At 45.4% G+C, this 114427-nt stretch overlaps 20 protein-coding genes across 20 annotated transcripts; 10 read left to right on the forward strand and 10 right to left on the reverse strand.

The window, feature by feature from the left end:
• Positions 1-36201: 36201 nt before the first annotated feature.
• Positions 36202-36635, reverse strand: MYCFIDRAFT_180599 (uncharacterized protein; the record flags this gene model as incomplete). Its single annotated transcript, XM_007934379.1, has 7 exons — positions 36202-36247; positions 36276-36336; positions 36367-36408; positions 36434-36453; positions 36484-36534; positions 36561-36574; positions 36627-36635. The coding sequence occupies 7 exons, from the start codon at positions 36633-36635 to the stop codon at positions 36202-36204; spliced, it is 243 nt and encodes an 80-aa protein (XP_007932570.1).
• A 39-nt stretch (positions 36636-36674) lies between these two features.
• Positions 36675-39393, forward strand: MYCFIDRAFT_180600 (uncharacterized protein; the record flags this gene model as incomplete). The annotated part of the gene is made up of 2 exons (XM_007934380.1): positions 36675-36761; positions 36796-39393. 2 exons carry the CDS (start codon positions 36675-36677, stop codon positions 39391-39393), a joined length of 2685 nt encoding a protein of 894 aa, XP_007932571.1.
• Positions 39394-39509: 116 nt separating this feature from the next.
• Positions 39510-40970, reverse strand: MYCFIDRAFT_46910 (uncharacterized protein; the record flags this gene model as incomplete). The annotated part of the gene is made up of 1 exon (XM_007934289.1): positions 39510-40970. The coding sequence occupies one exon, from the start codon at positions 40968-40970 to the stop codon at positions 39510-39512; it is 1461 nt and encodes a 486-aa protein (XP_007932480.1).
• Positions 40971-42342: 1372 nt separating this feature from the next.
• Positions 42343-43560, reverse strand: MYCFIDRAFT_147564 (uncharacterized protein; the record flags this gene model as incomplete). The annotated part of the gene is made up of 1 exon (XM_007934381.1): positions 42343-43560. The coding sequence occupies one exon, from the start codon at positions 43558-43560 to the stop codon at positions 42343-42345; it is 1218 nt and encodes a 405-aa protein (XP_007932572.1).
• Positions 43561-44405: 845 nt separating this feature from the next.
• On the forward strand, positions 44406-45656 carry MYCFIDRAFT_85353 (uncharacterized protein; the record flags this gene model as incomplete). Its single annotated transcript, XM_007934382.1, has 1 exon — positions 44406-45656. The coding sequence occupies one exon, from the start codon at positions 44406-44408 to the stop codon at positions 45654-45656; it is 1251 nt and encodes a 416-aa protein (XP_007932573.1).
• Positions 45657-46569: 913 nt separating this feature from the next.
• On the forward strand, positions 46570-47949 carry MYCFIDRAFT_147487 (uncharacterized protein; the record flags this gene model as incomplete). Its single annotated transcript, XM_007934383.1, has 3 exons — positions 46570-46999; positions 47049-47670; positions 47721-47949. Coding segments are annotated over 3 exons (1281 nt in total), but the record flags the coding sequence as incomplete, so codon positions are not given.
• A 1805-nt stretch (positions 47950-49754) lies between these two features.
• On the reverse strand, positions 49755-50445 carry MYCFIDRAFT_147469 (uncharacterized protein; the record flags this gene model as incomplete). The annotated part of the gene is made up of 2 exons (XM_007934384.1): positions 49755-50051; positions 50167-50445. The coding sequence occupies 2 exons, from the start codon at positions 50443-50445 to the stop codon at positions 49755-49757; spliced, it is 576 nt and encodes a 191-aa protein (XP_007932575.1).
• A 223-nt stretch (positions 50446-50668) lies between these two features.
• On the forward strand, positions 50669-51350 carry MYCFIDRAFT_180604 (uncharacterized protein; the record flags this gene model as incomplete). Its single annotated transcript, XM_007934385.1, has 4 exons — positions 50669-50790; positions 50838-51081; positions 51111-51141; positions 51187-51350. 4 exons carry the CDS (start codon positions 50669-50671, stop codon positions 51348-51350), a joined length of 561 nt encoding a protein of 186 aa, XP_007932576.1.
• A 378-nt stretch (positions 51351-51728) lies between these two features.
• Positions 51729-53446, reverse strand: MYCFIDRAFT_85357 (uncharacterized protein; the record flags this gene model as incomplete). Its single annotated transcript, XM_007934386.1, has 2 exons — positions 51729-53305; positions 53362-53446. The coding sequence occupies 2 exons, from the start codon at positions 53444-53446 to the stop codon at positions 51729-51731; spliced, it is 1662 nt and encodes a 553-aa protein (XP_007932577.1).
• A 1547-nt stretch (positions 53447-54993) lies between these two features.
• MYCFIDRAFT_85358 (uncharacterized protein) lies at positions 54994-55968 on the forward strand (the record flags this gene model as incomplete). Its single annotated transcript, XM_007934387.1, has 1 exon — positions 54994-55968. The coding sequence occupies one exon, from the start codon at positions 54994-54996 to the stop codon at positions 55966-55968; it is 975 nt and encodes a 324-aa protein (XP_007932578.1).
• Positions 55969-57013: 1045 nt separating this feature from the next.
• MYCFIDRAFT_46895 (uncharacterized protein) lies at positions 57014-57411 on the reverse strand (the record flags this gene model as incomplete). Its single annotated transcript, XM_007934288.1, has 3 exons — positions 57014-57175; positions 57235-57303; positions 57364-57411. 3 exons carry the CDS (start codon positions 57409-57411, stop codon positions 57014-57016), a joined length of 279 nt encoding a protein of 92 aa, XP_007932479.1.
• Positions 57412-59616: 2205 nt separating this feature from the next.
• On the reverse strand, positions 59617-61234 carry MYCFIDRAFT_85360 (uncharacterized protein). The gene is made up of 4 exons (XM_007934388.1): positions 61127-61234; positions 60991-61067; positions 60759-60845; positions 59617-60699 (listed from the first exon to the last, which is right to left on the reverse strand). Exons 1-4 carry the CDS (start codon positions 61160-61162, stop codon positions 60654-60656), a joined length of 246 nt encoding a protein of 81 aa, XP_007932579.1. The 5' UTR covers positions 61163-61234; the 3' UTR covers positions 59617-60653.
• A 196-nt stretch (positions 61235-61430) lies between these two features.
• MYCFIDRAFT_85362 (uncharacterized protein) lies at positions 61431-64739 on the forward strand (the record flags this gene model as incomplete). The annotated part of the gene is made up of 1 exon (XM_007934389.1): positions 61431-64739. The coding sequence occupies one exon, from the start codon at positions 61431-61433 to the stop codon at positions 64737-64739; it is 3309 nt and encodes a 1102-aa protein (XP_007932580.1).
• A 644-nt stretch (positions 64740-65383) lies between these two features.
• On the reverse strand, positions 65384-67240 carry MYCFIDRAFT_85363 (uncharacterized protein; the record flags this gene model as incomplete). Its single annotated transcript, XM_007934390.1, has 1 exon — positions 65384-67240. One exon carries the CDS (start codon positions 67238-67240, stop codon positions 65384-65386), a length of 1857 nt encoding a protein of 618 aa, XP_007932581.1.
• A 531-nt stretch (positions 67241-67771) lies between these two features.
• MYCFIDRAFT_106837 (uncharacterized protein) lies at positions 67772-69832 on the reverse strand (the record flags this gene model as incomplete). Its single annotated transcript, XM_007934391.1, has 2 exons — positions 67772-68830; positions 68915-69832. Coding segments are annotated over 2 exons (1977 nt in total), but the record flags the coding sequence as incomplete, so codon positions are not given.
• Positions 69833-70660: 828 nt separating this feature from the next.
• MYCFIDRAFT_46883 (uncharacterized protein) lies at positions 70661-71302 on the forward strand (the record flags this gene model as incomplete). Its single annotated transcript, XM_007934287.1, has 1 exon — positions 70661-71302. One exon carries the CDS (start codon positions 70661-70663, stop codon positions 71300-71302), a length of 642 nt encoding a protein of 213 aa, XP_007932478.1.
• Positions 71303-72099: 797 nt separating this feature from the next.
• Positions 72100-73883, forward strand: MYCFIDRAFT_61252 (uncharacterized protein; the record flags this gene model as incomplete). The annotated part of the gene is made up of 3 exons (XM_007934300.1): positions 72100-72375; positions 72429-72751; positions 72807-73883. Exons 1-3 carry the CDS (start codon positions 72249-72251, stop codon positions 73881-73883), a joined length of 1527 nt encoding a protein of 508 aa, XP_007932491.1. The 5' UTR covers positions 72100-72248.
• A 1872-nt stretch (positions 73884-75755) lies between these two features.
• Positions 75756-76982, forward strand: MYCFIDRAFT_212760 (uncharacterized protein). The gene is made up of 2 exons (XM_007934392.1): positions 75756-76807; positions 76902-76982. The coding sequence occupies exons 1-2, from the start codon at positions 75894-75896 to the stop codon at positions 76933-76935; spliced, it is 948 nt and encodes a 315-aa protein (XP_007932583.1). The 5' UTR covers positions 75756-75893; the 3' UTR covers positions 76936-76982.
• An 874-nt stretch (positions 76983-77856) lies between these two features.
• MYCFIDRAFT_205569 (uncharacterized protein) lies at positions 77857-79782 on the forward strand. The gene has a single exon (XM_007934393.1). It carries the CDS (start codon positions 78088-78090, stop codon positions 79714-79716), a length of 1629 nt encoding a protein of 542 aa, XP_007932584.1. The 5' UTR covers positions 77857-78087; the 3' UTR covers positions 79717-79782.
• Positions 79783-80996: 1214 nt separating this feature from the next.
• On the reverse strand, positions 80997-82216 carry MYCFIDRAFT_212762 (uncharacterized protein). Its single transcript, XM_007934394.1, has one exon. The coding sequence runs from the start codon at positions 82018-82020 to the stop codon at positions 81280-81282; it is 741 nt and encodes a 246-aa protein (XP_007932585.1). The 5' UTR covers positions 82021-82216; the 3' UTR covers positions 80997-81279.
• Positions 82217-114427: the final 32211 nt, after the last annotated feature.

The following is a 114427-nucleotide window of genomic DNA, read 5'->3' on the forward strand; positions in this document are numbered from 1 at the left end:
TTGACAAGAAAACGCAACTCTAATCCGCCCTATCGTCGCCGTACTTCCGTTCTAGCCTTGCCGGATCTTTGCTATTCTTGCCCTTATGCTAGTTACGTTAGTCCTCTATTACCGTGCTCTAGCGTACGTTACCTTTATAAATTTCGATCTAATGCTAGTCGCTATATATAAACGAGTATCCTCCCTGTTTTCTTCTTCGAATCTAGTATCCCTATCCGACTCTGTCGAGTTAGATAACGACTTAGTTCTGTATTTATCTTCTTTGTAGTTGCGACCTATCCTAAGTGTACTATAACGAGTAGTAGTATTGTTGCGAATCTAACGTAGTATATATTAGACTATACGCGTCTTCGTGCTTGTTTACCCTACGAAAAGGGGGGCATTAAATTGCGGTTTCATCTTCTGCTCCTATATAGACTGCCCGAGTCGCCGTCTATAATCGCTTATTAGTCCTATCGGATATGCCCCGCTAACGCTGAAGCATAATCGTAGCCTATAGACTATTCGCTATTTTCGTACCTTGTCGACGCTAGCCCGATTCGGTCGCGAGTCGGATTCGGGAACTATTAATCTAGCGCTATTATTAGTCTAGCGGTAATTATTGCAGTCTATGCCGACGGCATATAGCAACACTATCGACATTGCACTAAAGCAATCGGCGCATTTAGACTATTTATTCCTCGCTCGGTCGCTACTACGGTATATATAGATGTATATTCTTTATTAGTAAATCAATCGGCGTTAGCTAATCCGCTAGGTCGAACATATACCTTCGAAGCCGCCTCGCAGCATTACGGGTTAGTTAGAACTATCTCTATCGGCGTATTTAGCCAATTCGAGGTTAATAATACCGTAGAGGCCCTATACTCGACAGATGCAATTCCAACTAGATTAGCTAGATATATACAATCTACCCTAGCACGACGACTACTAGTCGCAGCCGATTTAGCCTTTCCTTAACTATCGGGCTACCCCGAGTCCGCTATCGCTGCAGCGCGATTAGGGTGCTTAAATATAGGCCGAGATTAAATAGATAAAGGAAGAGATCGCGGCGCTTAAGACTGCTATACGTAATATGTTTACTATATATTAGTATATATCTAAGATCAAAGCGTAGTGCTTATCGTAGTCGGGGCATCTTGCCTTCCGTTTGATAAATAGATTAGTGCCTATTACTATTAGAGTAGGACTTCTATATCGGACTTAGTGAAATTAATTATTTATCTCGCTTTTCTGCGTTTACATTTACGCTCGTTCTGCCTCCTTAATTTGCCTATAGATTGCAAATCGCAGCTGTAGGCCTCTACCTAATGTATTAGATAGACTAGCCCTCTACTATCGCTCGTTGTTAATTCGAACGTATCTATATTAGTCGCTTATTTAATGCAAGGCGTCGACGCCGGCTTCGAAACTACAATCTACCTGTAGTATCTTAACTAATCGTTCGAGGTCTATATTATCGACTCCTACTAACGCGCGGCCTCTAACTATAGGCTAGCGATAATCGAGTTTATATAGTCGATATATAGGTTTTACCTTCCCGTTCTACTCTTGCACTGTAACTATACTCTACTATACATTATTTAGTACGCGGTACGGCGGTACCGCTCTAGATCCTTCTAGTGTCGCTAGTCTAGTATCCGTAGATATAGCAATTTCCGCGCAATCGCTAGTATCGCCGACTCTACGTGTTGTTACGCGTACCGTTTTTCGTCTCGTCCGTCGGCGATAATTAGAACAAATCTTATACACTAGGCACCTAAACGCAGTCTGTCCCTCTATCGTACGGATCTGCTTTACTGCCTTAGGGAACTCTTCTTCGTATTTCTCGTCTATTAATACTAGGTCGTATAGGTAACTTTGCGTCCTTCGGCGTTCTAGTAATAATAGTAATCGGAACGTGCTGCTAATCTAACTAGACTCCTAAATTGACCTCTCGACGCTAGCGTAAAATACGTAGTATATCGACGGCGATAGGCTAAGGCCGCGGGTAATACCGCCTATTGAATATTAATCGCGAGGTAGTTAAGTACGTAGCATTCTCGAAGGCGGTAGTTATATATATAGCGTAGTAGAAAGTCGACGTTAGTTAGTAGTAGAAACTAGAACTACTCTAGTCGCGGGGTTTGCTAATACCGACTCGGGCCCTAATTCGATATCGAATCGGGTACTAAGCCTACTAGGCAACTTCTACATCCTCTATTACTAACTTCGGCAGCGGGTTCGGCAAATCACGTTATCTATTATCTCGCTTCTTAACCTTACGCCTAGTGTATTGTATTGCCGCGGATTTATATACGGTCGTTTATTCGGCCTCCTACGCAGACTACTACTCTAGTATACGATCTATAGAATATTTCGATCGTTTTATACCTTTGTTTGCTACTCGTTATAGCTAAACACATGCCTTTTCGCCGCCGATAGAGTTAGTAGCATCTATAGAAAACATGCTATCTTAATCGTTAGCTCGAACTATCTACATGCCCTACTCTCGGGTCCTAAGACTAACCGCCTTACTAGCCTATACCCTCGTACTATAGCGGGTCTAGTCTACCCGCTATCGTATAATAATTATTAGTTACTATAAGGACATAGATCGGTCAATTTGGCTGTATTGCGTAGCTTATAAGCACTCGCGTCTCGCGCTTGCGATCGCAGTCGCAACTCTACTATAGATAGGCTTATATTTACTTTACTAACTTTCGATTACTTGTTACGTAGTACTATGTTTACTGCGACTTATTAGTCCTGCATCTAGAACCGTCTATCGTATAGGGGTTCATACTATAACGATTATCTATAGCCTTATTACTTCGGTTACTAGTTGCGTAACTGAACTATTATATGCTTAAGCGCTAGATGCCTTACTTCGTCGATTTATTAGTTAGTTAGGCCCGACTCGCTAACCGACCCGGTTACGACGTAGGCATTTAAGGTCGTTACCTTTCCTTATTACTGCCTTCTTCAACATTTACTGTTAACTCGCACTAATATACCTGTTCTATATATATATACCCCCTTACCCTCCCTATCGCACGTATAGTATATTATTTCCTTCGCTAATACCCTATTCTAACTCGTATATAGGCCGTACTATGTAACTCAGCCGTCGTGCTCGACTAGCATTAAGCTAGTATATATAGACACTCGTTATATAACGCAACTCTAACGGCTCGCGTTAGGGTCGGTAGGTATAAGCAGCTCTCCGCTCCTATTCTTACCTCCGCCGACCCTAACGTATAGCGAATTTTACTAACTCTGTTAGTTTATCTGCTACTCTCGGATAGTATACGTCGTTGTCGATCTATAGTCCCTAACCTCTGTTATATAAGTATTACTAATCAGTATAACCTGTTATATGCTAATGCTATATACTAGTTATAAACTCGTCGCCTACTGCCTTTGCCGAGATAGTAGTCTCTACGAATATTAAGGACTAGCTAAAGGACAACGAGCTACTAATTAAAGCCTTAAATAGCGGCAAAGACGTCCCTAAATATGTTATACTAAACCTGTATAGCATCGACAAGCCTCTTCTTACGTTAGCAATAAAAAGGCTCCTTCCGTATCTAGAGAAACATTTTTCATTTAACTAGTTGAAGGGGAAGTAGAGTCGCTAGCCCGTTAAGGGGCATTATAAGGAGGAGAAAGCTATAGTATACGCTATTGCTAGCAACCTCAACTATCCTACTAAACCTAGACGTACGCTATTAATACCCGAATAGTACTTTAAAGATCCTAAATAGGCTCCGAAGTAGTACGTTAGGGGAATGCTTCCGTAGGATAATGCAAATAGTCCGAATAATGAAATTTAGAGGTCTGTAGTCCACTTAGTATGCCGCCTTATATAGAAGGTTATAAGGGACAAGTTTACCCCGCCGGCCGGTAATAATGCTAAAAAGGAAGACGTATCCGAGAGCGAGACTAATAGATCCCGATAAACTACGCCCTCTATACCTAAGCGTAGAGCAAGTTCTGCCTCTACTAGTAAGACTAGCAGAGCCGGTCGGGTATTTAAGAGAATAACGCTAGGAGATTCGCACGGTAGCAAGGATACTAATCTAGTAATATCCGACGCGCTACGCCCTATTAAGCCGGACCGGGCTAAGATTACGTTATAGTTTAGTATTGTCGACTAGCGGTTACCTTTAACGGCAGACTACGACGTATTTAGCCTAAATTAGTCTATCCTATAATCGAAGACTTCTAATAATATTAGTATAAAGGATTTGTTGCGGCTCTAGCTCGTACGAGAGTTATTGCTATCGCCCGAACAGTAGAAGTACGAATTCTTCGTAGTGATCGATCTAGCTCGCGGCCCTAAAGGTCTTTCTAAATGTAAGACTAATCCGATATTCCACTCCCTAGCTATAGAGATATATAACAGCTTAGATACTAGGATTTCTACTAGACTCGATTTCCTCGTCGGCAAAAATATAACGGACTATACTAGGATACCTTCTATATATCGTCGACCGTCCCTACTTAAGGCTTCTAGAACTATCGACCTAGCTTAGTACGGTGCTTCTATAGCCGGTAATCCTGCCGAAATCAATGTCGGTTAGGGTCCGCAGTCGCCTACGAAATCGGCTATTAAGTAAGCTAAGGACGACCGACTCGCTCGTAAGGATCGCGCCGATCGCGAGCGCTATAAACAGCTTATCGCGGATAGATTCCGGAAGATATATAAAGAGTAGGAGGCAGCTCGGCAGGCAGCCGCGCGAAAAGCTATAGCCGACGTCGCCGCGGATATAATAGCGATTTAGTAGGCTGTCGACAAGGCAGTTAAGGAGGTGCTCCGCGACAACGGTTATAATAGGAATACTGCTTTACTTCTAGTCGCCCTCGACGATTCGGTTCGAACGGCCGTCCGTTCCGTATAGCCCGATACGACAGAGTATACGGTAAAGACCTATATTGCTTCTGCTCTACCTAAGATATAGCACGCTTTAAATAGACTAGTACTATCCCTAGTACAACCTCCGGCGTAGACAAATGCTAGTAATAATACTAAGGATAATAGAAAAATTAATCCGAGTAAAGCCGATAATACTAATAGTAAGAAGGCCGGAGATATAATCGACTCGAAGCGAGATCGAATTCGCTAGAAATGGATCGAGTCGTTACCGAGTTAGATCGTATCGCTGCTAGATCCGAATAAGCCTGAACTCGCCGTACGACTACCGGGTACGCAAGCAGAAGTCTAAGCCGACCCTCTACCGATCTAGACGTTAGTAAATTTTGTCGATTAGATCTCGTCGGCGATACCTAGCTAGTCGATAGATTTAGATATAGAAACCGACGTCGAGAAGCAGTTATCTAGTAACGTATACTCCTATCTCGACGCTAAGAACTTTAAGTTAATATACGATTTTAGACTACTCGATCCCTCTTAGACTTTGCCGCGTATAGGCGTTGTTCCGCCTAATTAGAGATCGACTCGTCCGTTAAAGTCTTACTAATTCTATACAATTACCTAGACGCTTCTAGCTTCCGTTGCTAGCGCGGACTTCTATATCGGCGGTATAGACGTAGGCATAGGCAAGACGGTATATACGTTAGGGTACGTCGCTATAACCTCGATATAGTAGAGGGTATAGAGTAATAACGGGCTATTAACTGCTAACGCCTATCCCTTTCGGCTATCCAATTCGTCGGTTAACCTAGGACTTCGGCTAAATAAGAAAATTGCGTTCGATCCGTAGGTATTAGCTAGCGGTACAAAGCCGGTTATCCGCCCTAGCGTTTACGTTGTCTGTGTTCCGAAGCAGCTAGCCGAAAACTAGATATATAAGATCGACAACTTTATGCCCCCCGGAGCTATATTCGTATATCTTATAAAAGACTCTAGTAAGCTAACGAAAGATAAGAGACGCAATAGAACTAGTCCGTAGAACTACAACTAGGTCGTATATATCGAGGACGTTCTTTATCTCGATTATATAGCGCTCCCGACTCGGCTAGAACTAGAACAGGTGTTCGGTATAAAGGTTATAGATAAGTAGTAGTTTAAAAAAGGCGTCCCAGTGCGCTTATTGCTTAAATACGAGGATATAGAAGTACCCCCTTGTTTATAGTACTATAAATGGATCGTCCTTACTACCTCGACTATAATATCTAACGTACTAGATTTTATAACGTACGAACGAGCTAAGAAATAGAAGTCCTAGACACGGTCGGAGAAATCTAATTCGAAACCGCCGCTACTTCGTATACTAGCTACGACTATTATCGTCGACGAGTTTTATATTACTAAGATATATAGCGCTAAAGAGTAGACTGCCGTCGCTAGTCTTATAGGCTATCCTTTCGTTCTCGGCCTAAGTAGCACCCCCTTTAGCAAACTATCTAATTTAGCTATTATCGCAACTGCCTCGGTATAGAGATACGTTAATGCCTACGATATAAAGGGGTACCTCTGCCCTGTTTGGTCGCCTTCTATAGTACGGTTTGATTTCGTCGACTAATCGCTATCGACTAAAGAGACGCGCGATATAGAACGTAACTTCTAGTTTAGCGATAATAGTAATATCTCCGACTCGGCTAGGCATATTAGCAATTAGGTTTCTAAGTACTTATAATCCGAATACTCTAACGCGACAGTAGGTCGAATAGAACTAAGTATTACGGATAAAGATACTCGGGCGCTAGACAAGTTTCGCCCTTAGTTGCTAACGAAAATGGTTCGCCTTAAGAAGACGCTAATATAGCAACCTATACCTAATGCTCCGCGCGTACCGGCTATCGATTGTCTACTATATTCCTATTTTGATATCGGCTTGCAATTTAAATCTATAGAAGATCTAGCACTAAGCGAGTAGGTCGAAGAATAGAAGGCAGCGGAAGATGCTAAATTTATATACGTGTCTAAGATAATGCGGGTCTTTACTGTATTTCTATCGCTGCTTCTCGCACTACGGGGGGGCGATACGGACTTAATTAAGGAACTTAGTACTTTTATACTATAGGATATCAAAAATATACTTCCTAGGATACGCGACTACGGTTTATCGGATCCCTACCTCTAGGACTATATACTAACACTGTATAACGAGCCGGTTATAGTGTCGCTATAGTATATAATCCGAATTAAGCGTAGCAAGTAGCGCTAGTACGGGCATAGAAGTAAGATTGTGCTAGCTAGCTTCAAGCCGTAGAATATCTTCGTTTTAGACTTAGTACGTATCTATCTGCCCCCCTATCTACTAAGCATACAAGACTAACATTTTTATAGTATCTTTAGTAGCTAGCTATATAGAAAAAAGACTCCGAGTATTACGATAACATCCTAAGCACTAGCAATATAGTATATAGAATCCTTATCGATACTTAGAGTAGCTAGACCGATACTACTAGGGCCGACCTTATTAAAGAGTTCGTATCTACGAGGAACAAGGTAGATAGATATAGCGACGAGAAGTGGCTTATAGTAGCATATATAAGCTAGATTACAACTAGTATAAACCTCCCCCCTACGGATACCGTTATTATTATCGACAACTACTAGACTCCGGAGGCTAATATTTAAATAGGTAGAAGAGTATCTCGCGCGGCCGGCGTTTAGAGGGCAGATTTCACGGAGTCGTACCGATTTGTAATAGTATCGGTTGTAATTATATAGGCAGTATAGGTTACAAGTAGACAGGTACGAGCTTAGGATATATAACAATCGCTCGGCTTCGAGAAGGAAAAAAAGAGGAAAAAGGGTAAAGTATAATAGGATATAGCTATAGCGTACGTCGGCGCTAGTATTACGAGCGGGGGAAGTAGTATATAGAGTCGACGTCGACATAGCAGATACGCTATAAAATGTTAATATAAGCAAAGCAAGCCTAACGTTGTATTTATCCGCGCCTAATGTTAATAACTACTACTGTAGGTACAAATTAGCGATGCGACTCGACAACCGACTTAGGGTACGAGTCGGTAAGCCTATACATTAGGAAGCGACCTAGACTACCGCTCTGCCCTTTAAATTAGCGATGCGACTCGATAACCGACTAGCTGTCCGACTTAGTCCGGCTTAGGTTGCTAATTAGCAAACCGACGTATTAGGAAGCTACCTAACCTACCGCCCTACCCTTCCTATCCCCTCTTACTATATATCCGTATAGCATGTTTCCCTATATTCCGTTACTACCTTCTTTGCGTATCGAGCATAATATTATTATATACCTATTGTTTTCGTAATAGAAACGCAACCTTTTTACGCAATTGCTCTAACTCTAGTGCTAACCGCTCTACCTCGTCTTATAGTTCTTTATTCGTCTTCTATCGCATAAATAGCGGCGGTCTATTCTTGCGGATATATAGCGCTACCCTGCCCGAGATTCGAATGCTTCGTTTAATCTGTCTAACCGGGTCCTCTACGTTAGGAAAGGCTAACTAGCTACTACGTTTGTCGACTCGATTAAGTGCTAACGACTCAACCGCGTACTACGATTCTTAACTGTCCTTTACCTTATCTATATTATCGAAGTTCCCTATCGTTCTAGTGTTAAGTAGAATATATATAGTATAGACCCTAGGCTAGGAAATCGAATACAGTCGACTAGGTTACGTAGTATAGGCGATCGGTTAAACAACCCTGCAACCGTAGCTAGAGCGATTAGCAACTAGCGCGCTAGCTAGAACTACACTCGGCGCTACGACACTATTTACTATACAGCGCTACTATTATACGTACGGAGCTAGACTACAGTTAGGGTAAAGGCGTAGACAAGGTTAACCTCGAGATAAGAACTACGCCGGCGATAAGGAGCATCGCGAGGAGGACGCTACGGCTACGGCTATCGCGGGCCTCTAGCAGAATAAGAAGCTAAACCCTATCTACTACTCGGCGCCGCTATTATACTACGGAGCAAGATTATAGCTAGGGCAAAAGCGTAAGTAAAGTCAAGCTCGAGACACGAACTACGGCTACGGCTATCGCGGGCCTCTAGCAGAACAAGAACCTAAACCCTATCTACTACGCGGCGCCGCTATTATACTGCGGAGCCAGATTATAGCTAGGTTAAAGGCGGCAAGAGCATCGTAGGAGGACAACCGAGTCGCCTAACTTACTCTCGGAGTATCCTACAACTATACCTTTATTATTCTCGCTATATATTGCTCCGACGCATGCAACCTAGCGTAATGCCGTTAAGTTAGATAATAAGGGACCCGGCTTGCGGCTAGAGGTCTAGGTTGTTGTTTAGTGGTAGGCAAGAGTGCCCGAAAGCGGCCTTTCTCGAGCCTCTAAGCTTCCTTATAGCCCTCTAGCCGAATAAACGGTCCCTTATTATCTAACCTAACGGCATTACGCTAGGTTGTATGCGTCGGAGCAAAAGCCGTTTAGAGTTAAGGTTAGGCCTATTATCGGCTTCGCGAAGGCTACCGACAAGATCTAGGTTTAGCGTTTTAGCAATGCTAACTAGGTTAGATTCCGCCTTACCGACTGTAGCATCCCGAATGCTACAACGCGACAGATTACTATAAATAATTACTTCCGTTAACACTACGGAATTACCCTTAGATACCTAGATAGTCCGGTACTTAACGTTAGTATGCGCGCTAATCCCTAGTACCTACCTGCCGAGCTGTATACAATCCGTACTAATAAGCCTTATCGACGCCTACTTAGAGGCGACTAGACTTCTAAGATGCTTAAATTCGCAGCTATATTTCTAAACCTCGATGCTATATCTATTACCGGAACTCCTAGTGCTAGGCTTAGGAATAGTCCGCGGCTCTTCCGTCTTGCCGATCCTACCGGTAATTATTAGTTAACTCCCGTGAAGCTATTTAGCTTCTCGGTAGGTACTAGCATAATTACAGTGCCCGGCCGCATCCTAGATACTCCTCGCGTAGGCTATAATTCGAATTCGAAACCTAGTATACTATAGAAGGACTACTAGAACTTATAGAGCGTTAAGTTTACTAGACCTAGAAAATTTAACAAGTAGTCGGTCCTAGTTACTAACCGTAAGAGCAATCGAGGCAGTATACTATATAGTAACCTAGGTAGTCCTAAAAAGGCCTTTACAAAGCTCTACGGTAGCAAAGAGAAGTATCCGAAGATAACCGTAATTATCGTTAGTAAGCGTTACTACACTCGTTTCTACCCGACTCGTAGGCAGGATGCATATAATAACTATTAGAACCTACTCGCAGGTACAGTCGTCGACTATAGTATCGCCGACAAGATCTATATAGGGTCGGGCTATAGGCACATTTAGGACTTTAAGGCACAGCACGACCCGCTTACTACGTAGTTACTAAGGACGAAATTAAGTTTAAGGCGGATGAACTTTAGCAATTTATATACTACCTCTGCTACCTCTTTAGCCGTACGATAAAGGCTATGTCTATCTGCCTACTAGTATACTACGTAGACCTTCTTTACGAGCGTAGCCGTACCTATTTGTTTAGCGTCCTAGCTGAGAGTTATAGCAGTGATTCTTTAGTCTTTAACGCCGGATAAGAGTAGTCTCGTCTAGAGGATAAAGAAGAAGAAGAAGAAGAATTCAATAGTAGGAGAATAAACTTTAGCAATTTATATACTACTACTGCTACATCTTTAGCTATACGACTAAGGCCGTGTTTACCTATACTAGATATGCACCTTAGCAATCTAGCGCCCGGACTCGATATAAACCTAATAACGCCGCAGGCTCGGATCTAGTACCGGCATATTAAAAGGGCGTATAAGGCTGCAATTATTATTAAGTAGCTAATCCCTTCGTTATAGGCGAAGGCAAATGGCTCTACCTATAACGAAGAGGTTAGCTGCTTAATGATAATTGCAGCTTTGTATACCCTTTTAATATGCCGGTACTAGATCCGAGCCTGCGGCGTTGTTAGCCTCGACCTTCGTTAACTACGGTATAACTACGACGGCGACGAAAATCCTATAGTACTTCTACCGAGAATTATAACGAGATGCTATAAAAGACAAGAAACTATATAGCGGGACCTAAAGCAGTACGGAACTCGTACGAGTCGAGACTGATTAGGCTATCCGCCGCGAGTCGGTAGCAGTAACAGTAGTAATAGGATATAGATCTAGTAGCCGAGAGGCTAGATAGGACAAGGAAACTAGATAGCGGGAAGTAAAGCAGTACGGAACTCGTGCGACTCTAGGCCGAGTAGGCTATCCGCCGCGAGTCGGTAGTAGTAACAGTAGCAATAGGATATAGATCTAGTAGCCGGGAGGCTAGATAAGACAAGGAAACTAAATAGCGGGAAGTAAAGCAGTACGGAACTTATACGACTCTAGGCCGAGTAGGGTATCCGCCGCGAGTCGGTAGCAGTAACAGTAGTAATAGGATATAGATCTAGTAGCCGGGAGGCTAGATAAGATAAGGAAACTAGATAGCGGGAAGTAAAGCAGTACGGAACTTATGCGACTCTAGGCCGAGTAGGGCATCCGTAGTAAGTCGGTAGTAGTAACAGTAGCAATAGGATATAGATCTAGTAGCCGGGAGGCTAGATCGGACAAGGAAACTAGATATCGGAAAGTTAAGCAGTGCGGAACTTATACGAATCGAGGCTAAGTAGGCTATCTATAGCGAGTCGGTAGTAGTAGCAGTAGCAGTAGAATGCTAGGATAGTAGCTAGGACAATAATTTCAACTAGTAGTAGCTGAACTCTTCGGCACTATATTAATCTATATTAAGGCCTATCGCGATGAAATGCATAGGCATACGTATCTGTACTCAAATTGGTCGCTATACATACCGGAATGTTTCAAGTTACTTCTAGGTAATTCGACAATCCGCGAAGGCGTAGTTGCCGCTAGCATATAGGATATAGGTTAGTCTAGCGCTAACCGAGCGTCTAATACGAAGACGGTAATACTAGAAAATGGCATCGTAATACAGCAGGATATAAGTTTGATATATTAATAGTATTACCGAAAAGTGCAGGCTAACTCTAAGATGCCGAGTCGTAGTATCAATCCGCCCCTAAATTATTAATCGACCCCGAACTTAGCAACCCTATATATAAATAATGCATATATCTATACTAGACTAGCAGTGCTCGTACGCTATCCTGCGATAGCATACAATACTACCTTAAGCCGACCGTAGCAAACGTTTATCGTACTACTTAGAGTTAGCGGTAGCCAAACATTCGAGTTATAGTAAAACGTACTTCTCTAGACACTATCGATGTACTGCTTATCTACGCCGCGGACTAAAGCAATAGTACGATCCTTACTAGCGTCCTAGTTTAATATACTGCCGTCCGGAAACATAATGTAGTCGGCGAGCTTAGTATTAGCTAGAACTAGATCGCATAGGAGGTATATAAACCAGTCTTCTAGGTACGAGCGATCGAGTAGCAAATCCTTGTTAGCGAACTAGCCTATAAAATAGAAAGAGGCACTAGTAGTAGTATAATTGCTGCCGACTAGAAAATAGTAGACGCGAGTATTATTACCCTCCCCGGCCTACTAGTATAGAAAGCCGATCAACTCTAGGTTATAACCTACAATATCTTATTAAGTGTAGGCGAGCGAGTAGGTAACACCCGGCTAAAGCACCTATATCGATACGATTAGCTCTAGATCTCGCTGCGTCGAAGATATAGTCTAGTATAAGGGCAATTCGACCCCGACCGGAAACACACCTAGCCGACCTTAACACCTAGAACCCTAAAGCGGGTTAGAGCCGCGGGCTCTAGCTAATAGAATAGTGCTATTGGCTAGGGAGCAGATAACTGGCGCACTATCCCTAGAGCGACGCGAGACCCGATACTTAGCTACGCTAGAGGTTAAGACATAGGTTGATATTAATAAGTCGGCGTATAGGTCTATATAATAGCGTGTATGTAATAGCGTATATATAATAGCGTGTGTGTAAAAATCAAATAGAGTCGATAGGATAAGGCTTTATACTTCTATCTAATAGGCGCACCGATAGGGTAGTCGTAACTGCTACGAGTCTTAGAGGCCTTAGATTTGACATAAACCGCTTATTAGATGCCGCCTTAAACGACGTCGTTACTAAGTCGGCTAAGCAATACTTACTAGCAGTTACTCGAGCGCTATTCGTTCACTTTGCTTAGAAATACAACCTAGCTATAATATAACTAGAGCAAGCCTTAGTAGTACCGGGCGAATTTAACGTAATTAATAATGCTACGGCGTAGTATCAAACCGGAGTAATGCTACTCCTATACGTATACAGAATTGAACATATACAACGCATTTTACGGTATAATATATAGGCCTTAGGGCGTTAGAAGTAACGTAGAAGTCTAGTCGAAGTATAGTACGGTCGTTTATATTTGGTATTAATTTTCCGATTAGTCCTAACTAGTAGCCGAGTCGGACGGCGAGTCGGCATACAAATTAGTATTCAAATATTATCGCAAGAGGCGCTAGTAGAGTAACATTAAGTTAGTATAATCGAACGGGATAAATCCGAGATTTTGCCGAATCCGCGGGCTACGAATCGACATCGAGTCGGACCCCGACTTATACCTAACTTCGTAGTAGTAGAGCCTTAGTAACTTCGTATACGTCGACATACGGCAACCCTATAGTAGCTATAGCACTAGCGCCTATTATCGAAAGCCAACTATATATATAGTAATGTCTTACTACATCGAATGCGGGTTATATAACCGGCTACTTAAAAGCTCCTACGGCTATAAGCAATACAGAAACAAGTGCGAGAAACGCGTCGTACTAAAAGAATTTGCCGAGCACGATTCTACTACAAACAATGCCGCGAAGCGAGCCCGACTTAACTTATATACGATCCAAGGTAGTAACTAGAGCGCCGAACAAGCCGACGACAGATCGATACTAGAAGGCATATAGTAAGACGTAAATAAAGAAGGCACAATAGAAGCTATTCTAGCAACGATATTAACGCTAACAGTACTAGCGCTATAGGAAGACAAGGGAAGTATAGATAGTATTAAATGGGATAGATATCTTAAATCACCGGAATTCGATATATAGGATAGCCTAGCGGACGAAGACGAAATAGAAAGCGTATAGGCAACTGCCGCCGGAACGACAATAACGCTAGGAAGCTAGAAGTTAATAAGATTACGGCTAACACTAAAAGGCTACCGTACCGCGGATAATATCGATGTATTTACCGAATACACTAGCCGTACCGCTAGCAAGCCTATAGCTAGGTATAGCATAATTACAGTTTGGTATAGTAGAGTAAATACAAGCGCCTAATCTATAAGTAGCGTTAAAATACGAATATAAGATACTTCGGGCGAGTACGGAATATTTAAGTTACTATTCGATATAAGCTTTACGCAATTCTTAAAGAGAGAGAGAATATCCGGATATGCAATTGCGAGGCTTTTCGAAGACGAGAGGCTAGCACTACTGCACGATCTACTAAGCTAGAAAAGTATAAAGGCTATAACGTCGAAACTGCGAGCTAGCGGTATACTACTATCGAGGGCATTAGGTTAAATAAAGGTTCGAAAGCTATACCTTCCGACAAGTCGAACGGGTTGCGGCAGTACGGAGCTAGTACTGCGATACCGATCCGTTAAGAAAGCAGTAATATTCTTAATAGGTTATAGTAGCTTTAGGAATAATCTAGTATATAAGCTATATCGAGCGTAGACGACTAACGACCTACTATAGCGAATCTACTCTAATATAGCGTTAGCAGACTAGTAGTAGGATACCTAGAGCAAGATAAACATAGACGGCGCAACGATCGTACCTCTAATCGTATTAACCGATAAAACGCAGATAACTAACTACTAAGGTAACTTAATAGTATACCCTGTATACCTTACTATCGGAAACCTATACGTACGAGCACGTAACGCGAACAATAGACCCGGCACGATCTTACTAGGACTACTGCCGGTCGTTAAGGATAGCGATAGTTTTACTAAAAACAGTGTATATTATATGTCGATAGTATATATATTTCGCTCCGCTATAAAAGCGGCCGACGGCGAGGGCTAGGACATTATATACGCAGATAGCGCGACGCGCAGGTGCTTTCCAATCTTAGCAGTAATGTTAGTAGACTATAAAGAGCAAGTTGCAATTACCGGAGTTAAGACAAATATGTATTGCCTAAGCTGCCTAGTATACCCGATAGAACGAGAGCACCTCGATATTATAGTAGAATAGCGGTTACACGAATCTACGAAGCAGCGACATCTAAGGCAACGCAAAGGCGAATATATAGCGAAGGATCCGTAGAACGTCTACGATATCGATTGCTTTATATAGCGCTAGAAACACGTCGATATATACCGGTCTTTAGTAGTAGACACACTATACTAGCTGCTAAAAGGAGTACTAATGCACGCAATCTAATAGACTACGGACCTACTAGTAGACAAGATAAGCTATATAAAAACGAGGAGATACCGACTAGTTGCCGACTCGACCCCGAATAGGGGCCTATCTGCTAAAACAAGAAAGCTAGGGAAAATAGTAGTATAAGGGATTATCGACACGATACTAGACAGACGGTTCGCGTATATACACGTATACACTAATCTTCGCAAGTTCTACTACTACTTAGCAGTTACTTAGTAGATAGGCTAAGAGCAGTAAAGCGTCCTACGAGTCTTATTAGTTGTATTTGTACTACTACTCGAAGAGGTCCGTTAACCGCAGGCGATAAGATTTCTATATATACTAGTAGACTTCACCGTTCTAGCGATATATAGATGCTATAACGACGAAACAGTTAAGTATCTTAGAATAGCATTATACCGGATAAACGAATAGAAGAATGTGTTTCGCCTATATAGGGTAACAAAGGTATAGAAGAGGGCCTAGCGGGAGGCGAAGGCTACTACGCGAAGAACGAACGACCTAAATAACGACGATGCGGTTACAATAGACGAGGACGACGAAGCTAACGAGCTAATAATAACACAAATAGAAGGGCACTTTAACATACCGAAATTCTACGGTATAATATATGCCCCGAGCTATATTAAGACGTTCGGCAATCTTCTAGACTTAAATACTAGCCATTTCGAGCACAAATACTATAAACTACTAAAGCTTGCATTTCGGCTAATAAACAAGAAGCCTAGCTAGGAAGAAAGTATACTAAATAGCGATGCTAACAGATTAAACATACAGGCCGAAGACGACAAAGAATATATAGCAATCCCTGCAAATGCTCGCACTATTAAGGAGTATACGTAATAGCTAATAATGCTAACTGTAGTACGGCTAGTAGAGGACATCCTAGGATACTAGCCTGAGAAATAGAGGGACGGAAAGAAATCGGTTAAGTAGATTACGATAAGGGAGGCTATAGCTGCAATAGAAGAGAACTTAGGTCGCGACTTCTAATAAGCGATTGCGGTATTCGTACGGCAACAGGGTGCCTACGATAAGAATAGCGCATTAAGCACCGTAGCCGACCCTAACGATATCGTAACGGACTGTATATACGTCCTAGACATAGAGATCTGCTTCTACGGTGGAATCCGATACTAGAAGCCTACGGGTAAGGATATAGAATATCCTAACGCAGTAGCAGCCGACTTCGCGAGATATATACCAAACTAGGAGGGGCTCTACGGTAATAGACGTTATGATTTTATATAGGTATAGGAATACAACGTCAATTATATAGAAACACCTAATAAATTAGCGGTTCGATTCGGCGGTCGCCTACTAGCTTAACTAAAGTACGTAATCTCGATTAATATAGAAATAGGAATTAAATATAGGAAGAGGCTTAGGACGAAACGGAGGCCCGTTATAGGCGTTTTTGTTAAGCTTTACGACTATATTAACGATAAGAGCGAGTACAAGGATACGTATAGTCTAACGATAATCCGGCTACGGCGTCTTTTACCGTACTATAGTAGACTTAAAGGGCGACGGGTGTATAGCCTACTACTAGTCTATTACACATTGTACGCCGTATCTGTAGACGAAGGCGCCCTATATAGGACTCGCTATATTAATAGTATAGTTGATTTCGAGACGTATAACACAATTTACGACGAGGAATAGGAGGATAAGGAAATGCGAGCCGTAAAGGCTTACGGGCGAGTAATAAAAAGGCAACGTGCCGTATAGAGTATATAGAAATCGCACCTCCGAAACATAGAGGACAATAATACTAAGGCGGCGAAGAATGATTTTATAGTTTATAGAGAACGTATAAGACAGGATGCAGCGATATATAGTAACGACGGTTAATATAATAGTAATACACTTGAAACTATAGTACTACTAGCATATTCTAGTTTAGACCGAGTCGACTAATACGACCGAGTCGACGAGTCGATAAGTATTAATATAGCACTATACGAATAGTATAAATACTACTAACGACTACGACTACGAGCGACCTAGAGCGATCCTATATATACAAAAATTCACCCTATCGATCCTATCGATCGCGTCGATCCTATCGATCGCGTCGATCGCGTCGATCGCGTCGATCCTATCGATCCTAAGCGATCTAGGCGCGAGTCGGGTCGCGACTCGGTCGCTTAGGATCGCTTAGGATCGCTTAGGATCGCTTAGGATCGACAGGATCGATAGGATCGACGCGATTAGAAAAAAAGTTTTCGTAACGTTACTAGCAAGCTTATACCCTAGGCCCTTATACGCAAAATAGTAGCTCGTACGACGCTAACCGATACGATAGCTATACGGAGCATAGCGAGCTAAATCCCGGTTATTAGCGTAAGAACCGGAAGGGAAAGTATCGCGCTCGCGGTTCCCCTTTACTATCTAATAGCTCGTCGAGCGACGATAATAGCTACTATAGCGGAAAACACGGCGCGCATCGCCGGGCTCGCTATTATCGCTATTATAGAGATCGTTCCTCGTCTAAATTAGACTCCGAAGAACCGGCCGACTATCGGTACTATCCTAGGTTCGATCTAGCCTATCTAGGATTCTTCGACCCGACGCTAAGTATAATAGAATACAGCGACGGCGATTACGCCTTAGTAGGTAATAAAATAACCTACCGATCGGTATACGCCTTTATCTCGGCGGCTAAGGACTATATATATATCGTAGGATTAGAGGAGGTTTGCTTTAATATTTCCCTTTGTTTCCGCGGAATTATATAGACCTAGTACTAGGCGCAGATTTCTAGTTAAGATCGCCGCTATCTTTGTAAGGGGTACGGCATTAAGCGTTAGCAAGAGAAGCTTAGCAAGCGCTAGAAGGTTTCGGTAGTAAAGGCGATAAAGCTACTTAACTAGCAGTCGTATAGGTAGAAGGACGTTAGAGTAGGGAAGTCGATTACGGACTATATTGTTATAACGATAAGGTTAGCGGGCGACGCTAGCTTCGGTAAAGAACTATAGATCCTATAGGCCTATCGCCGTTTAGAGCCGCGTTTCTAGGAGGCTTTATTCGAACTAGACGAGGATACGACGACGGACGAATTCGTTATAGCCTACGAGAAGAAGTTCTATATATAGGAGTAGATAGCTACCGGAGGTAAGAATCGTCGCTAGCCTAACTATTAGGGAGTCGGTCGCGATAATCTACTAAGGAGAGCCGACGGTGCTCGGAATTAGAAGGATAATCCTAGCCGAACTAGATCGTTAGGCGAGTATCGCGCCCGTTTTAATACTAACAAATAGTAGAATCGTCCTAATAACTACTATTAGAACAATTAGCAATCTAACGTAAGCGGAAGCGAGCTATAGAAGAAGTTCTTCCCTTAGAGGGATCTAAAGCGCCTCGATAGGGCCGCTAATATAAAGCCGCGCTAGAATAATCGTTAATAAGCGCACTTCGGTAGCGAGGAAGCCCCGGAGCAGATTCCTTCTAAACGGGCCTATTATAGGGCCGAGGACGCTAACCTAGAACAGTTATAGGACCGGTCGTAGGACGCGGACGACTCCTAACCCGTTAAGTAAGGTTACTTCGGCGACCTAGGCGAAGATGCATATTATTTAGACCCGTATTAGTCCGAGTATAGTGCCTACTTTAGCGGCATCGGCACTCCTCTCTCGCTCGCGGCAGAAGTCCCTTAAGAAATTAAGGTCCCCTCTAGTGTTCGTCTATATCTTTCGTCCGCCTATATCTATAAGATATATAGTTACGAATTCGCGTCGAGAAATCTCTTACATTATTACATTCGTGCCGGCTACTCGAAGAAATTAGCGCCGCCGCCGCCTATATAGCAAAGATTGCTAGACAACCCTATAGTTTACCGATCTATAGCGCTGCCGTTAGTATAGCGCAGCTATACCTTTCGTAACTTTTAGTATATAACGTTTCCCTACCGATTTTCGCCCTAGAGCGCTATAGAGTAGATTTGTTTAGATACCGGCTGTACTATAACTCTCGCCGATAAAGCATTCGTACTTTAGTAGCGCCCCGATATCTAGATTCTCTATCTTCGTAAGCCGCTTAAAATTAGGGATATCGTAGGAGCGTAGGCTATATCCGAGTATGTTTAGTTAGATTTTTATATACTATCGTAGCGTGCGGACGGTACGGTAGCGCTCGCTTATATAGTCCGCGAGGTTTACCTAGTCTCGAGTCTAAAGGCTAAGGTCCTATAGGGAATAGACGCGGTCGCTATTAAAGGCATAAAGATTAACGTACTAGCGAGGAAGGTTACGGTAGCTAATTAGGGCAACGCTACCTTTAAGGTTAGCGTAAAGCGGAAAAAGGGTAAACTAGTCTTAAATCGCCCTGTCCGCGTAGTAAACGATGTCCTACTCCTACCTCGTTCGGTAACTATAGTCCTAGTCAATTTTGCCGGCGATCTACTACGATAACGCGACTTCTTACTAGAAGTAGGATTAGTGCTGCAACTATATAGATCTACCTAGGGATTGTCTACTAGATCGCCGCCGTTAGTGTCGGTATATAACTAGTTAGTAGACTCGTCCTTCTCGTACGCGCAAGTCCGTAATAATTCTACCTCCGAAGCACTTCTAAAGGCCGGCTAGCGAATTAGTACGCTGCTAGATTCTACCTTCGAAGGCGCTTTTTACGTAGACGCCGAGGATTATAGGCTAGCCGCGCTAAATCCAAACGCGCTAATAACAATAGCCGAGCTCGAGTAGAAGCACGACTTAGGTATAACTATCTATAGCGCGCCCGATCGGCCTAACGCAATCGCCGTAGTAGTAGAAAAATATCCTAAGCTCTTTACGGATTAGCGTACGATTGTTAACATCCCCGAGTCTAAATATATACCGATTCCTATAACCCCTAACTACCTTAACAAGCTCCCTCCGCTAAAGGTAATTAATTTAGGAAAGCGAGATCGGGAAGTAGTCGACAAGATATACGAAGATCTCTATAACTAGGGCAAAATAGAGTTCACTACCGAACTAATACCCTTCGGGTTCCCCGTATTTGTAGTTTAGAAGCGCGTACCCGATAGGAAGGGCGGCAACGTTAATAAGCCTAGGGCGGTAGTAGACATTCGCGCCCTAAACTATATATCTATACTAGACAGCTACTAGATTCCGCTCTAAGCCGACCTATTCGGCCTCCTAGTAGGATGTAACTACATTAGCACTATAGACTGCCTAACATTCTTCTACTAATAGGGAGTACGTAAGGAAGATCGCTATAAGCTAGCGATTAATACCTACCGCGGGTAGGAGCAGTTTAACGTAGCTATTATAGGCTACTCGAACAGTGTCTAGTTCGTTTAGCGGAAGCTAGATCGTATCCTACGCGACTGTCGGGGTTTCGCTCGAGTATATATCGATAATATCGTAGTGTTCTCGCGGACGCTAGAGGAGTATCTACGCTATTTAGAGGAGGTCTTTCGCCTACTAGACGCTATATCTATTAGTATTAGTCCGAAGAAGACATTTCTCGGCTTCCCGTTAGCGATATTGCTAGGCTAGTACGTTAGTAGGCTAGGTCTCGCGACGAGCGATAAGAAAATCGCTGCGATTACCTCGCTCTAGTTCCCGGAGTCCGTCTAGAAATTAGAATACTACCTTAGCTTAACTAACTAGCTCTGTTAGTATATACCCTATTACGCGTAGATAGCCGCGCCTTTATAGGCCGAGAAGACTAGATTGCTTAAGGGAGCCCTACTAATAGGCAATAGAAGACGGCGGCTCGTCGCGACGACTCTATTAGGGAGGAATCTAGAGCATCGCCTAGAATTAGTTAAGGCATTTAATTACCTCTAGTCTATATTTAGATCGCCTAAGTTTCTCTATCATTTCGACTACTCTAGACGACTTTACGCTAATATAGACTCCTCGAGGGAGTTCGGGTATAGCGTAGTAGTCTACTACGTTAAGGGCGATCCGGAGCCGCTCTTCGACGAATACGGTAAAGCGCAACTATTCCCTTGCTACCGTATCTAGCCGATTCTGTTTCTTAGCCGTAGATTAAGTAACGCGGAGAAAAGGTACTAGCTAACCGAGCTAGAATACTCTAGGATTGTCTAGATAGTAAGAAAAATCGGCTATTTAATACACGCTTTAGCGTACCCTACTACGATTTTTACGGATTACTACGCCGTAGTAGGCCTTACTAACTCGGTCTCGCTAACTACGACGACCGATACGGGCAAACAGAACCTTAAGCTAGTACGGGCATCCCTATACCTGTCCTAGTTTCGTATTAGTATAGTATATCGCCTAGGCCGCATCTACCTAGTTCTAGACGCTCTTAGTCGCCTTCTCGGCGACCTCGAATTCCCTAAGAAAGATCCGGAGGCAGAAAATCTAGATCCCTTTACGTACTACGGGTACGGCGGTTTATTTAGTCTAGGGGCGTTCTATACAATCCTAGTAGAGATAGATCCGGCATTTAAGCGTAAGCTTTCGCTAGCGTACGAGCACGACGACTACTAGTCGATAGTATAGCGACTAGTGCGCCGTACGCGAGCGCGTAACGCGCTCGAGCGCTTATATCTCGATAGAGTAGATATCTCTACCGTTACGAAAGACCTAGTTCCGTACGATAAAGGCAAGGACCCGTTCGCTAGGGACGAGTTTAGCAACCCCTTAGGGATTAAGTTCTTTAAGCGAGACGACCTGCTCTACTACCGCGAATCTACGGCAGGTCGCGAGCGTTTGTATATCCCTTAGTCTATAGTTAAAGACGTGTTTGCGTAAGCGTACGACGATAGGTACTATTAAGGGTTCTATCGCTGCTACGACCGGCTTTAAGCGTCTTTTTATATCTAGGGTATAAGTAGGAAACTCCGCAAATATATCGACTATTACTAGCAGTGCCTCTTAATCCAAACGTAGCGTTATACGCTATATAGCGAATTGTAACCTATCCCGCCGACTAGAGGCGTTTTCTATACCGCTACGGTAGATCTAGTAACGGCGCTGCTAGTTAGTCCTAGTAGCATAGATACTATCCTTATATCTACGTACAAATTCTCTAAAAAGGTAGCGATAGTCGTAGGTCGTAAAGATTAGGAGGCAGTATAATAGGGCGTAGCGTATATCGACTACCTCTGCCTTATAGATATAAGCTTCCCTATAGTAATAATTGCCGATCGAGATCTGCGTTAGCTCTTAGGCTTTATAAAAGGTGTCTTCGACCGATTGCGTTCTAAGCTACTAACTTCTATAGTATACTACCCCTAAACCGATAGGCAATCGGAAAGAACAAATTAGACAGTTAAAACCGCACTTCGATACTAGCTCTCCGAATACCTAGGCGAAGATTAGACGTAGTATATCGCTTCTCTCTAGGCTACGTTAAACAATTCCCGTAGCGCTATAACTGGATAGTTGCCTAACGAAATCGTAATAGGGAAGCGTACGAACCTAGACTCGATTATATACTTAGACGATTACCCTAACGAATTAGCGGTAGCCCGAGGTAGGATCTAGAAGGAAGTCTAGGATGCGATAGCGTAGGGAGCGATAAAGATAAAAGAACGATATAACGCTAAGCACAAGCTACTAATACTACGTCCGGGCGACAAAGTTATACTTAAGCTCTCCGTTAGGCTTAGTTATTCGGGCTACAAGGTTCTAGGGCAATTACGGAAGTTCGGCTATCGTCGCGAAGGTCTATTTAAGGTACTTAAGCGTATCGGTCGGCTCGTATACCGTCTTAAGCTGCCGCCGATTATAAAAATCTATCTAGTAATCTCTATCGCGTATCTTAAGAAGGCCCCGTCGGAGCTAGATCCCTTCGGACGAAAGGCCAATTACGAACTACCGCTAGTAGCTATAGAAGAAGTACTTAGCGATTATAACGAAGGAGATTCTTACGAGATAGAGAGGGTGCTCGATAGACGTATAATCGTTCGCCGTAGTAAGCCGATCCGCTAGTTTCTAGTTAAGTAGCTCGGCTATAGCGACGCCTATAACGTTTAGTACGATATCGATAATCTAGAAGCTACGCGAGAATTAGTCGAGGCGTTCGAGTAAGCGCATCCCGAAGACGAGCAACCGCCTTAGAAGAGTATTAGAAGAGTAGTCTAGAAAACGCGCTATCGTTAGCCTTTTTTAGACGAAACGTAGCCGCGTCGGTCCGAGCGCTAGCGCGGTAACGCGGCTCCTACGGAGTCGTAACGCGCTTATACCGGCAGCTAACCTATTCCTACCGCGCTATCTTAGACCCTAACCGTTATCGTAGATAGTAACCGGCCCGAGTTGCCGATAGTCGCTATCCTATCCGTACTATTAGCATTAATTTTAATATCCTAACCCGGATTCTCGATTAGAATATATTCCTTGCCTTTTTATAGTAGAACGTCGATATTTAGTTTCGCTCGGCGAGCGCGATATTAGAGGCGCCTACGATAGAGCCGGTTCTAGGAGAACCGTTATAGTAAATATAAGAAAAGCAAGTTCTCGTAGTAGGCGTTTCCTTTAGAGAAGACGTATAGTTTATAGTAGACGATGTTAAAGTATATATTACGAAAATTGCCGGCCTACCGACTTAGACGGTTAGCGTTAGAATAAGCCTAATATATACCGACGGCCTTTTAGAGGATATAGGAAACGGATTGTTTATAATTACCGAGACCGGAAAGGAAGGCTATCGTTACTACGAAGGAGGCCGAGATCCCCCCTATTACTTACGCTAGAAGAAGGAAATGCCCTAGGAAACCGCCGAAGCCCGTAGGCAGATCTTAGCCTGTCTTTTATTAGGCGACCTATAGCTCGTTACTCTCTACTCGGCGGTAGCTAAAGCCTTTGCTTAGCCGACCTACTCTGTTTTCCTAGCTGCCGAGGCACTCGTTATAGACAGCTACGTCTTTCTCCGTAACGGCGCATACTATTACATTACTAATAGAGGCGTAGAATACTACGGCTAGATACTCGCCGACCGCGAGGCTAAGCGCCGCGTCGCCCCTAACGATAGCCTATTTGTTACTAGCTATACCCTAGAGGTTACTAAAGACCCTAAGGATAGCGAACTCGACGCCGGTTAGGAAGATATTAGTTAGGATACTAGGGAGAATAGGGCCGATAGTAACGAGCGGAGCGGCGATCGGGAAAATGCTAGAGAAAAGGGTAGCGGAAACGACGCCGATAAGGGCGAGCCGGATAGTAATTAGGAGGAGAATAAAGCGTAGCGGGATAGTACTAACTTAGAGGACGATTAAGGTAAGAATAAGGCGGACTAGATAGAAATAGAGGACTACTTTATAGCCTATCCTAACGAGCCCGGATTAAACAATACTAGCCTAACGATTAGATAATTTAATACGGCCTAGCGTTGCTAGTTCGCTAACGCGAGACTAATCCTCCCTAATTTAGCCCTTAAGCTGCCGCGCGATGCGAGTTTTACCTACTTACGCGCCTACGCGCTAGCGGTTATCGTAGTAGCGAACCCGACTTACTCTTTTACGAAAGCGAGTTAGAGAAGCGCTATCGAATCGCTTACGACTAGGCGCAATTAGAGCGCGACGTTAGCGGCCTATCTATTCGACGGCGCTTAGTAGGACACTCCGCTACTTCGCGGCTATTAGATCTTCTAAAAGATCGACGCTATCTAGCGCGATAACCCGGCTTAGTCGTAGAACCTATACCTCGATACGTAGGACTTCGTACCTAAGAGCGCTAATACTACGGATACAATCGAGGGAGAGTACGTCTAGCGCTATCGACCTAACTACGCGTACCTACGGGACTATACCGAGGGCGATGCCTATTATTTGCGTTATAATTAGTATAACCCTACCGCCGATATAGGGCTAGACGCACTAGAAGCTCTAAGGGACAGACACGAAAGCGTACGTAAGACGCTTAACGAGGCTCTTAAGGAAGCACGCGCTCGGTTAATAGGCCTAGAATATTCGATAGATAACGGACCGTAGGTAGAGCGTACGTCGACGTTATAAGCATTACCGGCGATCTTATTATCGTTAGGACAATTAACTTTACCTCCGCGGTCTCCGTAGCTGCCGCCGAAGTTGCTAGGACAATCGACTTTAGCGTAATAATAATCGACTTTACCGCCGCTATCTCCGTAGTTCCTAGCCGTACTACCGAAATTGTTATTACCTATACCGTAGCTACGATCTTAAGCGCTATTCTCGTACTCGTAGGCCCTACCGATATCTCGATTACGCGCTTAGCCGGCGTCTACGCGTTCTCGCCTACGACCTACGTCCCTAGAGGCGCTACCGCTAGTACTCTAACTATTACGATCGAGACTACTAACTAACGATATAATTGCTAAGCGAATTATTTATTTCGCCCTACCTTCGCCCGGTCGTCGGCCCTAATTATACTAATTTCGGCGCGACGCCGAATTTACTTAGTACTAGCGCACTATCGACGAGTTAAGAACGCGCGGCTTCGTTAGATAGTCGGAAACGCTAGAGGCCGCTTGTATCCGCTAGCTAAAAGAAGCGGAGGAGTACAACTCCTTAGTAGCTAGAATCCGGTCTATAGGTATTAAGGGCAATAAGGAGTTTTACGGTAACTATTACTACGACAGAGCGTAATATATCTTTTAAGCTTTATTTAAACGGGACGTAAACAGTGCCTTACTAGAGCTATTTCGCCTAAACAAGCCTTACGATTAGTAGGTAGAACATATTTAGGCGCGCTTAAAGCTCTACCCGCTCTATCTAAAGTTGTTATATTACGACAACCTAATATAGATCCCTACCGAACTGTATTACTATACCGCGCAACCGGTATACGACGTAGACGCTACCCTTTAGGAACGCGAATACGATAAGCTAGTTACGACCTTCTATATCCTAGATAGCGGCCTAGAACTCGACTACTCTATTTTCCGTACGCTAGAGTTAATCGAGAAGTGTAACTATCCGGACAACGAGTACGATCTTCCTAATTATACCGATCCTATAGCAGAACGCACCCTTATATTTAGAGGAATTTTCCCGCGATTAGTAACGTTTTAGTCCGCGTACTTACGCTACGGACCGGACGCCGTCGACGATTAGCCTCTAACCGACTACCGCTTCTTCGCGTAACTACCGCCTCTACGATATTACGCGATCGGTCTCGCCGTCCGTTAATTTATGCGAAACGTATAGTATCTACTAGCGCTCCCGCTTATTGCAGCCTATAACTAGGTCGAAGAGACACTTCCGTTCGACTACATTGTCGCTATTATAGGTAATAGACGCCCTACCCTATATATCCGCGCCGTCGACGGTTCGGATATTACCTATCGCACCTAAGGCGTCGACCGTAAGGTTAGTACGAGAATTGCCTAGGAAAAGGGCAGTAAGGCCGATCTTACTAACGCTCTAGTCTACTAATTCCTGTTCGACCCTATTATAGGTCGACTCTCTACGCTTCGCTTCTCTCTAGAAAACGCGCAAATTAGCGACTAATGCGTCTATATACTAATATATATAAAGGTCGCTAGCCTTATTAGCGCCGAATAGCTATAGTAACACTAGTTAACGACGTTTAACGCTTAAGGTCTCCTATTACCGTAGCGTCGCTAGTTAGGCGAACCGGCGGTTACTTAGGACGTTAAGGATTACTATTAGCGCTATGTCTGCGTATATAGCGTCTATTCCCTACGGGGAGAGGGCTATACCGCCGACCTAGTCGACCCTAATAAGATATACGACGATATAGTAATATACAAATCGTACGGATATCCTTAGGTTCTAGTAGGATATCGCGAGTATATAAGCTACGCCGAGGCTAAACTTAAGAAGATCCCTATACTTACTCTCGATAAGAAGATCGCCGTCGATTAGGACGCGATCGTATAGCTATCCTTTAGAGATAAGGACTATATAAGTAACCTATTTAAGGCCTATATAGATAAGATTATAGCGAACCTACTCGCTAGCTTTAGAGTGCCCTTAGGAATCTTAAAGAACTAGCCTAAGAAGAAGATAAATAAGCAACCGGTGCCTAACGCCTTTGTACTAGCAGCTACGAGAGATAACGTAGTTAATTCGCTCGCGGATCGTAACAAGAGCGCTTGTTAGTACAACGTCGACGAGACGTAGGACCCGGTATCTTCCTACCTTATTCCTAACGATAACTATAAGCTAGATAAGGGTAACACTACGAACGCCGTTACTTTCGGTAAGATTCTACCTTAGGCCGCCCTACCTCCGTCGCGGAGCTAAAACAACGGGTCGCGAGGCAGCCGCGTTAATAAATAGCTAGAGGCCGACAAGCTAAGTCGTATACGACTACGCGTAGATAGCAACTATAGCATGCCGCTACTACCGCCGCCGTCGCGTAAGGAGAGTAATAATACCGAAAATACCGCTATATTTACTAGCGCGATCGAGTAGGTAGACCTTAAATTGCCGCTACTTCCGACCCTGCCCCCTTACGCTCTAAGCGGCGCTAGAGGCCGCCTATAACTAGTAGTTAATTAGACGATACTTACTAACCGCTCCCTTAACTAGAACGCACTTCTCGCATATCGATAGGCTAAGCATTACGACTACCTTATAGCGTAGATAAAGGATAGTAGAGATATAATACTAGTAACGGCCGCTTAGAACCGCGTAGTAGTATAGGTCGCGCTTTAGACCGGCAAGCAAAACATAGCGCTCCTCGCGGACGATTTTCTCTACGATACTACTAGTAACCTACCTACCGTCGCCTTAGTTCCGGCCGATTCGCTAGCAATTCTCGGCGGTAGTATTAGTAATGCTACTAAAGAGGAGATTAACGGCCTATAGGAGGTAACCGATCGATACCTAGGCAAATACACTTTAGACCTAGACGCCCGCTATAGCGACGGCTTAATCGATTTTAGTAAGCTTACGGAGAAGATAATGCCTAACGCGGCGCTAGACACTACCTACGAGACGGCGGCGTATATAGCTAAGGTTATAGGCCTATATAACAGCATCGCTAAGAAGATAGATCTATACGTCCTCCGTAAGAAGGCTACTATTGCACCGACCGTTACTCGGCTAGAGCCCTCTACGGAGACCCTAGAGTCGAAGCGTAAGCGCAAGCGCGATGCCCTTAACGCCTAGGCCGACGACGGGTCGCTATCTACCCCTAAGCGCAGTAGAAAGCATCTATTAGTATAAGTATTAGTATACGACTAATAGGATATAGTATAGAAGTTACCTATTAGTATAAGTATTAGTACACGATTAATAGGATATAGTGCAAATAGCATAAGTATTAGTATTAGCAGATATAGTACTAAGAAGCATTAGGCGGCGCATTATATACGAGGGCGTACAAGTCTTTCCTTTTAGGGAGGAGGTTATTACGGTTTAGATAGTAGTGCGGCCGATCCTGCTCCGGATACTATCGATCCTACCGCAGATTAGGACGATTAATATATATAGTTTCCTAGGCTAGTAACTAACTAACAATCAATTATCTTTATATACTAGAATCGTGTCCGTCTCCGCTCTATAAAGCGTATCCTAACATCGTTGCCCGTTAACGACATTCTTAGCAATATTATTAACCGTCGATATAGCTAACTAGCCTTTAGCCCCTAGCTAGTAGCGAGACTTTAAGAAGCTACCTAAAACAGGCTCGCTGCTTTACGTTAAGAACAATAGCTAAAGGACAACCTCCTCGAAATCCGCCGCCTATAGGAAGCTCTAACAACTAATACTAAGCCGATAGTAGGGCCTTCCTTACTATCCGTCCTAGTTTAGAAGAAGGATACTAAGCTTAAGGACTGCACTGTGTTTAATAGCTCTAGTCGAAAGTAGTATAACGACTATATTCGTAACTATAAACTTAACTAGCGCAACGCACTAAGAGCGCTACTAGATAACTATTCCTTAGTCGTATACGCTATATAGTATATTAATAGCGACCTAAAACGCACTTAGGATAATTATTTCGATTCCCTTAGTAACTAGGCTACCGTTTAGTAGAAAACCTATAAGACTATTATGCTAGACACCCTTAGAAACCCTATACTAAGGCAATAATACGCTTAGGACTAGTACCTTCGAGCTAAGCAAAAGACTAATTAATTAGCTCGCTTATTTAAAGCCTATTTAAAGACCCTCGAGGATAACCTTCCGGCTAAAACTAATTCTATATAGATCTCCGAAATACGCCCTAAATTAAGATAGGAATTAGTCCTTAAATTAGACCGCCGCCGTATATTCGAATAGGCTAATCTAATACGCATTTAATTTATAGTCGAAGTAGAAATAGCTAAACGAGCTGTTTAGCTTTAGTAATAGCTAGAGTCGAGGATCTAACTAACTAGTACTAACCGTAGTAACCGTAGTGCCCGCGGAGGAAACTAAGGTTCCTACTAAGACAATAACGCTAACAATAGGAATAGTAATAACGACCGTAGAAGAGGCCGTAGCCGGCGGCTATATAGAGGAGGCCGTAATAGGGGCCGAGGAAGGGGCTTATATCCCTATAGTACTAACCGCTCTGCTAATAATAAGAGCTATAGCAATCTACTAACCGGATTGAAGTGCTTTAACTATAATAGCACTAGCTATCTACTAGGCTAATGCGACAAACCTAGGGACTAGGCCCGGATTAACCGTACTTCCGCCGAATATAAGAAACACCTTTTAGTAGCTAACGCTACCCCTATAGGCTAACTTTCGAAAAAAGAATAAGCGCCGTACTAACTATTAGCCTCGTACGGCGTAAGACTATCGATATTATACTAGCTATTATACGTACCTGTCTTATATAGGACACGTATAGAACTAACTATAAGACTAAGGTTATACTAGATCTAGGAAATTCAGTTAGTGCCCTTATTAACTATCGCCTAGCTAAGCAATTAGACCTTCGACAACTAAATAGGGCTAACCTGCTAACCCTTACTTAGTTTAATAACGCTCGGCACTTAACCTATAGAGCCTACTATATTCCTATAGTTCTAAAAGACGACCTCGGCAATAAGCGCCTATTAGATTTTACTACCTATATAGTAGACATAGATAACCTCCTATCCGATATTGTCCTCGGAAACCCTGTTCTTAAGCACTACGCCGTAGCTATAGACCTAGGCAGCTAATAGTAGCGATTTGGAATCGCTAGGAAGGAGGATATTAAATATATTAACGCTAGCGAGTACCCTAACGATATTAGGGTCCTGTTTATTAGTAACCTAATACCCGCCTTAGCTAATCCGACTACTAACCTACTCGGTAGTAATAACGATAAACCTGCGCCCCCTAATAGTATAGACTCTAAACAGCTCGGGCGTATACTAGAGCCTATTCGAGAGACCTATATTAATATATTTAAATACTACCTAGCATCGACATTACCTATATTTAAAGAGACGGATTGTAAGATTAATATTATAGAGGGCAAGGAGGTTCCTTTTAGTCCCCTCTATAACCTTAGTAAACGAGAGCTTGCTATATTACGTAAGTATCTAGAGGAAAATCTAGCTAATAGCCGGATACGGTATAGTAACAGCCCTACTAGCGCCTCTATCCTGTTCGTACTAAAGAAGGATAGTAGCCTACGCCTATACGTTAATTACCGTAGACTTAATACTATTACTATTAAAGACCGCTATCTACTTCCGCTTATTAATAAGACCCTCGATTGCCTTTCTAGTGCCTACTACTATACTATATTAGATATTAAGGACGCCTATTACCGCATCTGTATTCGTAAGGGCGATAAATAGAAGACAGCCTTTTGTACTCGTTATAGCTATTTCAAATACTTAGTTACACTATTCGGCTTGGCTAATGCCCCGGCTATATTCTAGTCCTATATTAATCGGGCCCTATTAGGCCTATTAGACTACCTCTATATAGTCTACCTAGATAATATCCTAGTTTATACCTATTTACCTAATATTGCGGAGTACTAGGCTATAGTCTATAAGGTGCTCGACTGCCTACGGGCTTGTAGCTTGTATTACAAGCCCTCTAAATGTACCTTTGCTACTAAGGAGGTAGCCTTCCTCGGCTTCCTCGTATTAACTAATAGTGTTAAGGCTAACCCTAATCGGATTAATACAATTACCGAATAGCCTATTCCTACGTCTATTAAAGAGCTTTAATTATTCCTCGGTTTTGCTAACTTCTACCGCCGCTTTATTAAGGGCTATTCGAGGCATATAATGCTATTAACTAAGCTTACTAAAACTAAGGCCAATCTATCTAGAGAGTTCAAATAGGCTAATAGAGTATAAGCCGCTTTTAAGAGATTAAAGAAGCGCTTTACTAAAGTCCCCTTATTATACTATTTTATACTAAGCAAACAGATTCGTATTAAGACTAACGCTTTATAGTTCGCTATCTCGGCTATTATATCTTAGAAGTCGGATAAGGACTATTATTAGTACCCGATTGCCTTCTTCTTAAGGAAGATAATTAATACTAAGCGCCGCTACGAGATTTACGAGTAAGAGCTCTTAGCTATTATAGAGGCCTTTAAGTACTAGCGCTATTATCTCGATAGTGCTTAATACCCTATCTAGGTCTATATAGACTATAACAACCTGCGTAGGATTACTAAGGTTATACGGGTTATAGGTCGATAGGCTAGATAGGCCGTCTACCTCGCTAGGTTCGATTTTAATATATTATATCGGCTAGACGTAAGTAACCCTACTAATAGTCTATCGAGGCGACCTAATTACGATAGCGAGACCTAATATATTAATTCTTTGTTTCTAACCCTATAGTATAAAATTACTATAGACCTTGCTATAAAGCAAGCGTAGGATAAGTAGACCTCTAGACCCCGCGGCGGTAATAAATACTATAGCGGAGTTATCGTTCTTCTAGTATACGTTAAAAAGGACGTAGATCGCTCGAGCTATAACGACTCGATTAAAGATATTACTATCTATAGCGATAGCACTATAGAAGAGATTGCAGTTAATCCGGCTACTAGTGCTATTAGATATATATAATACGTACCTCGTTCGATAGCACGGGTACTATTAAATAACCTTGCAAATAGGGATAGTTAATCGTTTATAGATAAGCTATTACGTGCTTAGTAGAGGGACGCCTTTGCTATCGGGCGTATTAATAGGCTTATAAGTAGACGGGCGACTCGATCTAGTAAGAGTAATAACAATTAGTCGATCGACGATAAGGGTTACTTAAAGTTTAAGGGTAGATACTATATCCCCGCTAAACAATCGATTAGATAAGAGCTTTTAAAGAGGCACTATAATAGTAAGCTCGCTAGTTACTATAGCATAGAGAGGTCGTACGAGCTACTATTATATATATACTACTAGCCGAATAGTAAATAGTATATAAAAGAATACGTATAGACCTGCGTAGTATACTAGCGTATTAAAGCACTAAAGCACTTACTATTCGGCGAGTTGTCTTTACTCCCTATTCTAAAGAAGCTATTTGTAGAGCTTATAATAGATTTTATTATAGGTCTTCCCTCTACTAAGCGAAGAGGAAGCAGAGACGTCTTTAACGCTATACTAGTCGTTATAGACCGATTTACTAAGGGTACTTACTATATCTCCGCTCGGAAGGATTAGACGGCTATTAACTTAGCTAAGTCACTATAGAATAATATCTTCTATAGCTATTAGGGGACCCCTAAGGGGATAGTCTCTAACCGAGGGTCGACATTTATATCTTACTATTAGAGTAAGATATACCTATAGCTAAGACTTAAGTATCGGCTATCTATAGCTTTCTATCTACAAACAGATAGCTAGACTAAGAGGCAGAATGCTACGCTATAGCAGTACCTGCGTAGCTACATTAATAAGAACTCTAACGACTAGGTTAACCTCCTATAACTAGCCGAATTCGTATATAATAACAGTATTTACTTATCGACTAAGGTTTTACTATATATAGCTATAATAGGCTAGAACCCTGCTTTGCTATAAGAGCTATTTACCTCGCTCGAGGCCGAGCGTAAAGAAAGGGAAGCGCGTTAAGCCCCTAAAACACCGGTTACCGGTACGAACCCCTAAGACACTAGCGGCTATTAAGAAGGTTTAAAAGATGCGAGAAATTTACGCTAAGATAGCTAACAAACTAGTAAAGGCCTAGACCTATTAGAAGGCCTATTATAACAAACACTATACGCTAATAACCTTTAAGCAAGGCGATATAGTTATGCTTAGTACGAAGAACCTCCGTATCCGCAAACACCTATCCCTTAATAGCAAAACAAAACCTAAGCTCGCACTAAGATACATTAGCCTATTCTGTATCTAAGAGCCGAAGGGCAATAGCTAGGCCTACTAGTTATAGCTTCTACCTTATTATACTATCTATAACACCTTTTATATCTCTCTTCTTAAACTATACTACTAGCGCGAAGGCGATAAAGCGCCTACTAAGTTAGAAGAAGTCTTAGCTAATAGTAAAGAGCTATAGTCTATAGAACGTATCCTAAAGCATCGAACTAGGCAAGGCAGGAAGGAATACCTCCTAAGATAGCAAGGCTATTTACCTAAATAGGACTCGTAGGAGGCTAAGAACTCGTTTAAGGATATAACCGAGTTATTAGATAAGTATTAGACTAGTATAAAGGACAAGAAGAAAGCTAAGTGCCTATAATGTCGCCTAGGAATAATGCTACCCCTAGGGTGCTATTAGCTAACTAATTAGAGGCCGGCAAACTAGGACAATAAGACTATACTAGCGCGCTATAACGCGTTAACTAATCGCCTACTCTCTTAAGGATTCTACCTCTTTACTAACGCGCCCTATAAGGCCCTTCTCCTAGTATTTAGGTCCCTCTCTTATTCCTTTATTCTATCGAGGCTCTAAGGCCTAGGGGGTCGGCGGGGATAGCGCGCGCGTAGATAACGATAATAATAGCGATAGTGTCGCGCTACGAGTTAGTAGTATACCGATAGCCGATACGGCTATATTAGTAATAGTATTATAGAGTATATTGCTAGTTAAAGCGTTGCTAGTCGAAGAAGGAAATTAGAAGTAAGGTAAAGTTAGCGCTAAGACGACTAGTACCGCTATTATTAATATTACCTACTCGCTACTATTGCTAACCTTACTTGCTATCGCTACTATATCTATAAAAACAATCTTACCTGTACTACGCTAGCTAAGTTAAAAGGTTAAGCGACTAATAGACTAACTAATAGACCGACTAAAGGCAAAAACTATAGAGCTAAGCTAGCTAGAGTCGATCTTGCGGATAATAGGTTACTCCTCGATCTTTCCGACCCTTTAAGTAAGGCGAACCTTAACTATTACACTTATAATAGCCTTTACCTATAGAAACTAGACGAACTGTGTTTTTTTTTAAAAAAAAAGATAAGATAAGATTAACAATTAAAGGCTGCTAAATCTAACTAATTAGGGCTAGCGAAACTACGATAGTAAATAATAGCTCTTATAATAATAAGAACAATCCCTCGGAGCGGACATTTCTAGGTCTTTTAGAGTAGACGCAAAGAACTCGGACAACCTTACTTAGAACGAGGGCAGTGCTATAATACCCTATATACCTACCTATTATAGTAGGGAAAGTGCGCTCGTATTGTAATTAGTTACTAGCCTTCAATTTATATAGCTATATAACCCCTTATTGCTACAAGCGATAGTAATAGCGCAGTTAGAAGTTAGATATTATCGGAGGTAAGGTTTAGATAGAATAACATAATTAGTTAGTTAAGTGTTTAATTTAGCTTAAGAGCGAGTTAGTTATTAGACCTACTAAGTTAGTAGTAATAGAGGTTAAGATTAGAACATAGACCGGCTACTAGGGCGCGGCCTTTAGAAGGGAAGCGTATATTAGGACTAAAGAGGTTATACGTAATTAGTATATAACTAGGCTCGAGTAAAGCTAGGGTCTTAATGCCTTAGGTAGGGCTTAGCGCTTAGCAATAGGCTAACTCTCCTACCTTCCTCCCTCTCCTCCTAGATCCTTATCGAATACTACTTATACCTACTACTACTCTATCTACCTGCTAATATAACCCTTCTTATAGTTAATTACTAGTAATAGCGGCCTTAAAGCGGCCTCGAAAGCGACTACTTTAAAAACATAGACGACGATAACTAGATTAACTAGGTTATTAACCTTAGAAGCGGAAGTAGTATAGAGCCGCCGAGCGATAATAATATTATACTAAGAGCTAGTAAGGCGCTATCTAATTAACCGTCGTCTTCTCTAACTGCTTCTTTTATAATAACTCGGAACCGCCGCTTCTTTTACTACTCCTTCTATAATAACCGCCGCTTCTTCTACTTCTACCGCTACTATAGAGCCTTCTAGTAACTCTATTATAACTAGCGGTAACGAATAGGCCGAGTCGATAACCTCTTATCTATTTAATAATTGTCTATACTAATAATATAGGCTAACTAAGAAGATACGGCTTTATAATAATAACTATACTAAGAAGCGACTACGAAAGGGTTATATAGTACTAACTAGTATATAGAAGAGACAGAATATATAGGCCCTACTATATAGAAGTAGTAGATAGAGAATAGGGTCGTAGAGATAGTAGAGATAGAAGTAGGAGGACTATAGCGTTTATTAGAGAATCTAGGGCTGTTTCTGTGTATAGTGTTGGCTGATTACTCTCTTCTAAACCTCTTTATTCTCTATAAGATATACTATCGCCTATAGAAGTTTCTAGATATAGTTATTATCTTTCTTTAAATTTAAATATATACCTTCTACTTCTATAGATATACTAGGAAAACTAGTCTCTTATATTCTATACCTATTCTTTACTAGGAAGTAAGCTAAGTATATCGTAGTATACTAGGTATACTTAGTCTATAGAAGGGCGAATTTAGCTAGAAAGGGCTGTTTTTACTAAATACTAGGGAAGCGCTTTTTTAGTTAAATTCTAAATGAATTCTAGTCAAATAGCCGCTATTTCACCAAAGTGGTAGTCTAATAAAACGGCGACAATACCGACGCCCCGTTCCTCCCATCCATCTTCTAACTTCTAACCCTGCCTTGCGCTATGATCATGTGAGGCACCACCCTGACGACTTCATTTCTGTTGTAACGACAAGATCATCGATGCCATACAGTGCACAATGACTTCAACTGCCGGAGTACTCATCGCAGGCCCTCATCAGCCAAAATGTACGACCTCCTCACTCATGCTGACCTCACGCTCTCGGCTGCACCTCATTCCGTGATCTCTCCTCATCAGGATCTGCTGCACCATTGCTGGTCTCCTGAAAGCTAGGGTTCGAAAGCATCATACCTGGTCACCGCAACTCTCCGACCTGATGAACATGCGAAATCAAGCCTGCATCCATGCCTCTGCATGCCAAATACGATCATTCCACTGCATCAATGCCAACTGCCAAGACATGAATTGCGATAGCAGCCAATCTTATCGTGCATTCGCGCACTCTGGCCATGCAGGGGAATAAGTTCGTTCGGCTGTTCGATCGCGCGCGATGTCAACCGTTCTTCTGCTTTCAGCTCTCTGCAGCAGATGCATCGCCAAGCTGGGCAACACGCTTAGAATAAAGAATGGATCGCCTGTTGCCCTCCAGAGGTCGGAACAGCATAGATGAGCGTGGTCCGCCGGTGGCGCCGGAGAGCGTGCAAGAGATTCTGGAGGCCCTGTTCGTCGTTGATCCGCAAAAAGATCTCCTCAAAGCTCAGAGTCGCGCTCGGAAGGGACGCGCCCATGGGACTTGCGAATGGATTCTGGAAAGGCCGGAGTATGTTGCATGGCGGGACCAGGCAAACCCGCAGCTTCTCATGGTTGTTGGAGAGCCTGGCATCGGGAAAACAGCCATGGCGACGTTTTTGGTCGAACGCTTGACATCCGAAACAGCAGCAGACGACAGTACCTTCGCATTCTTCTTCTGCAACCATGCAGAGCCTCAGCGAAGGACGGCTGTCTCGATTTTGAAAGGACTGCTGCATCAGATCCTCACGAGACGCCCTCTACTGATCGAACATGCTCATCGCGTCCTGGAGTTACATGGAGACTCTGGACTCGACGATATGGAGACGCTCTGGTTTCTGTTTGTGCGAGTTGTGCAAGACCCCAGGGTTGGTCAGCTCACTTTGCTGCTGGACTCCTTGGATAATTGTGAGGTGGCATTGCGCAAGATCTTAGTCCGCAAGCTAGAAGAACTGCTTCGCTCAAGCCCTGCCGTGGAGAGACATCATTGGCGGCTTATCATTCTCACGCGGCCGCACGCATGGGATCTGGGCACATGTCGAAGGATCATTTCGGGATGGACTGAACTCGAGTGGATGGCCGTGATAAGCATTACACCGGCTGTGATCACTAAAGATCTCGGAAAGCTGATCGACGAAGAGGTCGATATGGTGGCGGGCACAAAGCTATGGAGCGAAGACACGTGCAGAGACGTAAAGGCGCAACTGCAATCCAACAATGGCGGCACCTTTCTCTGGATCTCGCTGGCATTGAAGTGTGTTGCAAACGTCAAAGAAGATTTCGTCGTCCGAAGACTGAAGAGATACTCTTGTTCGCTCAGAGATCTTTATGTGCGAGTGCTACGCAGAATTGAGACCGAGGATATCGAACTTGCAGAATGTACTCTTCACTACGTTCTCGGTGCCTCTCGCCCATTGACGCTCACGGAACTTGCCATAGCTCTAGCCTACAGGCCCGGTCATTTCAGACCTGGCCAGCATCTGCCCAGCGACGCACTCATCGATGAACTACAAGCGTCGGCGCTGGGATCTTGTGAGCTCCTCTTGAGAGTCCATGGCAAAGGACAACATGCTACCGTAGAGTTCATCCATCAGTCCGTGGCAGACTTCCTGGTTGAGCACAATATGCCACTCGGACTGCGCCGCTTCCGAACAAGCATCTCCAAGGCAGCCGAACGATTATCGATGGCTTGCGCAGCCTATCTTTCTGCTGCTGAGATGAGAAGTCTTTCGTGCGATGTCAGAAGAATCATAAAACTTGCAAGAAATCGCACCGTCTACATACCTCAAAACCATCGAGAAAGTATCATTGATCGACCGAGTTCAGAAACAGGCGCGAGTGCCTTCTCGCCAGCATCGAGCGATGTCTGGAGCACCAAGAGCTATTTACCACTGACAACCAAGCAAATGGCGCTACTACAGTATGCGACTTCAACATGGGCAACGGCCGGCCCGTTGAAGCAGATGTGCGCATTGCCCATCCATGCCATGGAACTCATCAGACTTCACAGTAGGCAACAAGACCTCATTTTCGAAGCTGCCAAAATTGCAATCTCCGAGGGCTATGATCTGATCTTTCGACATTTGATCAAAATCCTGCTCAGGACCTTGAGTCTTGATGATGGTCTTCACTTGTTTCAAGCCGCCATTCAATACGACGAATGCGGTGTAGAGCCTGCCGTCGGTAGCAAAGAGCGCGTGTTCTGGACCCAGGAGCTACCTGATGCCGAAGCAATATATCGCGAACTCAAACGGAGATGGAGCAGCCTCGTGCATGGAGCAGCGAGCATTGGGCTTGTCGATGTCGTGAAGTATTGCATTCAGCACGATGAAGATGTTGTGCTCAGAGACGTGGATGGCCTCACAGCATTACACATGGCCGCCAAGTCCGGCCATCTGAAAGTGGTGAAGGTCCTAGCACAGTCAAAAGTCTCCAAGCCGGCATTGTACGTTGCGGATCGCCACGGCCAGCTTCCACTTCACCTTGCTGTCAGCGCGATTGATTACAAGGTGGTCAAAGCACTAGTCAAAGCAGATGCGCGGAAGACGACATTATGCGTGCAAGATCTGCAAGGCGAAACTCCCTTGCACCGAGCCGCAAGACTCGCACAGCCAGAATTGGCCAGGGTCCTACTCGACGCAGACATTGAGAAAACCACACTGGTCACAGAAGATCTTGAAGGCAGATTGCCATTGCATAACGCTGCTTTCGCGGGTTGCATCGAAGTTACCAAGATCTTGTTTGAAATGGACGAGGGTTGTACAACTCTTATTTCTCGGGATCTTCACGCCAAAACGGCACTTGACCTTGCGATAGAGCAAAGTGAGAGGAAGAAAGTGAATGGGATGATTCACGGTCATGGTATTGTGGTGGAGTACCTACGCACTCAGATTCGAATTTTGTCGGGCGCCCAGGTCGGCGACGAGGATGCATCGAAGGGTCGGGCGAGGACCATTGCTATACGTTCGCCAAGCATGTAATGGAGGATTCTACGCATCGCTACTACCTAATCAAGGCAGGCCTAATGATATAATAATCCGATGTCTCCCGTCAAGACATTACATGCCGCAAAGGTGCCTCTATATCTTCCGAGGCCTTATCGTACTATATCCTCGTCCGATGCTAATAAACGCAACCTTTGAAGCTCGTCTAGGCATTGAAGGATACTTTTCTCTTCAATCCTGGCATACAACTCCTCAGCCGAAACAACTGAACACCCAAGCGCCGCTTCCAAACCCTTTAGATCCCCGTCGCCACGCGAAACATCAGACGCCTGCGCCTCAGTCTGAAGGTTAGACTGGAAAATCCCGGCTGCAGAGAATGGCAGAAAGTCCTCATAAGTTATCGGCAGGGCTTCAATCACTCCTCTCTCAATCCACATCTCGAGGTCAGGTCCCGTAGTCTCAAAAGTTTGTGCAGACTTCTTCACGCGATAGCGAGAATATACAAGTCCTTGCCTCCGCATCTCATTCCAAGCATCGGGGAAGGCTGTGAAGGCTGCACGTCGTGTGTTTTCTTTTGCCACGGTTCCAGAAATCAGTGCCGTTTTCCGCGCAGCTTCGGCATGCAATTTATCGTATAAATTTCGACCTTTCGGCGTCAAGGCAGCTCCTCGTTCTTCGATCTCTCCGAAGCGCGCTTTATGGTGTCCAGTGATGAGGGCGTCGTTCTGACAACTTGTGGGAAATTTGACGCTTTCCTCTAAGGCTAGGAAGCTAGTTTGGCGCAGAAGGATTGGGTTTTTTCGTTTGGGCGGTCCTTCGATTGTGTCTTTCACAGCCATGCCGGCAGTCCTCATAGCAGTATCAGCGATGTCGATGTCCAAAACTCGGGGTGTGAGATGGTTGATGTGTGAGCTTCGGAAGCATGCGATGTCTGCTAGTATCGGGTGCTCGTTCTTGAGTGTAAAGTATTCTTCGGAAGTTGCGGCGGCTGTGTCGTGCCATATGAATGTTTTCAGAGCTTCTGTGATGAAAATATCGGCTTGACTGACGATAAGTCGGCCTTGTTGGCGGTCGATGGAGTCCAAGATCTCTAGTAGGCGATCCGTAAAGATGTTACGTTTTTGCAATAAAGACAAAGCTAACTTCCTCGCCTTTTCGGAAGTTAAGAGTTCAGGGCGTAGTAATGTCGTGAAGACACGGAATGGATTCTTGTCCAAGGCTTCTGCGTCTGTAGGTCGAAAGCAAGTCGCATGCATGGGCAGTCCAGCAACGGAGAGATCGTAATATCCCACAGCACGCATGCCAAGGACTTCAAAAATGCGTCGAATGTTACGCAGCTCTTCTGGAGTCCCTACACGTATCGCTCCATGTCGTTCAACTCCTAATCTCTCGGCACTATCGTTGCCAGCGATATCAGGATTGCTAGTCATCACTTTTTGGTTGACTTCAGATACAATGCGGACCAAGTCACCGTACAGAGGCACTTCGGCCTTGTACATCGCTGACATGCGAGCTGCAAATGCTGTTCGGAGATCATTGCTGTCGACATATTGTGCCGTCTCTGGGGTAGTCTTGCCTTCGAGGATATTGTTCCCTGGGCGAGTGGTGAGCATTGCTGGTGAAATGGGTGATTTGCAGACTAGATTGAAAGTTTGCAAAGCAAAGTCTCGAAAGAACATCGTGTCTCGTTAATCGGACTGTGATACCCGGACCGAGCACTGTCGTCGTCTTCGAGGCCTGTGGCTTCCCATTATCTGCTCCGAATGCACCGAGCGCTCCGAATACGCCGTGTACCTATTGCGGATAGACAGGCACTGTCTGTGAGGATGAGCCCTAGTGGTAGGATGAAGCTCGCCTACCACTTCATGCCATAAAGCTCACAAGCCCTCCATTGATTTAATGCACGGCGTTCATGTTGAACCGCCAAGTCGAACGGCTCAGCAGAGAGATGCTCAGAGTTCGATACGAACGAATTCAAGCTATTGCATGACCCTCGAAGATGCAGTTTATCGAGACAAAACGGCCTTGCGTGCAGCCATGCCTCTTCTCGCCCATCCACAGCTTGCTCTGCGATCGCTTCTTCAAAGACTGTGCCATGGCTACATGTGCTGTAGTCCGTTGACTCTCGCTCCCATGATATAGGATTTTTGCAGCATCTCCAGTGTCATTGGCATGCTGCGTGGGAGCGAAATAGTCAACGGCATTGGTGCATAGGATCATTTGGGCGCAGTGTAGTTCGAAGGCTCAAGTTGGGGCTACAGCAGGGAAGATCTTGTGATTCAGGAATGGTCATGGCTGGACATGATAGATATTTGAAGACGCAGATCGTCGCTCATCAGCATGTTTAATACGTAAAAGTGGAGGTGCTCTGCAGACTGAGAGGATGGGAAGCGTGTCCATATGCGCCTTTCACTTGTCCTGGTCTTGGCAATGGCATAAGGTTTGGTAGTGAGCCCAGTGTGTTCACAGGCATTTTGGACGGTGTTCATTGTGTCTTGGTCTGGTCCTGTTGAATGACCTGAGAGGAGAAAGGACATATGAGATTTTCATACCATTCTCAGCTGCTCTCTGGTATATCTAGATTGCAGGTATATGTCTTCCGATAGATCTGCTGCCGCTTTCAGATTCGTCCGATATTCTAGAGATGGCGAACATCTGTCCTGCTGGCTACATCATTAGCGACTTTAGATGAAGTCGTCTCTCGGAAGCATTCAGACATCGATGCCGACGGCTCCGACACAATCGACTTCTTCCGTGCAGGCAAACTGGATGTCAAAGGACGTGCAGCTCGTCCCCTTCGTTACACCAGCAGGCGGGAGGTGTATTGTCCTCTGTCCGGATGCATCTTGACGGCCCGCGAAGGCAGTGAGAATCTCGAGCTGAGACTTTTCTATACCAGAAGTGAGATCCAACTTGCAGGGACTATTCCAAAATGAGGCGAAGCACGTGGAATGAACATGCGCCGGCGCACAGCAGATCGACTCCTCATACCTCAATCTTGGCATGTCGGAAGTACTTCATCCCTATCCAAGCAACAGTGATCCAAACCCATGCTACTACTCCCGTCAAGACAATCAATGCTGGATAGTAGCCGACAATTGGCAGGGTTTCGTCGTCCTCGAGCTCAGGCGGTGCATATGGTGTCTCGCCGACATCCCACGCCCAGCTCCAGATCTCCAGACAGCTTCCCATGCCGACCGTGAAGGTCAGCCACGTGACAAAGAGGATAACCCAGCCCCAGTACTCCGTTTCCGTATAGTCGTGTGGTTCTGGCTCAGTATATGGAGAATGCGTATTGGCCACCTGCGACAGCGGTGACGATTGATGCTTCGAGCTTACTCGCCGAGAAATAGATGGCTCTAAGATAGAAGTCTCAGATGGAAAATAGCTACTCGCAGCAGAAGACAGTGGCTTCTTCAGGCTTTGAGAGCTCGCGAAGCTGTTAGCTGGGCGATCGAAGGTCAAGACCTCATCGTCGTCTGTCGTGCTGGCATAGCTCGAATTGCTCACAGGGCTCTTCAAGTCAAGCGGGCTAGACAAGGTCGTGGACGGCTTTTGCTGTACTCTGTGATCTGTCAAGAGAGCAAGACGTGCGGTTGTGGCAGCGGCGGATTCTCCCCAGCCACTATCACTACTGCTCGCGGCTGTCACGTTTTCGTAGCTAAATTTGTGACGCAGTCCATTGCCAACCTCTGGCTCGCGGCGAAGAGCAGCAGGCAAGCCGAGATGCGTGGGGGTGGTCGAAGGTGCTTCTTCAGGCTGCACCGGGGTCGATATTTGCTTGCTAGACGGGCTCCGATGCATCACGCTGTTCCTCCTCTCCCGGGTCTCAGTGACGAGCTTGCGGGTACCAAGCAATGCAGTTTTGCGCAAAGACCCTTTCCTCTTCCGCGTCTTGGTAGCTTTCAACGCGGACGCCATTGCACTGCTACCCTTCTCCGGCGAAACAGGCGAGTCTGGCGCGTCATCGTCGTCGACGCTCTTCCTGCTTCGCGAGCTCTTGGCACTTTTGGAGGTCTGAGGATTTTGTGATTCCTTGTCCCTCGAAGGCGGTCTTGCATCCTCAACTACGCCTTTGAGGAAGTTGAACTTGGCGAGTAGATTGCCGCTCAAGCTGCGTCTATGGCCAGATTGCCTGCCGGGCGAAGCTGGTACCTCGGCTGGCGATGCTGGAGCTGAAGGCGAGCTCCATGGAAATTTCATGTTGTCTGGTGACCTCTTCATATCGTTCTCTTCTGCTTCCAGATCGAGAGGAGGAAGCGGGCCACTGACGGTTCTACGGCGGTCGCCGCTGCCGTGGGATGTCTGGCCATTTTCCATTTTGTAGCAAGCACATTGACGCCCTCGCTGCTACTCCTGCTGCAATGAAAGGACCGGCGTTGCGTGTTGTTATCGACCGATCGACGGTCGCGTGTAAGATCGATCGGAGGCGGAAGTGTCAATGTGTCGGATGTCGGAGAGAAGCTCTGGTGAAATCCTGTAATGTGTCGCAGAAAGAGATGGAGTTGGACAAGGACCCACTGTCTTGGCACTCCGCCCGCCTCCGCCTCCGCCTCCGCCGCGTCTCCCAATGCGGATCTCCGAAGCCCCTGAATGAAAGTGAACACGGAACCACCAACAACACAGCTGTTGAAGCAATCCACCCCAAACCGAGTATCATCGATGCCTCGGAGACACACTGATCCTCCATCTTGCCGATAACACGGGCACGCACCTGCACCGCACCGTCCAGAATGGCGTCGAATCTACCGATTCCGCTCCCACCTCGAACGCCAACACCTCCCTCAGACAACCCGCCCTCCCCACACACTCTGAAACCTCGACCATGTGATGTTGGATTGGGTTTGCACAACCATAACGATAGCACGCCAAGTATACATACCGACTACGACTATGATATCCACACAGGCATCAATGACTCTCCCCAGCGGAGACTCGGCGCAGTTGAGCCTGGGCCAGAATCAGGCAGGACCGATTCTACCGCTTCGATGCTGTCGCCTGAGAGTGCTACATTCAGTGTAAATGGCAGGCTGAGTCCGGCGACGACCATGTATAGTCCTCTCACGCCGCAAACGGGTGGATTAGATGGAGGCTTTGGGAGCATTGATGGCAACGCGGGCGCTGCTGTTACCAATCCGTTCAATTTCACACCGATCCAATATGAGCGCAGTCCGTCGGTTGGCTCCAAGAGTGAGCTCGTGGGAAAGAGGAGGGGGCACAAATATAGGCACTCGTCTATTCATGCAAGCCATATGGAGGGCATATTCAAGCCGCCGGAGAGCAGACGAACACCTCTCGCTGTACCCGCGAGTCTTCCTATGCCGACAAGAAAAGAGGCCTGGTGGAGCATGACGCGGCAGCAAACGATACGCCTATCATGGTGTGCCTGTCACTTCCTGATCGCGGGCTACGTGCAATTCAGTGGTGCGGGCAGTTTGGCAATGACCGCACTGAGCCGGCTGCTATTATTCGACGCAGCAGGTGCCACAGTCTGCGTTGTTGTCGATGTGATGGGAAATTTCGAGGTCTGGAAACGAAGCTCAATCAAGCACCCGTTCGGTCTGGAGCGAGCAGACGTGCTGGCAGGCTTTGGCATGGCAGTGTTCATTGCGTTCATGGGCCTTGACGTGATAAGCCATGGTATTCAGCATTCGCTTGAGAATGTCGGCAGTCACGTCGCTCACTCTCCACACGCGCATGACAGAGTTGGCGCAGGACATGTCGACTCCGCGAGTCTGTTGTCAATCGCAGCAACCATTGTCTCCGCAGTCCTGCTCAAGAACCATGCTCGCATCGGTAAAGCCATGCGGTTTGAATTGCTCGCCGGCTGGGGCAAGATATTCGGCAATCCATCTCACTTCCTGACGATCTCCTGCTCGGTCCTCATCCTGGCTTTGCCGTTTCTCGCGCAACAGCACTACGGCGTTTTCGACTTTATCCTGTCCATCATTATCGCCCTTCTCATGGTTGCACTCGGAGCGAAGCTTGGAACCTCTTTATCATCGATGCTGTTGATGAGCTACAATCCGCGCAGAAAGAACGCTATGCCCGATATCATCGACGAGATTGCAAATTCGGATGCAGCAGTCACGAACGTGGACGAAGCAACATTTTGGCAAGTTCATTATGGCCTATGCATGGCAAACTTGAAGCTGCGATACCGCAAAAGCCGAGACGGGTACGGCATAAATGCTGATGACCTAACGAGGATACGAAAGAAAGCGACGGATGTGATCATGAAGCAATTCGGGGGCGTAAGGTGGGATGTCAGTGTACAGTTGAGCATAGAGACTGATTGATCTTGGAATGCAACACAGAATGGTGGTTTTATGGTTTATGATACCCATGTACGAAAGGAAGGTCTCTATCTGGTTTACAGGTCATCTCTTGCGTCTATACAGTAGGTTCTACGGTAACACCGCGCCTAGAGTGTGATCGGAAGAGAGCCAAGCAGCCAAGCCTCGATGACGGGTAACTGGCTTCTCGGACGTGCGCCTCTCATGGCAAGCAACATGGCATGACGAAGGCGAAGAGTATAGACGACTGGCGCCGAGGTGCAATGTCCTGCCATGCCGCATGGCAGCGATGATGTAAATGCAGCTGCAACCGGGCATCTGTTGAGGAGCAAAGTCCATTGGCCACAAAGCTACCATACATTCCCACCTTGTGCACCACTATATTTCCAGGAATCCCTGGCGTTTCTTGGACAGAACCACACCAAATGAGCGCTGGGGAACTCCATTGGCGGCCTGCTATCGTTCTGCCGAGAAGGAGTGAGCTGTCACTCGCGACGCTGATTACGCCTCTGTTTGCGACAACCAGCGCACGACAGCGAAACGGATAAAGGCCTCAGTGGTGACATCTCGAGCCTGGAAGACTATCTTGCTATACACTGGGAAACTCCACCGAAGATTAAACACGAATTAGCAAGATCCAGTATGGCACAATCTTTGGAACGGACCCCCAGATTGGAACAGCAGAGAATAGAGAGCATGCCGCCGATTGCAAATCAGGACCTATATATACCTAACGATGGCAAAGACTACACCAAGAGCGAATCACGATCGAATAGTGACCAGAGAGACTCGAATCGCTACCAGACCGGCGAAGTCGAAGATCCCTATGGTGGGAAGAAAATTGGGATGGTCCGGGTAAGTCTCGAATCAACCATGATAGTCTTGAGCAGACCTCCTAATCCGTGTTGCTGTATAGACCACCTTGATATTCTTCACAAATCAAGTAGGCATTGGCATCCTCAGCTTACCAGGAATGTTACACACGATTGGCCTGATACCAGGAATCATCACGATCATCGCATTCGGCGTCCTGGCTACGTATACCGCATACATCTTGATTCAGTTCTATCGACGCTATCCTCAAATCCGAGATGTCGTTGATGTCGGACGAATTATGGGTGGTCGAACACTGGAAATCATCGTTGGCATCGCACACGTGTTGAATCTCTGCCTGATCTGCGCTTCGGCCAATGTCACATTATCCATCGCTCTCAATACCATCACAGATCACGCACTGTGCACGGTCGGATTCATTGGCATTCCGATGATCATCTGCTGGATACTGTGCATGCCACGCACGTTTTCCTTTGCGGGCTGGTTCGGCATACCAGCCACGATCAGCATTTGTGCGTTCCGCCTACCCTAAAAGCAATCAAACGCTAATGTCTACTGTAGTCACCTCAGTCATCATTGTGATTATCGCGCTCGCGATCAATGGTCCCAGTACCTCGACGCCAGGCTACCTAGGTGAACCCGCGAACGAACCACTCGTGATGCTCCTCGGCCCAAATCCAGCAGCAACAATGAATCAGCAATTCGAATCCGTCCTGAATGTTGCTTTCGCATATGCCGGGAATCAGGCCTTCATCACTGTAATGTGCGAAATGCGCAATCCATCTAAGGACTATCCGAAGGCGATCATCTGGCTCAATGTCTTCGGCATACCCATGTATGTCATCGTCGCGTGTGTCATCTACGCGATGGCCGGACAGTACGTCGTTTCGCCAGCTCTTGGATCTGCTCCTGGTGTAGCAAGTCAAGTCGCGTATGGCATCTTGTTTCCAACCATGCTTGGCTCTGGACTAGTCTTCGGACATACAGGGATCAAGTATATGTACAACGTTGTGATGGACAACATCATCAAGACACAGCACAAGCTGACCGATAACACTTTCCTCACGTGGGGAGTATGGCTTGGACTCGGAACGACGTTCTGGGTTACGGCTTTTGTGTTGGCCAATGCCATCCCGGCGTTCAACTCGATACTGGCTATCTCGTCTGCGCTCTTTGTCACTTGGTGAGATGTCAAGTGTGTAGCTAGGAGATTTGAGCTGACTCGAATAACAGGTTCACATTCGGCATGGCCAATGCGCAATGGATCTTCATTAACTGGGGATACCAATTCTCTACCTGGCGGAAGTCTTCGCTGGCGATATTCAATTGGTTCATGATCCTTGCTTCTGCTTTCTTGACAGTATTTGGACTGTACACGTCCATCTCTGACTTGAATGCGCGTGTGCAGGATCCAAATGATTCTCTGAATGTGTTTACCTGTGCTGACAACTCGTTGTTCTGAGATACAGAGATCGCCTGCGACAAAAGCCTGGGAACAATCCTCTGGTCCGTATGGATTTCGTAGCACAGTGGGCAGGAGAAGAGATTCATGGTGGCCCTGGTATGTCTGGCTGCAGGTGCTCGGCGGTCTGACCAGGTTGTAATTACTGCTCATTATTAGCAACACTCAATCGACCGGAAGCGAGTTGCAGCTGGCGAAAGATGCAGCGTTTCATGCGCTCCGTCAGACCATGCCTCACTCAAGGTCGGTCTGCGACGTGACGAGCACCATGTCTTCGAAATAGCACACTTGACTACCTGCTCCTCGCTGCTATACCTCGCACCTGCTTGATCGTGCACGCTACAATCGGAAACTGTGCCTCAGCGCCATGCGCCTTCTCTCATTGGAAACAAGACCTCTTTGCATCCGACTTCTACGGGCAACGTCTGATTCTAAACTACAACATCGATTTCGTTACATACCAATACCACATAATATGGATCCACATGCAGATCTCAGAACCATTAGACTCCATCAAGCTACCGTCCTTACTGCAGGATTCCACGCCAAGTGTCATACGCTGCACGGCAGCCTCACCAGCCTCGAGGACGCAATCGAGCCGCTCAGAGGCGCCAGTATCAGCCTCATCTGGATCTCGAAAATCTCAGACCTACTCCTCTCATTTGACACCGCGGCCACTACGCTCGAATTCACGCACCTCTCCCTGCCATGGAATGCAGAACCCGTAAATTTTGATACCAATATTACGGCAGGCGCGGAGATGTGGCAGAGCAACCACCCGTTCCTCATCGCCCAACGCTGGCGGACGACCATGTAGAACACGGCAGACGACCTCGTCCGGTACCTAAGGAAGCCCGACGTGCTAGAACGAAGCGATGCGACGTTTAAAACTAGTCTAGTCAAAGTGACTGACGCACTCATGCGGCATCTAAACAACCCACAGCGAATGTGGTGGAAGGGGATCGAATCGACTTTTGGCGTCGATCGTGTACCGGGCATGATCTTTGGAGGACTCGAGACGGATCCATTTGTAAGACAGGCCCGTTTCTTGAATACGGCTCCGCTATGGATCTTGCTGCAGCTCACTCTCGAGGATGCACTCGGGGCCCCTGGGGAGGAAGTCTGGACGTTGGAACAGTGTGCAGAAGTGGAGTCGCAGGTGAGCGAGGTCACGGAGCCGGTATTGGAGGACCGGTCGCTGCCTGGCTTGCAGCGGCTGGTGTGCGAGGTCAGAGAGGGGTACAAGGAATGGAAGTCTCAGCAGGAATCTGCGCAGCCATGCGATCGAGGGTCAAACCAGTAGTAGATTCTGCGAGGCAAGGACGGAGTCACCGCACAGTAGCAGAGGCTAAGGGCGACATGGGGATAGTAATGCATGGCAATGACAAGCACTCTCTACAAACCAGCTCTCGTTTCTGATCGGAGTTGAAGCAGGAAGACAAAACTTTGCGCCGATCAAAATCGGTGTTCCGAGCTCCTTGTATCCCAAGTCGAGATAGGGTATCAATTCTTTCCATCGACGTAAAGACCCTCCCTGCGTCCAACTTCGATCCAAGGTGCATAGGCGGGGATCTTGTCGACGATGAGGAGGCCAATGTGCGCTCCGCAGCCATTCTTGGGTTCAGAGTCGCGAGCTCTCAGCCCATCCATTATCTTCGCGGATATCGTGTCTGCTAAGTGAAGGACCAGGACTTGCCAAGTTCCTCCGCAGCTTTCCTGGCACATAGATAACCGACACAATACTGAAATTTGAAAATTTTCGCCTGGAGTTTGAAACATCTCAGAAAAGGTCCTGCTCCGTTCGACTAGCGAAGAACACCTTCATACTTTGTGAATTCCTCGACATCAGGTTCTCGAGCCCCTTTCTTGGCAGCCAGGTCAGCATATTGATTTTGCTCCCTCGGGATCTTCCAGAATACGACTTCCAGACCATACTTCGCGAAGTAATTGATTCGATCGAGCAACCTCTTCCACAAATCCTGGTTTTTGACCGCCTGACCTCCGGCCGTTCGCCACCCTCTCGCCGCCCAGGTTTGAATTCGCATTGTGATTCCAAGGAAAACGTACTCACTGTCGGTTGCAATGACCATTCTTCGCCAGCCCTATAGTACGCTGAGTCAGTTATTCTTGAAATAGCATTGATAAGATTGAGCATGATTGAAAAGATGAACGCAGCTATGCTCCTCGGCTCATGGCTGATGCAGCTGTGAAACCTACCTCGCCTGGCCACATTCGAAATTCCAGAGCACCGAGAGCCGCACGAAGCTCCGCACGATTGCTCGTCTGCGAGTACGCATCTCCATCTGGACCCTTGCCTTCCAGCCTGATCGCATAGCTCTCTGGTTCAGAAGTCGTCGTGCCTGGCTTGTACGTCCACCCGCATCCGGCGCGTCGGGTAGGACTGTTCTGACCCAGACATGATCCGTCCACATACACGAGGACCTCGCGGTCATTGGTACGTCGTACGAAGCGGAAAGCTTTGTCGTGGCAACGCATCTTCTTGTGTTCCGACTGGAGGTGTGTGAAGAGACCTTGAGGATTGGCATTGGAAGGTGCTTGGAATGCTGGTACGTTCCTTAGCGGTAGATCCGGCAAAGGCGGGCCTGGTAGCTTTGTACGGCGTGGATCAAAGCCGATCAGGATTTCCAGTCCATCAGGGAGATTTCCCATGTTTATCACGCGCAGGACCATGATTTCTGATCGGCGATCGCGTTGGTGTATGTATGAGATGGCGGAGGAAGACTGGAAGAGCGCGCAGACGAAAGGAGAGGAGAGGAGTCAAGGTTCCGCCGGAGCTCATATAGAGCGCCAAGCACATGGAGTTCTGGTCCGTGCATTCTTGTGACGAAGCCAGGAATCCTTGCTTTATTTGCTATTGCTAAAATGAGAGCAGGTTCTCTCAAAAACACGCCATTCGCGTCTAGCGGCCCGGAGCAACAGGATCCAGACTCGCCGCCAGTAGGCCAGGGCTCGTGGCAACGCATGCTCGTAAGCCAGCCTCCAGTTCGAAGCTTGGGATATTATTACTACTGGTACACAATACGCTGTTCCTGTGGAGAGAAGCAGTATCGGGGGTACGACGGGCTTGTCCACGATAGGGTCACGCTGCATCATGATATGACTGCAGGAGATGTTGCAAAGGTTGGTTGCAAAACAGCCAGGCACAGCGCATGATATCTGCGAACTGCACTCGTTCGAGGTGCGGATTTTTTCGCGACGGGTGATGATGATTCGAAGGTCGATCAGGAGCTAGAGGGATGGTAGTGGAAGTTGAAGAGAGCCTGATTCGAAATGCTGTCAATGGTAGTTTGGAAGGAGAGGAGGGAGTGGTCAGCATTCAGGCATTCAGGCCGCAGCGCAAGCCAGACGGGCCGCCTCTTTTCGCCTCCACTGAACCTTGATCATCCTTTAAGGCTGTGCCAACTGATCTTGGCCTAGCTGTGGCATCTTTCGTGGAGAGAATGGAGTTCCGTCTGCCAGCTCATTCTTGGAATATGGGAAATATCATATTGCAGATTGTTCGAAAAGAGAAGTTGCAACGCCTCTCCATGCATGACTCGCCTGGTACCGTCGGACTCATTTCATCCAGCCTGAAAAACCACCCGTACCTTTCTAGCTATATCGCTCCCCTTGGCTTTGTACACACACATAATTTTTTAGATCCATTTCCTGTGCTTCTACTCCGCATCAAAAAGAGCAGGAAATTCACTTTCAACCATCGCCATCATCAATGCAAAAACGATGAAAGAAGACCAAAGGGTAATTTTCTCTGGGCCTTTCTACAACTCATCCTTCCCCTTAACCTTCTTCGCACTGCCATTCCTGTTCTCACAAACAGCAGGTGTACCAACTTCCATGCGATAAATACACTTCTCCTCCTCGATAATCTTCCATATCTCATTCTTCTCGGCACAAGCCAGGACAATCGTCGTAGCACGATTCGGTCCATTCCAACAGTGTTGACCGTTCTCATGTTTCATCGCAATCCTTTCTCCGCTCCCGACACCTTTGCCGTCGGTAGGAAGTTCTTCGTCCACCATAATCTTCTCCATGCGGACGTAATTTCCCATGCCGGTATGACCGCCGCCTTTTTTGGATTTTTGCGTGGTCCTGTCGAGGAAGCAGTATTCGTAGGTATATTCTCCGCTATCCTTTTCGATGCATTGGCCCTTGAGGGCACGGAAGACGTCATCTGGGCCGAAGTCTGTCTCAAGATCGGATTTGGAGTCTGAGAGGCTCTTTTGCGAGTTTTCGAGGGCTGTCTTGGCGTTCTCGAGGCGGTCGCGGGCCTCAATCACTTTCTTGCTTTGGCTGCCTGAGCGTGCTGGAGTCGATGCGAGGATACCGCCATCGACAAGGGTCTGGCGAAGTTCGCGAAGCTTGTCGTCAACCCAGCTTCGGAGGGTGGGTGGAAGGTAGTTGGTGACAGAGTACAAGACGTCTGTGTCGCTTGCTGCCTCCTCGTTGTACTCGTCCCAGTTCAGACCATTCTCGCTATCATCTTTGGTGATCTCATCCAAGTCACGCTCGACGGCAGAGTTTGGCTCTTGTGTAAGAGAGTGAGCGGCAATGTAGTCCTCCCAGCCTCGGACTGCCCGCTTCACGCCTTCGTCGTTGAAGTTGGGGTTGTACTCCTCCTTGAAAGTAGACAGAATTTGCTCCAGCTGTTGTAGGCGAGCACGAGTTTCGGTCAGCTCAGTCCTCGTCTTCACTAGGTGGTCCCTCAGCTCGTTCATCCTATTTCGTGCCAGCTCTACTAGTTGGCCGAGCTTGCCAGAGCCGGCACCAGCCTTGACTGTCTTGCCAGCCTCTTTCTTCTGGACGTCACGGAGCTCAGCTTCCATGCTCTTGACTCTGAGTTCTGCACCCTCAATTTCCGTGCCTAGGGTCTGTATCCGATCCTGGATCAATTGCCTTGCTCTTTGCGCCTCCTTCACCAACTCGGCTCTCTTCTTAAGTGCAGCACCTTCAGCTTTTCGCCTAGCCTCATCATGCTTTCTCCACTCCTTGCCAATCTCATCGCATCGATCTTTGCACTTCACAATGCCCTCCCACTCCTCGCTACCATCGCAGCAGAGCTCGTAATCGCAAATGCCATCATTGACGTTGGCAAATGGAACATATGAAGGAACATGGCCCTTGTTCTTGCAGTAGAAGCCAGGCAGTGCATTCGTCACATTCGGTCTATCGTTCGTAATCGGAGACAATGGCGAGAGATGTGCGCATGCCGCCGAGCCAGGTTCGTCAGAGCCATCAGGGCAATCGCAGTAGTCGTCGTTCACGCGTGAGAAGGGAATCTTGGTCTGTGGATTTGATATACATGTGAACGACGTCGCCTCTTCGTAGAATTTGGCGACTGTGGACAGTCAGTATCTCGACTTTTGAAGCACTGCCGTTAAGGAGAACGCTCACATTCAGGGCCTACACCTCGCGGTCGTGCCGCCGAGGCAGTTGATACATATTCGAGGGCTACCAGAGCCGCTACGACGGACTTCATGATTTTCTGCTAAGCATGGATTGAAGAAACAGGGAGTCGAGAGCTAGAGGTGTTTGTTGATATGGCCAGCTTTCACATGCGGAGAGCTCCAGCTTCGCCGCCAAGACATCCTCGTCAGGGTCACTTCAACTTCCATCGACCTTTGCTCCAGTTGCATGCATCATCCTATGCCTACATATGTACACATACATATGTATTCCAGGTTATCGCAGGCAGCATCATAACATCGACGTGGAAATTGACTCTGAGATGCCACATAAGCCACTCATACCGAGCTCCAAGGCAAGTATGACCACTATTTCTCATAGAGAGATCAACCGTTCCAGCTCGGCCTTCCTGAATCATACGACTATGCAGTACTAATATGCCTGCTGTCACCATTCCATTCCACCGAATTGATATGCTGCTATATGTAAAATCAGTCTTGTCACTTTTCTCGGCATTTCTACCACACGCTCTCCCCCTTCCCAACCTTCCCATGTCCGCTCCAATTCTACCAGGTATTGGTGATTAGCGGCCACCCACGACCATATGGTGTCAGTATAACGGCAAGCACGACGGGAGACCAGAAGGAAAGCATATCCTCCACAAGCCCCAGCCCTGCGGCGAAGCTTTCTGGATCGCACCTGTGAAGACCTGTGGAAACACGACAAGACTTTCCGGTACTGGTTCAAGGTTCCATTCTTCACGCTTCTCATTGCTACGACCCTCGTTGCCCTGGCGGTAGCTGTTCCCGTGTTGTGGCGGAAGTGGTGCAGAGCAAAGGCTCGGAAACACCGCGGACGCCACGACCAGCACGGAGTATATCTGACGGATACTAATGCCTCATGGCGAACTCATTCGACCGATTATCTTCCTCCCCGCACGTACAACCTACTGATGAGGCACCGAAAGCCGTCAGGGACGAGCAAGATGCATTTATATCCCCGGGCTTAACGCCATGCAATACCTGGGGTACCGAAATATCCATGTCGGACGATGTAGAAGACCTGAGAGACAGCATACACTATCCGGCGGAGGAAACGGAGCGAGGGTCTGGTGAAGACGATCCTCTGCGTTTCTACGCGCGTCGCAACTACTAGGAGTATGGCACCCTTCATCCGTCCGCCACTCGGCACACATCCACGTTGACAGAAGCTTCGTTTTCACGAATATTATCTGGCGAGAAAGCTTCCTCCGAGCCACGTTCTGCGTCGGTCCCGCCTCTGGCACTCAAGAGCGCCCTCTGCACCAATCAGACGCGGACTTCACCTGAAGGCGCAAGTGATACTCCGAAACAGAAGAAGTCGGCACACTTTCCTGCAGATCTCTCAGAAGTTGATGCTGCTTTGCGGCGCACTGCAACTGACACTCTTCTTGACTTTGGTTCCCCGACAGATTGGGACGTAGGACAAGTGGATAGGCCGATCGTCACATCGGAACAGCCATTGCCTCGCACTTGGAGTGGTGTATCTGACAACCCGTGGCTTCACGAATCTTTCCAATACGACAACGGCCATGACGAGCATGCTCACCAACGAGAAGCAATTGACAAGTTTTATGGCCCAATGGATCGGCGGCCATCCCTGGCTGACGATAGTGAGGACTACGAAGATGAAACCTTGTTGCAATCTGCGGCAAGCGGAGCCAATTTTGGGGAAGAACACGACGATGCGTCAAACAGTGACGACCGTAGTGAAGACTCGAGAGGTTCGGCGAGGACTATTTCCGATGATGAGGAAGCATGCAAAGGCTCAGACCGTGACGAAAATGACGACGATGGCCATTTCGAAGATCGTCGCCATCAACGGCGTTCAGGGTCGACTGCCGAACGTTATGTCACATCAGATATTGCCAGAGATGAAGCAGAAAGTCCCAGCTCGAAGAGTGACATGGAAGGTGAGGATGTGGTGTGCACACCTCGCTCAACAAAATCCTTTGGCGAGACCTACGAAATGCCCCCAATCCGTGAGGCGCCTGACGATATCCCTACATGTGACGAGACTGAGTACATTCCGTGTGGCTCGCAACCAATGGTGGAGCCAGGACCAATTCGCCGAGCTTCTTATACAGAGGCCGAGAAGCCGAAACGTGGGCGGCGGATGACAAAGACCGATGATCATCGCCGCTACTCGTCTCTGACAGAGCTATGTCGAATGAAGTCGCGAATCCGATCACCATCTTACGTTGCCCCAAAAGCGAGTCCGGCCCGTCCAGCAGTCACGGCAATCAGTGTCCATCCCTCCGACTCTCCCCGCTTGACGACTGTTCATGAGCATCCTGCAACACCACAACGCACAGCGCAGACCGTGCAGTCTGATCTTGGATTGTATCAGATGCTATGGGAAGAGCCGCCACCATCGCGGAAGAGCAGCGTAGCCCCCACATATAAAGATCCGGACAGCGGGGTTGAATTTATCCTGTTTGATGAGAACGACCCAGGCGCAACGACTCCGATGATCGACCACGTCAAGACAAAGCTTACCGCATGGAACTGGTCTCGCGAGGTTATGGACGAGTCTTCCGAGGACAGATTAGGATAGCGACCACTGCCACTCCTCGATGCCAATCGCCGTAGAGGAACGTCCTCTGATCAGACGCTGTCCGGAGATAAGCCGCCCAATCCACCTAACACTGCTCGTCACAGTGCCCCATCATCCGCGAAACCGTCACAGCCTCAGTCACCCATCGTAGAAGCTGCAGATGAAGATGATCTCGATGAATCTCCTGCTCCGATCGAGCTTAATGTAAGAGGGCTGTTGAATACTGGTCGATCGCAACCACAGACTGCGTATGCCAGCACTGCGGCCGGTGATTACCTTAATGTCACACCCCGCGGAAACAGCCTTCCCGCATCACCCAGCATTCCGCGAAAGCTGTCGAATCTTGGCCAGGAAGAGCTCCATTTCCAGTCTCACCGCGACAGTGTCGAAATTGTCCGCGGTCACATCAGACGACAGGATTCCGAGACAGATCACCTTAGACCCAATAGCCTCCTTCTCACCAGCAGAGATTCTTTCCTGCTCAACAAGAGCAAGCTGGAGCGAAAGCTGCCATCGGCATCGCGATCGCCTGTCAGACATTCAAGAGGCTCTAGCCCAGCCAATGCACCGATCCGCTGGAATCGTTCGGGAGGGTTGAGTCCAATCCCGGATGCAAGCCCACCAAATCAACTCACGAGTGGATGGCAGATTATGGAAGCGGGAGAACGGAGGAACAGAAGCAGAGGCTCGCCTAGGCCAGCGCCGACGAGCGACATGCCAGACCAGAAGGATGGAGGATGTGACCATGCTGAGCATATCGAGGATATCAGCGCTGTGGAACCGAGCGTGGACACTACATGTCCCAGACCTGAAGACCTACCACATCCTGAGCAACCTCAAGGCTGTCCAATCTGTACCCAAGACCAACCAAGAGGCTTCGCGAAGCGTGTCTCGCTGTGGAGGAAGAGGAGGAATCGGACCTGAGAGATGTTGCATTCTTCTTTTTCTTTAGCTCTTTCAGCCAGACCTGACCTGAGGAATTCGAAATCTTTTTGCTCTCCCTGTGCTACCATGTCCTGCCGGCGCTTCCCACGTCTCTCTCTCTTTAATCTACAGTCACCCCATTCGCTCTCAACTCTTTCCTCGCTTCATTGATCTGTCCCATCAATTCCTCGTGCGCTTCTGGTACATCGTTGAAGGTGAGGACTCCGTAGCCCAGTTTTGCGAGTAGGTAGGCGCCGAAGGTTATGAGGGTCCAGAAGGGGAGCTGGATAGGGCTTAGCGTTAGTGAAGGCATAAGATGTATTATGAAGGGCAATGTCGTACCACTGGGATTATTTCATTTTGGATCTTGGAGGGAAAGGGTAGGAGGCCTAGGACGCAGATTGTGTAGATCTGGAAGTGAGACTCAATGTTAGTTCAGTTCGTTGGTGTGAGATGTGAGGTGGGGTTTACTGAGGCTACTAGAAGGCCTAGGGAGAGTTGTTGTTGGGCGCGTGTCATTTTTCTTGGTTTGGTTTGGGTTGAAGGAGTGTGGGCAATCTGCTGCGATGCTGGTGGTGTGGTGTGGTTGTAGGGAGGTGGTGGTGGTATAGCATACATGTGGTTGTTTTGGTGGCAGGACGCTATTGGTGCGGCTAAGATCGGCGCTAGTGGATGATTTTGCAGGGAATCAGCAAGGGCAGGGCAGGCAGGGAACTTGATCACGACACCAACGATCTGATCTTGCGAAGACTTGGCGTGGCAGCTCGAATGTGCCTTCATTGAACTGGACAGCTGGACGGGACGGACATGGCACGGGTCCATACCAAAGATGTCATCAATATGTCGCCAAGCCAAAGTCCGATCCACGCACAGTGCAGAATCTCTCGGAGCTCGTGAAGGCCGATTGATACCAGATCTGGAAGAAGCTCAACCCCAGTCGTCAATACACAATACTCAGAGTCTTGGATAGAATGAATCGATCGTTACCATATCCAGTCACAACCTCACGGAGCTGGCTTCGCTCTTTGGCAATATACCTGTGGACCCTTTCGAACTTGTTCTGTTGACCGAATCCTTCCGTGGAACATTAGACGACCAGAAGGTCACGAGGATTTGACTGTGCAACTCAATGACTCCTCGATAGAGTGCAAGACCGGGTGGACATTCAGAAAAGCTCTCTTCACGTCCGCATATGGCAGTTTGATCAGCATTATAGGCCTTCGTATTTTGGAAAGTTCACTGAACTAAAGGAATCCGTGGGAAGCATACTGATATCTTCGCGGGCTATGGATACCATTGTGGAGACTGCAACAAAATGGTTGGCGAGTGGCTGCAATCGACGGTAACGACTCCTTGTGAAGCGCCGATGTCATATTGCGCTGAACCTGGTCCTATAAAACATACTGACTCCAGATGTCCTTAACCATGAGACTTCCACTGGGACTGTTACAAACCAGGAACCAAATCTTCACCCACCCAGAACGTTGCACATTGACATTCTTTGGTCCGTTGGCTAATCGACATACATAATGCTTGCATCTCCTCCTCTACTCCATCCTCTTCTAGTTCACCCTCCCGATTACCCTTTTCACTTTCATACAAGGACAGATCAAAGCATGCGCGGATCCATCGTGGCAGGCGTCTTTGCCGCCTGTGCAGTCTACCATGCCAATGCGGCTCCCTTCAACAGTGCACCATCCACCCCCAGCGCATGCACTAACACTACCGCTGCTTCCTACAACGTCTCGGAATGCCAATCATCCTCATCGGCCACCAACACGGTGTGGCCTGACTGGGCCGGTCACGGTCCTAAGATCGACCCATCGGTCTCCCTATTCCCAAAGCCATATGCTACCCCGGCCCCGGAGACCTACGATCCTACCGCGCCCCTACGCATTCAGTACCCTGATTCACGAGAAGCTCTGACTCCCATGGAAAAATGCGAATATCTGGAATACCTCAATGACGAGACCTTTACTCAAGGAATATTGGACAACATCAATGCTACTGAGAAAGACTTTTCCGAGGCCATTTCAGCTGGAAAGCTCATGCCGGTTGATATTGTCAGCATTCGGGCTCAATTACTGAAAGCATCGGACGACTTCGCCATCCTCGAAAACGAAACTAAAGCACTGATGAGGGAACTACATCTCTGCAAGACCTCGGGTTCTCTGGACATGCAGTGGAGTAGCACTATGGTCGACAAGCTCAGGTATAAGCAGGGTGACATCGAGTACAGACAATTAGAACTCACCCACGATCGCTTCGATAACATTGATTATCTGATTCAGAATGCTATCTTCAACAAGGTTCTTCCTGGCAATGGGTATTCTCGGCCGGACCTTCCTCAGATTCTGATCCCTCTAGATCTCTCGTTGCTCAATTCTTCTACGGTTCCCACAGCTGCATCGACGAACTACTCCCGGAGGTCTAGAACTTCTAGCTACGATAAGACGACAGCGCTCTCTACTTCGACTACAATGACTCGGGATGTTGACATTATGGAGGATGATTCAGCTGAGAAGCGCAAGTGCCCCGGCCCGGCATATCACGAGAATTGCACACCCAAGTACGACCGGCAAATCGCCGGTTTGATGGCAAAAATCGGGCAAGAGAAGAACCAAGTGACGCGTCAGAGACTCGAGAAGCAACTGCAAGTCGTCAAGCTGGAACGAGTCCTTTCATGCGCCAAGCTGTGCCCGCTGCAGCCAAAGCATCCGAAGCAGTATCCAAAGCAGATCTGGGCGATTGTAAGCGGCATCATCAGGGGTCTTGCTGACCTGCTTGACCTCGATGGTGGATCTCGACATTCCGAGCATGGCAATCACCCATCGCCACCATCATACCATCCGATGAGCACCTCCAATAGCACTCTGCAAGCAGCACTTCAGTTCCCAAAGTCCACCGGGGCCGCCAATTACACCTCCACTCCTTACCCTACCTCTTCGAACACAACCATTTCGACCGTCCACACAACTCCTGCACCAGATTGCACGTCCTCAACACACGGAACTGGAAACTCATCCGTTACGCATCCAATCTTGAGCTCTTCTACTTCTGAGTCTTCGTCTTCGGTCGTCAGCACTTCGCACCCACAGCCTCATACGCCGTCTAGCACCGAGGTTTCTACTTCGTCGAACCCAGTCACTTCTGGTCCGGTGGTGCCTCAAACGAGTTCCATGTCAAGCAGCAACTCGGAGCCGACCAGTAGCCAAAGCTACGTGCCGAAGCCTCACAGCACTACTCATGTCCAGCATACTTATGCTCCACAGCCTTCGCACGTTTGACTAGCTCTTCATTCCCGGAAGGTCTGCCGACAATGGGCTAGTCACTCAGACGGTCTTTGGGCTTGGGAAGGTCGGGGAAAAGGAAAAGATAAGGTGACCCGTTTTTCTAACCAATCTGCAATCCGTGATCAGAGCTAGTCAATAAACACGTAGATAGCCCTCGAACGTCGATTTCGGTTCATACTTGATCAGTCCCATGTAACAGTCGTGGCGAGTGTATGCCCACGTCTGTGACCGTCACGGCGAATCGCGACTTCTAGTCTCTCGCCGCTTGTAGAAGGAGAAACGATCAATTCATCAGGCTGGATAATGCATATCTCGAATGAATGCCAGCCTTGACCTTCCAGCAGACGACGGGTGTCGCGAAAGTCTGCTTCTTTATGCCTTGTTCGCGCCAGCCGAGCCGATTTCTTACGCCATAACACCTCGCTCGTGAATCTCATAACCTCCGCCCGTATGCTGGAGTAAGGGTTTCTATCGCTGGCCGCTCTTGATGATGTCGCGCTCTGCAGGGTTGTATCTTTTCCCCTTGGTCAGCATCCTTTCTCTCGAAGCGAAGTAGTACTGTACAGCACATACCTGAGCAACTTCTCGATCAGATCCACATGTGTAAGCATCATTCTTCTGCAGCAGTAGCGATTCAGGCCGAGCTGGTCCATTGCATCGCTGTTGATAAGATGTCAGCCATCTTTTAGAATTCGTTTGGTTCCTTCACGTCTTAGGTAGTGTGCTTTGCCTTGCCCTTCTCTTTCTCTGCGCGCAGGCGCTCCGATTGCATGTTTCCCCATTTCACGCCAGCATTTTGACATACCCGTCTGATATGGTGTCCCCATTCTCTTGAACCGTGCCAATTAATTCGACGTAGCGCTCGTAAAGGTCTGCAATGACCTGCGAACAATCCTTTGTCAGTATGCGCTTTGCGATCGCGGACGAAGTAGTAAATGTACCTTGCCGCAGGAGAAGCAGCGAATTGGAATGATCATGTTGGCGGTCGCGAGCTGGATTTCCGAGTATTGAATGCCAGCCTCTAGTGTTCCGGGTATGTTGTCGTTGTCGCAAAGAAAGTTGAAGTCGGTCTTCTTCGACAAAGAATCCCGCGTCTGGCACTTGCCCTGCAGAAGCCGGAACCCTGAAGCTTATTCGTGCACGGACCCTTCACGAAACTTTTAGAGCTTTTTTGGAAGCAACAGCCTGTAGACGGCGACATTCACATGCACTTTTCATTTTTGTCGCATGTGACAGTGAGAGAAGATGGCGAAAGATACGGAGAGAAAGAGGAAGTTGGAGGAGCAGACGGAGCACACACCGAAGAGGTTGAAGCAATCGCAGGCGGACTCGGCGAAGAAGACGAATAGTAGAGGCAATGCAAGTCCGCAGGTTCAGGTACCGAGACATGATGGTTCAAAGAAAGTCACAAAAGGCTCTACATCTTCGAAGAAAGGAGCGCCCGCCGATGCGCATGATTCTCCTGGCCCAAATGCTGCTGTCAAGCAAGCAACCCCAAATTCGAGAAAGAGCGACATGGGTGTAGCAGAGCAAGAGAGTGACCCATCCTCCAACGCGGCTCCCGTGGAGAACCGAAATGTCAAAGTGGTGGAAAGAAAGAACAAGAAAGAAAGGAGGAGAGAATCGGTGCAGGCGAGCGAGGACATTTCAATCGTGTCAAACGCAGACGAGGATACATCTATGGTCGATTCTGTAACGCCAAAAGCCAATGCGAAGTTGTCGAAGAAAGTAGAGGAAGGCGTTGAAGCAGATGCAGGCGCATCGACGAGATTCAGATCGAAAGAAGACAAGAAGCAACGATTACGCGACAAGAAGGCTAGGCGGAAGGCAGAGCGAGAGGTTAAGGCCGGTATCAAAGAGGATGAGCAGCTGTCTGCACCCAATGAACATGGCTGGTGGCTCTCTCCGCCCTCGGCAGGACGCTATATCAGCCACGATCCCATTTTCGTTACAGACGAGAATGGTGACGAGTGTTTGATTGCAGCAACCATCCGAGAAGTGCAACTCCTGCATCTTGACAACTCATTGGTCTCGCGTACACACATCGTCCCTGACGGCAGAGCTGTGCAATGCTTCTCGCTGAGCGCCAAGTACGCTGACCATGTGGATATTGCCTACGACAATGGAGCGAAGATTCAATGGAACTGGACTACTGGCGTAACCTCTGACTCAACGTACCCCGGACAAGAGGCTGTCATAGCCAGCACTACAGCACAGGTCTTAGATGGCGTACCCGAATCATTTTATATCAGCCATGCACAGGGCAGCTACAACATCAATGGTGGACGGAAGCTGCTTTATTCCACATATCGCCCGATTCGAAGTATCCAGGTGACGCAGAACGCATCCTTCATCATCTGCTTTGGCACCACCGCCCTCATTCTTGGCAGGAGGAAGGAGCAGACAGACACATACGTCTGGCTGGAGATGCCAATGACGGTTCCGCCTCAGTGTGTGGATGCTAAAGCAATTCTCACAACGTCAAAGAAGAATAAAGTGCAGCCAGCGGAATTGGTGTTTGCAGTCGGCAATGCAGATGGCAAGATTCACGTCTACTCAGACCTTGCCTCTCTCTTCGGCAAGCCTCACACTGCGGCATTGCCTGCGCCTCGAATCCTGCATTGGCATCGGGAGGCAGTATCCACAGTCAAATTTTCGCGAGATGGCAACTACCTCATATCAGGTGGCAAAGAGTCCGTCATGGTGATCTGGCAACTCGAAACAGGTCACAAGCAGTTCGTGCCCCATCTTACTGCCGAGGTCGAGCGAATTGTTGTTTCGCCGGATGGTACTCGCTACGCCGTGCAGATGGGTGACAACTCCATCATGGTCTTGAGCACCACCGAGCTGAAACCTGTGGCCAACTTTGCGGGCCTGCAGCTTCCGGTTCAGACCGAAACTGGCCTGGTAGATGGCGTTCAGATGCCAGTCACAGCTGCTGTTCTTCACCCTAGCGATCCCACTCAGCTGCTCTTGACTGTGCCATCAACCCAGCCAAAGAACGCACGAGATATAAGTACGCGACCTTTCCTGCAAACCTTTGATGTACGCGATTCTCGCCACATCAGCCGACAAGCCCTGTCGCGAAACAACGTGACTGATTTCAACCTTGGACCTGAAGGTACGCCAATCATGCCTCCAGATGTATCGCACCTCGCTGTAAGCGCCGATGGCCAATGGCTTGCAACCATCGACGAGTGGATTATCCCCGGAAGCGACCTAGAGCATGCTGTGGCGAAGACTACTGCACTTGGACCCCATGATATCATGGAGCTGAAGGAGCAACAGGCGAAGAGGCGCGAAGTCTATCTCAAGTTCTGGAAATGGAACGCCAATCAAGAAATGTGGACGTTGAGTACAAGAGTCGACGGGCCACATGACCGTGCGGCGAATGCTGATCTTGGCGCGGGTGCTGGGAGCGTCCTGCAATTGAAGTCCGACCCGGTCTCAAATAGCTTCGCGACTGTCGGCCAAGATGGCGCTGTCAAGTTATGGAAACCCCGAATCAGAATGAGGCATGGCGTGCCTGTAAAGGAAGAGGATGGATCTGACTTTGTCGAATGGGCCTGCAAAAAGACCGTTGCACTGCCAGTCACTGCAGAGGTTGATGATGACCCGGCCGATTCTGCAGTCGAAATGTCAGATGGACCAGAGGACGCGCCAAAGACCTTGGCGACTGTCGTCACGTCCTTCCCCTCGAGAACACTTTCAGTCGTGGATGCTGGCTTAGCCTTTTCTCCCGATGGCTCCACGATCGCCTGCAGCACAAGAACTACCGACGAGCCAATGCACCCTCTCGTCCACTTTCTCGACGCAACGACTGGCGCCATCACTGCCACAAAGTCCGGCATCGTGCCTTCAGACCAAGAAGTGAAAGACCTGGGCTTCCTCGACCGCTACCTCATCGTCCTAAACTACAGTTCCATCCGTGTCTGGAACCTAGTCGACGATAGCCAACACTATACAATCGCCCTGCAAGGCCACGCTGAAGATCAACAAGAAGCCAAGCTAGCCATCAACCAAACAGACGGCACCTTCGCCGTCGTCTCATCGATTTTAAATGAAGAAGACAACTCCGAAATACTCCCACAAATCGCCGTGTATCGTCCCAAACACACCGATGCCCTTTTCGAAGCAGCTCTCGAATGCGTGCCTAGCGCTCTTCTAGCCGGGAACAATGTCAGAGGTTACACCATCCTCTTCGAAGACGGCACGATTCGATCACTTAGCAGTGCTGTACCTACCACTCGTCGTTTATCCCTTGCACTCGACGCAGCAGAGGAAAACGCCATCGAAGAAGGCGATACCACGGCTACAACATCCGCACTATCCCTTCTCCAAGAAGACACAAACGCAGAAGAAATTCAATCTGCCACCGCACAACTCACACTCGGAGGTGAACCTGAAGACGACAGAAGTGTCGTACGACCAGAGCAATTATCGAGCATTTTCGATGTCGGAGGAATCCCCCCTGTGCGGGATATCTTTCATGCTGTTGTTGGACTTTATGCTAGGAAGCCTCGAAAATTGGCAATGGAGATGGAGTTGGCTTAGGTGTATGAAAAGCATGTATATACGTCTATACGTTTCTTACCCCGTTCGTGTACTTGTTCAGACCAGCTAGCCTGCACGCCAGGAGTTTCTTTGGCGCCGGTAATGGCAGGAAAGTCCATGTCTCTCCCATCAAGTACCCGCTTCCCCGCCCGCCATTCGCTTCATGAAGATCAAACACGATTCAAATAACGTGTGCAAGGCGGATTTCGTGACTCCAGCTCCTGGTTAGTGCCGGCTCTCGGCGAATACGATTTTCCGTTTTCCTTTACGAGCGAATCAAAGAAGCCTCTAGCGAAAAGGTGGAAACACGAAATCCTCCTTGCACACGTTACGTGCCCAGCTAGCTAGAAGACGAACAACCGCTTTCCACTACCTTATGCGAACCAGAGGGTAGGTGGAAGATAGCCTCAAAGGCCTCGGAATGAATACTTCTTCTTCAAGCCTTCTGTCCGATAGTATTCGAACACACTAATCTTACAATTCCTCCTCGGAAAAACCCTAGGTATACAGCAGCAGCAACTCATATCATACAACATCATACCGGTGTTCGAAGGCATGATTGTTTCAAAAGAATCAACATTACAAGTTGTTGGATGATCGTACCGTATCAATTCCGTCTTCCACTCCGATCAATCAATCAATCATTAGAATTTCTGTCCCTCCTTCATCCCAAGATCCAAAGCTTCTTGTGCTGTTATAAATGTTTCTAGAGGAGGCCGTGGAGTACTAGTAGTGTTCGTGTTTTCCGCCATCGTTGTCGCATCACCAAAGTCTCCTTTCACTGGTGAGCGCTCGAAGCTCAGATTTCCGATAGTGGGTGCTGGTGCCGCTGCTGGAGGGTCGATTTGTAGCTTCTCTTTGGGCGACGAAGAGGCAGCAGGAGAGAATTTGCTAAGGGGAAGGACTCCGAACTCGGGTCGCATTCCGGAGTTGTTGCAAGCAACGCTTGCGGCAGATACCGCCTGGTTGTCATATGATGTCCCTTCCGAACTCCCGCTCGTCTCTGCACTCGCTGATCTCGCCCTTACTCCAGCTAATGCCGCTGCTGCACCGGCTGGTAGCGAAGGTGCGTTGCCATAGCTGCTGAGATTCTCGTTGCTCCTCGAGAATTTGCTCGTTGGCACTGCCACTGGCTTTCTCTTCGTTGACGATATAGTGTTGTCATCAGGACCACTAATGCTTCCGTCGCTCCCCTTCAGATTGTCCCGAGATCTTCCCTGAGCCAGACTCTTCGCTGGAAGTATAGGGTGCGCTTCCTTCTCCAATTTGGGAGGGTCTTTTGGTGGCGGCGTTGGTGGTGGACCGCTCGAGCTCGGCCTGACCGGCGGCGCGGGGCGTGAAAGAATATTCCCGGTTGGCTGAGTGGTGTTGTTGGTCTGCGGAAAATCACGGTTAGCGTTGTTATGTGAGAAGTGCACCACCTCCTTTTCATCATCAATGGGAGATGCTGTCGAATTTGTTGAGACGGATCTGGCCGCGGCATGCTGAGCAGCTACCACAGCAGCGGCTGTTGCAGCAGGTGATGTCACTGCCGTGCCTGGCAGAGCTTGGGCATCAGATGAAAGTGAAGTCTCGCTCTTACTTGAGCCATTGGCTGCAACAGAGGCTGCCGCTTCGGCATCAGACCCTGGGGGTTTGCTGCCAACAGGCGCAACTCTCGCGTCGTACACAACATGCCTCATCTTGAAGGGTGCCGGCTTCGATGCGTCAAGCGGTTGACTCTGCTCATCCACTGTCTGCCCTGTGACATCCGCCGATGCTCGATTGTCGTACACAGGATTGCGTATCTTGAATGGAGCCGGCCGAGAAGCACTGCTCGTTTCTGGAAATGCTTGTGTAGGCATTCCGTCCGCACCTAGTTGACCTAGCCTTGAATCTCGATATTCGACTCTGCCTTGTCGGTGTTTCGCGGTGGTCGTTGCAATCGGATCCTGCTGCTCGGATGGGCTCAATGGACCGACTGGATTTTCTTCGGGGCTTTTCAAGTGAGAGACACGAACATTTTCCGGGAGCATTGACACCGGACGAGACGAGGCGGAAGAAGAATTTCCGTCCTGCACATTACCAGTTTCATGGAAAGCAGCTGGTGACACTTCCAGGGTCGGGATCATATCGGTTTCAGACCCTGATCGATGCTCGTCCGGGGATGCTGTGGAGCCCGGATCCCGCTTTGCGCCATTCGTGCCGCCAGCGCCAGATGTTCCTGGCAGATCGCTTGGAAGCTCCATGGGAGATACGCCGAGGATGCGCGCGGCCTTCAACCTAGACGATTCCGTGCTTCTGGTAGACGCCCGATCGCTTCCGTCGACCGATTCTAGAGTCATGGTGGAAGCATTTGGACTTGGCGATCTCTTGTTGGCGGCTGCTTTGCCAATATTCTTGAGCTTGAATGGATATGCGACGACGCCATTGTGAGGTCGGCTGTTCTCAGGATTCAAGAATGTGTGATCGCTGCCAGGCACTTTCACGGCTTCCTTGCCTGTTGACGAGGCTTCCGACATGGTTGGCGCTGTAGATCCACGGTCCGCGCCAGGCGCTGTTACAGTCGGCGATGGCGGGATTTCAGAGGCAGGCGGCACAGCTCCTACCACGCTCACTGGTCTTGCTCCAGAATTCAACATCCCCGACGCTGCACTAGAACGCCGACTCAAATCGAAAAACCCTCTGCGACCACCAAACATTGGTGAATCACCTCCTTGCGGTGATATGGGCGAGACTGCCGAAGATCTGTCGGCAGAAGCCTGTCCGGCATCCTGGACCTGGCGATAAGAACTTCTTGGCCTTGCTGGCTCGTCACGATCCTTTCTGCTCCAAGGCGTCGACAATATGCTCGCACTTGATCTTCTCCGTCCGTTCTTCGTGTCGGCATCCATCTCGTGATCAGGCACCGTAAGTGTGGCAGGTGATGGTGATGATGCTCGGTTGCTTCCGGCAATCGACTGGTTTCGTGGAGTGAGCATGCTGCTATCGGTTCGTGCGAATCCAGCTGCCGCAAGGACATCGTTGGCTTCGTTTCCCCCATTTTCTGCCTTCTCTCTTTCTTCGACCGCCTTCTCCTCTCGATGTATTGTGCTTTCGTCGTGAGAGCTGCCCCATCCACTCCACATTGCCAGACCCCATGACTTGCCCTTCTTCTTTTGCTCTGGCGCAACACCAGCTTGCCTCCTGTTGATAAGTGCTGTAGGAGGTGGATTCTCGCCTGCTTGCACCCTATCCCAATCTTTCTGCTCCTTTATCTTCTTTTTGACAATCTTCTTGTATTCACTGGCAAACTTTTGCTCGTTCTCTGCTCTTTTAGCTAGCCATTTTCGTACTGGTCCTGGTTTGATGGCACCAATAGTGTTGGGATCCAGGTGTAGACACTTGATATCCGATTGACGCGGCAGAGGAAAAATGGTGCCGTGGCGATTGACTCGTTGTCGGATCATGTGGTCCTTGAATGGAGGTAATTCATCGCCTGCTTTACCAACGGCTCCCGTGGAGGTCAGCTTGAACTGTGTCGAGGTAACACCTTCATCACCAATGCTACCAAATGACGCAGTGTTACCATTCTGCTCCTTGAACTCATCCGCATCCTCACCTTCGCTGATCACAGAAATTGCATCATCGTCGAGAATTTCGATGGATTTATGCTGAGCCCGTGCCAATGCCCAGGCGCCGAATTGTGCTACTGCTCGGTACATATATTTGGCCGGCCGGGTGAAAGAGAGCGTATGTGGTACGTGGCAGAGATCTTCCCACACTTGTAATTGCACATCTGTAGGCGGGTATAAGTTCAGAACGCTTCGGTCGGGGTCGTATACGTCCAGAATGACATGGCTGGGAGGATATGCCGTGGGGTTTGCTGCCTTGTGGGCCAGATAGATCTGCTCGTCTCTCAGGAGCTCTGCGCCTCCGACTTGAATCAGCATCGGAGGCAAGCCTCCCAACGAAGGCTGCTGTACCGCTGACACTAACGGATGTGTCAAGAGATCATTTCTCGCGTACATCTGGATCTGCTCTCGAATGATCACAAGCTTGTCATCAATAGCGAGCTCGAGGCGAAGCGAGCTGCCGGGTATAGCTGGAATTGGCTCGGCCTTCTTCCTGTCCTCTTTTGCTAGATCGCGAAGATTGTCTCTGCTGGGCCTTGTGGTGACAGACATTGATTCAATGTCTGCAGGTAGCTCGACCACGTCAAATGGCTGCTCGACTGGCTGCGTGAATTTGCGCTCCGCTTTCTTCGGCTCTTCATCGCTGACCGGAGGAGGTGGCCACGCCATGCTTGGTTTGTGGTGAAAGCCACAAGGTGGAATATAATCCCCTACACCATCGCCAGATGTGCTTGGAAATGAATGGGTGAGATCGACCCAAGGCGACAAGAGTATAGTGCCTGCGGGAAGCGGGCAGCCTTGATCTCGAAGGGTGACTAGCATAGCAAGGACCATGCCGCCTCCAGCACTGTCTCCCGCGATCAAGACCTGATTTGGCTCGAAGTGCTCCAGCAAATAGAAATAGGTAGCGATGCAGTCATGCAGGCCACAAGGGAAAGGAAATTGTGGTGCCAATCTGTATCGTGGAGCAAGCACGCGTGCCTTCAGTTTCCGAGCATGTCGCTGCATTTGGTATCGGTGCTCGTCCACAGAGCCAAAGTAATATGCTCCGCCATGCACGTAGAGAATGACTCGGTCGCATCTCGTGCCTGCCCGTTTCCTCTCATTATGATGCTTCTTCATCTCAATCCATTCTGCATGGAGCGGACTCTCAGGTCGGCGCCACTGCCACCACTTCTCGCCTCCGACTTTCTCGATTCCTTGAGGACCGAGTTGTTTCTGCAAGACATTGGCACTTCGAGTGAGGAACTGAGGCGGGATTTCCACATCCTGCGTTCTCACCCAGGTTGGAACGGGCACCGATTGCGCTGTGAAGGCCTGCAGGTCTTCTATGGTGTGCTTGGAGCTGTAGTCGAGGAATTGGCGAATCAATCGCAGACCCTCATGGTAGGAGATGTGGGCGGTCGGCTTCTGCTTGAGGGGTTTGCGATTGAGGTAGTGAGAGAAGTAGGTCTCGATGAGCGACGGCGTGACTGCGGACGCGACGGTGAGGGTGTTGAAAGGCATCGTCGGTGAGGGCGGAGTGGCAGCCCGCTATGCTGGTGTCCAACGAGTTCCGATGCCTATGCCTATGCCTATGCCTATGCCGTCAATGCCGCCATCGTGGCGAGAGTATTGGGGCGTGGACGTGGTTCGGATCAATCGGACACATAGCAACACTTGATGCAGTCTATTCAAATCTTCGCCCAATATCGTAACCCAAGCACGTAGGTAGTGAGAGGAGGGGAATGACTCCAGAAGCCGAAGCAGTCGTTGCCCAACGCTGTGCACAACGAGTCAGTCAGGCCTGGAGGTTGGCCGTGTCAGATATCCAGGATATTCTAGTGTCCCTCCTGAGACGCTGGGCTTCAACACAGAAACAATCGCCGGGTTGTGAAAAGGAGCGCCAGACTTTCACACAAGTCGAACTTAGGCACGAGCGCGTCATGTCATCACAGCACACTGAGCACAGGCACATCTGGAACGGAACGATATGCACCCCAGACTGCTCTCCCTGCAAAGTGAGATGCCTAACTGTCCTGGCGGCACCAGGGGGAATGATGCGAGAATAGCCTTGGCATGCAGTGGCTTTGGCGTCCAAAAAATTGTTTGCCTTGGTCTCGGTGATTGATCGGTCCAACGGCCAACGACATCCACATCTCTACCACTGCTTCCCTACATGTTTGCATTGCCATACAGCAGCCCTGAGGCAATCTCCACCTCGAGTAACTTGTGACCGCACTCCCGATCCGCACCGCTCGAAAGCAGCGCGACTCGAGAAACTCTGGCTAGACTGCAACGCCAATACCCATTCAAGCCACACATCAATACCTCAAGCACATCGCAAATATGGCCGCGCCTGCACAAAATGGCCCTGTGCCCGCGGGCGCCCCTGCAAAAGCGACAGAAGCGCAACTCATCACTGCCTTTGACAACTCAATATGGTATCTACTTGACCTATGGCAACCGCTATCCATCGCAGTGGATAATGGCTGGGGCGGAGGGAATTCTTCAGACAAGCGCGACTGGTTCGCCGGCGCAGTTTCCGATTTCTTGAATCAACCGCAGTATATCAATCCTGCTCCGGGTGCTGTGCTCACCTTCGCCGACATGCAAGAAGATCTCGAAGTTTTCCTCCTACAAATCATGCAGGACGAGTTTGACTGCAACATCGAAGACGAATCGGAAGTGGAGCTTGCGAACGGCATCCTCAGAGTGCGAAAAGCCATGACTGAGACCTTAAGCACGGCTGCGGCGGACGAGGTGAAACAGAGATGGGAGAATCGAGGAAGCAAAAAGCATGAAAAGATTGTGGTTCAGGAAACGAACCAGGAAGTTGGCGACGACGAAGAGTGGGATGGTTTTGATGAGGACGAGGATATGGACGAGGCGCCACAGCTCCTGCAAGCGCCTGCACAGCCGCGAGAAAAGCCTATACCTGAGGTTGACGAGGACGGATTCACAAAAGTCCCGAGCAAGAAAAAGAGATGAGATGGGTCATGTGGAAGTAATTGAGGGAAAGATACATCTTCGAGCTGAGCAGCGGCAGATTCGGCGCCGCACAGCGCAGTAGTCGATGGGAATCTTCGACCGCCATTTCAGACACCAGGCGCCATTGGTGCTCGGCTCATACTCAGGCATAGACACCCGATATTGCAGCGCGCGTCCTTTGTCCGAACTTCGAAGAGACAGGACGAGCCGATCGCCAGAACCCACTAAGAACCTTCGCCGTCCTCACATGCAGTAGGCAAATCTTAGTCGAGGAGCATACGATAAAGATAGGCCAGAGTGATCTCTCGCTCAGATGCAATAGGGAAAACGACTTGACGACGCCTCTACTACATTTGATCCAAGTGGTGGCAAATGTGCAACCCAAGCCTTATGAATTTCTCTCCGTGTACGACTAGCGACTGGCCGAATTTCGTTATATCAGCCTTGTACGTGTGTTTCCCGACATTAATGCCGCTGCACATCTCTGCTACCATGCTCAACAAGATGGTCAGTTCCTGCGCACGTACTTCTTCCCATCGACCACGTCGGCGTGACGTCGCACAGCAACAAATATTTCCAAACGCACGGTACCTGATCAGCGGCTATTGCGGAGTTATTGAGCCTCCGCAAAATCCTGTCCTCAAATGTTGTTCACCTCATTGGCCGCTCGTGGCACGTTTGCTCGTCCAACCTTCCATTTTCACTTTTTTGTGGGGTAGACCTCTGCTCTCGGGGAAGAGGAAGGCGAGAGGTGAAGCCGCGGACGATGAGGCTGGACGCATGCTACGCCATCGAGCGCTTCGAGGAGTATTAAGATCGCCAATAGTCAAGGGTCACTGAACATCATATTGACCTGGGGCGTTGCCATCTTGTGCGACTGCTTTTCTTCTCCCATTCCTCTCTCATTGTGATACCCTGTACTATCTACCATTCTCATTCAGTCAAGATGAATCACGAGGATCCGAACAAGCAGCCCAAGAGCAAGCAGCTTACTGGTGAAGAGATCGCACAGCACAACAGCAGAGAGTCTTGCTGGGTCATTATCCATGGCAAGGGATACGATGTTACGGAATGTCAGTATACTCCAGTACAGACATGCTCTCTACACATGCTAATATCAATCTAGTCTTGCCCGAACACCCAGGCGGCCCCAAGATCATCCTCAAATATGCCGGTAAAGACGCCACCGAAGAATACGAACCTATCCATCCACCGGACACCCTCGACAAGTACCTAGACAAGAGCAAGCATTTGGGTGAGGTAAACATGCAGACCGTCGAGAAGGAAGAGAAAGAAGAAGATCCCTTCGAGGTGGAACGACAAGAGCGCATCAAACATATGCCGATCCTGGAACAATGCTACAACATGATGGACTTCGAAGCCGTAGCCCGAAGAGTCATGAAGAAGACGGCATGGGCATACTATTCAAGCGGTGCCGACGATGAGATTGTGAGCACCATACAACGACTCTCCTCTCAGACCCAAGCTAATGCGTGCGCTTCAGACCATGCGAGAAAACCACTCAGCCTTCCACAAAATCTGGTTCCGCCCCAAAGTCCTCGTAAACGTCGAAAACGTCGACCTCAGCACAACCATGCTCGGAACAAAAGTCAGCATCCCCTTCTACGTAACCGCCACAGCTCTCGGAAAACTCGGAAACCCCGAAGGCGAAGTCGTACTGACACGAGGCGCGAAAAAACACAATGTCATCCAAATGATCCCGACATTAGCCTCGTGCTCTTTCGACGAAATCGTAGATGCAAGAGAAGGCGATCAGGTGCAATGGCTGCAATTGTATGTGAACAAGAATCGGGATATCACGAAGAGGATTGTTCAACATGCGGAGCAAAGAGGTTGTAAAGGACTGTTCATCACCGTCGACGCTCCGCAGTTGGGTCGAAGGGAAAAAGATATGCGTTCGAAATTCGACGATACGGGATCTAATGTGCAGAACACGGGTGGAGATCAGGTCGATCGATCACAAGGCGCGGCGCGTGCGATCAGCTCTTTCATCGATCCGGCATTGTGTTGGGACGATATCCCTTGGTTCTTGAGGATCACGAAAATGCCGATTATTCTGAAAGGGGTGCAGAGGGTGGAGGATGTGATGAAAGCGGTGAGTTACGGGGTGCATGGCGTCGTGCTTTCGAATCACGGGGGGAGACAATTAGACACCGCACGGAGTGGGATAGAGATTTTGGCAGAGGTTATGCCGGAGTTGAGGAGACATGGGTTGGAAGGGAAACTCGAAGTTTTCATCGACGGGGGGATTCGAAGGGCGAGCGATATTATTAAGGCGGTGTGTTTGGGTGCGAAAGGTGTGGGTATTGGTCGACCGTTTTTGTATGCCATGTCGGCGTACGGACTTCCAGGTGTGGACCGGGCGATGCAGTTGTTGAAGGATGAGATGGAGATGAATATGAGGTTGATTGGGGCGAGTAAGATTGAGGAGTTGGAGCCGAGTATGGTTGATAGCAGGGCTTTGAGTATGCATACGACGCCTGTGCCGAATGACATTTTGAGCTATAATGTTTATGATAGCTTGAGCGGGCCGGTTTGGCAGAAGGGTGCGAAGTTGTAGAAGGAATGGGACAGGTGGCTTTGTGTATATTGTAGAGATTGAGCGCGGAATTGATTGTTATAGATGAAGCTCTTCTTGTTGTTGAGCATTGTTTGGTGAAGGGGTCCTGTGCAATTCGGCAACATTCCGCGTTCTAGACTCTAGACGGCATATGCGGTTGATGGAAATAGGAGACGAGACATCCATCATGAACGACCGTCGATTATGATGTAAATGACTCGGGAGATGGATCTTACGGTGGTAGCGGACAAACGGGCTTATCATGGTGTGGTTCGCGTGAGCCATCTCCGTCTCCGCGCCTTCCTCATTATTGAACGCAAGCCGTAGAGGCAGGCAATATACGTCGATACTGTAATCTAAGCCGACCGCCGCGATTTATAGTCACCGAGCGTGGTTTGCTATCTATGATATGATCGGGACCCGAAGTTGTCGGAGCGGGGTGGTTCCGGGGACATGCGCACAAGCATACGGACTGGCATGCGGACCAGCAATGCACGTCGCCACGGCCGGAAACGGACAGGACAAGTCGTCGATGGGTGCGATGGGCGTCCATGATGGTAATATTGGTCGAAGCCGATGCTGGGCGGGGTCTCGATCGCGGCATAGAATGCTCGAGTGTGCGCCGATCGATTCGCGCCGATATAGCGCGGGGCACGGCGGGCAGGCATCAGAGTTTGCGGAAGGCCACCCACTCTGCTGCTCTGCACTGCACTGCAGCGAACAACTTGTTGCTGCGAGATTATTATTGGCATGGCATGGCGAGAATTATTGATGTTCGCTGCCAAGCCCAGCGGTGCACGACGCTGCATCTCATCATGATTCGCACTTTCGCCCGCGGATCCCTGCTGATCCGCCATCGCGCGTGGCCATTGGCCCCCCGGACCTGACCTGAGGAGTGCTGCGTGCTCCATGACCACCACACTACTACTCTCGGGAACGTCTTCCTCCACGTCGACGTCTCACTCTCACACGCCACCGCTCTTTTCTGCACAGAGACCCTCTTCGGCTGTCCAGCATTGCCACTGCCTTCCATTCTTCCCACCCTGACCTGTGTCGCCTCCGAGCTTTCTGATTCATACCCGCTGTCCGTGCTCAGCCTTGGGCCCTTCGAACTGGCTGCACCGCGTCCCCGAAGACGTCATTCCCAGCACAAGTACCTCCCACCACTTCACTGCTCACCTGAGTAGTCCATCATCGCACAACACCTCAGCCTCTCGACCGTCTCACCAGAGCTTGCCGAACAACACCTGCAATACATGGAGGAGTGGCGCCGTCACATAGGCTGCGTATGAGACCGCGACACGCAGCAAGCTGGATACCTCATACCTCGCCCCGCCAGCAGGCCAACCCTTCAACCTGGCGACAAAATCCGACGACTTCATGCGCCAAGATGGCGTGCAATTGGAGAAGAGTGCGCCGCCCGCTGCCTTAGCAGCACATGAAGATGCGAGGCAGCTGGTGCGCTTGATCCAATGCACGCAGTGTTCGCGGCCGTTCCGGAATCCAGTCACCCTTCCATGTGGCAACTCGCTATGCAAACACTGTCTACCCGCAACTCATCAGCGAGAATACATCTCCTACCCGGACTTGCCTGGTCGTCGCCATGGAATCCAGTGTCCATTCCGAGACTGCGGATTGGAACATCCCGCGTCCGATTGCAATATCGATGTGGTCTTGACCAAAGTCATGGAATCCATAGCGGAAGTGGTTGCGAAGCATGAATCGCTTAGGCAAAGCAGTCCCATGTTGATTGAGGAAGGAGCGCGCTGGGATGAAGTGGTCAGTTCCCAGCCTGCAACCGAGAAGCCGAAAGTTGATCAGTCACGTGGCGGAAGACTAGTCGCGACATATTCCTTGGCTGCCAGAGGTGACCTGGATTACAATACCGATTTGACATATTCTGCTTCGTCCGAGACCGATGGGACAACCAAAGCTTTGGACATCAGCGTACTCCATGAGCTTCTGGAAGCCACCCAGAAAGAGGTCGATTGCCAGGTCTGCTACAACATCATGCTGGATCCGGTCACAACTTTCTGTGGCCACACCTTGTGCCGTGAGTGCATGGCAAGAGTTCTCGATCATTCGCTCCATTGCCCTGTGTGTCGTCGGGATCTTGCGCTGCCCCCTGCTCTCTTCAGGCAGCCCAGCAACAAGACCCTGGTCAGTCTGCTCAATGGACTTTGCCCGGAAATGATTAGCTCGCGAGCGGAAGCTGTGGCTGCTGAAGAGAGAGGTAGTCGTGGCCTCTCCAACGTACCGCTGTTCGTGTGCGCCCTCGGCTTCCCACACCAACCGACCTTTTTGCGGATATTCGAACCTAGATATCGATTGATGCTGCGGCGAGCCCTAGAAGGGAATCGACAATTTGGCATGCTGATGTACAACCGATACGGAGAGCCCCAGGGCGACCTTGGCACTGTCCACTTCTATCAGTACGGAACCATGCTCCACATCGTTCACGCACAACTGTTGGCAGATGGCACCAGTCTGATCGAAACTCGTGGACTTTATCGTTTCCGCGTGAAGAGCCACGGATCCCTGGACGGATACACAGTGGGCGATATTGAGCGATTGGACGATGTCAGTCTGGTGGAAGAAGAGCGAATAGAAGCGGAGGAGACCTCGTTGCCACCCGCTCAAGATGGCGACATTGCCGGTCAGGTTACTAGGATGTCGACGCAAGAGCTGCACATGCTCGGTCAAACATTCATCACGCGCATGCAAGGCAGGAGTGCGAATTGGCTCCAGCAAAGAGTCTTGGACATTCACGGACAGCCACCAGAAGATGCAGCATTGTTTCCTTACTGGTTTGCAAGTGTCCTCCCCATCAGTGAGGAAGAGAAGTACAAGCTTCTTGGAACGCGAACGGTGCGAGAGCGATTAAAGATCACGGCAACGTGGATTCGAAGGATGGAGACGCAAAGATGGTAAGCTTCCCTTCTTCTTATTCTTGCTACGTTGATCCAGCGATGTTTCCGCATGTCTGTCTATCATCGGAACATCACTGACAACATCTTCAAGGCAATTAATATTCGAGTTTGATGAAGACTGACTGTAGTTGATTAGGTATCAAAGCAATTCATGCCGCATTCTATGACTAGCCGCTTTGAACGGTCTTGGTCCGACGATCTTTATCGTGATTGCTCTTGCCATGACCTGGTTTCGCGATCCCCGAAATATACACATATCATCCTAGATATACCCCAAACGGCGTGGGAGGGAAGCATGTGCATTGGACGGCGCATGGGCAGGCGCATTGATGAGCATCTTCTGGGAGAAGGCATTTTTTTCGGCGTTGCACTAAATCATGGTAGCTGTGGCTACTAGGCCGGCATACACATGTGATCCATGTATCGAACGACGACTACGAGAGCATTGCTAGAGGGGGGCCGGTAGCATTCACCCAAGTTCATCAAATCATCTCTAGCCTCACGATGTATGCGACGCTGCAAATCGTTTGACCAAGCTGAAGCGAGACGTCTCGCCAGGCTGGTAGATGTGCAAGCCAGCATCAAATCACATCAGCTTCACATTGATACCCTCTCCTAGACTCGCTCAAGAAGCGACCAGCCAGAAGTTGCTTGCTTGTGACGAGATGAAGCCCAGCCGCGTGTCAATTGTGATCAAGTGCACATTTCATGCCGTCAAGCGATGCACATGGAGCTGCACAGTGCAGAGGATGTGTCGTGCGCCGTCTACGGATGTGGTGTGATTGAGCAGGAGACGGTGACTTGGCGTACAGGAAATGCCGTTCCTGCATGAGCAGCGACCAATTCGGAGAGATGGTTGACGGTGCTCAACTTGGTGGCTCGCTCGGCGAAGAAATGTCGACGGCCAGCACGACATGTCATTGGCGTCTCGGACATGTCACGTGGGCCGAGACGAATCCCACATCGTGGTTAAGCGCTGGGAGGTGGGCACCAAGCGCCGCTCCGTCTTCACGCTTCGCTTCGTCGATACATTACGCGCTCCGCACTTGGTAGGACGGCATGGGACTTGTATATCGTCGCAGACTCCCTGTCGTGAGTTCTTCTCTCCTTGTCCGTCTCCACTCCACCTCCTCTCGTGAGTCTGCACTGCCAATGCGAAAAGCACCGTTCCCACCTTAGATGCCTGACGCAAGCTCCAGCCGCCGGAGTACCTCGTCAGGTGTCGACCCGGAGCCATTGATCCTGGGAAGATTGAGTCGCAGCGCATCTTCGCCATGTCGCTCAAGCAAGAGATAGAGACCTGGGTCGCAGCGCTGGCTGCGTACGACAACAATGAGTTCGACAATGCCATCAAATGCTTCGAGCAGATAGCGGACACGTCCAAGATCTTGTTCAACTGTGGGGTGATACATGCGACGTTGGGCGAACACGCGAAGGCTGTGGAGTGCTACCAGCGCGCAGTCCAGCTCGACCAGTACCTTGCCATTTCGTACTTCCAGCAAGGCGTCAGTAACTTCCTCATGGGCGACTTTGAAGAGGCTCTGGCCAACTTCAACGATACTCTGCTATATCTTCGAGGCAACAACAACATCGACTACGAGCAGCTGGGCCTCAAGTTCAAGCTGTACTCCTGCGAAGTCCTGTTCAACCGAGGCCTGTGCTACATCTACCTCCAGCAGAAAGACGCTGGCATGCAAGATCTCATCTTTGCGACAAGAGAAAAGATGGTGCCGGATCACGACGTGATTGACGAAGCCATTCGCGAGCAGGCCGAGGGGTATACGGTGTTTTCCATCCCAGTCGGCCTTGTCTACAGACCAAACGAGGCCAAGGTGAAGAATCTCAAGGCCAAGGACTACCTTGGGAGAGCGAGATTGGTCGCTGCGCAGGACTATCAAAGCTCAGATCCACGCCGGCAAGCTGCTCTTGCGGCTGCCGGAATCGACGACCGGCCTGGTGAGAAGCTCTCGTATGCTGCGCTCAACCTCGTGAGACCAGATTTGCGCAGTCGGGGCGCAAGACAACAGTCAGAGCCGCCCATTCACCGCAATGTATTCCCTCCAACGCCACCACCTGAGCTCGAGCGGCCCGATTCTGCCCACGGCAAGAGAAAATCTTCCGAAAGCACCAGCTCTGAAAGATCAAATCTCCAAGCCGCCCGGCCCTCGGCGAAGCCATTACGGCTGGAACTCGGCGTGGCAGCTTTTGAGCAGAAAACCAGCCCAGCCGAGCGACCACGGCTAGGCACAAAACGATCGGAGTCCGAACGTCCTCCCATGAGACGAGAATTTTCAGGTGGATCAACAACACGAGGCAGAGAAGGAAAGAGTGCGCGTGAGCAGCAAAGAAGTGTGCAGCATCGAGAAATCCCGGAAGTGCGGATCGAGGAAGACCCGATTGAGGCATACAGTGAACAGGTCATCACGCAACAACAGCAACAACAAGCCTCATCACATCAGCGCTCGCGATCAAGTGCGCACCGCAGTCAGCCGGTCGCAATCGAAGAAGAAGACGAGGATGATGTGATCTCACCCTCCGATTCAATCCATTCCCCCCTCGCCTTCGAAATAATCCTCCCTCCCAAGCAGCAGTCACACTCCCACCGCTCCCACTCTTCTCGTCGTGCGCCGGAACTTCGGAAACTTCGCATCAAAGTGCATGCCGAAGATATGCGATATGTCATGACTTCCCCTTCTGTCACTTACGGCGACCTTTCATCACAAATCCGATCGAAGTTCGCTTTGCAAGGTGCTTTTAAACTTAAGATTCGCGATGAGGATGGCGATTTGGTGACTTTGGCTGACCAGGATGATCTTGATATGGCTGTCGCTATGTGTAAGGCTGTTGCTGTCAAGGATCGGGCTGATATGGGGAAGATGGAGATGTGGGTGCAGGAGATTTGATGTGTGTGTGTGATGTGATGTGATTTGATACCCTTTCTTGAAAATGAATGAGTGGGGTTGATATATATTTTTTTTCTTCTGGCATTTGCATACGAAACGACAGGATTTGTACTATGTACTTATTATATCTTCTAGAATCTCAGGTCTAGATTATATAAAACTGGTTTTTTTTTCTATATCAAGAACTCCTGCCTGCATCTAGTTGTTACGGGTCAAAATGTTTCAAAAATCGTTCACATGCGGTGCGGAGCGATGTTCCGACTTCCATGTGGTTGTTGATGAGACGTCTACAGAAAAAAAAAAGTTGGAAGTTTCATCAAGCTCCAAGTTCGCATCTCTGCCTGATTTTTTTGTTAACTCAACTACAAGCATCAATCCTGTGGAATTTTCGGTTGCTCGAGAAACCTTTCATTCATAAGAAAACCCAACTTCCTACATGGTTTATCGATGTCATCGCAGACGTCCTAATGAGTAGCAGATCCACGTGTACCTTGCAGTTCAAGGTTGGTTCCATTGTTTTCAAGTTTACATGTACATGTGATGGCAGCCATTGGGATGATGATGATGATGATGATGATGATGATGATAAGGGGAGTAGTGACGTCTTTGCCTCGTGGCATACCGGTATGGTGTATGTATGTGCTTTTTGGATGGCATGGAAGTTGGAAGAAGAGGATTGATCTTTGCGTCTAGGCGCTTGCAGCCGAGTCGTTACTGCTGTTGTTTTGGAAAAAAGAAAAAGAGTAAAAGTATCGAGTCTCGTACCAACATGCTCTCACACCATTCTTCTACACGTGGCTCTGCTCTACACCTTGGCAAGTTGAAACGAAAAACGAAAAGGTCAAACTAGTCGGCGACATGATCAACCCTTCGTACAGATCACAAAACTCCCCTGCTGTTCTAATAATCATGGAGTGGAGTCCGGACGCCGGAAACATTTCATCAGTGCATAATCTCATGATCTGTGGTTGTGCGAGTTTGCGGCCGGCTCGCCGCCCCCGGCCCGGCTAGGCAGGGGAGCTTATGCAGGCAAGCAAGCAAGCAGCTTTTTTTTTTCTTTCGTTTCGGCCCGTGCGGACGAAACGTTCCGTAGAGGGGCGTGGTCGCCGAGGTACCTACGTACTGTACTGTACTGTATTGCGGTGAATGAGAAGTGATTGTTTTTTTTTTTGCATGAGGAGATCATCTGGAGGGATGATTCGGCGATGCAAAGGAAGGATCAGCGAGAGGGGGGAGGGAGAGAGAGGGTGAATAGAGAGACAGACAGAGATGAGAGTGATGATGTTCGAATGTTTTGATTGTTATTATTCCATTCCATTCCATCTTCCAACCAAGCGTTCTTCTACCTCTGACTGGTGAGAGGGAGAACCGCCAATGTAACTGGTGTATGTGTTTGTATGAACATAAAAAATTCCTTTCCTTGCTTCTGAGATGAGATGAGATCGCGCTCAACAAAAATGTTCTGTTTTCCCTTCATGATTTATGGCCCCCCCACAAAAATGCTCGCTTCGCTGAGAACGCTGGATGATAACAACAAGAACAACAAGACTTGGTGAGAAGCGCTTAGCACGCCGCGATCATGGGCTGCTGATGTTGCTGCGCTAGCAGATTCTCAATCGATTGAGGTTTTGAGTAGAAGTCTGTAGTTGTGATTGCTTGTCGTTCCTTTTCGCTGAGCTCGAAAGGCGGTTGTTCTGGCGAAGGGATCGACTCGTCTTCGGAATCTGATTCGGAGTCGAGAGTAAGCTCTGGCGGAGAGTGTTGTGATGGGACGCGAATCAAAGCGTGCTCGTCGTCAAACTCGTCATCAGAGTCGGCTTCATCGTCAATTTCTTCTGATGAGATCTCGACGGGTGGTGATCGGATCTTCTTGAGGGGGATGTTGAACATGTCTGCGTCCTCGTCGTAGATGTCTGAGCCATCGTCGGACTCCATGTCGTCATCGTCATCGTCATCGTCATCCTCCTCAGCAATGGTGTCGATCCATTGCACATGTCGTGGCTCTTCTGGCGTGGATGCCTTGTTGACGGACTGGTTGAACCATGCCTCTTGCTCCCGCTCGGCATCGGCGAGCTCGACCATTAGAGAGTCCAAGAGGTTGGCGTGTCCGACGAGTAGTCGTAGATCGTGGTCTGCTCGTCCAGCTTCGCGACCGAGCTTGGTCCTCGCGGTCGAGGCGATGTAGTATGTTTGTGTGAGAGACATCTTCTGCTTCTTGACTGGTGGCAGAGTTGGGGCAGTCTGGTAGGTAGCGTTGGCCGTGAATGGCTCGAAGGAAGCTTGAAGCCTCAGATGAGAAGTCATGTTGTATGTATGCGTCCGGTGAGTCAGATACTGCTGTGATGGCGAAAGGGTTCTGCCTGAGTCACCCCGAACAATAAAGTTATCGGGTGGAGAGCTAGGCTGGTGAAGTCCGAAGTTGTTCAAAGGCGATGGTGTTCTTGGTCGTTGTTGGTGATTGACAATGATTGTCTTGAGTGCGTGTTGTGTTGATGTTGTGGAGTAGGGAAGCTGAACAGACAACAACGGGACGAAGGAGTATAGAGATATATCCTCAAAGCAGCAGTGCCTTGGAAGCCGCAAGCTCCGTCGTCAGCGTTCCTAAACACCGTCTTCGGTCTTCCGCACGCCGTCCGGTCCCTGCTCGCCTGCCTGCCTGTCCGAGCGCAGAGGCCCCTGCAAACTCAGTTTCTGGAGTTTAGTCACCTAACGGCCGCAGCACACACCCTGGCTCCGGTGGTCTTGTGCGTCAGTCGCAAAGGATTCGTCTGCCTGGCCAATCGCACAACGGAGCTGCGCGTTTCCGGCTGCATGATTACTTCGCTGCTCTTTCATCACCAAGGGCAGAAGGCAGTGCTTCTGCGAGCTGTCCGTAGTCATCCTGCTGAATGTGGTAATCAATGCTCGCAGCCACTTGACTTGACTCCTGTCACTTGAGACAGCGGAGACATTATTATTTCGTAGAGTTGCTTGAGGCCCTCTTGAGACATGGCCCAGAAAGGATCATGGGCATCCGCGTGGCATGCGCAATCATAATTTCTCCAGGCCGCAGTGGAGCGCAAGGAATCAGGCAACGCAATAATGGGAAATGCGATCGCATTCGTATCTCGTCCCACAGCGAGCGTATACAGCCAGCCCTATGCTGTGCTACTGACGGCCTGACCGTCTGACGGGAGATTCGGGGTGTATGTGTGGCTTGAATTGCATGTTACAGCGCAGTATCCACGCAGCAAATTAAGATGCTGTGCTTCTTCGCTGTCGTACGAGCAAGCGAGTGCGATGTACCTGCGTACCTTACCGACATGTGTTCGGTCACTACTCGGATGCTATGCACACCTGCGGCCGAACACACAACTCCGCTCAAAAAATTGTTCGGGACTGTGACTGCGAGCGAATCACAACGTCTGAATCTCGGGTAGATTCGTTGCTCCACACCGGACACAACGTGCTGAGTATACAACGTACGAGCACGAGCACAATTCGCACATCGGACACTTCCGCATAGCGCTCGGTCTGTGAGGCATTGTTCAGGCGCCAACATTGCATTTGACAGCAACAATTTGTGCACTGCCCGAACACTAGATGCAGCTGCCGCTGGAGCAATGCGCTTTCGTAGGAAGTAGGTCGGAATCTAGTGCCAAGGGGGTAACCAAGGCGGACACCGTGGTCCTGTGCTATAAGTTATGGGTGCAGAAGAGACGGTGGCCAGGATTACTCACCTGCACAAACCATGCGACGGGAAGATTCACACGCCGTTCCTTCAGCTTGACCCCTTCGCTGGAATCATGTTCGCACACGTGAAGGAGCAGATCTCTCCGAGGTGATGACATCTCTGATCGCCGCTGACAAAACTGTTTCAATCTTGCAAAAAGTCAATATAATATGTGCTGATGAATCCGGCGCTCGATTAGTTGCTACACCATTCGAATCTTCCTGCTTCTCGCGAGAAGTCATGGCAGCAATCAGCGATTCCCAGACACTGCTGTCACAGAGAAGCCGCTCGAGCACAGCACGATTGGCTTGTGTGAGGCTCACACGGATACACGTTTCATCCGCAGCCTCAGCAGTCCTGGTCAGCCAAACACTCTCACAGAAGTACCTTTCCTGCACCCTAGAACTAGCCTGCACGCGGCTGCCAGGCCTGTCCTCCTCGCTTCGCTTACCACAAACAAAGATCTCACTGCTGTTCTGCACGTGGAAATGGCAGGCCCAATCCTTTTTAAGAGGGACAGAGCCCCTACACACGCCATTATTTGACAGTGTCAGCTGTATTGATTTTTCTCAGATGACACGGCGTGTGTCCAATTCGCAATTGGCCAGCGCCCGCAGAGGATCGAGCGCACCGCAACAGACTTCTGCCAGGCAGCTCGACGACTCCTCTCCCCTCGGCTTGGAAGTTGGCTGCTCGCCGAATCCTCCCTGCGAGTCTGCGACACCTCCGCAATAATGCACTTCTCCTGAGAAAGCCAGCCTTCGGCGACCGGCGACCATGCAAAAGCTTGTCGTGTGGAGGTAATATACCATGAAAGAGTGTCACCAGGCTTCGCCGGAAGTGTTTCTCGGCAGTGCCAAGGATAGCATTTTTGTTCTTTTATGCCAGCATGTATCCCCAAATAGGACAAGCCCAGCTACAAGCAGTGTCCAAGTGCGGAGATTGCTTGCTGCACTGGAACCTCAGGACATCTTCCCACTGCCTCCGGAGTCTTGAATCGGTATCGGGATACAATTTTGTACCTTTGAGCTTCCGTGGCCCGCTGCGGACAGCTTTGCAATACAGATAGCTTCCGGCGCAGAACACGGGAGGTGAAATACGAACATTCCGATAGTCCTGGTATACTGACCGAGTACGAAGACGTAGGGATAGAGAGCCACACCTTCCGAATCTTCCTCCGGCATGGTTGTAATGCGGACGTGATATGCAGTCTGCTTATTGAAGCTCTGTCAAAGCAAGGCATCTGCAGCACTGAAACCGTTGCGTGCTGGTCATGTTTGCACACCATGCGAGTTACACCCGCGAGCTCAAGATCATGAAAAAGCAGCAGCATTCTGGTGAAGAACGCTTCTCTGACATGCAATCGTGAACAGCCTTCTAGAACTGACAGCTATAGATCTCACCTGGCCGCTCAGATGCTATCGCCATAATCCGAAGAAGGCCAGGAATATTGAAACAATCGACGCGAAGCTGCTGCTCAAAGTGGCAAATAAGTTTTGAGTTGAGCCATCTTCTCTGCTACGATTGGCTTTTTGTTCTGACCATAATGGTTCCTGCCATCTCAGCACACTCCGAGCCATCTCACTCTCCCAACATTTGCGGAAGAGATAGTTGGCCATCCAATCAGTGAATCTTGACAGACGGACGCAAAGGTAGCAATCCGACTATGCACGCTATGCTCTGCTTTGAAACGATGGGGTGAGGTTACTCAGGACTCCAGCAATACCAACTGAGGCGAAAGGCAGTGGACGTCGATCTAGCAAGAACCTCGTCTTCATTCTCTCTGGCTGGAAGAAACGACGCCATTGCAGCTGTTCGCAAACGAAACCTCCCAAACGCAATCACTAACCTACCGTATCTCCCATAAGCAACTTCACGAGACAGCATGTCCCTACACACAGTAGGGTGCTGTTGCCTTAGCAAACCCATCCTGTCTCTCTAACTCATGAGTCGTTAGCACATCGTCTTGATCCCCACCCCTGTGAGAATTCGCGGCTGCTTTATCTCTGATAAAACGAGAGCGACACGTGAGCGCCAGAGATGCAAAAACCTTAGTAATTGTAATAGTAATAGTAAATAGTAAATAGTAAAGTTAAATTGGCAATAGTAATAGTAATAGTAATAGTAATTCTACAGAAAAGTCTATAGTAATAGTAATAGTAACAGTAATAGTAATTACTATTTAGTAATTACTATTACTATAGTAATTACTATTATACTATTTAGTATAGTGAGTTGTATTCTATACGAGTCCTAGTATTTATTTTTCTAGAATATATTATAATATTTACTATAGATATATCTAGTAAAACTATAGAGATATTAATTTTTAAAATTCCAATAATAAATTCTTATAGAAATTAATATCTTTATAGTTTTTATAGATGAACTATTAAAACAAAGTCTATATATAGTTAAAAAAATCTAGTTTTTTTTAAGATTTAAACGAAGTAGATTATATTACTAATACTAGTAAATTAAACAAAACAGAATTTAGAAAGAACTGCTTATTTATTAGGAATTACTATTATACTACTTATTATAGTAAAGTGTATTATATATAAGTCCTAATACTTTTTTTTCTATAATATATTACAATATTTACTAGAGCTATATCTAGTAAAACTATAGAGAACTTAATTTTTAAACGTTTTAGAATATATTTTTAAAGAAATTAATATCTTTATAGTTTTACTAGATACACTATTTAAAAAAAATCTATATATAGCTAAAAAAAATCTATTTTTTTATATCTAAACTAAGTAGGTTATATTACTAATACTAATAAACTAAAATATATTAAATAAATTAATATTTAAAGAGAATTAATTATTTATTAGTAATTACTATTATACTATTAATTATAATAAAGTGCATCCTATATAAGTCCTTATTTTGATTTCTTTTAAATATATTATAATGTTTTCTAAAGCTATATCTAGTAAACCTAGAGAGATATTAATTTTTAAATATATTAGAATATATTATTAGGGAAATTAATATCTATATAGTTTTACTAGTTATAGTATAAAAAAAAATTCTATATATAGTTAAAAAAAAATCTAATTTTTTTACTACCTAACGGTACTAGATTATATTACTAATACTAATAAATCAAATGGGACAAAATTTGGAGAGAACTGCTGACTCTTTAGATATGGTAGCTATAAATAGAAGTATTAAAATATTAATATATATACTAAAAAAATAAGAAATCTCGTAATATAATATATCTAATTATATAGATATAGGGAAAGCTAAAAAAAATAATAGTGTTTAAAAAGCAATTTTGTAATATAGCTTAAAAAAGCTATATATATAAGAATTAGAAAAATAAAAAATAGTTTTTTATATACTTAAAAAATTATATAATTTATTATAAAGCTATCTAGTTATTTAGAATTCGCTAGGAAAAAAGATATTTTTAATAATTTAAAATACATCTTACTTTAAATCTAAATATCTAAACGAATACTATACCTATTAAGCTAATATTAAAAATATAGACTAGTTAGTATATACCGCATCTATTTATAACTTTCTTTTTTAGAGTTTCCTACTAACCGGTCTTACAGAATTCCGTACGATATTCGAAGCTTTTTAAAGTTATTTCCTAATTTAGTAGCTCTAAATTAGGAAAGTTTCTACGAGCGGAGTAAGAGCGGGGTATACAGGGTATTACTATACGTCTTGTACGACCGTATAGCGTAGTCTCTTTGTCTAAACAAACTCGAAACGCAGATAAAGAATACAGAACAACTCGACAAATTCTAAACAAATCTCTGCCTTTCGAGATGTCTCGACAGCGCCGCTTCTACTACCCGCACGGCTTTAACGCCTACGATTACCGTCACGACTTTGCTAGGTCCCTCGGTGAACGTATTACGCTAAAGAAGTACGTTGTTATACTGCGATACTCGGATTCGTTCGCTAATTCTGTCTAAAAGCCCGACTTAGCGTCGCGACTTCTTTGCTCTTAAGTATGCCCTTCGTAAGGTTCAGAAATATATGGACAAAGTGAAGGACCTTAAGGCCGAGATTCGGACTCTAAACGAGCGCATTCACGACTTGGAAACGCGCCGTACGTACGCTGGTTTTTAGATATACTTTTCTAACGGTTTTAGTCGCCGTTTAGTACAACGAGAACCTGCCGACACCTATGCCGGGTCCTCTCCCTCTTCCGGAGCTCGAACTCGAGGATTTGCTGACTCCAAACTTCGAAGAATTTACCGCCGAACGTAAGTACAAATAGGAATACCGAAACGAGTACTAATTTTTGTTTCAGAAATCGAAGAAATTCTCGGAGGCTTGGACATTCAGAGCTTCTAATGTCGCTCTCAGATAGGCTGTATATAGCCTATATAACTATAAAACACTATCGTTAGTTGGGGGTAATCTAAAACCCTACCAAAAATCTGTTCTAAGACTTGTTTTTTTTTTATTCTTTAAGATTCAAAGAAATTATTAGGTATATTAAGAAAATAAATAATTAGATTTAGTATAAATCTATTCTATATATTAACAGAATTTATATCGTATACGTAGGAAGGCTATAAAAGCCCTAGAAGCCGGGGGGCCCCGACATTAGACTTTTGGAAATCCAACGCAATCCAACGCCGAAGTAGTATAGATTCGGGACTAAATAGTAGTATTCTAGGTCGGATCTAGTATAAATCTGTCCTATATATTAATATAATTTAGATCGTATACGTAGGAAGGCTATAAAAGCCCTAGAAGCCGGGGGGCCCCGACATTAGACTTTTGGAAATCCAACGCAATCCAACGCCGAAGTAGTATAGATTCGGGACTAAATAGTAGTATTCTAGGTCGGATCTAGTATAAATCTGTCCTATATATTAATATAATTTAGATCGTATACGTAGGAAGGCTATCGATCTCTAATATAAAGGTTTCTAGTAGTTAAATAGAATAAGCCTTAATTATAAAATAGTATCCTATCTAGATCTTAGTATTAGTACATTTTTTTCCTATACTATAATATTAAACTAACCTAGTACTATTAGTACTTATAAAGCTAATATCTAGTATTATAGTACTATATTTCCCTATTATTCTCTATATTCGTACTATAAGCTATACTAAATTCTATTCTAATTAAACCCTATTTCAGCGTCTAGGTCTATATCTATATTATCCATATCTAAAGCATCGTAGTCTTTATCTTCACTAGATAATTCATCGTCTTCGCTTAGAAGCCCTATAGTTTGTTCTAATTCCTCTAAATCTAAATCTTCCTTAGTAGCCTTTTCTTTTCCTTTATTACTCGAACTAAATGCTTCTAGAATGTTTTCCGTAGCTACTTCTTTATCTTTTATTATATCTTCTTCGTCTTTAATAACCCCTAGACTCTTTAATATAATAAGTTTCTTAAAATTCTCCGAGCTAAGTCTATTACGTTTCTTTGTTAATATATCGACTGCTATAGAGAACTGCGACTCGCTAGGTACCGAGGTTGCTAATATAGATAGATAGATAGATATTTCATTTGCCTGTTGTAGTGCCTTCCGGCCTATGTAGGTCTGTTTCTATGTATTGTTTTGGATAGGAAACTAACTTAGTTAGTAAAAACCTCCCTCCTGTCCTATTTATAAGTGCTAATCTTCCTCGTTTCCTTGTTTTCCTTCCTCTAGGGTATACTAGTGTTATAGTTGTTACCCTCTAACTACCTTGCCTACTGCCCTACCCTTCTTTCCCCCTCTTCTTCCCTCCTTCTTATCTACTCTTTAGTTTCCTTTACTAGTACGAATTGTTATACAAATCCCTATTTAATAATCTACTTTACTATCCTCTTTAGGTCTTCTTTACTCTAGATTAGCTTGTCGTATTCCCTTTCTATTACTTTTAGTCTCTAATTACTTCTGCCTTCTAACTATTAAGGGCAGACTAGTAGTATATGCTTAGGGTTCTAAGATTAGTAGCTATATTAGTAAGCTCTGCTTTCAATTCCTAGGACGTTTCTTCTAAATAGGTAAGATCTAAGTCTAATGTGTTTAGATCTGATTTGGATAGCTAGGCTTACCTCGGCCCTATTTAGGTCCTTATAGAGCTAGTAGTTATATTAACTAAATTTGATTAGTGCCTTTAGGGTTCCTAGTCTAACTTGTGTTTTGTTCTATTCCTGCTCCTATAGGTATCTAGCAATTGATTCTGCTAGGCTTTGTTTCTCTCCCTTTAGCTTATCTTCCTTTAGCCTTATATTTAGTCCCTAAAGCTCTTTCTCTAGCATTTCTCTTGTTAAGACTCTATATTGCTCTAGGTCTTTAACTTTCTAAGGAGTCATTTATAGTCTATCTCGCCTCCTAGTCCTAATACACTAGGTTTTTATCTTATCTAGTGCCTTTTGAATAGTCTGTTAGGCTAGGTATTCTATTGTCTTTACTGTATATTGGTGTCTTAGTCCCTTAAAGTATTGTTTAACTAATAGGATCCCTAATTCCATTTCTACTACTTTTATTAATATAGTTTTATATGCTCCTAGGATTTTCTTTAGGCTTTAGGTTTAGGACCTGCTAATTGGTTGCTTAATCCTCTTTAGTGTTTTCTCCTAGGCTGTCTATATCTATGCTCTATATAGTATTGCTAGCTTAACAATTGCTTTGTATATAACTTTAGCTTTCTCGAATGTAGCCCCCTATATAGAGGCTATAAGCCTATTAATAGATTATATATTAGCATCTACCCTCTGCTTTGCCTTCTTTACTTATAGTCCCTAATTTAGTTTTAGATCTAGCTAGATCCCTAGTACCCTAAGCTCTGCTAATAGTTGGGTTTCAAAGCCTTAGATAGTGATTAATTGCTTTATATTATAGGTTGATTTAGCCTTACTAAAGTGGATAAGCTAGTACTTTTCTAGGGCGAATTTTGCTCTATACCTCCTTGCCTATTTTTTATACTCTTAGTGCTTCTCTTCTAGGATCTTGCAGTTAGTTTCTATTGTCTTAGACTAGGCTAGGATATTTGTATCATCTATAAACCCTAATACTAATATGTTTTTTAATTCTAGGAGTAGGAGTAGGTCTGCTATAAAGATAAAGAAGAGGATTAGGGAGAGTATTAATCCTTAGGGGATTCCCTTTTTAGTTAGCATTAGGTCTAATTTGAATTTGCCTAGAATGAGCTGTATTAATCTTTCCTATAAGAAGGACTAGATAAATTAGACTATCTAGTTTAGTATAGCTTTTTATTTAAGTATATATAGGAGCCTTTTATAGGAGACATTGTTAAAGGCTCCTAAGATATCGAGGGAGAGGAGGGTAGCTACCTAGTTTTAACTATAGTGCTAGATATACTTAATCTATTCTATAATTAGTTCTATAGCTATTAGTATTGACCTCTTCTTTCTTCCTCCTATCTAGCCTTTAGGAAGGATGTTCCTTTCCTCGGCAAAGGTTGTTAGCCTTTTAGCGACAATTTTTTCTAGTACCTTGCCTATTATATTAAGTAGGGCTATTAGTCTATAGGCCTTAAGCTATATATAGTCTTCCTTCTAGGGCTTCCTTAGTACTACTATTAGGGACTTCCTAAATAGTCTTAGATAGTATCCTAGTACTAGGCTTTATAAAAAGATATTAGCTAGTGCTAGGGCTAGCCCCTTCCTATATGCTTTTAGGAGTTTGTTATAGATCTTATCTTCTCCTAGTGCCTTATTGCCTAGAATTTTCTTTAGGATCCTTTTAATAGTTTCGCATTTGACCTAGGTATCTCTTAGTATACCTAGTAGTAGAGTCTCTTGTTCTTTCTCCTTTATATCTAATAGGTCTGCTTATACTTCTCTATAGAAGAAGTAGTAGCCTAGGGCTCTTACTTTCCCTTCTATTATAGTCTACATTTGTCCTTATTAGTCTATAATATCCGGGAATTGTAGTAGTATGTCCTTATCCTGTTTAAGTCTCCTTGCCTATTTAGCTATCCTCTATATCTCCTCTAGTTTCTTTATAATTATTCCTATTATAGATCTCTATTCTTGTATCTTATCTTTCTTAATCTAGATCTTCTTTTCCTAGTAGGCTTTGTTATAGTTGTCCTATGCTTCCTAGATATAGGTTTATATCTACTGTCTCCTAGCCTTCCTTGCTACTTTAACCTTCCTTATATACTTACTAGTCTAGTATAGTTGCTAGTATAGTAAATGTTTCTTTACTATGGTATGCTTTCTAGCTACCTATTTTAGGATTCCTATTAGTTCTTCTACTGCCTTATTAATATCCTCTAGCCTTAGTAGGTACTTTATTAAGAGTTCCTCTAGTTTTAGGTCCCTTTCTAGTTCCTCCCTAATCCTACCCTATTAAGTACCTTTCTAGTTAAGCTTCTCCTCTAGTTCCCTTTCTTAATTAGCTTAGATATTTAGCTTAATCTATACCGGGAAGTAGTCTAATAATTCTTCTAGTTCCTAGTTAACCCTATATCTTGTAATCCTATTCCTAATCTGATATAATGCAAAGTATAGGTCTAGTATGCTACTGCTTCCTCTTGCCTCCTAAGTAATTAGTCCCTTTAGGGTAACAATTTCTATTCCTTCCCTCTCTAATATATTAATTAGTCTTCCTACTAGGAAGTAGTAAGCTAGGGTAAAGTCTGAGCCTTAGAGGGGGTAGTAGAGGTTGAAATCCTTAAGTAGGATTTAGTAGGTGTTCCCCTAGATAACTCTAGGTAGTCTTTCTAGGGTTTTCAGTTAGGTACTGCTTCTTAAGTCTAGTAGTAGGTTGTATATATAGTAGACTTGGAGTGTACCTTAGGATATCTCTACTTGAACTAATATTAGGTCCCTATCCTCCTATAGTATAGCCTACTAGGTTTCTGTATCTATCTCCTTACTAATATAGATATATGTCCTTAGGGCTCCCTAGTTATAGATAATTAGGTAGTATCTTAGGTCTTTAACTGTTGCTAGTCTCTTTATATATAGGTTAAGCTAGGGCTCTTAGATTGCAATAATATAATGTTCTTTTAAGTTTAGTACTTAAAGGAAGCTCCTCTATACCTTGTCTTTACTCTTGTTGATATTGTACTATATAATGTTTAGTAATGTTGCAATGTTTATTGGGTTTCATCTATATTATTTCCCTATAAGTTTTCCTTTAGTCTTCCCTTACTTTAGACTAATATTTGACTAAGCTTTATCTGCCCTGCTTCCTTTCCTATAATGTTAAGGTATCTTAGTCTCCCTAGTTGCTAGTAACTCTCTTATGCTAGTAAGGCCCTAAATGTGAACCTATTATCTTGCCTAGACCTCTTTTATAGTACTTAGCTAGGTTGCTTCTGCACCTAGCTGCCCTAGCTTGTTATATATCTTTTTAGTGTATTGATTCTAGCTTCCTTTGCTTTCCTAGCTGCCTATATTCTTACTAGGTATTCCTTCGCCTAAGAGGGGTGTCTTTTAGTATAGTATATATATCTTGCTTCTCCCTTATATACTTTGCATTCTTTAACCTAGTGCTCCCCTATATAATAGGAGTAGGTATTAGTTGTCTTTGTATATTTAGCTACTAAGTATCTATAGTATTGACATTTGAAGCACTGTATTATCCTATAGTTGCTTCTATATATCTCTGTTTCTAATCTTTTAAAGTCCTAAAACAACCCCTAGTCTAGTACTATATTAGCCTGCTCTACACTCCCTACCTAGATAATTAGGGAAGACTGCTTCTTAGTCTCTTCGATTTTCCTTTTAATCTATACTACTTTTATAATCTTTAGGCCTAGGTATATAGCTTAGTTTTGTCTCTATAGGCTCTTAATATCCTATTCTTCCTTAAAGCTTCTTATTATACTATAGGCTATAATTATAAATTGCTATTAGGAGACCTTTGCTATTTTCCCTATCTTAGTTGTCTATTCTTTTTATGTTTCTAGCTTCTTTTTGTCCTGCTCTTATACTATAAATAGCTTGATTACCCCTTTACCTTCGTTCCTAGCCCTAATTACCTCTTTAACTATAATTCTTTCTATAATCTCTTTCCCTATAAGTCCTTAGATTTCCTTTTACTCCCGTAGGTCCGTAATATAGACTCGAACTACTATCCTCGGGGGTTTTAGCGCCTCCTAACTAGCTACTGCTACCTAGGTACGGTAGTTTAGGCTTATCTCCTATTGTTTCTTCGTAATCTTTGCTACGACTATATTAGCTACCTTTGTAATTACGTAGCTTGCCTAGTTGTAGATTGCTTTTAGTCCTCTAAGGAGTTCTAAAATTATTATCCTATATGCCCTCTTAGGGGTTCTTCTATCTTCTGCCTTTAGCACCTCCTCTACCCTAGTATATAGTGCTTTCTATTCGTCCTCCCTTCCTTCTTAACTATCTTCCCTTCGTCTCTAATTGTTCGCTGCTATCGCTCTTCTAAGCATAAGGTTGCTAATATAGATAGCCAATCTCGAGCTATATTATAAATAATAGGTAGTCTATACTCTATACTTCTATAATAATCTTCTAGTAAATTTCTATTATTTCTATCTTTCGGTACTCTAGGCTCGGATAAGTAGGTCTCTAACTCGTCCGTTTCTAATCGTACTTTATTATCTTTAATATAGAATTCGTCGTCGTCGCTATCGTTATTATTCGTTCTAGAACTACTAGCAACCGTAACTTGCGATTCGTTATAAATATCTGTACGGCCTCTAGTATTATTATACTCGCTTTTATAACTATTATATATTTCTCTTAGGTAATCTTTTACTTCGTCTATTATAATAGAGCTAAAGTTAAGTGGATGACTTTCTAAAACTTGTAACTTAAAACACGGATTTAGAACCGTTATAACTAGTAAGTCTTTTAGTTTATTAAATGTAACTGTTTTACTATTACTATCTAAAACGGTCGTATCTTTAATAGGATAATACTCTAAGGCTTTTGTAATAGCCTGTTCTACTCCGTATTTTAGAAACGGATTAGCTTTAACACTAGGGTTTTTTAAGGTCTTTTCTAAACTCCTTATAATTTTAAATATTTCTAATATAGTCTTTGATATAGTCTCGTAGTCTCGGGCTTGAAATAGCTTAGTAGGATGTTTAAATATCTCTAGAATATCTCTTAATATAATAAGATAGTCGAACTCTTCGTTACTAATAGTAAAATTATCTATATTTAAGCTACGTCTCTGTTTATTAGGTAATCTAGTAGCGGTATCTAAGACTTTATTAATTTCACTAAAATGATATATTATACTAGTAATCATATTATATTTAGATAGCTATCTAGTAACATTATCGCCTTTAAGCCTCTCGGAACCTCCTTTAGTATTATATAGCTTTTTATTCTCTTTTACTACTCGACTAAAAGTGTTTTTTAGAAAGTGATTTGTTTTAAAAGCTCTAATAATCTTTCGTAAGTTATTAGGTAGTATTTTCATACTAGAAGTAAAAGAATAAGTAGGATTATTTTTAATTATATTATCTATAGTATTTATAAAGGCTTTACTTGTATTAGGTATAAAAAAGCAATATAATAGAATAGAGTTACTTATTAAATTAATGATATGTGCTACGCACCTTATATCTACGATATAATTACCCCATTGCTGTTTATATTCGGATTTAATTTGTGAAACTAAGGTATTAATAGGGCTAGCGTTATCCCTAGTTACTCCTAGAATCCTATTTCTAATACTATATTGTTGAAGTAGGCTATCTAATTCTTTAAATAAAAAATCTCCGGTATAGGACGTAGCGCTATTTAATACTTCAAATCCGATTAAATAACTCTCTAATTTAAATTTTTTATTTATAAAATGTAAGGTAATACCTAAATAATCGTTACTATTATTAGGAGAGTTCCATTCGTCGAAGGTTAACGAGAATCTACTAGTATTTTTATTTACAATTCGTATACATTTCTCAATTTCCTTATTATAAAAAGTATTAAAAGCTTTAGTAATAAGATATCTAGAAGGTAGCTCGTCTATTTCACTATTTAAATAATTTAGTAGGTTAAAAAAGCTCTTACTTTGAACTATAGTAAATGGCTCGTTATTATTAATAATAAATAGTAATAGTAATCTTGTAAATTCGTCGGTATTAAATAAACTATAACTTTTTCGCTTTCTAAGATTAGGTACTGTCTCTATACTTAGATGCTTATCTAAAGTAGTCTGACTATTATTTGAAGTATTATTATCGTTATTATCGCTATTATAATCGGAATCCTTAGACGTAAGTATATCTTTATGTTTTTGACTATAGTGGTTATATAGATTACTCGTGTTAAAAGGCCAGGTTCTATTCTTATAGATATAATTATATATAGTACAAGAAATTGTAAAGGTCCGTACTTTATTTTCAATATAGGGATCTAAAGTATAAGTAAAAAGCCGTTCCCTAATAGGAGGCGGCGCGTCTTTAAGCGCCGGTAATTTAGCGTCCGGGGTATTAAAATTAAATCTAGGAGGCATATTTAAGACAATTATTAAGATTTATAATTATTCTAGGTATAAGATATTATATATATATAAAGACTAATAGAATAATAAATGATAGTTTTTTTTAATATTAGTAGTATATAAGAGTTAAGTATATAGTAGAGTATATAGATAGATAGATATTTCATTTGCCTATTATAGTGCCTTTCGGCCTATATAGGTCTGTTTCTATATATTGTTTTAGGTAGGAAACCAACTTAGTTAGTAAAAACCTCCTTCCTATCCTATTTATAAGTATTGATCTTCTTCGTTTCCTTATTTTCCTTCCTCTAGGGTATACTAGTATTATAGTTGTTACCCTCTAACTACCTTGCCTACTACCCTGCCCTTCTTTCCCTCTCTTCTTCCCTCCTTCTTATCTACTCCTCGGTTTCCTTTACTAGTACGAATTGTTATATAAATCCCTATTTAATAATCTACTTTACTATCCTCTTTAGGTCTTCTTTACTCTAGATTAGCTTATCGTATTCCCTTTCTATTGCTTTTAGTCTCTAATCACTTCTGCCTTCTAACTATTAAAGGTAGACTAGCAGTATATACTTAGGATTCTAAGATTAGTAGCTATATTAGCAAGCTCTGCTTTTAATTCCTAGGACGTTTCTTCTAAATAGGTAAGATCTGAGTCTAATGTATTTAGATCTGATTTAGATAGCTAGGCTTGCCTCGGCCCTATTTAGGTCCTTATAGAGCTAGTAGTTGTATTGACTAAATTTAATTAGTGCCTTTAGGGTTCCTAGTCTAACTTGTGTTTTATTCTATTCCTACTCCTATAGGTATCTAGTAATTGATTCTACTAGGCTTTGTTTCTCTCCCTTTAGCTTGTCTTCCTTTAGCCTTATATTTAGTCCCTAAAGCTCTTTCTCTAGCATTTCTCTTATTAAGACTCTATATTGCTCTAGGTCTTTGACTTTCTAGGGAGTTATTTATAGTCTATCTCGCCTCCTAGTCCTAATATACTAGGCTTTTATCTTGTCTATTACCTTTTAGATAGTCTATTAGGCTAGGTATTCTATTGTCTTTGCTATATATTAGTGTCTTAGTCCCTTGAAGTATTATTTAACTAGTAGGATCCCTAATTCTATTTCTACTACCCTTATTAGTATAGTTTTGTATGCTCCTAGGATTTTCTTTAGGCTTTAGGTTTAGGACCTACTAATTGGTTGCTTAATCCTCTTTAGTGTTTTCTCTTAGGCTGTCTATATCTATACTCTATATAGCATTGCTAGCTTAATAATTGCTAGACCCCGCAGTGGTTCGGTTTCCGAACCACTAAACGTATATAGTTTGGTTTCTTAGCGGCGAACCAGCTCCCTAGTTCCGGTTTGGTTTTTTCGAACTATATAGATTCCTAGTTTGAACTAGAGACTGTATTAGTTTTACTACAAGGACACTCTTATTCGACTGCCGGCTACGATTGCCGGCTATAATAGTAACTCTGTTATATTTACTACGCTCTTTTGCCGTTGCTAGGGCGTGGTTGCCGTTGCTAGGGCGTGGTTTTGCTACAAGGACACTCTTATTCGACTGCCGGCTACGATTGCCGGCCATAATAGTTACTAGGTTGTATTTACTACGCTTTATTACCGTTGCTAGGGCGTAGTTGCCGTTGCTAGGGCGTAGTTGCCGTTGCTAGGGCGTAGTTACTATTGCCGGGGCGTAGTTGCCGTAGTTGCGAAAGCTTACCTATATAACGTTACGTAGGCGGCAATAATTAGGGCTTCGCGATATTCTTACACTTTCAACTTCTTCCTCTATACCTATACCGATAATAACTACTATACGCTGCGCCCCCGCCCCTTTCCCTTATAATAGCAAGAGAGAAGCGCGCCGCGCGCTAAACAAAAGATAGAACTAAAGACCGCGAGTTTGTTTTACCTAAGCGTCTAACTAAAAAGCGTAAGACTAAAGAGGAGTACTCTACGAAGAAGAATTCCGTACGAGACCGCGAGAGAAAGGACAAGATAGATAAGGATAAAAAAGCTAAGGATAAGAGAAGAAAGGCGCGGAATAAGGCATTCTATCGATAGCTAGCGCCTATAGAAAAAAGTAAAGGTTAGAATAAGAAGACAACCTAAGAGAAGGCTAAGAGGAGGAAAGAATTGCGGCTAGTTTTCGAGCGTATAGTTCTAGTAGCGTAAGTCAATCTAGCTAGCGGCCGTAGCTAGCAGCTATAGCCGGCAGCCGTAGCCGGCAGCTATAGCCGGCATATTTTTCTTTAATACGTTAACTAATAGCATTTAGACCTATAGTCGCTACCTCTATCGATACGACCGATAGTAACGGAGATGTTTAGATAGCCGAGAACAACAATACTAGAGTTTAGGATGCCGCGATAGAGCTTAATACTACGAATAAAGGAACTGAAAAAAGCGAGGAGATACTATACGTCGATCTAGTAACAGGTACAGTCTTAGGGCCTAACGCTATAGACGATAAGCGCTAGGAGTAGATCGAGTATAGTTAAAGAGACGAGATACTAGTAAAGGGCTAAGGTATAAGTCCTATTAATCTAGAAAATTATAGTTAAAGCTACTACGAAAAGCTAGCAAGGATTAGAATCGAGACTAGTCGTCTTTATATCCTCGATATAGAGTAGAAGTTTCTTTATTAGTATTAGAGCGAAGCCTTTACGTCTATAAAGGCAAAGTAGCTTACGATTAATGCGATCGGGGCTAGGTATCTAGGGACGGCAGAAGTATTACTATAGGAGGAAGGGGTATAGGTAATTATTCTATACTCGGTATATATAGCCGGCGTTCGTAGCCGGTAGATACTAATAGTTAAACAGAAAGCGTTTCTCGAAGGTAGAGTGCTACTACTATATAAAATCTTTACTAAGGTAGAGAGGGCTTATATCCGGAATCTAAGCTGCTAGTAGGATGGGTTAGCGTTAGAATTCTCTGAATCTCTATATAAGCCTCCGAAGGATTACCTATTTTAGCGATACGGCTTTATCTCGACTACTCCGTAGGTACCCGAAGAAGCTCGAGCGCTCTTTAAGGTCTTTACTAAGAAGCGGAAGGAGTTCGAGGATTAGGATTAGTTAATAGAGCTATTAGTTAGTCTTAGGTTTCGTAGTTAAACTCGGCCTAAGCATTTACTTATCGAGTGTTTTATACCGAAAGAGGATAGATTGAGACTGAAAACGAGCTTAGATTCGTTAGGTATAGTAGCTCGGTTCCGTTAGTAGGAGAGAGCCGCCGTATAGAAGGCAAAATTCAGGTAGTTAGGGTAGCTAGGAAAGAAATTCTAGTAGTTAGGCTAGCTAGGGTAGCTAGGAAAGAAAATCTAGTAGTTAGGTAGCTAGGAAACAAAAAAAAAAGGTAGCTAGCTATTTACTACCTAGCTGTTCCTAACGATACGATACTATAAAAGAAAGGGTGTTTCTCTATAGCTACTAGTATACATCTACTACTCCTAAGTCCTTACCTTACCGTACGAAACCTTAAAACATACCGACCGACATTGTATATATACTAGGCGCTATACTAGGAAGGGTAATAACGAAACGATAGTCGAAACAGTCTAGTATACGAGCGAGATTGCGACAACGTCGAGAGGAGGTCGTATACTTACCTTCGAGCCTATCGAGTCCTAGACGACGATTAGGGCTAGATTTATCCTCTCCGAATCCTAGTAGTAGGAATTTATTATAGGGTACTACTACCTAGTCCTTACCTTTACGGAGTTTAAGTAGAAGGTTGTTCGGAGATATAAGAACATCGAGTATTAACCTAGAAATCTTCGAAAAGGCTAGCTAGGCGTATCTTTAGAAACCCGAGTATATAGAGCAGTTTAATTAATAGGTCTATAAGATATAGTTCCCTTTATACTTACGTTCGAAGGAGTATAAACTCCGGAAGTACTCGATACGATAGGGGAGTAAGGAGCGAACGGATACATTCTAGAAGTTCTTTATAAAGGGGGCATTGTACCGTTATACGACTTCTCGACTTAAAGGTTAACTAGTAATTGTCTACAACTTCTACGGTTCAATCTTAAAATACCCGAAACTAGGGGATAGGAACTTATCGCCTACGAACTATCTCTATTCTAAACGGTATCGGGAATCTTAAAGAGAGAGGAGAGTTAATATAGATATAGCGTTCTAGAAAGAGGTATATCTTCTAAAATGCCGGCTATAGCTACCGGCTATAGCTGCCGGCTATAGATTCCGGCTACCTAAATTAACCGTAGAGATCTAGCTAATTATTATAGGCTACGCTTAAGGAAGCTCTAGGATTAAAGGCTACCGATTTCTCCCCCGAAGACTTTAAGTAACTAGCAAACGAAATGCTAGCTATAAACGGTCTTCTAGAAGACTTCTACGAAAGGGAGTCTATATAGAAGATATACCTATATCTTATAAACTACCCTCCCCTATTTCTCGGCGCGACAACCTAGCGTATTATATTCGAAAAGAATAAAGAGGCTACGTTAGACGATATTCGGGAGATCCTCCGTAATACTCGCCGAGTAGCTATTACTATCGATAGCTAGTTAAGCCGGACTATAAGAGCCTCCTTCCTCTCGATTATACTATACTTTATCAATTCGGATTAGAAACTCTAGGAACTTATAATCGGATTCCCTAAAATTCTAGGTTCCTATACTAGTAAGGATATAGCGAAGCTTATCTATACGGCAATAGATAGGGTTAGCGTAATAACGAAACTAATCTCAATTACTGCGGATAACGCTAGTAATAATCGAACATTGTATAAGGCGTTATATATACAATTCACTCGCATATATCTTTAAAATTACTAATTATATCGATAGGGTCGAGTACGTAGAGGAGATTATAAGGTCTATAATCTAGCTTAATCTTCCGAATATTAAGCTCGCTACGATTCCGGATACGTACGACAATACGTACGATAATAACGATAAAGAGGAGCCTATTAATAGCCCTAGCCCTATTAAATCGGAGCCGACGTCGTTGCTAGTTGCATCCCTATAGAAGTTTCCTTACCTCGCTTATATAGTTTAAATCGCGATCCGAGCCCTCTTTGAGACGCTTAAAATTGCACTATTAAACAACGACTAATAGAAGATCCTAGATAAGGATAAAGCAAAGTCGAAAGTCGAGAAACTTATTATAGTAATAAGACGGGATAAGGTAGAGAGCCTCGCTCTCGTTTTATATAAGGTATAACTTTTATCCGTAGCCGGCACCTATAGCCGGCAACCTAGTATAGTTCTAACTCTTTTTCTCTAGCTTCGTCGTCTAGCAATATATACGAACTCGAGCTTATAGAGATATAACCGATTCGAGGCTATTTAAAAGAACCTAATCGAGCGCCCTAAAACCGATGCCTAGAATATCGTATAGAATAAGCGATAGCAAAAGCGGCCTCCTTAGCGCCTACTCCGTTTTACCTAAGACGTTAAGACCCGGTTCGATTCGACTTTCTATATAGTTACGAGGGGATGTACTTTACGTACCGCTCTCGAGATCTATTAGAGTTCCGAGGGTATTAAGTAGCTCGGCCTTACCGCCGCCGAATAGCGCTAAGTAGAGTATCTCGTCGATATTAGTAAGTATTACGCGAAGGTTACTACTACGATTAGAAGAACCCGAGGACCGACGATCTACCTTATCTTTATGTACTATAACTAGCTCTTTAACGAGCTCGAGGAAACCGTAGCTAAGCTAGCTAAGAAGAGCGTTCCCTAGAAAGTAGCTATAACGAAAGCTATAGACACCTCCTATACTAAGTTATATAAATATTATAGTGCTACCTTTAACTCGTTCGGGGATATCTATAGCGTTACGTGCTTGCTTAACCCGGTAGAAAAGGATATATACTAGCAGAGGCCGGAATAGAAGGCGGACGAGGTATAGCCGAAGTATTACTAGACTATTCTAGAAAAGATGTTCTACGAGTATCGGAAAGAAACTAGTCTAAATACAGCTTCTATAAAGAAAAAGAAGGTTTAGAAGGCTCCGATATTATACCTGTTTTATAGGTAGGAAGTAGAGGTAGAAGAGGAAGCAACTACTAAAGTAAATAAGGAAGAGTTCGATCTCTATCGGCGCGCGAGTAAGTATAAACCCGTAGGCTCGGAAAGAGGGCTAATAATCTCTAGATCTTACCGGTCTTCTAAACGAATTCAGAGACGATATTCTCGCTATATAGTAGCGGTTAGAGCCTAAGTTTCTAACGATAGCGTCGGTCGCTCGGGACGTCCTCGCTATCCCGAGCGTAGGTATAGGCTATAAGAGGTCTTTTAGTATCGCTCGTTACTAGGGCCGCTTTAATCGAACATACTCGCCTACTACCTTCGAATCTATTATAGTATTCCGATACTATCTCCTCTACTAGAATCGCTAAGGTAGGTTACTAAAGATTATACTAAAGGAGTTAATCGAGGAATTAGAAAACCTTAAGATCGAAGAAACCTAGGAGCGCGAAGAGAATACGAAATTTAGTCTAAGCGAAACCCTAATTAGCGATAACGAAGAGGAGGAAGGCGGAGGTAGAAGGCGATACCGGGTCGAGAAGCGGAAACGTATATAGGCTTAGAGTAGCTTTAAGGAGACGAAGCGTTTACGTATAAGGTAATATAGCCGGCGTATATAGCCGGCATATATCCGAAATGTGTTTCGAATTCCTAGGACCTAAACAGACTAGTTGCTATAGCAACCGACCCCGCTTACCTACGGACTATTTCTAATTCTCTATTCGCTCTTCCTCTCCTTCTTCCCTTTCCCTATATTCTTAAAGACAAACATACCTTAAGGATTCGGCTCTTCGGGCCTTCCTAAGCCGGCTGCCTCCCCTTCCTTAAGCTACTATCCTTTATTCGAATCTAACGATAACCTAATAAGGCGGTTTAATAGAAGACTATTTATTCTAGAAGGTAAGAAGCATTAATGTCTCCCTACGATTATATACTTATTAATTTTCTAGGTCCTACCGATATACCCTCGTCGCCTAAACGCGTAGATAAATATCTTTAGAGGCTAAAGGGCAAGGGTAAAGCAAGCTAAGTATAGGGAGACCGTAGCGAGAACGAGATATCGGAAGAGCAAGGCTCTCCGTAGTATATACGAAGGAAGGGGGTTCCTTAGAAAACAGTACCGAAAAACAAGAAGGCTATAGGTAGATAGGAGAAGGCTAAAAAGAGTAGGCGGACGAAGACTATCGCGAAGAAAAGTTATCTTTCTATTAAAAGAAAGGGAATAAGGCAGGACTCGACGATAAAGAAGCGGCGCTTTAAACTAGGTACTATTGCCCTTCGCTAGATCCGGCTTTTCTAAAATAAAAGAGGGACCGAGCTTTTAATCCCTAAGACTCCCTTCTAGCGACTCGTCCGAGAAATTATATTAGATTTTCGGTCTAGTATACGATTTACGGCTAAGGCGATTAGTACTCTTTAGGAAGCTACGGAGGCATTTCTCGTAACCGAGCTTAAGCTTTTAAACCTCCTTGCTATCTATACGAAGCGGGTTACTCTTTAAAATAAAGATATACAGCTTCTAGCTAAAATTCGGCGTCGGTTTATAGCGGATTAGTTAGAAATTGTATTTAGTCGTTAGATTAACCTAGGAGGAGGCCTATTTTCGTATCCTTTTGCCGGCTATAGGTGCCGGCTACATTTCTGATTTTATCTCCGCGCCGTCCCTAAATCTAAGGTACGAAGTAGAAACCTAGCGCTCTATATTTACCCGGCTCTTATAGAGACGAGCTATATTTAGATTAGTTTCTTCGTATATCGCGACCTAGCGGGTAGTAAGCGAAAGGGCGATAGAACGTTTATAATACGTCTCTATTTAGACCTAAAATATAAAGGTCCTAAGGAGCCCTAGCATCCTAACTATAAGGAGATTCTTTAGTATTAGTACTTTAATCCTCTGTACTACGAGGCAGATAGCAAGCCTACGAGAGAGAAACTTTAACGAGAAATTCTCTATAATACGTAGCGCTATTATATAGCTATAGATACGCACTAAGTCCGGCAACTCGAAGAAGAATTAAGACAGCGTATTAGCGACTAAGGAGGAGATCGATAGTATACTAGTAGAGTCGAGGTCTTATAAGCGAAGCATAAGATAATATAGGCTCTTAGTCGTATAGAGTAACGTACTATATAAATAACTAGGCGTACTACTCTTATTTACTTACGACCTATATCCTAGGATACTCTTATCGTACTTTTTATACTCTTTTCTAATACCTTACCTATAATCGCTCCGCGACAACCGAGTAAATATAAGCTATAGGATTTCCGCTCGGTACCTTAGCCTTCGAGATACGGCGGAGTTGATTCTCTATAATACGTAGCGCTATTATATAGCTACAGATACGCACTAAGTCCGGCAACTCGAAGAAGATTTAAGACAGCGACCGAGCAGGAGAATAATAGTATATTAGTAGAGTCGAGTGTTAGGACTAAAGAGGTTACACGTAATTAGTATGTGACTAGGCTCGAGTGAAGCTAGGGTCTTAATGCCTTAGGCAGGGCTTGGCGCTTGGCGTTAGGCTAACTAGCCTGCCTTCCTCCCTCTTCTCTTAGATCTCTATCGAATACTACCTGTACCCACTACTACCCTATCTACCTACTAATATAACCCTTCTTACATAGTATTCGATCTACCCTTTAAGGGCAGCAGCTAGATAGTCCTTATTTCAAGCTTTTAGCGGTATAGCTACGAATAAGACTAATCTAACTATATTGCGCCCGAAGAACGGGACCTATATATACTACTCTATCGAAGCAACCGTACCAATTATTAAGCAAGGCCTTCTATACGGCCTACTATACTAAGTTAATCGTACTAGACCGATATCTACTAATTCCGCTACATCCGCATCTTAGGGGCTAACAATACATTATTAGTGTTACCCCCTATTACAATAGCCGGTTTATTACGAAACAACAACCGTGCTACCGCTAGCAGCGCTAGCAACGACAACGCTAGTAGCACAGCGCCTACTAAAGTGCCTACTAAGGTTCCTACTAAAGTGCCTCCTGCTAAAGGGCCTGCTACTAAGCCTGCTAAAGAAGAACCTGTAATTCCAGGTAACGATCTAGAATTGCCTGTTAATGACATTCTTAACAACATTGTCAATCGACGATATAGCTAGCTAGCCTTTAGGCCCTAGCTAGTAGCGAGACTTTAAGAAGCTACCTAAAATAGGCTTACTGCCTTGCGCTAAGAACAATAGCTAAAGGATAATCTCCTCGAAATTCGCCGCCTTTAGGAGGCCCTAACAACTAATACTAAGCCGATAGTAGGGCCTTCCTTACTATCAGTCCTAGTCTAGAAGAAGGATGCTAAACTTAAGGACTGTACCGTATTTAATAGCTCTAGCCGCAAGCAGTACAATGATTATATACGTGACTATAAGCTTAACTAACGAAATGCACTAAGGGCCCTGCTAGACGACTATTCGCTAGTCGTCTATGCTATGCAATACATTAATAGAGACCTAAAGCGTACCTAGGATAACCACTTTGACTCCCTTACTGATTAGACCGCTGTTTAGTAGCAAACCTACAAAACCATTATGCTAGACACCCTTAGAAACCCTATACTAAGGCAACAATACGCTTAGGACTAGTACCTTCGGGCTAAGTAAAAGACTGATCAATCAGCCCGTTTATTTAAGGCCTATTTAAAGACCCTCGAAGACGATTTGCTAGCTAAGACCGACTCTATCTAGATTTCCGAAACACGCCCTAAATTGCGATAGGAATTAGTCCTTGAATTAGACCGCCGTCGCGTGTTCGAATAGACTAATCTTACACGCATTCAATTCATAGTCGAAGTCGAAACTGCTAAACGAGCTGTCTAGCTCTAGCAACGACTAGAATTAAGGATCCGACCTACTAACAACCGTAGCAACCGTAGCCGCGGAGGAAACTAAGGTTCCTACTAAGACAACAATGCTAACAATAGGAATAGTAACAACGACCGTAGTAGAAGCCGTAGCCGGCGGCTATATAGAGGAGGCCGTAATAGGGGCCGTAGAAGGGGCTCGTATCCCTATAGTACTAATCGCTCGGCTAACAATAGCGGCAACAGCTACAGCAATCCCCTAACCGGACTAAAGTGCTTCAATTGTGATAGTACTAGCTATCTACTAGGCTAATGCGACAAACCTAAGGACTAGGCCCGAATCGACCGTACTGCCGCTAAATACCGAAAGCACCTTTTAGCAGCTAACGCTATCCCTATAGGCCAACCTTCGAAAAAAGAGTAAGCGCCGCACTAACTGTTAGCCTCGTGCAGCGTAAGACTATCGACATTGTGCTAGCTATTATACGTACCTGTCTTATATCTAGGCCCGACACTAACTATAAGGCAAAGATTATACTAGACCCCGGAAATTCAGTTAGTGCCCTTATTAGCTATCGCCTAGCTAAGCAATTAGACCTTCGACAACTGCCTAGGACTGACCTACTAACCCTTGCTTAGTTTAATAACGCTCGGTACTTGACCTATAGGGCCTACTATATCTATATAGCCCTAAAGGACGACCTCGGCAATAAGCGCCTACTAAACTTTACTACCTACGCGGTAGATATAGACAGCCTCCTATCTAAGATTGTTATTAGCAACCCTGTTCTTAAGTACTATACTATAGTTATAGACTTAGGTAGTTAACAATAGCGATTTAGAATCGCTAGGAAAGAGGACATTAAATATATTAATGTTAGCGAGTGCCCTAATAATATTAGGGTCCTGTTCATTAGCAACCTAACTCTAGCCGATCCGACGGCCGACCTACTCGGTAGTAATAACGATGAACCTGTACCCCCTAATGATCCTAATCAGCTTGCTCGTATACTAGAGCCTATCCGAGAGACCTACATTAATGTGTTTAAACACTACTTAGCATCGACATTGCCTATGTTCAAAGAGACGGATTATAAGATTGATATTATAGAGGGTAAAGAGGTTCCTTTTAGTCCCCTCTACAACCTTAGTGAACGAGAGCTTGCTATGCTGCGTAAGTACCTAGAGGAAAACCTAGCTAATAGTCGCATTCGATATAGTAATAGCCCTACTAGTGCACCTATCCTCTTTGTACTAAAGAAGGATAGTAGCCTACGCCTCTATATCGATTATCGTAGGCTTAACGCTGTTACTATTAAAGATCGCTGTCCACTTCCTCTTATTAATAAGACCCTCGATCGCCTTTCTAGTGCCTATTACTACACTATATTAGACATTAAGGACGCCTATTACCGCATCCGTATTCGTAAGGGCGATGAATAGAAGACAGCCTTTCGCACTCGTTATAGGCATTTCGAGTACTTAGTTATACTATTCGGCTTAGCTAATGCCCCTATAACATTCTAGTCCTATATCAATCGGGCCCTTTCGGGCCTATTAGATCACCTTTGTATAGTTTACCTAGATAACATCCTGGTTTATACACACTCTCCTAATATTGCGGAACACTAGGCTATAGTCCGTAAGGTACTCGATCGCCTAAGGGCCTATAGCTTGTACTACAAACCCTCTAAATGCACCTTTGCTACTAAAGAGGTGTCCTTCCTTAGCTTCCTCGTATTAACCGAGGGTATTAAGGCTAATCCTAATCGGATTAAAACTATTACTGAATAGCCTGTTCCTACGTCAATTAAGGAGCTGCAGTCGTTCCTCGGTTTTGCTAACTTCTATCGCCGATTTATTAAGGGCTATTCGAGGCATGTAATGCTACTAACTAAGCTTACTAAAACTAAGGCCAACCCGACTAGAGAGTTCAAATAGACTAACAGAGCACAAGCCGCTTTTAACGGTCTAAAGCAGCGCTTTACTAAAGTCCCCTTGTTATACTATTTTGTACTAAGTAAGCAGATCCGCATTGAGACTAACGCTTTACAGTTTACTATATCAGCCATTATGTTATAACAGGCTAATAACAATCACTAGCACCCGATTGCCTTCTTTTCGAGGAAGATAATCGATGCTAAGCGTCGCTATAAGACCTACGAGCAAGAGCTCTTAGCTATTGTCGAGGCCTTTAAGTATTAGAGGCATTACCTCGATAGGGCCTAATATACGATATAGGTCTATACAGACTATAACAACCTCCGTAGCATTACTAAGGTTACTAGAGTCATAGGTCGATAGGCTAGATAGGCCGTCTACCTCGCTAGGTTTGATTTTAATATATTATACCGGCTAGGCGTAAGTAACCCTGCCGATAGCCTATCGAGGCGACCTAATTACGATAGCGAGACCTAACACATTAATTCTTTGTTTCTAACCCTGTAGCATAAGATTGCTATAGCCCGTATTGTTAATAAGCAAGCGTAGGATAAGCGGCTTACCGGACTCCGCGACGGCTTAAAGCATATTAATACTCTTGCTATATTAATAGTACGTATTAAGGCAAGAGCTAAGGACACAGATAGGAGAAGTTATAATAACTCCCTAGTCGATATCGCAATATACAGTAACAGCGATAGCACTAATGCAGTTGATCCGGCTACTAGTGCTATTAGATATATACAATGCGTACCTCGTTTAACCGCGAGGGTACTATTGAATAACCTTGCAAATAGGGATAGTCAATCGTTTATAGATAAGCTGTTATAGGCTCAGCGGAGGGACGCCTTTGCTACTAAACGTATAGACAAGCTTGTAAGTAGGCGAAAGACTCGATCTAGTAAGAGTAATTAGTCGATCGACGACAAAGGTCACTTAAGGTTTAAGGGCAGATACTATGTCCCCGCTAAACATTCGATCCGATAAGAGCTTCTTAAGCGACACTATAATAGTGAGCTTGCCGGTCACTATAGTACAGAGAGGTCGTACGAGCTACTATCGCGCACATACTACTAGCTAAATAGTAAGCGGGATATAAAGGACTACGTAAACACGTATGCCGTATGTTAACGAGTTAAAGCACTAAAGTACTTACTATTTAGCGAGTTGTCTTTACTCCCTATTCTAAAGAAGCTATTTGTAGAGCTTATAATAGACTTTATTATAGGCCTTCTACCTGCTAAACGTAGGGGCAGTAAGGACATCTTCGATACTATCCTTATTATAGTAGATCGGTTTACTAAAGGCGCTCGATATATCCCGGCACGGAAGGATTAGACTGCTATTAACATAGTAGAGGCTCTGTAGAGCAACATCTTCTATACCTATTAGGGGACCCCTAAGGGGATAGTCTCTAACCGGGGCACGACATTCACATCCTATTATTAGAGCGAGATATACCTACAGCTAAGACTAAAGCATCGGCTATTAACAGCCTTCTATCTATAGACTAACGGTTAAACAGAGAGGCAGAATGCTACCCTATAGCAGTACCTGCGTAGTTACATCAACGAGAACCCTAACGACTAGGTTAACCTCCTACAGCCTACAGAATTCGTATACAATAACAGTGTACACTCATCTACTAAGGTTTTACTATATATAGCTATAATAGGCTAGAACGCCGCCTTACTACAAGATCTATTTACCTCGCTCGAGGCCGAGCGTAAGGAAAGGGAAGCGCGTCAAGTACCCGAAACACTAGCGGCTATTAAGAGGGTTTAGAAGATGCGAGAAATCTATGCTAAGATAGCCGAGAAGTTGATAAAGGCTTAAGAGTACTAAAAGACCTACTACGACAAGCACTATACGCTAATAACCTTCAAACAAGGCGATATAGTTATACTAAGCACTAAGAACCTCCGCATCCGCAAATACCTATTACCTAATAGTAAAACAAGGCCCAAGCTCGCACTAAGATATATTGGCCCATTTCGTATCCGAGAACCGAAGGGCAGTAGCTAGGCCTATTAGTTGTAGCTTCTACCTTATTATACCATCTACGATACCTTCTATGTATCCCTCCTTAAGCCGTACTACCTACGCGAAGGGGATGAAGCCCCTATAGAATACGAAGACATACTAGCGGACGGTAAAGAGCTATAGTCTATAGAACGTATCTTGTAGCACCGGACTAGGTAAGGCAAGAAGGAGTACCTACTAAGATAGTAAGGCTATCTACCTGAATGGGACTCGTAGGAAGCTGAAGGTTCCTTTAAAGATATAACCGAGTTGTTAGATAAGTATTAGACTAGTATAAAGAACAAGAAGAAGGCTAAGGGCCTATAATGTCGCCTAGGAACAATGCTACCCCCGGGGTGCTATTAGCTAACTAATTAGAGGCCGGCAAACTAGGACAATAAGACTATACTACTATAGTAAACGCGCGCCGAGTGTTAACAAGCGCGCTATAACGCGTCAACTATCTACTGCTCTTTTAGGAAACCGCCTCTCTACTAACGCGCCCTATAAGGCCCTTCTCCTAGTGTTTAGGTCCCCCTCTTGTTCCCTTATTCTGTCGAGGCCTCGAGGCCTAGGTAATCGGCGAGGACGGCGCGGCCGGCGCGGCTATATTAGTAACAGTGTTGCGGAGTGTATTGTTAGCCGAAGAAGGAAATCGAAAGCAAGGTAAAGTTAGCGCTAAGACGACTAGCGCCGCTATTGTTAATATTACTTGCTGTTGTCGCTGCGCCTACAGATACAACCTTACCTACACTACGAGCCTAAGGTACCTTAATTAAACGTTAATCAAAACTTTAATTAAAACTTTAAGCCGCTTAAAGGATTAAGCGACTAATAGACTAGCTAACTAAGGGTAAAACTATAGAGCTAAGCTAGCCGGGGTCGATCTTACGGACAATAGGTTACTCCTCGATCTATCTAACCCTTTAAGCGAGGCGAACCTCTACTACTACACTTATAATAGCCTTTACCTATAGAAACTAGACGAGCTGTGTTTTTTAAAAAGATAAGATAAGATTGACACTTGAAGGCTACTAAACCTGACTAATTAGGGCTAGCGAAACTACGAACAATAATAGCCCTCGTAACAATAAGAACAAACCCTCGGAGCGGACATTTCTAGGTCTTTTAAGAGTAGACGCAAAGAACTCGGTACGACATTACTTAGAGCGGAGGTAGGGCTATAATACCTCGTACGTCTACCTATTATAGCAGGGAAGACGCGCTCGTATTATAATTAGTCGATAGCCCTCAATTCTTATAGTTTTATATCCCTTTACTTTATTGTATACAAGGATAGCGCAGTTAGAGTTAGACGTTGTATTAGAAAGTGAGGTTTGACATAGTTATATAATTAGGTAGTTAAGTGTTTAATTTAGCGCGGACTAAGAAGCTTGCTAGACCTGCTAAGTTAGTAGCGACAGAGGTTAAGAATAGAACATAGACCGGCTACGAGGGCGCGGCCTTTAGAAGGGAAGCGTATATTAGGACTAAAGAGGTTACACGTAATTAGTATGTAACTAGGCTCGAGTGAAGCTAGGGTCTTAATGCCTCAGGCAGGGCTTGGCGCTTAGCGTTAGGCTAACTAGCCTGCCTTCCTCCCTCTCCTCTTAGATCTCTATCGAATACTACCTATAACTACCACCACCCTATCTACCTACTAATATAACCCTTCTTATATCGAGGTCTTACAAGCGAAGCACGAGATAATATAGGCTCTTAGTCGTATAGAGTAACGTACTATATAAATAACTAGGCGTGCTACTCTTATTCACTTACGACCTATATCCTAGGATACTCTTCTCGTACTTTTTATACTCTTTTCTAATACCTTACCTGTAAGCGCTCCGCGACAACCGAGTGAATATAAGCTATAGGGTTTCCGCTCGGTACCTTAGCCTCCGAGATAGGGCGGAGTTGAATTTAGAGCGATAGCCGGCACTCGTAGCCGGCTATCGTAGCCGGCATATAGAGACGGTAGTAGGCCTTTTCCTGCTAAATAACTAGCTTGTTTAGTATAGCCTACCTAATATTTCTTATATTTACTAGCAATAGGCCTAGGTTACTTATAAGATTACTATAGCTAGTAAAGGCATTACTAAAGAATATCTATACTATAGTAGGATACTATTATCACGCCGGCTATTTATTAAAAGGAGGCTTTCGCCTATTACTATACCGGCTACATATGCCGGCTATATTTCAAAGTCTGCCGTACCTGCCTTTTTTAGCCGTACCTGCCTTTTTTAGCCGTGCCTGCCTTTTTTAGCCGTGCCTGCCTTCTTTCCTTACTCTAACGTTACTATAATATAGGCTTGCGCGAAGCTTACTCTGTTGCCTAGCGACACCGCGACACTACCGCTATATTCAACCTTCGTATCGATACCTATACCTCTACGCTCTATATCTACTACCTCCGCAATATCCTCGCTCCGCGCGCGCCTTCGTATACCTTCGTAACGTACTTTTTTCCTTAATTCGACGACTTTTATAATAGCGAGTCTACTTAACTAAGTTACGACGCCTCGTAAGAAGGGACCTACTACTTCTACGGGTCGTAACAAGATCGGAAATAGTAGAACGAGTATAGTACATCAACGTAAGATAGCTACTACTACTGCCGCTAGCTCCGGTACTAGAAAGGGCGTCGCGAGTAAGGCTCCGCGTAAGACAACGGCGGGCAAGGCTCCGCGTAAGACAACGGCGGGCAAGGCTCTACGTAAGACGACAACTAGCGCTTCTACTGCTAGTAGCAATCGTGCGAAGCGTCGATAGCGCCTAGGAAGTAAGTCCTATTTATAGCTAGCAGCGTAGCCGGTAGCGTAGCCGGCAGCGTAGCCGGTATTCTTACTGTCTTTTTACTAATCCTTCTTTAGCCGTAGCCCTCCGTAAGATTCGGTAGTATTAGAAGAGTTCTTAGCTCCTAATCCGCAAAACTCCTTTCTAACGACTTGTTCGCGAAATTGCCTAGAATTATAGAACGGACCTTCGCTTCTAAGCCTCCGCGATAGGCGCCCTTTAAGAGGCTATAGAAGCCTACCTAGTTCGTATCTTCGAATATATATTTCTCTTCTACCTCTTTTCGGACTATGCTAATACTATTTTAGCGGTTAACCTTATAGCTATCTACGCGAAGCGTATAACGATTATAGACAAGGATTTCAAAGTACTCGATTAGATTCTAAAAGGCTAGAATGTCTATATTCGAGACGGTGCTAGGTAGGATAGATATTCTAGTAGAAAGGATGTTCGTAGTGTTATCTATAAGCTTTTCTGTATACGAAATAAGCCGCTGTTATACGGCGCTATATACCGCGCTCTAAATACTGTCTAAGTATATATATATAGTATAGTATACTTTATTAGCCGTACGGAATAGAAGTCTCCCAAAATCCCGTTAATACTAAGGAGTAAAAAGGCCGGCTACGCTGCCGGCTACGCTGCCGGCTACGCTACTAGCTACGCTGCTAGGTTTTTTAAAGAACTAAAAGAAGATAGACATTCCGGTTGATTTGTATTAGTTTAGATTTTTATAAAAAGAAAATAGGGAAAAATAAGGAAGGTTGAAGAGCCTAATAGTTATAGTTATAGGCACTATCCCTGTTTTCTAGAGCATATTATACACCTGCCTTCGCAACTCTACCTAATACTCCTTTTAAATATCCTTATACTCTACCTACTAAAAATTCAACTAGGTACCTAGACCTATAGCTGCCTCTATATCTTTTACTATCTTCTATAGGTTGAAGGCCTCTTCTATAGTAGCCTCTACCTCCTTATATAATACGAAGTTACTACCTACCCTACCCTTTATATCTCCTAAATAACTAAGAGTTCTAAGGAACGAACTAGTATTCGGCCTTAGTATAGCGAGTAACTAGTAGAACGTTCTATAGAGCTGCCTTATAGCTCTTTTATATACTATGCCGATACCGAGGGAGGAGCTATCCTAGTACTTAATGTTATCGAATAGTTCGGTAGGAAAGTGTATAAACTTCTTAAGGAGGAGGACTTCTAGGGAAATCGATAAGTTCTGCCTAGATCTAGATAAAGACATTCTACTAAGCAGTTAGGGAATTGAACCGTAAACGAAAGGATGAAATTCATACCTAAGGAGTATAGTTTCCGAACTAAACTATAATGCCTTATATGTATATATATATGCTTTTGATTGGTTAGTGCCCTTAGCTGATTGTCTATAGATTTGAGGTTATATAAGTACCTTTATACAACTACGTAGCCTAAGTAGGATTCGAAAATTCTATAAGTACTAAGGACTAAAAATGCCGGCTACGCTGCCGGCTACACTGCTAAGTCTTACAAAGGGCTTGCTTAAAGCTACGTATACATTCGTACACTTCTTAAAAACCGATAAATTATATAGTTCGAACCAGCTACTTATATAGTTGCTTAGCAAACCAACTCAAACCAAACTAGAGTTTCGGCTTAGCAAACCAAACCAAACCAACCCGAACCACTGCGGGGTCTAATAATTGCTTTATATATAACTTTAGCTTTCTCGAATGTAGCCCCCTATATAGAGGCTATAAGCCTATTAATGGATTGTATATTAGCATCTGCCTTCTACTTTGCCTTCTTTACTTATAGTCCCTAATTCAGTTTTGGATCTAGCTAGATCCCTAGTACCCTAAGCTCTGCTAATAGTTGGGTTTTAAAGCCTTAGATAGTAATTAATTGCTTTATATTATAGGTTGATTTAGCCTTACTAAAGTGGATAAGCTAGTACTTTTCTAGGGCGAATTTTGCTCTATACCTCCTTGCCTATTTTTTATACTCCTAGTACTTCTCTTCTAC

The sequence above is a fragment of the Pseudocercospora fijiensis genome, assembly GCF_000340215.1.
Source record: "Pseudocercospora fijiensis CIRAD86 unplaced genomic scaffold MYCFIscaffold_19, whole genome shotgun sequence".
NCBI lineage: Eukaryota > Fungi > Ascomycota > Dothideomycetes > Mycosphaerellales > Mycosphaerellaceae > Pseudocercospora > Pseudocercospora fijiensis.

Coding starts and splice junctions, on each gene's coding strand:
- MYCFIDRAFT_85360 (XM_007934388.1), bottom strand. CDS start 61,162: ATGATCATTCCAATTCGCTGCTTCTCCTGCGGCAAG. Junction 61,068..61,126: donor GCTGCTTCTCCTGCGGCAAG/GTACATTTACTA, acceptor GATTGTTCGCAG/GTCATTGCAGACCTTTACGA. Junction 60,846..60,990: donor GGGGACACCATATCAGACGG/GTATGTCAAAAT, acceptor TCTTATCAACAG/CGATGCAATGGACCAGCTCG.
- MYCFIDRAFT_212760 (XM_007934392.1), top strand. CDS start 75,894: ATGCTGGATCCGGTCACAACTTTCTGTGGCCACACCTTGTGCCGTGAG. Junction 76,808..76,901: donor CGAAGGATGGAGACGCAAAG/ATGGTAAGCTTC, acceptor GACAACATCTTC/AAGGCAATTAATATTCGAGT.
- MYCFIDRAFT_205569 (XM_007934393.1), top strand. CDS start 78,088: ATGTCGCTCAAGCAAGAGATAGAGACCTGGGTCGCAGCGCTGGCTGCG.
- MYCFIDRAFT_212762 (XM_007934394.1), bottom strand. CDS start 82,020: ATGACTTCTCATCTGAGGCTTCAAGCTTCCTTCGAGCCATTCACGGCC.